General features: G+C 39.8%; 2 protein-coding genes and 1 non-coding gene across 5 annotated transcripts; 1 reads left to right on the top strand and 2 right to left on the bottom strand.

Annotated features, from left to right (window-relative positions):
* Nucleotides 1-30,697: 30,697 nt before the first annotated feature.
* Nucleotides 30,698-34,203, bottom strand: SLC35D3 (solute carrier family 35 member D3). The gene is made up of 2 exons (XM_054491641.2): nt 33,493-34,203; nt 30,698-32,472 (listed from the first exon to the last, which is right to left on the bottom strand). Exons 1-2 carry the CDS (start codon nt 33,929-33,931, stop codon nt 31,661-31,663), a joined length of 1,251 nt encoding a protein of 416 aa, XP_054347616.1. The 5' UTR covers nt 33,932-34,203; the 3' UTR covers nt 30,698-31,660.
* An 8,633-nt stretch (nt 34,204-42,836) lies between these two features.
* On the bottom strand, nt 42,837-140,056 carry PEX7 (peroxisomal biogenesis factor 7). Of its 3 annotated transcripts, none has more exons than XM_054491642.2 (10): nt 135,926-140,056; nt 133,403-133,460; nt 132,170-132,320; nt 111,434-111,511; nt 110,948-111,056; nt 92,617-92,723; nt 89,345-89,458; nt 87,112-87,167; nt 61,273-61,372; nt 42,837-43,317 (listed from the first exon to the last, which is right to left on the bottom strand). In XM_054491642.2, the coding sequence occupies exons 1-10, from the start codon at nt 136,053-136,055 to the stop codon at nt 43,249-43,251; spliced, it is 972 nt and encodes a 323-aa protein (XP_054347617.1). In that variant the 5' UTR covers nt 136,056-140,056; the 3' UTR covers nt 42,837-43,248. The 3 variants fall into 3 exon arrangements, with proteins under 3 accessions (XP_054347617.1, XP_063522705.1, XP_063522704.1); XM_063666635.1 differs by lacking the exon at nt 135,926-140,056 and adding an exon at nt 135,292-135,833; XM_063666634.1 differs by lacking the exon at nt 42,837-43,317 and adding an exon at nt 48,690-49,326.
* Nucleotides 103,522-103,655, top strand: LOC129039776 (small nucleolar RNA SNORA27). The gene has a single exon (XR_008503477.1). It is a non-coding gene; the product is annotated as a small nucleolar RNA SNORA27 (small nucleolar RNA).
* Nucleotides 140,057-144,179: the final 4,123 nt, after the last annotated feature.

Below are 144,179 nucleotides of genomic sequence, written 5' to 3'. Positions count from 1 at the left end.
TTTTGAAACAGAGTGAGACTCTGTTTCAAAAAACAAACAAAAACCTATCAGTTACATATATATGCTTAGGAGCCATATTTAGAAAGCAGAATTTCTACAAATAGGCAGGTGAGTTTCTCAATTCCAGTGAACAGTTAAAAGCTATGCTAAAAAAATATAAAACCAATTTTCAAATATTTTTTAATTTTAAAATTATGTGCTCAAAATAAGTTAAGAGTTTCATGAACTTTGAATTCATGCGAAGATTTTAAATTTTTATTTTGTTGTTTTACTTCTCATGTCTCATTCAAAGATGGCTTTTAAATTTTAACTTAATTAATTTTCCATGCAAAAAGCCTAATCTTACCAAGGATGATTTTGAATTACATTGGTAACAATGTAAACCTGATAGCAAACATTTCCTGCTATTAATAGAGATCTGTCAATTTGCAAATGAGTAGACTGATCCGAGAAATGGCCTGTTTCTGAATGACACTCGAAATGTTCATGTGTATTACACACAAAATAAGGTTACACACAAAATAAAGACCCTTAGCCATTTTGAAAGTGCTGAGAGATAGTACACTCCAGTTTAGAGAGAACTGAACTACATTATTCCAGCTCTAAGGACATTTTAATTTAATTTGGGAAAAGGAAGCAACATTTGCAGCTGAAACAATGTTAACGATGAAAACCGGGGACACAGAATCAACCTGCCCAGGCTTTATCTTTAGTCCTCTCTCCTTTTTCCAAATTATCCCCTTCCTATCTTCTAATCTTCATCTGATTTATAAATCTTGAATTCTAATCTTAATTCCTTTCTTGATTAAACCCCTGAATAAAAATCAGCCCCTCCAACACACTGTCTCACAACCAAACATGTATTATTATTTAGCCTGCTTTGGTGTTAATAGACAAAACAAATCCCAAGACAAAAACACTGGGTTCTAAATTTTGTGCTGGTGAGAGTAAGTCGATGGTCGGTTTATAACACAGAGGGGCCAGCCACAGTCAAAACTGAATTAACTCTTGTGTGCTCTTTCAGTTCTCCCTTATTTCCCTACTTGACTGGTACTCCCTTCCTCTTCTCCCACAGCCCTCTCTACACCCTACTCCCATCCTTGCTCATCCTATCGTTCAAAAGAGTTCTTACCTCCTTTTTCATTAATGCATCCATCATGCCCTACATTGGTGATCCTCAAAATAGGCACATGTCGTATTATGGAAATCACTTCCCAGATCCTCACCGTCCTTAGGAGCTTCTGCCTAAAACCATTCTCCCTGAGAAAGAGCCTGTGTGGTTCAGGTGTCTTGCTGGTTCTCTGTTCCCATCTCCCCTTTCATAGGCACCCTTTCTTCACAAGAATAAAAAGGAAGGCACCCATCTCATCTACCAGGACTTGCCACCATGGATTGCCTCAGGGCTTAAAAGCCTCTGAGGTAACCCAAATGAAATTAATCTGAAATCCTTGTGTTGGTGTTGAGACCATAAAAGACTCCAACAACTGGGTAACAAATCCTTTTCCAAGTCAAGTGGCTTCCACCTATTTGGAGGAAGGGCTGATAAACCATTAAAAATTTTTTGGCTGGGTTCGGTGGCTCATGCCTATAATCCCAGCACTTTGGGAGGCCGAGGCGGGTGGATCACGAGGTCAGGAGAGTGAGACCATCCCGGCTAACACAATGAAACCCCATCTCTACTAAAAATACAAAAATCAGCTGGGCGTGGTGATGGATGCCTTAGTCCCAGCTACTGAAGAGGTTAAGGCAAGAGAATTGCTTGAACCCGGGATGTGGAGGTTGCAGTGAGCTGATAGCACAACACTGCACTCCAGCCTGGGCAACAAGAGTGAGACTCCGTCTCAAAAAAACAAACAAACAAAAAAATTCACAATATATCACCATATGATTTTGTTAGGACATAACTTGGAGAAGTGAATGGCTTTCCTACAACAAACACTTCTCATTTCCAACTACTTATTTTAGTGAACAAAGTTTCTCAACACTTACATATGTAAAAATGACAAATATGATGAGAATTGGAATGTAACCCTATGCCTTTCTGATTTTACTATCATTTGGTCTACTAACTAATGCACTAGCAATATACCAATGGTGATGAGATGTTGTCTGAGAAAGCACATTTCAAGGTCACTGCACACTGATTGTTCAAAAAGACCCATGACACAGAATACTTCTCTTTATTGTGTCAGAAATTTTAAGAGAATTGGAGCTGAACCCTGTCTTTTTCTAAGTAATATTCATCCATGAATATATAAAATAACTTTGTTTTTTGCTTTTTTAATCCTGCTCCTCCTGTAATGAAATAACTTTTTAAATGCCCTATCTCGTTAAGAGATGTGGTTCTAATGGAATTGTATCTTTATATTTAGTAACTACTACTACTTGTAATATAATGATGTTGAGGACCTATGAGTACTAATAATAATTGTAATGACAACTAAATCCAAAAGAAAACCTTTAAACACTTGGAGTCCTATGGTCAAAGAAAATAGAACATCAATTTCAATTTATATACATATTTTTGTTTCAGAAACATATTTAATATTTTCAAGCATAGAAAACACTAGGATAAAATTCTATTGGAGAATGAAATTGAAATATGATTTCAAAGAGTTTAAGGAAAAAGGATAGGATATAAAATTTCTCTCTCATGTCTACCTATGCCTTTCTTATCATTATGCTACCCAGCCTCCATTGAATACATTAAAAATAATTTATCAATGTTACTTTAAAGCAAAAGTAGAAATTACCATCCTTTGCAATTGTGTAGATTTAAGCTGAATTTTTTTAATATCAATTTTAAAATGTTCAAATAATACATAGAATTTAAAAATCCTCTTTGGGGACACACAAGCAAAAAATTTTAAGCCTACTGCTCCACCTCATTCCAGTGCACACCTCTTCCCTCCCCAGCGTTGCCATCCATAAGGTTCTGCTTTCAGCTATGGTGCAGTAGTTAGGAGCACAGGCTTTTGAGTCAGAAGGACGTAGGACCAGGACCAGGTGAGGCAAGCGAGGACCAAGGGTGCAAATCTTGAGACACTCATCTCCGGTTCAGGCTCACATCAACCCTGCACACACATGCACAGATCAGAGAGTTTGCCTCCCTAAGTGTTGCACTCTAGGTGCCCCTCTTGCCTCACCCCAGTCTCTTCCACTTATTACTGAGTGATCTCAGTAGATTATTTAGCTCCTGTGAACCTCAGTGACCCCGTTAATAAAATGGGGGAAATAATACTATTGTCCAGAGTTGCAGGAGAGGATTAAATTAGAGAGTATGCAGAGAACTTGGCAAAGTGCCCATCTGTGGTCGCCAGTCAATAAGTGGTTGCTCTTTATTCTGACACCAAGGAAGTGTCTGATAAACAGTTCATAATGAGACAGTGATCACTGGATGACTTAATGGATTATCATTCCCAAAAAGGTTGATTTTAGGAGGCCTTTGGAGAGGCAATATTCTCTCTCTCTCTCTCTCTCACACACACACACACACACACACACACGCAGAGCCAGAGTGGCCTACCAGTGAAGTCTGTAGGGATAAAAGATAATATATCTTTTCTTCACCACTGTGAGGTTTTCGACTGACACCCCCATAACAAAGGACAGATTAACAAGATAAAAGCATAACCAATTGTATTTAACCTAAGTTTTATGTGACACAGGAGCCTTCAGAAATAAAGACCCCATGACCTAGGAGACACTGTGTGTTTTATGCTTAGGTTTGATGAAGAATTGACAGCGTGTAGAAATGTGATTGGACAAAAGGGTGTGATCTCATGGTAATAGACTGAAGGGGGGATCCCAGTAAGGCCTGTTTGTTTAGATTTTTCTTGATCCGGATGTAGGGCAGGACCCTTCTGGAATGAGGGTTTTGTGGCCCAGTGTCAGGCAAGGTAGGTCAGAGAATCCCCTATGACCAATGCTTCCGGGGAGAAGGTGGGAGAAGCCAGAGTGACCTTCTTGCTTCAGTAGTTTTCTCCATCGCCAAGGTGCCATATTTTGGGATACGTTCTGAGCCTTAACAGGGCTCTCCTCCTTTCCTCCTATCTGTCTTCTGCTTACACTCCTATGTGCCCTCTCTGTGCTTGGGAACATCTCTGTCTTTCAAAGCAAACTCGAAAAGGGCGGGAACCTTGCCTTTCCTTTGCAATTAGCATAGACATAGATTATAAGCACTCAGTCTGCATAATACTTTAGCATAACTATATTATAGTACAATATAACCTAACAGCATGATCTCCAAAAAGGCACTATTATGGAAATAACTAACATGTGCAGAAAGGGTTGGCCTCCACGTGGGTTCAGTGAATAATTCTGTGAAAAGCCTAGTGAAGATTTAATAATCTCCTTTCCTGCCCAACTATTAGCATCTGCCTATAGAATCTCTACCCACCCTCAAGCTTCCAGTTACCAAACACTGAGTGTGGATCAGGCAGGGCAACCTACAGCATGCAGAGCTGAGGAAACCCAGTGCTTGCCTGCAATTACCTTAAAATTGAGAGGATATATTTAATTTCTTCTCTTGGCTCTTTATTTTCTCTTTTCTAGCTTCACAACATCAAAACTGGTATTCTGATTTGTTTGTTTGTTGTTTGGTTTTATATGTCCGGGGTCACAGAGATACCAAGGGTTCACTCAACCCTGCTGTGTAAGGGAATTTTACTCATTCAAATATCCATTAGCAAATATTTTTGAGTGCCTAGTCTATGTCAAGCAACTGTTGTAGGTGCTAAAGACGTAGCAGAAACAACAACAGAAAAAAACCCTGCTGTTAAGATGGGGTGAAGGAGATGTCCTTTTTAATAAATTAAAACTGCAGCTGGATGTGGTGGCTCATGCCAGCACCTTGGGAGGCCAAGACGAATGGATTGCTAAAGTCCAGGAGTTCCAGACAAGCCAAGGCAGCATGGTGAAACCCCATCTCCACAGAAAATACAAAAAATTAGCCAAGCGTGGTAGAGCACACCTATAGTCCTGCTACTCGGGAGTCTGAGATGGGAGGATGGCCTGAGTCCGGGAGGCCGAGGCTGTAGTGAGCCATGATCACGCCACTGCACTCCAGCCTGGGTGACAGAGTGAGACTCTGTCTCAAAAAAAAAAAAAAAAAAAAAAAAAAAAAAAATTAATTAATACCTAAACCTTCAAGGCTTAAGCAGACAGTGAGAGCCCGGTCTCTCTCCTGAACCACCTGCTCCTTAGGCTTCTCCCACTTCAATTACTTCTGCCATCATTTACCTCGGGCCCCAGGGATGGGCCAGACCCCTTTTAACTGTCTACTGTACACTGAGGCCAGGAGGCCAAAGCTGCTAGCCCTGTGATTTTGTAAATAAAGTTTGACTGGAACCCAGCCACAGTCATTCATTTATGTGTCATCTGTGGCTGCTTTCCCACTACAACAGCAGAGTTGAATAGTGGCTACAGAGACCATGTGGCCTGCAAAACCTAAAACACTGAAAATATTTACTATCTGATCCTTTAAGGAAAAATAACAAAAGACTGGTCTAGAGACCTAACCCAAGCCTGCACCTGCCCTGAGCTCCTCAGTGTATCTGAAAAAGGCTTAAACTTTCAAAAAGACCTTACTAAATATATACAGAAAACAAAAATGGAAATGAATGCAGAGAAGAAAATAAGCATGCAAACATTCTGAGCCTGGGCTTTGGTCTCTGACCCTGTCATGGCTGACTCAGCATGGTTCACTACTTGTGTCTTCAGTTCCTATCTTCTAATCCAGCCCCAACGGCAAACCCAGAACTGCAGATTCCTTCTCCTGCTCCCAGCCTGTTCTGTGTGGAGATCATCATCTCATGGTCCAACATTTGGGAACTACCTCCGGGACATCTTGATACCCTCAGGTCAGAACCCCGGCACACTTCCATTCCACAGTCGTCCTGGGACTCTTTTTTTTTAAAAAAAAAAAAAAAAAAAAAAAAAAAAGACTTTTTTTTAAGAGCAGTTTTAAATTCACAACAAAATTGAGAGAAATGTACAGAGATTTCCCATTTATCCACTATTCCCACACATGCGTAACCTCCCCAGTATCAACCAGAGTAGTGCATTTGTTACAACTGATGAGCTTACATTGACACGTCATTATCCAAAATCCATTTACATTAGGGTTCACTCTTGATGCTGTACATTCTATGGGTTTGGACAAATGTAAAATGACATATATCCACCGTTTGTTGTCTCTTGTTGTTGTCGTTGTTGTTGTTGTTTTGAGTTGGGGTCTTGGTCTGTTGCCCAAGCTGGAGTGCAGTGGTGCAATCATGGCTCTCTGCAGCCTGGAACTCCTGGGCTCAAGCAATCCTCCCACCTCAGCCTCCTGAGTGGCTGGGACTACAGGCATGCAACACTGGGCCCACCTAAGTTTCTTGTTGTTTGTGTTTTGTTTTGTACAGACAGGGTCTGACTATTTTTCCCAGGCTATTCTCTAACTCCTGGCTCCAAGCAATCCTCCTGACTCAACTTCCTAAAGTGCCGGGATTATAGGCATGAACCTGTGCCCAGCCTGTAGCCACAATGATAGTATAATATGGAATCATTTCACTGCCCTTAAAATCTGTGCTGCACCCATTCATACCTCTCACCACCCGGTCCCTGGTAACCACTGATCTTTTTAGTGTCTCCATAGTTTTGCCTTTTCCAGAATGTCATGTAGTTGGAATCACACAACATGTAGCCTTTTCAGATTGGCTTCTTTCCCTCAATAATATGCCTTTAAGTTTCCTCCATGTCTTTTCATGGCTTGAGTAAAATTTTAGGCCTGAGTAAAATTCCATTGTCTTGATGAACCACAGTTTGTTTATCCATTCACCTACTGACGAACACCTTGATTGTTTCAAATTTTGGCAATTGTAAGTAAAGCTGCCATACATATCTGTGTGTATGTTTCTGCATAGACATAAGAATTCAATTCATTTGGGTAAATACCAGAGAGTACAATTTTTGGATAATATGGTAAGAGTACGTTTAGTTTTGTAAGAAACTGCCAAACTGTCTTCCAAATGGCTGTATCATTTTGCATTCTCACCAGCAAAGAGTGAGAGTTCCTGTTGCTCCACATCTTCATCAGCACTTGGTGGTGTCAGCGTTCTAGATTTTGGCCATTTTCATAGGTGTATAGTGGTATCTCATTGTTGTTTTAATTTGCATTTCCAGAGTGACATATGATGTGGAGCATCTTTTCATATGCTTATTTGCCATCTTTATATCTTCTTTGATGAGGTTCCTGTTAAAGTCTTTGATTTCATTTTTTAAATCAAGTTGTTTCTTTTATTGTTGAGGTTTAAGAGTTCTTTGTATATTTGGGACAACAGTCCTTTCTTAGATACTTTTTCACAAACATTTTCACCTAGTCACTGGCTTTTTTTTTTTTTAAATGAAGTTTCACTCTGTCGCCGAGCCTGGAGTGCAGTGGCGCAATCTCAACTTACTGCAATCTCTGCCTCCCAGGTTCAAGCAATTCTCAGCCCAACGAGTAGCCGGGATTACAGGCCTGTGTCACCACGCCTGGCTGATTTTTGTATTTTTAGTAGAGATGGGGTTTCACCATGTTGGCCAGGCTGGTCTCGAACTCCTGACCTCAAGTGATCCGCCTACCTCCTCCTCCCAAAATGCTGGGATTACAGGCATGAGCCACAGCACCCAGCTCAGCTTTTCTTCTTATTCTCTTGACATTGTCTATTACAGAGCAGAAATTTTTAATTTTAATAAAATCCAACATATCAGATTTTTTTTTCATGGCTCATGGCTTTGGTGTTGCATCTAAAAAGTCATCTCCAAGATGGGCATGGTGGCTCACACCTGTAATCTCACACTTTGGGAGGATCACTTTGGCCCAAGGGCTTAAGCGAGACCAGCCTGGGCTTTAAAAAGCTAGCCAGGCATGGTGGTACATGCCTGTAGTTTCAGCTACTTGGGAGGCTGAGGTGGAAGGATCACTTGAGCCCAGGAAATTGAGGCTGCAGTGAACTGTGATCTCTCCACTGCACTCTAGCCTGGATGACAAAGCAAGACCCCATCTCAAAAATGAAAACAAAAATAGCAAGTCATTGGCAAACCCAAGGTCAGCTAGATTTTCTTCTGTTATCTTCTAGGAGTTTTCCAGTTTTGCATTTTATATGTAGGTCTGTGACCCATTTTGGGTTAATTTTTGTGAGGAGTATAAGGTTTGTGTATAAGGTTTGTGTTTAGATTCATTTTTTTACATGAAGATGTCCAGTGTTTCAGCATCATTGCTGAAAAGACGATCTTTGTTCCATTATTTTGCCTCTGCTCTTTAGTCAAAGATCAGTTAACTATATTTATGTGGGTCTATTTCTGGACTCTCTATTCTGTCCCATTGATATATTTGTTTATTCTTCTACCAATACCACATTGTATTGATTACTGTAGCTTGACAGTTAGTTTTGAAGTCGGCTAGTGTCATTCCTCCAACTTTGTTCTTCTCCTTCAATATTGTGTTGGCTTTTCTGGGTCTTTTGCATCTCCATATAAACTTTAGAATCAATCTGTTGACATCCACAAGATAACTTGCTAAGCCTCCCGGAACTCTTTCTCTCTGATATTTTCTATAAATATCAAGTGCTGCAGTTTTTTCTCCAATTACTGACCCTATCAATGACCTCACCCTTCATAAAAGGGCCATGTCCAGACTACAAAACCAATAATATTAAAATTTCTGATAAAGATGATATCCCAGTGAAAGAGTAACCTTCATGTAGTAGCAGTTGGTTCTATCACCTCCCAATTTCAGAAACCCCATCTCTTAGAGAGGCTAGAAATTACCTGAGGAAATCAAACCTATTGATGGACAATAATCTGAGAACAACATGAAAAACGTCCAAACATAAATGTAGGTATAAATGCAGTTGCTGAGTGCTCTGGAATGAAAGAATGATCAGAGGAGTGGAAAGAAGAGTCAGGGAAGGCTTCTTTGAAGGGGTGGAACTTGAACAAATGTGGAATAGGAACGGACAAGGAATATCTGTATCACTGAGAAACTCTGCTATGACTGTGCCGCTCTCCATTTCCCCCTCTGCATGATTTCTTCCCTTTTCAATTGTCTCAATAGCGACAGCCACAGCAGCGGGTGGCTAGGGGCCTGGTCACAGCAGCAGAAGTATTAATGGCTGTATTTACTGAAAACAAAACAACGGGGGCTGGTGTGGGGGGAGCGGAGAGCATCAGGAAGAATAGCTAATGGATGCTGGGCTGAATACCTGAGGGATGTGTTGATCTGTGCAGCAAACCACCATGGCACTTGCTTACTTATGTAACAAACCTGCATATCCTCTACCTGTACCCCAGAACTTAAAATAAAAATTGAAGAAAACAACAACAAAAGAAGATTTGAAGAGATCGTAATGCTATGGAGATAATTAGGACTTTGGTAATCAAGAGTAAAATGGAGTTTCCTCAAAAAAAATCACCATTTCATTCCCATTTTGTTAGTAAAACACCCACTAAAAATAGAGGCAGTAACTATAAGAGGTTTTCTCTCATCTAGGCAAGATGAATTTTTATAATTGTAAGGTAGCTGCTTACAGAAACTGATTTCCACAAAAAATACAAAATTTCCCCAGTATTGCACACTTCCCCCAACTCAATAACTGTTTTTTAATTCAATGATTTTCCTTCATCACACAGTCATGGAATAAATATTCTTTTCCTTATAAATTAAGTAGATGTAGACTTTGATGTAAGATAACAATGAGGAGAATTATTAATAAAGACAAGATTAAGTTTAATCATTTGCCTTTGGATTTTTATCTTCCACTCTATGTTAGTATTTCTAAGAAGCAGATGAGGTCAAAAATATATTATGACTAACATTTACTTTACTTCAAAGGAAAAAAAATTCTTTGTTTCTGTGGAATTGTTGGGCCCCTGTTCAGCATCAATTTCATTCTAATGGGCACTCTTTTCCATCTTGCAAATTACATTTGAATTCCATATATTTTACTTTGATACATTTCCAAAGGAAGATTCAAATTGTGTTTTTTCTTTTAAGTGTAATATTAAAATCCCATCCTATGCCACTCCTCTAGATGCCTTGTTAAAATTTTTTAAAAATCATTAACTTTCTTCTATCTGTGGAGGTTTATTGGGGTAGAGGGGGTTGGAACAAGATGAAGGGGCTGCGTTCATTAGAGAATTGTTCCAGGATGACAAAGCTCCCAGGAATATATAATGTGCTTCAGAAGAATTAAGAAGGAAAAAGCAATGGTTGGAAGGAATCTGATCTTGTGGGTGGCAGACGCACAGGAGAGACTGCTCATGCATGACATGTTTCAGATCTTTTGACACAGTCATGCAAGCAACAGAAAGTTATATGGTTTTTAGTCTTCTAGATAGCAGTGAAATGAGAACGTGGGTGGATCCGGAAAAAAATGAACTTCTCCATATTTTTTATTTAAATGACTTTTGAGCTAGTTCTAGACTGTGGAAGAGTTGATAAACCACCCAGTTCATACACACTTATACCACCCTACTCCTCCACACTCACATCAAAGTTGTCCACAGACCTTCCCTAGCCAAATCATCATTTGCTCAAATTGCATTGATGCAATTTGACTGATACATGTGGTCATCATGTTTATGCCCAGGGAAGATAGATGAAAGAACCCACTATTTGCCTCTGATGAGAAAGTCAGACAAGTAGATTTAAAATGACACACAGAGCCAGAAGTCCACTGACAGGAGCAGGAAGTTAGGAACTAGGCACCTAACCCAGTTGGGGATGAGTGTGCAGGGGCTAAGGAAACCTTCCTAGGAGAGGTAAGAGCTGACTGGATTTTGAAGATGGACAGGAGTTGTTCAGGAAAAGGAAGGACATTTCTGGCATTCTCAGCTATGCAATTCCCAGATGTAAGACATGGCATGGGAAAATTGTGTTTTGAAAAGAAAGTAGAGAAAAACACAAAGAGTGTTGGAGGCTACAGTAATTTTGGACATCATACTGAGGTTGATGGGAAGCAATGACTAGGATATTTAAGAAGGGAGTCATCTGATTTGCATTAACAGCATCAGTATAGTCTGTCATCTCCTCCCCAAATGACTCGAATCAGGGAAACCAACTAAGGCAGGGCTGGAGAAGTGAGTGTGAGGACGAAGAAACACATATGATTCAAGAGATACTTATAAGAAAGAGGTGTACCAAATGAGCTGGATGTGGGTAGTGAGTGAGAGCTAAGGCAACCACGTAGATGGTTGCACAATTCAGGGCTCAGGAATAGGGGGCTTCATAGAGGAGGAAGTAGGGTGGGGGACAATGGTAGGCACAGTTTAGAGGAGGTGAGTTCAATCAATGGAACTATCCCATGGGCAATTGGATCTGAAGCTCAGAAGACAAGAAGGGTAGAAAGAAATATTTGGGCGCCTTCCAGGGGATAGGAGCAGTCACTGTTGGGGACGAGATGGTCAAGGAGAGATACGGAGCCCACAACATTTACAAGGAACCCTGAGAGAGAGAGAGACTGAGAAGGGCAGATGGGCAGAAATAAACCATGAAAGCTATGTAAAAGCCAAAGCGAGAAATGTGCTTTAGAAATAGAGTGATCTACCATAGAAAAGTAATGAGATCAAGCTGAAGAAAGGACTTGGCTTTTGTAAGCCTGACATCCTTGTGGATCTTGGCAGAGCAGTTGTAGTGCAGTGGTCAGGGTAGAACCCAGACCTCAAAGACTGAAGACCAAATAGAGATGGGAATGCAGAGAAAGGAATAGCAACTGGAATCTCAAGAGGAAAAAAGGCAAGTAGGAAGAAGGGACAGAAAAAAGGAGGAGATCCAGGCCAAGGCGGGGATAGAGTGAGGTAGAGAGAGAAATTTGAGGTTTTCTTTAAGAAGATACCATCTCCTCTTTCCTGCCCACTGAGAACTCCAGCACTAATCTAATCATATTCTCAGGTAAAAATAAATAAATAAATAAATAAATAAATAAATAAATAAATAACAGTGTGTATTGTCCAGGAATCAATACACATGGAATGCTTACTGCATGTCAGAAGCTTTATGTATTTTTTTCCCTTTTGTCACCCAGCAGCTCTACCCCATGGACATTTTTATATTGTCTCACTTTGAACTTCTGAGGATACTAAATCAGGAAGTTTCACTGATTTGCCCAAAGGCCCACTGTAGGTAACGGTGGAGTGGGAATTTGGTTCCAGGTCTTCCTGAATCTAAGGCACTGATGGTAGTGAGAGAGAAGGCCAGCCACTCTACAGCAATTTCACCCCCTAGGGTCGGTTTCCTTACATGTGAAATGAAAGCATTGGGCTGGGAGGTCACAGTGAGGTACTTGCTTACTCTCTTTTGTGCACCTTGCAGTCAGGACTCAAGAGTTCTATTGAAGAAGCAAACCATTTGGCAAACAAACCATGTGAAAATCCATCTATTTTATTTTGCCACTCTGGCTTCCATCTACATACCTGAGCACACAATTCTATTATTTTCAAACTCTAATTTACGTGTAGGAGGAATTGATGTGGTTTTAGCACCGTAAGTGGCTAGCTCAGCATGCCGAAAGCCCATTACACTAAACACAAATGCCTTTGGTAGGCAGTTTCAGAAGAGTTTTTCTGGGAAGGATTTTGTTGTGTTTTGTTTTGTTTTGTTTTTTGAAACAGGGTGGCACTCTGTCACCCAGGCTGGGGTGCAGTACTGCAGCCTTGACCTCCTGGGCTCAAGTGATCCTCCCACCTAAGCCTCCAGTGTAGCTGGAACCACAGGTGTGCACCATGACACCTGTGGCTAATTTTTTTATTTTTTTGTAAAGATGGGGGGGTGTGTGTGGGGGGATCTAACCATGTTGCCCAGGCTAGTCTTGAACTCCTGGGCTCAAGCAGTCCTCCCACCTCAGCCTCCCAAAGTGCTGCGATTATAGGCATGAGCCACCATGCCTGTCTGGGAATCTTTTTTTTTTTCACTTTATATCAGGTTTCTTAATATATATATTTAGATTTTAACTTTTCATGGATATGTGATATACATTTACAATAGTGAACACACCCTAAGCATTCAGCTTGAAAGATTTTCACAAGATGAACACACTGTTGTAACCAGCACTCAAATGGTTGACTCTTTTTGAAAATTATTTGTTCTTTGTTCCCACAGTTATAAAGCTTGCTTGGTAATTCAACTCTCTACCTCACAGTGAATTTAGAAGGGCTAGCTAATTATAGCTTTAAATGTAAAACACTTTGACAAACTTGAAGTAGGTAGAGAGCTGCTTAAATTGATTATAATGTCACATGGTTTCTACTTAAATTATTTCACCTGGGAGAATGTCAAACTGTCCTCATTAGCAGATCATGAAAGAAATGTGTTGGAAATTCACTTTAATGGAGACTTGCGAATTGGCGGCTCATTACCTGAAATATTCCTGTTTAAGTTCTCTGAGTCAGCCTCCTTCTCTTCCCATGCCTTTTTCTGTATTCCCTTTTCTATAGCAATGGGAAACTTTGCATTTGAAAATAATAGGGGTCCCTAAAACCTCCATGTATTATGAGTTGGTCATATATTGGCTGCCACTGATCTCCAGCCACAAGTCTTAGATTTCAGGTGTTAATGATGTTTTATGCAAAGTCACATTCAGATTCTAACCATCTCCAAGCGTGGACAACCTTTCAGAGTCCGATCTTCTTGTAGGTCATTTCTAGTCTGGAGGAGCATGGTTTGAAACAGCTAAAGTATCCTCTTCTCGGTGTAGAGGGAAGGAAACAGGAAAGCAACTGACGTGTTTTGAGGACTCTATTTCCACTACCTTAATGGGCAACGGTGGGGACAGTGAAAGAGCCCTCTGTGACAATGATTCTGATGGTGAAATCTAGAGTCTCAGAGTGAACATCAAGAAGAAAAGTTCATTAAACTGTGCAATATTTTCATCCAAAAAAGTCAACAGTGAATCAGCCATTGTGGGAGAAAGACGTGAAGTGCTGGGGTTCTGAAAAATGATATCTGAGAACATTGAGCTTTGACATGCTGAGCTAAACAAGCAGCGCTAGCATCTCTCTGATTTTCCCACACCTCTTTGTTTATCTGATCCTCTTTCCAGAAGCACCAAGAGGCACTCTTTCTGGACATTTTCTTATCTGACTAGGAAAACTTCTTTCCAAAACAAATGCCTTGTCTTAAGACCTTCTATGTAGAAATCTCATCAAATAACCATGAAATATTAACCACTTGAGAAGAGAAGACTCTGGGAGTCATCACCATGCTCAGACAGACTTTTCTTCTAGTTTCCTGAGGGCAGCTCCCAGAGATTACCTAGGAGACTTTATGTAATAAGACAGCCTTTGTTCCTATGCATTCAGTCCCTCACCTTCCTATAACTTGTTCATCCCATCCAGCTTCCAAAGAGAAACATTTACAAAATAATGTCTGCCTCACATGTCCATATGACTCTCCCATGAAGAGAGTATTCAGGCATCAAACATCTGCCCCTCTTTGAGTCTAATGCTTTGTGTATGGCTCTTATGTTCATATGCACTTTTGTAAATTTTGTGTATCTTTTCCTCCTATTAATCTGCCTATTGTAAGTTCATTTTCAGTGAACCTTTGGAGTGAGGAAGGGAAGCTTTTCCTTGGTTCCTACGGATTTGAAGAAAAATAATGCTTCTTGTGGCACATAAAAAGGAGTCTCCTTCATATTATTTAGTTACGCTGTTTGTGTCCAATAATTCCAACATGACTGGGAACTGCTGGAATGATTGGTTCCTGTATTAGTGCATTTTCATACTGCTATAAAGAACTACCTGAAACTGGGTAATTTATAAAGAAAAGAGGTTTAATTGACTGATAGTTTCACGGACTGTACAGGAAGCATGGCTGAGAGGCCTCAGGAAACTTACAACCATGCCAGAGGGCCTAGAGGAAGTGAGCACCTTCTTCACATGGCGGCAGGAGAGAAAGAGAAAGAGAAGGGGAAAGTGCTACACACTTTTAAACAACCAGATCTCAGGATAACTCACTCACTATCATGAAAACAGCAAGGGGGAAGTCAGGCCCCATGATTCAATCACCTCCCACCAGCCCACACATAGGGATTATAATTCAACATGAGATTCCAGTGGGGACACAGAGCCAAACCGTATCAGTTCTCTTTCTGATAATTATTTTGATAAATCTTTTTACATAATCTCTAGGAAATAAATTTTTCTTTTTTCTTTTTTTCTTTTTTTTTGAGATGGAGTCTCCTCTGTCCTCCAGGCTGGAGTGCAGCGACGCGATCTCGGCTCACTGCCAGCTCCACCTCCCAGGTTCACGCCATTCTCCTGCCTCAACCTTCCGAGTAGCTGGGACTACAGGCCCCCGCCACCACACCCGGCTAATTTTTTTGTATTTTTAGTTGAGATGGGGTTTCACCGTGTTAGCCAGGCTGGTCTCGATCTCCTGACCTCGTGATCCGCCCGCCTCGGCCTCCCAAAATGCTGGGATTGCAAGTGTGAGCCACCGAGCCCGGCGAGGAAATTAATTTGTCTTTACTTGCTACCTGCCTGGAAGATCTAGCTCACAATCTAGATTTGTCTTCACTGTAGATAGATAGTTCCCATTCCCAAATTATGTGCCTCCAATCTTTCAAGCTTAGAGATTTACCAGGGGATTGAAATTTAGCCCAGCTTTGGAAGTTACTAACTTTATTCTCTGTCTTGGAGCAAGCATCTATAGTTAGCAAATTCAGGGTCTATTGTTATTTTTGTTTTGCTTTGCTTTGCCTTTGGAACTGGCTTATGTACTATCTTGGATTATTATATCACTTGTTATGAATATGTCTTATCTTCTCAAAGAGAATGATAGTTTCTTGAATGTAGAAAGTAAGTCTTATAATTCTTTCTATGCCCAAAGGGCCTTACACAACGTAGTGCTAAAAACTATTTGTTAATTGGATGGTTGGTAAAGGGAATAAAAAGCCTAATAGACCATATTAATATTTTTTACATTTAGGAATATGCTACCTGATTTTGAGGTTTTTCAAGCTTAAATTACTGTTGCAGACAATCAATGAATCAACATCAAATAGAGTATCACAAGCAACAGCACCTTTCCTCTTACAATTCTAATGATAGCTTCAGATAAGGACCGTAACCAATTCTGACCCACCCTGGAAGAGCTAAGGCTTTTTGCCCACAAGCAGCTAACAAAGACATCACAAATAAGCTGAATGCCTCCCTACAAAACATTTTAGATTATATTCTTCCTCTCATTCACCTCGATCAATTTGTACAATCACAAGAAAACATCATTTTACATATCTGACAATGAAAATTATTCTCTCAGCAAGTGTAACACCCCTCTTAAGCAATCCATGCAAGTGACATGAATAGAAGGAAATAAGAAAGGTACTTCTGAATGCATGTAAATGAGCAATGTAGGGGCTTCCTTGACCTTCTCAGAGAAGACAGTCTTTATAAATCCTGAAGAGTGGTATTATTAAGTATTTTAAATGCAAAATATGAATATATCTGTTTTGCTAATTAAGATGTCTGTTCAACCAAGTACCTGGCATCTCATTTAAATAATTATCTAGTAGAGTATATTGCACTTCTATTTGGTATATTAAGAGTGTTCAATCAGGAGAAACCCTAGCCTGCTTAGGAAAGTTTGTTAATTAAAAGATTTGAGGATTTAAATAGAGTACCTCCAGCTTTGGGAGAATCCTCAAAGTTAAGTCAGTAGAAGTTATAGCTCTTATTGTTCATCTGGAACTAACAACAAGCTCTGGCAGGCATTTGAACACATCCTCAGACAAATAGAAGTGGCTCCATTGAATAGGCCACTTTAGAATGCCACCTTTGCTATCCTCCCAGAGGTGGACTCTTCCTGCTTCTCCAGTTTGCTCGTCTCCCCAAGGATCCTTTTCCATTACTGAATCTGAAAACAAAATCAAAAAAAGTTTTTTGGCCCTAGCTGTTCAACTTATATAATAATGTCTTGCCCAGGTTTGAGGACAGCCTAATTTTCCAGTAAGAGATTAAGAGCCAACTTAATAAAAAGAAAAGAAGAAACTGGATGTCTGTGCTATTATTTGGTTTTAATATTTTGACAACAATCCAATAGCAGGAAATTCTGGAAGGATTTTCAAAGAGTTACCTGTTTTCAAGCTCTGCCATCGAAGGGTCTATGAATCCCCTTGTAGCAAGTGTTTCATTCATTTTTATGATGAATGTTTTTTGGAAACTAAATTTAGTTTGGGGAAATAGTTTCGGGCTGGGCACAGTGGCTCATGCCTGTAATCCCAGCACTTTGGGAGGATGAGGCAGGAGGATCACTTGAAGCCAGGAGCTTGAGACCAGCCTGGGCAAGATAGCAAGACCTTATCTCTACAGAATTTTAAAAAATAGGTGGGCATAGTGGCACACACCTGTAGTCTCAGCTACTAAAGAGGCTGAGGCCGAAGGATTGCTTAAGCCCAGGAATTGGAGGCTACTGTGAGCTATGATGGTGCCTCTACACTCTAGACTGGATGACAAAGCAAGACACTGTCTCTTAAAAAAAAAAAAAAAAAAAAAAGAAGAAGAAGAAGAAGAAAAAAGAAAGAAAAATTGTTTCAAGAAATCAAAACATGTTTTCAGTGCACCAGAAGGAATTCATGCATTGAGTAAGCACTCACCAAATGCCTACTCACAAGGAATGCAGAGATGAACAAACTCAAGCCCTGCTCCTTGGCAGCTCAGTCTAATGGGACCACAAGCACAGAAACATAAATAAAAATACAACACAGGATGCAAGAACTATGCCAGGTGTTGAATAGACCCTTCTAGATAAGCTAGAGGAAATTGACTAGGCTCTCCAGAAAAACTGTTTAGAATACTTCTGTAAAACAGGCTGGGTGTGGTGGTTTATGCCTGTAATCCCAGCAGTTTGGGAGGCCGAGACGGGAGGATCACTTGAGGTCAGGAGTTCAAGACCAGCCTGGCCAACATGGTGAAACCTCATCTCTACTAAAAATACAAAAATTAGCCGAGTGTGGTGGTGTACGTCTGTAATCCCAGCTACTTGGGAGGCTGAGGCAGGAGAGTCGCTTGAACCTGGAAGGCAGAGGTTGCAGTGAGATCACACCACTGCACTGCAGCCTGGGCAACAGAGCGACACTGTGTCTATAAAAAAAAAAAGTTCTGTAATACAAACTATCTCTTCTATTAGAAGTTCACATTTTAAGCTTTAAAAAAAACAACTGAGATGCACACATCATTCTAAAAAAGTAAAGCATGTGCTCCTGGCTTCCAGTCTTCATACAACTTCCTGCTGATATGACTGAGAACTTAGTAATTCGACTTGCTTCCTATATCAGCGATTAGGCAGTTGTCTTCTAAAGAAGACTTCTTTAACTTTTCTTATGGAACCATTAAACTTAAAAATCCTTCTGGACTGGGCATGGTGGCTCATGCCTGTAATCCCAGCACTTTGAGAGGCTGAGGCAGGTGGATCACTTGAAGTCAGGAGTTTGAGACCGGTCTGGCCAACATGGTGAAACCTCATCTCTACTAAAAATACAAAAATTAGTTGGATGTGGTGGCGTACACCTGTGATCCCAGCTACTGGGGAGGCTGAGGCAGGAGAACTGCTTGAACCTGGGAGGTGGAGGTTGCAGTGAGCCGAGATCACACCATTGCACTCCAGCCTGGGCAACAGAGCAAACAGGCAACAGAGCAGCCTGGGCTCCTTTGCATTTGAGTCAGCAACCACATACTTTTTTCTCATTGTTTTATAATCCGAGGTTCTCTTGGGCATGACTTAGATTGTGTTGGCACTGGGATGCACACTTTATAACACTGGCTCCCCTGAAAGCATCTTAGATATCGTCAGAGTTACTGACTCCCAGCAAACTCTTAATGCTATCCTTCATAAGACCCCCTTGCTTTCTCCTCATTCACCCTCTTCTAGGACTTCTCACACTCATTTGATTCACTTTCTTGCCATCTCTTTTTTCTTATCTTTTTTTTTTCTCTTTAGGTATTGCCTAACTCTGTTAAGATAGCGCAGCACTAACTTAGTACCCTCTAACGGCTCTGTTAAGACCCACATTCCTCCAAACTTGGATGAGGTTGACCAGTTTCCCAGGATGTCTTCTGCTGTGCGGCCCTGTTAGGGAGACTGCTGGCCTCCAGTGGGTTCAGCCTAATCATTCCTATTTATTAGTTATATTGATTACCACCCCCAGAGGAATGACAGAAATCCTGGCACAGATATTAACTCCAAAATACAGAACAAATTTCATCTGCCAAAAGCTATTTCAAACACTGTTCAAAAGATTAAAGAAAGGCCAGGACAGCTTCACCCTTCATTTTTTGTCTGACCTATTTCTACCTTCCCTGACTGAATTGTTAACAATGTTCTGTATTATTTTTCAAGACAGGCATCCTAGCCAAAAAAAAAAAAAGTTTCTTTATGAACATTTTTATTGGATTGAGCCAGGACAAGCCTCCTAAAACTTGCCTGTAGGGAGCTCCTGGGTGCCAGGGGTGCTGGTGAGAGCACTTTTGACTAAGTGAATGTCCAAACACATGCGCCAAGCCTTCCTGCTCCTCTGCATTTTTTTGTTTGTTTGTTTTAAGACAGAGTTTCGCTCTTGTAGCCCAGGCTGGAGTGCAGTGGCGCTATCTTGGCTCACGGCAACCTCCGCCTCCCGGGTTCAAGCGATTCTCCTTCCTCAGCCTCCCAAGTAGCCGGGATTACAGGCACCCACCACACGCCCAGCTAGTTTTTTGTAATTTTAGTAGAGACGAGGGTTCACCATGTTGGCCAGGCTGGTCTTGAACTCCTGATCTCAGGTGATCCACCTGCCTCGGCCTCCCAAAGTGCTGGAATTACAGACATGAGCCACTGCACCCGGCCCTCCTCCACCTTTTATGCAGACTCTACCCAGCCCATTTCTTACCCAGCAGATCTAATTTATAGCATTTGATTTTCTAAGAATGGCACTATAGGCAATTCAGACTTTTCTATCAAGCCATCTTCAAGGGAGCTGTAGTTGCCAATTGAAAGAGAAAACTAAAGTTAGTCTTTGATTTCATGACTTTGATTTCTTTTGTCAAGCAGTCAACTAATATTTATTGAGCGCCAGACCAAATTCCAGGCACAGTGTTGGGCACCAGGGAGTACTGAAGAAGATAAGATAGCAGGAATGCCTGCCTTTGTGAGGTGTACTGTCAGGCCTCTGCCTCCCTTTCTACAATCATCTCTCCATGTGGGTGTGGAATTAAAGAGGACAGTATTTGCTCAAAGTCATTCATCAAATGAAAAAGGCAGTGCTATCCTATGATTACAGCAGTGCTCTGGAGGGCTTAGGTAATATTAGGCAAAGTGAATTTCCCTTTATACCATTGCAATGATAGTAAGTGCATACAGAAATGGCCGCTTACCAAGTCAGTAATAACGTTTATAAAATATATTGCAGATTTTGGAAGACAGCCACTAGGTGAATTGCAAAATGTAAAACTTTTCTCTATTTGCCTACCCAATTCATCTGAAAATTGAATGCTACTCCTTAAGGAAAAACAGAAACTAGCCATTTGAATTGGGTTGCTTATTATGGACTGCTTTATGAGTGTAGCAGTTATTGACAAAAAAGCATAGTCGCCCTCCAGAGAGCCAGCAATCAGCGTGGATGCACTCTACATACAGGCAGGGCTTTTGAATTCCAGTTATGACCTGTGTTAACTCTCACTAATCCAAGGCAGGGATGCTATACAGCAGAGATTCACAACTGGTCGTGTTCTATTAAATTATACAATATATTAGCATTCTAGTCACACCATAATTATATGAAAAGCCAGCCCCAAGACCAACAGCACCCCACATTCATTAAGAGTCTTTGATACAAGGAAACACACACACACACACACACACACACACACACACAGAGACAGACAGACAGACACAGTCTACATGAAGCTGAGTAGCCAAACAAAAATCAACAAATTTGGTCTGCTGCCCAGATATCTTGAAATTTGATGCTCTGCATCAAGCCCCCAAAACATCAAGTTGAATGGGTTTTTACATTTTTTTCTAACTAGGCTTTTTGGCATCAAATGATTGAAATTAAACTTTCTTCCATCACACCAAAAGAGAGGGTTGATTCAGAGGCAGGAATGGATCCAACCCATTTGGAATAATATCACATGGAGGGATAAAAACCAATGGCATGCTTTTTTCTAATAAGTAATTGTTCTTTCCGTGGCAACAAGTTTATTTTATGGATTTTTTCAGAACATATCACAGAGGTTAATCCATTGTTACATTCTTGGAAGCTTTGAAGGTCTACCAAAGCTTACATTTAGTTTACATTTAGTTTACATTAAAGGAGGGGTTTGAAAAAATGATGGTTTCTCTCCTTTAGCTTTCATGGTCTCAAATCTTTTCTATGATGAGATAAAAGGAATAGATGACAAATACGCATGCTTTCGATGCCTTTTTTGAATATATCTATTATATTCAATTGACTCTCTGTTGGCATAAACCATGAACTCATCCTTTTTTTTTCCTTTTTTAGGCTAGTCAAGTGAAGTAGTGGGAATGGAGAAGGAGCAAAGAAATCTGTAACTGGTTGTGATTAATTAGTTGTAAACACCACTGCATTCAGGCCACCCCATGAACTAATTCTTATTTGAGTTATAATATAGGATATTGTACTCATCAAAACTATCAACTATTAATAAAATCAATGAAAACATTAAATGATAGCAGCTTACCCTCATATACAGTACTGTGCCTTCCACAGTTCAGTAAATTAAAAGCAAAGTAACGTAGAGGGTACTGGGAGTGTGGAATCTGGGACATGACTGGTTACAAGCTGAGGGCTGGTCAGGATGACGGAGGAAGAAGAAGAAATAGGGCAGGTAGAAGCCCTCAATTACTGTCTCTTTGTCTTTCTCATGAAAGGTGAGGTGACAGTGGATTCGTTAGAATACGGGCCACACAGTTGAACTAAAAAGAACCCTACATATAAAAGCTCAACAGACAAAAGTGTATTTTCTCTCCTAATAGTCTGAAAGCAGGGATGGGGGTAGAATGGTAGAAAGCCTTGCTCAAAGGATGATTCAGGGCCCCAGTTTCTTTCTGTCTATGCTGTGATGTCTGCTGGAGCATTGTCATGGCTGGGCCATTGCCACAGCCACCGTTGGGCTGTGGGACTGGAAAGAAAGGAAGGAAAGGACAAGCAGGTATCTTTTTTTTCTAAAGTGGCTTTATTAAGATAGAATTCCCATACCATACAATTCATCCATTTAAAGTGTACAAGTCAACAGATTTTAGTATTACATTATTAATATTTTTAACTGTGGTAAAATATATGTAACACAAATTTTGTCATTTTAACCATTTTTAAGTGTACAATTCAGTGGCAGTAATTACATCTACAGTGCTGTACAACCATCACTACTATCTATTTCCAAAACTTTTCATCAACAGGCAGTTTTAAACAAGTGATACGGATGTTGTCCATGTTCCTTCCCTTCTGCTTCCCATTGCTGCTTGTACCTGAATAAATCTGGAGTTCTGAGTGCAAGGAAGAATTGGTGGGTGGAGGGCGGGGGGGTGACAAATGGGCAGACAACCAACTTTGCATTGGTTGTAACATTTTCCAGGGTAAGTCTCCACTCAGCATATGAGTTTTGCATAGTGGGACGGAAAAGGGGTGATGTTTTAATAACAATGACTTTTCCACATTCCGGGAAGTGATGAAGAATTATGTCAGAGAATGTCTGTTCTTTAGTTTTAGAGAACACTGTTATAGCCTTTCTGGTTTCTTCTTGAGAAAATGAAGAACTGGGGTCCTTGAGTCTAGAGTAAGAGTAATTATGAAAAAATCTGTTCTAATTTACAGAGGGCCCAGTCACATAGCAGCAGGCAGGGCCCAAGGAGGGAGGACCAAGAAACTCCAAGCAGAGACTTCTGACATTAGCTTTCACGTTTTCCTTTTCTACATTGAGATGCCCTTATAGTGGTGGCATCAAGCATTCAGTAAATCTTGTCAACTGTATCCCAATGCCAGCTTTGTTCTGCAATGCTTTGGGTAAAAACAGGAGTGCAGGAGTAGGTTAAGAAAAGCAGGCTGAAAAAACAATTTAGGATACCAAGAAATGATCAGTCCATATAGGCAGATCCATGGAGACAGAAAGTAGGTAGTAATTGCTAGGGGCTGGAGGATTGGGAAGAAATGGGTAGTGACTTCCAATGGGTATAGGGTTTTTTATTTTTTGAGGTGAAGGAAATGTTCTAAAATTAGACAGTAGTGATGGTTGCACAACTCTGTAAATATACTGAAGATCACTAGTTGTACACTTAAATCAGGCAAATTTTATGGTCTCTAAATTATATTTCAATTACTTTTTTTTTTTTAATTTTTAAAAATAGAGACAAGGTCTCATTATGTTGCCTGGGCTGGTCTCAAACCCCTGGGCTCAAGTGATCCTCCCACCTCAGCCTCCCAAAGTGCTGGGATTACAGGTGTGAGCCACCATGCCCAGCCTCAATGAAGCTGTTTTTTTTAAAAAGTGATCATCAGCACAACAGCCTGGAGCAGGAAGTAACCAGCAGCACTGAGCTATGCTGCTAAGATAGGGCAGTGGTGCTCAATGACTCCTTTGAAATCCTAGTGCAGGTCTGTGCTTTCCAAGGTTATATAAGGTGAAGGAATAGGTTATATTATTTGAATATTAAAGGAGATATTGACTCAAAAGTTTGGATAGCTTGGGGCTATTGGTTATAATAACAATTGAGACCTTTCTCTACTCTGCTGTTCATGGTCCCTCAACTGCTTTCTTGGTTCCTAAGCTCTCACAAACAGAAAACTACACACACACACACACACACACACACACACACACACCACGTTGCTTCTAATAGCGTTGTATCCTCTTCCCTTCTGAGGACAGCAGAAAGGAGTGAATGCTAGAGCCAGGATCCTCATGGAGCTGCACAACTAACAAGCCCTGGAACTCCCTACTGCCACTTCCACCTCCAGCTTTACGATATCAGGCTGAATGCTTCTCACTGAGAGGCAGAATGGCACGGTGGGGAAACATGGGCCCTGAAACCAGATTACCAGGGTTCATGTCAAATCCCAGACCTACAAGTTACTAGCTGTAACACCTAGGGCAAGTTATGTATCCCCTCCATACTTCAGTTTACCCCTTGAATGATCGGGCTAATATTCATACCAACATATAGGAATGCTGTGAGAATAAAATGAATTTGTAAATATAAAACATTTAGAACTGAACCTAGCAAATAGCAGGCATACTAATAATAAGCACTGGGTATTATTGGTATTATTATTATATTATTTATAGTAGTATGCAATTTATAATATTCTGCAATCTCCAGTGAATTTGTGAAGCATAAACATAGGAATCAGTTGACTTTTGCAAATAGAAGAGGAAGAGAGTAGGTAAACTCATGGGTTATTTAGGACTTATGGGTGGTACATGCTAGACAGTGATTTGCAAGAGACCAAAGAGGCCTATCTAGTCCCTAGTTGGGTGCAAGGGACAATGGGGAGCCAGCTTGTGCTTTGCTCACATCCCTGGAGAAAATCAGAACCAAAAACAAACAATAACTTTCTTTTGGTCCTCTACCCAACCCTGCTTGATAAGAGCCATTAATTTATGTTTGTGTCACTTGGGACTCTTTGGGTTGCAAGTATCAGGGGTCCCAAATCAAAATGGCTCAAGCAATTAACAACAACAACAAAGACTTTGTTTTATGTAACTGACAATCTGAGGAAAAGTGCAAACTCAGGGTGAAAGTCAGCTTAATACCAGGGCCAATTAAGATCACTAAGACTCAGTCTCCCCAGAAACCCGCACTCCACCCCATTCACCTTTCTGTGTTGTTTCCTTCCTATTACATCTTTTCCTTGCGGCAAGATGGCAACAGCACCTCTGCTTCACCCTACTCCATTCTCCTATGTACAAATCCAGTGAGAAAAAAAAAAATGCAACCTAATTAAGTCTTGCCGAATGCATCCTTGCACTTCATTGGCTCTGACCAGGTCCCATGACTGTCACTGAACTAACCTTGGTAGCCAAGTGGAGGACATACTTTGGATTGGCTGGAATCTCATTCTGAGGGTGCAGGGATGGAGTCAACACCATATGAACCACCTGAGCTCAGAGTGGGAAGGGGATGGTTTCCCAGGAGGGATTTGGGATTCTGTTTTATGGGTTGTGTGTCTTGGTATTCTGTTATACTCTGCTCTGCTCACAGGCTCTCTTCCAAACCCTACTGTTTTATCTTAGAAGCAGGACAAAGCTGACAGGGAGAGAAATATTTCAGAATTAGAAGTACTTGTGATGTATGTAAGGAGGAGGGGACATAGCCAGGGAGAGGGTACTGTTTCAGTAGATGCTGTGATGAAGTCCATCCTGGCAGATCTAACATGGTTTCTAGAGACTAAAGCAACAGATGAGTCAGGCTAGCAGTCATCACTGGGAAATTAACATGAAAAGTACAAGAGTCAGAGAAGATGGTTGAAACATGGTAAAAGAAAATCCAGAAGTGGAAGAGGCTTGTGTTATGCAGAAGTGAAGCACTCCAAGAAGGAGAAGGGGTAATTGATACTAATTACAGCTGTCGCGGCACACCAATCTTAATATGCATGGACTCTTGCTCACAATGCACTTGGATTTGAATGTTACCCACATGCATATGTCACCATGGCTGAATGCAGAAGTGGCCAACACTCAACATGCGGTATGGGAAGGCGGGAGTTACAAGAACGGCCAGTAGCTTTGGGCACTTTTGTTTTCTCTTGGGAGCTTCCTTAGGAACGTCTAGGTTCCCTTCACAACTTCTGTTTTTAGAGAAATTGAGCAGACTTTTCAAAAGTCTTCACCCAGGACTTCTGGTTACAGCTCCAATATATGAAGAACTTAGAAGTGGTTTACTTCCATCCTTATGATAAGAAAAAAGATGAACAAAAACTGAAAATCAATGACATTTCTTGGACCAATCAGAGAACTGAGGTCATGGGGCAAATTGCCACCCCTAAACCTGGAGAGAGGTAAATCCAGAAAGTTTATAGCTGAGATCTCCTTACCTGGAGCAGAGGCCACTGGGGCCATTGGTCAAAAAAATGGTAATTTTGATAAATTTCTGGAGTCTGAATATGGACTATCAAGAGAAGGAGAAATTCCTGGGGATCACGTTTTCATGGGCCTGACCTCCAGGAGCCCCACAGGTGGTGGAGAGCTGAGAAGGCACCCCTTACCCTTTTGATGGGGGAGGGGAGAGTAATCACTGTGATTACCAGAGCACTCCCCATGACAATACCGGGGCCAATTTTACTAAGACTCGGCTGGGCGCGGTGGCTCATGCCTGTAATCCCAGCACTTTGGGAGGCTGAAGCAGGTGGATCACCTGAGGTCAGGAGTTCGAGACCAGCCTGGCCAACATGGTGAAACCTCATCTCTACTAAAAATACAAAAATTAGCTAGGCGTGGTGGCGGGCGGCTGTAATCCCAGCTATTCGGGAGCCTGTGGCAGGAGAATGGCTTGAACCCGGGAGGCGGAGGTTGCAGTGAGCTGAGATCACGCCACTGCACTCCAGCCCGGGTGACAGAGTGAGATTCCATCTCAAAAAAAAAAAAAAAAAAAGAAAGATTACTAAGACTCATGCTAGTGACTCCCAGGGTCAAAGGCTCACCAGAGCCTTATCCCACCTGGGGAAAGGGCATCTCTCCCATTCTAGGCTCCTCTAGCCTTCCTGTCTCATGTAAGGAGAGGGGGAAACAAGCCAGCAAACACTTGTGAAGCTCAGAGACTAGGGACACAGGCCCACTGAAAGGCTGAAGTTTAATAAAATTGCAGAGCACTTCCCCTCCCCCACACCTTACCACCACACCCACAGTGGATTCCAGCTGAAAGAGTGGCAATGTGCCTAGCTCTAAGGAAGGAGGACTTCTCAGGGAAGCTCAAAGACAACAGGGAGACAAAAACAAGGACATTAGAGGAAGTTAGTAGCCTCTGGCACCTACAGTCACAGCAAACATTCAACAGAACCTGACTTCTAGCCAGATTAGCATGAAAATTCACACTAGAGGCCTGTTTGCCTCAGTTTATATTTTCTAATACAGCATGTAACTGCCAATTAAAAAAACTATAAGGCATGCTAAATAGGTGAGGAAAAAACACATCTGAAGAGACAAAGCAAGTGTCAGAACTAGATTGGATATAACACAGTTCTGGAATTATCAGATGGGGAATTTAAAATAACTGTGATTAATATGATCAGGGCTCTAATGGAAAAAGCAGACACATCCAAGAGCAGATAGGTAATATAAACAGAGAGAAGAAAAACTAAGAATCAAAAGGAAATGCTAGAAGTTAACAATGACACTGTGACAGAAATGAAGAATGCCTTTGATGGGCTCATCCAAAGACTGAACACAGCCAAAGAGACAATCAGTGAGCTTGAACATAGGTCAATAGAAAGTTCCCAAACTGAAATGCAAAAAAGTTTTCAGTCAGTTAAGGACTTAAGAGTTTCACCCACTTTTGTCTTCGTGAAGTATTGCTATTAGGTGCTTAGACCACTGTGTCCTCTGACAATGAGTGACTGCTTTTGTAGGACTGCTGGTCTTACAAGAGTTCAGGTCAGTGCTCAGCTCTGCTCAGCAACCCCGGTAACATACATGCATCCTCTCACCTACACAGTTCTGGCAGTCATTGCCTCATTGTTTCTTTACTATTTATTTATCTATTTATTTATTAAGACAGAGTCTCACTCTGTTGCCCAGGCTGGAGTGCAGTGGCGCGATCTCGGCTCACTGTAAGCTCCACCTCCCAGGTTCACGCCATTCTCTTGCCTCAGCCTCCTGAGTAGCTGGGACTACAGGCGCCCGCCAACATGCCTGGCTAATTTTTTGTATTTTTAGTAGAGACAGGGTTTCACCGTGTTAGCCAGGATGGTCTCGATCTCCTGACCTCATGATCCGCCCGTCTTGGCCTCCCAAAGTGCTGGGATTACAGGCATGAGCCACCGCTCCTGGCCTATTTATTTATTTTTGAGATAAGGTCTTACTCTGTCACCCAGGCTGGAGTGCAGTGGCATGATCATGGCTCACTGCAGCCTCAACCTTCCTGGGCTCAGGTGATCCCCCAACCTCAGCCTCCCAGGTAGATGGGATGATAAGCACACACCACTACACCTGGCTAATTTTTTTGTATTTTTTGTAGAGGCAGGGTTTCGCCATATTGCTCAGGCTGGTCCTGAACTCCTGGGCTCAAGTGATCTGCCCACCTCAGCCTCCCAAAGTGTTGGGATTACAAGTGTCAGCCACCGTGCCTGGCCATTCCCCAGTGTTTCTGATTGATCTATTTCTCAATAATCGAAAGCTAGGCCCAGGCACAGTGGTTCATGCCTGTAATTCTAATGCTTTAGGAGGCTGAGGTGAGAGGATTGCTTGAGACCAGGAGTTCGAGATCAGCCTGGGCAACATAGTGAGACTTCATCTCTATAAAAAAAATTTTTTAATTGGCCAGGCATGATGGCATGCAGCTATAGTCCCAGCTACTCGGGAGGCTGAGGTGGGAGGATCACTTGAGCCCGGGAGTTTGAGGCTACAGTGAACTATGATTGCACCACTGCACTACAGCCTGGGTGACAGAGCAAGACCTTGTCTCAGTAAAATAAAATAAGGCTAGACAGCATTTAGGGGGAGGGGGCCAGCAACAGGCCCAGCGTTGAGAAGGTCTGTCTGACATTATGCTGTGTTTTAGAGACAGATTCCAGTTGGGAAGTGACAGGTAAGCATGAGGCTGGGCCTCAGCCATGAAGAATTGATATAGGAACATGTTGTCGAAGTGGGGGCCCAGTTGGGTACCAGGTAGGGGTGTAATCTCAGAAACAAGGGAGAATCCAAGTTGTCAGAATGGGATAGACTGACAAAGACTGGATCAGTCTAGCAACAATGATGAGTGACTTCCAGTGGAGTCCCACCCATATGGATATCCTGGAGCTCCTCAGAAGCCCCCTGCCTGCTTGATGCAAGGCCCTACGAGAGCCCGAAGGTCAGGGTGGACCAGAGTCTTGGATTGCCTCCAGTACTACTGACAGTGGAGGAAGGATTACTTTTATGTGTCAACTTGGCTAGGCTGTGGTACCCAGCTGTTTGGTCAAATAGCAGTCTAGATGTTGCTGCGAAGACATTTGTCAGATGCGTCATCCAATTAGTTGAAGGCCTACAGACCAAAGAGCGAGGTTTCCAGAAGTAGCAACATCAATTCTGCCTCAAGACTGCAACATAGAAACCCTGCCTGAGTCTCCCACCTGCCAGCATGGCCTACAGACTTCAGACTGCCCTATCATTACCACTTACTTAAAATCTCACCCTCTTATGGGTTCTGTTTCTCTAGAGAAGTCAAATACGGTGTCTCTACAAGTTCATTGACAGGAAAGAGTTAATCCTTTTGCTATAAATGTAAACTCACAATTTTTAACCAAAGGACATTTTTTTTTCAGTGAAAAACAATCATTCCACTTATCTGGCAGTGATAGCCACAAGAAATATACACTTCATCCAACTTTGCTGCTTTTCATTAATTCTCAGCTTTATATAGTTGCAACGTGATGTTGCCCTTTGGCATGTTAGCATTAAAATTAACACTTATTTTTGAAGAAGTCATCATAACCCTGGCAAACCATTTCTAACTGCAGTATGTGAGGTCTCCTGCATCTTAAATGGCTTGTGGTGGCACCTCTGGAAATAGTCAATTGCCTGTGGAAACCAGCAAACCAGGGCCAATCACAAACCACAATTACACTTGCTCAGCCACTTGTGGAGCCAAACTGATGGAGCTGAAACTTCATTTTTGCTTCTGCTTTTTGCTTTGATTTGATTTTTAGAAAAGAAAGAAAAATATAAGATGCTACTATCTGAGAATCTCAGCAACATGCTGGCAGATCTCAGTGCCCCCTCACTGTCAAAGTATCTCTCCTGCCTGGAGCTCACAGACGGCTTCCTCCTTGGTGGACATGACCATTTATTACTTCTCAGACTCCATGTTAACTGAAGTCTGGTGTGGATGGCTTTCGTACCTCAGTGCGATGGAGTGTTTTATAATTTTCTGTTTGTTTGTTTGTTTGTCCTGTTACCAGGCTGTAGAGCAGTGGCGCGATCTTGGCTCACTGCAACCTCCACCTCCCAGGTTCAAGCGATTCTCCTGCCTCAGCCTCCCGAGTAGCTGGGACTACAGGCGCGTGCCACCACACCCTGTTTGTTTGTTTTTGAGACAGGGTCTTGCTCTGTTGCCCAGGCTGTAGTGTAGTGACACGATCAGAACTCATTGCAGCCTTGACTTCCCTGGCTCAGGTGATCGTCCTACCACAGCCTCCTGAGTAGCTGGGACTACAGGTGCACACCACAACGCTTGGCTAATTTTTGGTATTTTTTGCGGAGATGGGGTTTTGCTACGTTGCTCGGGCTTGCTTGAACTCCTGAGCTCAGGCCATTTGCTTGCCTTGGCCTCCCAAAGTGCTGGGATTACAGGCATGAGCCATTGTACCACACCATTAACAGCTTCCTTCACTGGAAGATGTGTTTCTGTTTTTGTTGTTATTTCAAACCAAACAGCTTTGTTAATTTAGGAAGTTTCCGATGGTGTGGCCCCTACACACCAGATACCATGACCACACATTGGAGGCAAACACAAACAACTATACAGCAACAATAGAACATGTGTCTAAAATAAATTTCTAACAATGTATCTTTTAATAGTTAGACTCATACTTTATTTTGACAAATTTAAGATAGAAAAATATCATAATGTGAATATAGCAGTTGCTCTTTTTGTAACATGGTTTGGGATGTGCAGTGCAACTTGAAAGGACTTGCTTTACAGGTGGTCCCTCTTCTGGCTGGGTTTCAGTTAATTCTGAATTATATTCCAGCCATTGCATTTGCTTGAAAGAATATTGGACACAGTAAAAAAAAGAACAGGTCTGGCATTCAATAATAAATATTGTAAAGCAATGAACCAAAACAACTTTTAAAATAATTACTAAAAGCAAACTTCAAACTTCATGATTAAAGCTAAGAACTCATATTTTCAAAATAGCTTTAACAGTTTCTATCAATATATAATACAATAATAGAACACTTATTTTTAAAAAACAAGTAGTAGAATCAGAGTAAATATGATATTTCAGATGACTATAAACAGTAAACATCAATTCAATATATTTATATATCATTTCAGCAATATACTCTTTGCCCAGCTGGCGATAAAAACTGTAGTTCTATCATCAAAAAATGCATCCCTGAATGTCATCTTTGAACTTACTAAGTGCTGTCATCCTTTCTACACTCCATCTTTGGAGGGGGTGGCTTAGGGACTCTTGGTACATGCAGATATTTAGTTATGGTTATAATGACAAAAAGTAAATGTGCCAGGAGTCTGAAGCAGAAACGTTGCCTTACTTTGTTAAGTAGCTTCACATTCTTTTGTCTCCGTGATGCCTCAGGTGAAGTCACACTAAATAATTCACACAGGTGCTAATTTTGTTGCTCTGTGTCAGTACCTTTCAGCTTCTTTCTTTTCTTCCCTTTCCCACTCCTCAAAGAATAAAACGGGGAGGCCTCTCATTAAAACATGTCATTTCTAACATATAAAATAAGTGTATGCACATAGGTACGTACATGCACCTCCTTCTCAAGGACTGGGTAACTCCTCGTTTTCTATCAGATAATCCTTCTTCATATACCTGGTTCCCCTAACCAACCTCCATACCTCGAGGTAAGCATCTTTTAACGACCTCCTGCTCCCTTCTTCAGAGCTCCCAGCCACCAGCGGGACTCCTCGGGGGCTGCCCCTGAACTCTTGCCTGCTCTGCTGAGCGGGGCCACCTGCTGCCTCCCCACCTTCTGACAGGCCATTTCCTCCCTCCCCGGGCAGCTCCTCCATCACGAACGGCAGCTGGTCTCCACTTAGCTGCGCCTCCTCTCCCCGGGGCTGGGCCTCCAGGTCCTCGTAGTTGCTTTGCTTTCTGGTCTCCATGAACTTGGCCACACAGTAAATTATGGAGCCCAGGGTGTTCACCACCACGCCAGCAATGAACAGAGAGGTGGGCTCCACGTCGCTGAAGGCCACCATGCCCACCGTGATGGTGGCGATGCTCTTCACCACGCCCACGAAGCTGGTGGTCACGGCCGAGTTGATGTAGGTGCAGTGCAGCGTGGTGAAGTTCATGGCGCAGCCGATCAGGATGCAGGCCACGAAGATGCAGACCATGGCCGGGTCCTTCCAGCCCGGGAAGGTCCAGGCGTGGATGGAGTCGGTGCTGGCGAAGGAGCAGATGACCAGCAGCGGGGTGGCAGAGACGGCGATGACGTACTGCGCGGTGAGCGGCCCGTGCTCGGTGTCTGCGCTGGCCTTCTGGATGAGCACCAGGTAGGCAGCGTGCACCAGCACCGCCAGCACTCCCGTGACGTACCCGATGGGGTCGCCCGTCAGGTCGCCGGCTCCTGCGGCGCACGAGGAGGACGGCCGAGCCCGGGCGGGAAGGAAAAAGAGAGAAGACAGCAGGTTGGCGTGGGCGGGGACCCACGGGGAAAACGCGTCGGGTAGGAAAAGAGACTGGGTTCGCGCCCCAGCTCTGCCCACCGGATTCCTGAGTGACAGACGCCCGCAGTCCCTCAGCCACACGTGTCAAATGCGACAGCCAAACTCAGTCAGTGCTCAGAGCGCCTTCCCGCCATATCCCCGGGTCACCCCATCTTCCCCTGTCCACGACAAAGGCCCCGGAGAGCGCAGATGCCCTCGGGGCAGGTGCTGTGGCTTCCCCGAGCTGGCACCGAGGTCACTCGGGCTCGTGGTACCTGCACCCCGGAGCCCCTGTCCCGTGGGGCACCAAAAGGAGAGGGAGCCCCAGCCAGTGGCCTCTAACCCGGAGCGGGCCAGGCGCGGGGGAGAACGCCTGTCCTGGCCCCCAGTGAAGCTTCCCCCTGCCCAGGCTCTCGTCTCGCTCAGCACCTGGGTTGTCTGCCTCAGGGCCGCAGCCCCCTGCGCAGCACGAGACACCCCGCAGTAGCCCCGGGAACCTAAACTTCGCCCCCATCCCCCACCTCCATTCCAGCCCCTCGTGACCCAAGGAAGTTCACGGCCCCCTCCTTCCGGCTTGGTCCAGGCTTGGAGGACTCCAGCTCCCAGGCTCAGGAGGCCCTCCCACCTCTCCCGGAGAATGGGGTGACAGGGGAAGAACAGAAGAGGGGGCGACAGGAAGGGCGATGCCGGGTGAAGCAGGGGCGAGGGTCGGAAGCCAGGACATTAGGGGGGCAGGGGGACTTGGTGGGGCGCTGGGGAGCTCTCTGGGTCTCGGAAGTCCCTTTTGCGAGCTGAGCGACCACTCTCAAAGCTCTCCGCCTCTCTCTGCCTCAGTCTCCCCATCTGGAAGTGAGGTCGTTGCACTCAGTGATCCCCGCGGTCTCTGCCCGACGGAGCGGGGTGGGTGGGGTCGGCTGGGGGTCGGCGCGGGGCCCGCTCACCTGCCAGGGCGGCGCCGCAGGTGGTGATGAGCACCGCCGCCAGCACCCCTGGCGAGGGCGCGCCGTTCTTGAGCACCAGGACGCCGATGAGCATGGTGACCAGGGGCAGGCAGCGCTTGAAGACCACGTACATGGGCAGGCTGAGGCCGCGCAGGGACCACAGCGTGAGGCTGGACTGCAGCGTGGAGAGCACCGCGACCGCCGCGAAGGAGCGCGCCAGGCTCAGACCGAAGGGGGGCACGGCGATGAGCCCGAGGCGCCGCAGCAGCTCCAGGCTCAGCGCCGCCGTGGAGCTGGTCAGGCACTGCACCAGGGTCAGGAAGGAGAACTGGTAGCGGCTGATGAGGAACTTGAGCAAGATGTTGAGGGAGCCCGAGAAGACCCCGTGCGCGATGGCCACCGAGATGCCCAGCACGCGGCCCCGGCACAGCTGCCGCATCGCGCCGGCCTCGCCGCACCCAGCGGTGGTGGAGCTCCGCGACCTGCGCGCGAGGAGCCGGGAGGAGCGGAGTGAGGGCGGCGGGGGCGCCCGCCCAACGCGGCGGCAAAGGGCAGGGGGCGCCGGCTCGGCTGCAGAGGGCAGCTCTGGCCAGGCGTTCTCGCGGTTCGGCAGCTCTGCGTCCGACTGCCCCGCAGCTCCGGGGAGGCAGTGACGAGGGCGGGGGACTCCGAAAAGTGGCAGAGGTGGCGGGCGGGGGGGGCCGGTCTGAGAGGAGTGGCGGGAATCCTAGCGACAGCTATTTGTAAGTGGGTGATGAGCCGCGGTGGGTTGTGTCCCGCGCGGTTTCACCGTCAGGGAAGACGCTCTGCGGAGGGAAGCGGGAGGCTGGGCGCCCCGGGGCGGCTGCCTCAGGGCGGGACGGGGGCTCTTGGGGCGCGGCGCCCGTCTTCCCCAACAGAGCCAGAGGCTCTCGCTTGCCCCTTCCTCCCGGCCGAGGGGCTTGGGTTGGAGGGATCGGGACACAGCTAAAGATTTTAGAAACAGCGCATCAGGATCGAGCGCCGTTTATTGGTCGCAACAAGTGACGGCGCCCCCAGCCCCCTCGCCCCGGCGCTACAGCGGCTTTTTCCACCCACTGTCCCTCCCGGTGCAGCGGAGGGACCTCGTCCAGCTGCCCGCCAGGGAAGCGAAAACCGTCGGTGCCGGCGGGCCCCCGAAGCTCCTTATCCCGGCGCCGACGCCCGGGCATCGGAGGAGGAACCCGCGGCCCGGGGCGCTGTCCAGGGGGTGCCTCGGAGCCCGGAAGCTGGCTCCTTCCGGTGCCAGGCCACGCGCACCGCTCTCCGCGCGCCTTCCAGAGAGGGTCCCGGGATTATGCGCGCGGCTCCGGGGAAGCTTTCAGGGGGTTCAGTGGTCTCGCCCAGCAGCGGGGCCTGGTGGCGGGGACACACATTCGAATTGAGGCAAGATGAAAATAAGCAAACGCGCAGAAACGAAGTCACTACCGCGAGTAGCCACCACTAGGAACCGAGGAGCTCGGGGGCGACGCTTCCCGAAGCGTGGGAGGGGAGGCTGGCTGCGCTCGCAGAATGGGGGAGTAGAGGGGGAGGGGGCGGGAAGCCGGGGCCCCTCACCCTGCAGGGAGACTCCGCGTAGCGTTCTCCGGATCCCAGGGAACGGATCCCAGGGAACCCTCACCCTGCGGGACCGTCGTGGGTTGCTTTCCGAAGCAGGACAACCGGGAGGCGGAGGGCGGGGAGAGTCACCACCTCCCTGGGCCAGGGTTCACACCTTTGCACCGCAGGACTTGTGAACTGTGTGTTTCCTATATGACTAAGAGAAAAAGGGAATTCTAATTTTGGAGAGGGAGTAAGGCTTCGGTAACTCTTTGTTCTGAATTCAGTTCCCTGGAAAGTAACTCGCGCAGACCTGTAGTTAAGTCAGCAGCAGCCAAGGGTTTCGCTCAGCCGAGGTAACCGTTAAGCGCCAGACAGTTTGGTTTTCAGGCGATCTGAAATTTGTGGCCTTGGCCAGGGTTTGGCTATAAGGGAAAGGTTCGAGATCGCTGCGCTCCAGCACCCCTTTCGTTCACCGCCAGCAGTTTATTTCTCTCAGCCCCGGGAATCGCAACCTCCTAACCTTTTAACGCTGCATCACGTTGCCTTAATAGACAGGATGCATTTCTCTCGCGGTTCTTCTGTTTTCTGCCTCTTACTTCCACCTCTGTGCTGAACGCGACACTTCAGCCAAAGTGTTGAAGTCGTGATTTACCGCAACAGGGGAAGAAAAAAAAATTACAGCAGGGATCAGCAGCATCACAGCAGCCCTTCATTTGTGCCAGCATTTGGGGCTCTGGATGCTCACTTTGGTGAGCTCTAGAGAGCTCGGTGTCAACCAGTCCACCAGCTCATGTGTCCGGTGCCTAGGAGGACCACCTCCCTGCTCCCGACAGGTGGGCACTCAAAAAAAGTTTGTGAATGGCCCAGGGTGCCAACTTTCCAGGAATAGCTGGAAAGCATTATACTGAAACACGTGCTTCCGGTTCTCTGGGGAGCCCTTTGTTTTTGTTGCTAAAACTTGTGGTTACACACTATTGGCTGTTTAAGTGACTCTGTTTTTGTAGAGTTAATGTTATTTAGGAAATAATGAAGTCCGAAGCACCAGTTCAAATTATGTGTGTGTGGTATAACTGTATATTCAAAATATATTGATTAAAAACTCTGAAAATTAACTTTTTACAGACATCAGCAAATAACAGATTTCTGCTTCTACAGACTATTCCAGTGAAAGTATGGCTGCTTTAAGCCATCCTAAGTGCATATTATTAATATAAAGAAGTGGCTGCACAGACCTACTTCTGGAATGATTCATTTCTGCCCGCAATTATAATTGCATCCATTTGTGATACTAACATTAGGTAAAAGATTTGGGGCTGATTCAGCTATCTTACTCTTCTCATTTAGGCAAGACAATTTAGCTTAATATTTGAAACCTACATAAAACCGCACATTTTCTCCACTTTGTTGCATGTAATTCTTTTGGAAAGAAAAAAACCTTAACCCCCATCTCCCACAAAACCAGATACTAGATGAGCTCCTTTTAAAAATTGTGAAAAATTAAGAATACCATGTTTAGCAAGGTTAAATGATCTAGATGAACAAAAATGTAGATCTAAAGGTCAAATAGCTATTTGACCTATTGGTATCAGGGTACCAAGGGTCTAGACTCAAGCATATCACCTTTGGAGCTACTTAATATATATTAATGACATTAAATAAATCCTTGTTTATCCATTCATTCAACAAACATATAGTACAAGTATTTTGTGCTAGGTATTCTGTTAGCCACAGAGGACTCAAAGATGAACACAGCGCCTTCGTCCTTAGCAACAGTGGGATTGTGTGGCCGAAAAGGGGGGAGCGCCAGGAGGGCAAGTACATCAGCTTGACAGCAGTAGCAGAGAAAGCTTCCTGGAGAAGGAATTACAGTCTCTTTGAAAACTTATTTCATTATTTCTAATTATAAAAGTAACACATGCTCATTGTGGTACATAAAAGAAAAACAAATTTATAAATAAGTAAATGTGCTCTCTTCAGTGTTCACCATCCCCAACCCTACTACACAGAGCTTGCTGTGTTCAGTGTGGAACTTTTCAGTCTTTTTTGTATGTATGTTTATACACACGCAAACTCCCCCTTTAAAAAAATAACAAAACTAGGATGTCATATATATTTGTCTATAATTTCCTACTTTAAAAAGTGTATTATGGTAATTAGCCTTCTAGATAGTCTCCAGTGATACCTGCTTCCTGGTATTCACACCCTTATGTTAACTCCTCCCACGCTGTATCAGGGTTGGTCTGTGTAGCTAACAGAACCTGGCAGAAGTGATGGAGGTCACTCCTGACTTTAGGTTATAAAACACTGAGGCTTCCATCTTGTATGTCCTTTTTTCTCTTGTATCATTGAGTCTGGGGAAGCCGAATGCCACATTGTAGGGACATTCTGTCTATGGAGAGTCCCATGTGGTTGAGTAATTGAGGCCTGATAACCATGTGAATAGCTGTGATGTCATGAGAAAACCTGAGCTCAAACAACTCAGTTGTTTCTGGATTCCTGGCCATAGAAACTGTGAGATGATAAATGTGTGTTGTTTTAAACTACTAAGTTTTGGAGTGATTTTTTACATAGAAATAGCATATTTTTTCAAATGACTTATTCTTTTCAATAACTGTTCTACAGTATAACCTTTCTGTAGACAGGCATTTGGGTTTTAGCAAACGACGTAATGAATACCCTTGGACATAGCCATACTTCTACAGGTATTTCGGGAAAGGGGGAGAGAGGGAATCCTAGAAGTGGAATTGCTGGGTCAAAGGGTAATTTAAAATTTTGGCCGGGTACGGTGGCTCACGCCTGTAATCCCAGCACTTTAGGAGGCCAAGGAAGGCAGATCACTTGAGGTCAGGAGTTCAAGACCAGCCTGGTCAACATGGTGAAACCCTGTCTCTACTAAAAATACAAAAATTAGCCAGGTATGGTGGCGCGTGCCTGTAATCTTAACTGCTCTGGAGGCTGAGGCAGCAGAATCACTGAAACCGGGAGGTGGAGGTTGCCATGAGCTGAGATCATGCCACTGCACTCCAGCCTGGGTAAAAGAGTGAGACTCCATCTCAAAAATAATAACATAAAATAAAATAAAATCTTGATTTATTGCCAAATTGCCTTCTAAAAAAGCATATAACAGTGTTCTCACTTTAACCAATACTAGATATTATCAATATTTTTAATGTTTGCCAAACTGATAAGCAAAAATAAAAAGGGGTCTCATTGTTAATTTGCATTTATCAGTGAGACAGTCTGACTGAAACTTTTTGAAATGTATTAAACATTTGTCTCTCCACTTCTGTGAATTATTTATTGATATCCTCATCCGATTTTTGTTTGGTTGTCTTCTTAGTGCTTTTTTTTTTTTTTTTGAGACGGAATTTCGCTCTTGTTGCCCAGGCTGGAGTGCAATGTCTCGATCTCAGCTCGCTGCAACCTCCGCCTCCAGGGTTCAAGCGATTCTCCTGTCTAGGCCTCCTGAGTAACTGGGGCTACAGGCGTGCACCACCACACTCAGCTAATTTTTTATATTTTTAGTAGAGACGGGGTTTCACCATGTTGGTCAGGCTGGTCTCGGACTCCTAAATTCAGGTGATCCACCTGCCTCAGCCTCCCAAAGTGCTGGGATCACAGGCGTGAGCCACCATGCCCAGCCTTCTTAGTGATTTTTAAGAGCTCTTTGTAAAGTTTGGCTATTAACCATCCATTCTATATATGTTGCCAGTATATCCTTTTTTTATGTCCTCTTTTAGCTTTGCTAGTGATGTGTTTTGCAATTTTAATTTTTGTATGTTGTCAATCTTATTCTTTAGTTATTTAATGGGACTTTTATTTATTTTTATTTATTATTGTTATTTCTTGAGATGGAGTTTCACTCTTGTTACCCAGGATGGAGTGCAATGGTGCAATCTCGGCTCGCTGCAGCCTCCACCTCCTGGGTTAAAGCAATTCTCCTGCCTCAGCCTCCCAAGTAGCTGGGATTACAAGCACTTGCCACCATGCCTGGCTAGTATTTTGTAGTTTTAGTAGTGACGGGGTTTCACCATGTTGGCCAGGCTGGCCTCAGGTGATCCGCCCACCTTGGCCTCCCAAAGTGCTGGGATTATAGGCTTCAGCCACCACGCCCAGCCTAATGTGACTTTTAAATGATGGGTAAGAATTTACCAAGCCAAGAGCAGGGCAGTCCAGGCACATGGACCAGCTGAAAACCTGCATCACTTACATGAGGAATTTGTGAGCACACTGGTTTTGTGTGAAGAGAAGTGGTGCTGCAGACAGAGGCAAGGGCTATCCCCAGAGGACCCTGGCTGCTTGGTTAGTAAGCTTGAATTTTTTCCCATAGGTAATCCTATAAGCAGAGAAAGGTTTTATACTGAAATTGATGTAATCAGATTGCATTTGAGATCTGTCTCCGGCAGCTGTGTTGAGGAGGATGGTTCTGAGGACACAGAACTGGAAACAGACACACCATTTAGGAAGCTGCTGCAATTGTCCAGAGAAAAGCTAATGATGGCTTGAACTGGGGCAATGGTGGTTGGATTGAGGGGAAGAGATATAAGGGAGCAGTGTTTAGGGGGTAAAAAGGATCTCATTCGATGTGTGTGGAGAAGTCGGAATAAGGGAAGGACCAAGGATGGTGTTTAGGTCTTTAGCTTGACCCAAATGGATCTTTTATAACAGCTTGACTTTTGACAACAAATGAAAAGGCATGTGTAGGAGTAAAAGCTGGGTTAGTAGGCAAGTGAGTTTGGTTGGAACAAAATGAATGCAAAGGCTTGTGGGAAACCCAGGTGGGGAAGGTAGGTGTACAGATTTGGGAATATTCAGTATTAACATGAAAGTAAAAAACATTTAAGTGGATCAGCATATACAAGGAAAAGCCTGTTAAGTAAGAAATTCGAGGCCAGGCGCGGTGGCTCATGCCTGTAATCCCAGCACTTTGGGAGGCCGAGGCAGGCGGATCACAAGGTCAGGAACTCGAGACCATCCTGGCTAACACGGTGAAACCCCGTCTCTACTAAAAAATACAAAAAATTAGCCTGGCGTGGTGGCGGGCGCCTGCAGTCCCAGCTACTCAGGAGGCTGAGGCAGGAGAATGGCGTAAACCCAGGAGGCGGAGCTTGCAATGAGCCGAGATTGCGCCACTGCATTCCAGCCTGGGCGACAAAGCAGCGAGACTCCGTCTCAAAAAAAAAAAAAGAAATTCGAGTTCATTTTTGGAAGAGCCAAATTATTGCTAAGATACACAGTTAAGAAGTGCCAAAGGCAGAAAGGATAGCTGACTCTCAGCCTGGATCTCCCTGGGCGTGATGGACCTTCATAGGGTCACTCCAGACTAAGGTTCAGCTTAGCTCTTGAGACTTGGAAACTCAATTCTGTCAATTCTCTCAGGAATAATCAGGTAGAACCAGAGAGTTCTACATTTTAACTATTTCTCAGTATGCTAATTTCTGTTATTCCTAAGAAAAGGAGGCTATGTGACAGGACCATGGGTTTGGATTCAATCATTCCAGATTTCAAATTCGTTTCATTATTTTTTGGCTATTATGACTCCTGAGAACGTTGGCTTCCTTGTCCTGAAAACAAGGAGGGCTACCTTGCAGGGATGTTATGGAGATTAAAAGTGATAACATATATAAAGCATCTCACATGGTGCCTGACCACAAATCAGTAACTGAGTTCCCTTTTCCTTTATCCAGTCTTTAGTGCTGTTCTGTCACTGCACGTATAGGAGGAGCTTGTGGGGAGGCAGACAAGATGAAAGCTAAGAGCTCAGCAGCCAGGAGACAAATGCTGATTTCCCAACCCGGAAAGAACGACTGGTCATCCTCTGAAGCCCAAAAGCTGCTTAGCTTGTGAGCTACCAAGGATTCAAAAATCTTGCACATTGTCTTTCAGGAGAGAATCCAAGTCTGCTCCTCAGAGTTTTCCAATTCTAGTTTCAGGGAACCAACTCGATAAGCATTCACCCACTCTCATATTGATAGACTCCAAGAACCTGAGTTATATATTATGAAGCCAATGATCTAAATATCTCTAACATCCCTGGAATAGAGGGAAAAGAATAAATCAAGGGAGAGGTTAATTTTTAAATTACAAGTCTTTGTTTCGAAAGATACGTGATAGAACATTTTGTTAATAAAATCTCTTGCATTCTATAAAGGAAAAAATTTCATTTCATTGTAAATATTATCTGTGTTAGATATTTTTTGAGACAAGGTCTGTCACCTAGGCTGGAATGCCTTAGTCTGGGTCACTGCAGCTCAACTTCCCAGGATCAAGCGATCCTCCTGCCTTAGCCTCCCCAGTATCTGGGACTACAGGCATGCGCCACCATGTCTGACTACTTTGGGTTGGATACTTTTAAGGGTCTATCACAAATTCTGCTGATACAGAGAACACCCATTGTAGACCCACTTTTACTGACCACACCTTGGTGTAAAGCCATTAGTTCATACAGAGGCAAGCAGCAAGAAAAAAGGCTGTCAAACTCATCAGTGTGACAACTCTAAGGATGTGGTTAAGCACCATGTTCATTGCAGTATACTTAGTTAAGCACTGTCCTCTTTACGGGACCTCTCAAAAGCAATCTGTATTGCTGATTCAAGAACCAAAAAAAAGCTGGGCACTGTGGCACGTACCTGTAGTCCCAGGTAATTGGGAGCCTGAAGTGGAAGGATGGCTTCAGCCTAGGAGTTCAAGACCAGTTTTGGGCAACAGAGTGAGGCCCCATTCTCAAAGAACAGAAAAAAAAAAAAAAGAACCAAAAAGAGTTGTATTTTCTCTGAGACCATTCATTCATTTAACTAACAGTTGCTGAGCCCCTTCTGTTGCCTGTGCCAGGCAGGGTGGTAGGGCCAAGCCTGGCACAAGGACAGAGTCTGCCCTCTAGGCTATAGGCACTGAACTGTGTAACTGATCAGATTTCCTATTTATGAAGCTAGAAACCTTAGCAGCAAATCTTTGGCCCAGTCAGTAGTAACTTTACAGGACTTTGAGGTATGTATACTCAAGCCCTACTCTTGGCTCCACTTTCTGTCTTTGGTTCCACTTCTTAATTTATGCTGTTTTCTTTTTATATCTTAAGCTGTCTTAAATTTTTTCTGCAACAAGTAAATCTATAAAGAAGACAATATACATATACTTTATTTTTGCTCTGATTATTATGAGCATATTTTGTTCTTTAAAAAGAACTTAAGAATTATAATCTTTGCCATTTATAGCATATCTTAATATTATGTAGAAAATATAAGTGTTATGCAAAGTAGTTTGTTTTGCTGATTTTTCCTCTTTAACCGACTTTTTTTGTTTTTTTCAGTTCATCTGCACCTAGAGCTTTTTCAAGAAAACTTACGGAGGTGGCAAGGAGCATGTATAGCAGTACTTAGGCCTGGTTTCAAGGTCAATAGCTAGAAGCCTTAGTAGGACGTAAAACTTTTTGTTTAATTGACAGTTTAAAAAATTTTTGATATTAGAGAAGTGGGAAGACAAAATTATAGAGTCATGGGTACAATATCTAAAAATATGTGAATAAATGCTAAAAAAAACAAAACAAAACAGTAAGCTCTTAGCTCATAGCATTCCATGTTCTTAAAAACATGGCACCAGTCATTGAGAGAATCTTATTCAGTCTATGTGTCAAGCACTGAGTAGATGCTCAATAAACAGCTACTAAATAAAAGAATAAATTAAATATATTCTAGTGTCCTGTTACTGAACCACAGATATATCTATATTATATATAGTACTGTATTCACATATACAATGTATTAGAAAGAGCAGTCTTTTGGGGGAAGTTATAAAATGATAAATTATCAATAGATCCAGTTTATTTATTTATATTTTACATCAAAAATGACAAATTAAAAATGAAATATATCACTATCTATATAAGTATAATCTACTGATCTCCCATATTTTAATCCATTTTATGACCCAGAGACTACATTTTAATAGATATTACAAGATATACCATAACATTAATTATTTCTTAGAATTTTAAGAAATATGGCTTATGTATCAGGCTTAACGAGTGAGCCAAAGTTTTTATCAGCTCCCTCAAAACTGATTCCAGGGTAAATTGGAAAGATTTGAAATCTGAATAGCATATAAAAGCATAATGTCTATGTTTTTCATAGTTAATTTATTTGCTGTTAGGCAGTTCTTCAGCCAACATCCTCTGTTTCTGACCAAAGTAGTATATGTATCTCAAGCAGGAATGCTAAGACAAGCAGGGTCATAGATCTTTATTGTTTCATCCCAAGAACAGTCAGCCACCTAGAAAACAAAAATGAAGTAAGAAGAAACGTATTTAGACATACAAAAATTCAAAATTGGCAGCAAAAACCCAAGTCATTTAGAGTGTCGTAAATCATCCACTAGTAAACATATTTTTGAACAGGGAAAACATAGGGCTAAGTTTTTGATAAAAGGTCCATATTCCCTTTTTAGGATATACCTCAGGGTATTCCAACTGATTCCCATTGATTGAGTATATTCCAATTGGTATATTTCAATTGATTGAGGTTTCCTATAAGAATGTCCCCCACCTTCACTCCACCCAACAGCTACATAATTCCCTACTATCTGAGATAAATGTAGAAAAGATACATTCCAGACTGTGAACAAGATGCTGTGCTCAATATTGTGGGACTGAAGAGGAAGATAAAGTAAAGCTCTTGCCTTCAAAAAATGGCTCATTCAAGACTGAGTGTGGAAGGTGCACTAACAGAGACTCTTAGGGGGACTATACGATTCCAGCTGGGACAGTGTCAGACAACTTCACAATGCCATGGCATTCCCACTGGACCTCTGTAGGAGGCAGACATAAAAGACAAGGACCTTCACATCTACAAAGCCATAGGAAAACATGAAGGGAAGAAAGTCCAGGGTGTTCAGGAACTATGCATTAAAAACTTAGTGAATATAGCAATGTCTCCGGGTATAAAATTAATATATGAAAATCAACTGTATTTCTATATACTCGTTTTTTAATAGAAATGGATGAGGCAATTTTTAAAATTTATGTGGAAATGCCAGGACTTAGCCAAAAGAATCTTGAAACGAAACAACAAAGCTGCACTACTTACACTAGCTGACTTCCAGACTCAGCATGATACTGTAATCAAGACCGTGCAGGATTAGGATAAAGACAAGTAGATCAAAGGAAGAGAACAGAGTTCAGGAATAGGCCCCATACTTGGACAAATGGCTTTCAACAAAGATACCAAAACAATTAAAAAGCAAAAGGAAAAAAATAGTCTTTTCAATAAATGGTGGTAAAACAACTGAATATCCATAGGAAAAAAAGTGAATCCTGACCCCAACTTTGCACATAAAAATGAATTTGAGATGGACCACAGACCTAAATATAAAAGCAAACAGTATAACCCTTTTAGAAAAAAAAAATAGGAAAATATATTCTCAATACAGAGGTAAGTAAAGATTTCTTAGGGATACAAAAAGTAATAATCAAAAATTTGGTAAGTTACACTCAATCAAAAATAAAACTTTTGCTCATCAAAAGACACTGTTAAGAAAATGAACAGGCAAGACACAGTTATATAAAATATTCATAAAATATACACCTGACAACTTGTATCAAGAATACATAAAGAGCCAATACAACTCAATAATAAAAGACAATCTAATTAAAAATAATGGGCAAAAGTAAGCACACAAAAAGTGCTCAACATCATTAGGGATTAGGGAAATGCAAATAAAAATTACAATGAGATACCACCATATACTCACATTATGGCTAAAATTAAAGATTGACAACACCAAATGTCAGCAGTGATGTGGAACAGCTGTGATCGCATACATTGCTGGTAGGGAGGTACATGATACCACCATTTTGGAAAACAATTTGGTCGTTACTTACCAAGTTAAACACATACCTATCTTTTGACCCAGTAATTCCACTCCCAGATATTTGTCCAAGAAAAATGAAAACATGTTTGCAAAACAATGTATACACGAATGTTCATAGCAACTTCATTCACGATAGCAAAAAATCGAAAACCAAGGCTGGGGGAAGTGGTTCACACCTGTAATCCCAGCATTTTGGGAGGCCGAGGCAGATGGATCACCTCAGGTCAGGAGTTCGAGACCAGCCTGGGCAGCATGGTGAAACCCCACCTCTACCTAAAATACATAAAATGAGCCAGGTGTGGTGGCACACACCTGTAATCCCAGCTACTAGGGATGCTGAGGTGGGAGAATCGCTGGAACCTGGGAGGCAGAGGTTGCAGTGAGCCGAGATCATGCCACTGCACTCCAGCCTGGGCAACAGAGTGAGACTCTGTCTTAAAAAAAAAAAAAAAAAAAAAAAAAGGAAAACAACCAAAATACCCACTAACAAAAGAATCCATAACAAATTGTAGTAAATTCATACAACAGAATGTGCTCAGCAAAACAAAGGGAGGAATTGCTAACAGGCTCAGTACCATGGATGAAGCTCACAGGTTAAGAGGCCAGAAACAAATGAGGACATACAGAAGAGTTCTTTATAGAATTCTAAGACAGGCAAAACTCATCTAAGGTAAACAAACAAACAAAAATCAGAACAATGTTACTCTTCTCACCTGGAGGGAAGGGTGGGGATAGGGGAGATTGGAAAGGGGTAAAAAGGAAACTAGGGGAAACATCAAATAACTGGGATGATGTGAATTTCACAGGCATATCTATTTGTCAAAAATGTATATCTAAGATTTGTAAATTTCAATATGTTAATTATACCTAAAAATAGTAAAAATAATGTTAGCGATAACAATTAAACGATGTGTGAGAGTACAGGAATAAATAAAATAAGAATGTTGATAGTTGTTCAAGCTAAGTAATGAAGTTCATTATCCGATTCTGTTACTTTATATGTTTTCAAAATTTTCCACAATTAAAAAAAAGAAAAGAAACAAGGTAGGCAGTAAAATGAAAGATGAAGTAGCAAGAGAGTGCTTTTAACCAAAAGTATTTGCACTCCATTTCCCAGCCTTTCATGGTTATTACAAAGGCTGAAAATTACACAAAAGAACCCTCGTTTTGACTAATGTAATTTCTTGGCTATCACTAATTTTGAATACAAGAACCATTCAAATTAATCAGAGTAATATTAGCTCCTTATCATTCACTAGCAATATTCTGAGATCAGAGTCCAAGCTACAGAAAGCATTATAGACTTTTTAGTCAAACTTTTAAATTTAAAAACCACACTCTTCAAGATCTGGTTGTTCCTACTTCATTTCTCATTGCACCGGGCTCACACCTCAAATCCAAGCATGCTGTTTATGCCTCTTCGCTCTTGTTCTTTTACTGACTGCTTCTCTTTAATAACTCCTCTTCTCCCTCCCTTTCTGTCTGCTCCTCTGTCCCCTTTGCCTTGCTCTGCCAGAGATGTCTCTTTTTTAAAAAATCAGTTTAGGTATCACCTCCTCTATGAAGTCATTCACTGTACCCATAATACTTGATTGTACTTATTTTACCGACTGAAGACAAAGAGTTGTCTTCAGCTCTTTGAGGGCATGGACCATGTCTTATTAGAACAACATAACTCAATGAATATTAGCTCAACAAATCAATTTTATAGATTACAATTTCAGAGGTTAACTCTGTCCTCATGTTCACACTAGAGTAGCAGAGCTACAGCCAGAACCTAAACCTGTTAAATGTACTCAGTAAAAACAGTGCCTTGTAGAAAAGGCAAACTGAAAACTACTATTTGCCTAATCTTGCAGTTTTCGGTTTTTATACCATAGGACACAAAGATCATTATGTTAAATTACCCCTGTCTCATCTATGCTTATTTTTTTCAAGTGCTGGGCCTTTCCACATGTTAAGCATCCGCTACTGGAGAGAAGAGAATCAGAGAAATAAGACTTAGGTTTCTAGTGCAAGGTATCTATAAATTATGTTTCTGAAACTTTATTCAGCACTCTTCAATCCAGCTTATTTATTCAGGATTTATAATAACTACCAAATGTCAAGTCCACTGATTCAGCAAATGTTCATAAATCTATACTTAATTGGATTAAGATAGATCTAAAACTGCAATGATATAGAATTATGAATAGATTAATTCAAATTGATGAAAATAGTATTCCCCTATTTGTTAATTAAACCCTATCTGGTTCTACAAATTTAAGCAAGCTAACAATAAAGAAAATAATAATAAGGTAAGAAAAAAGCACTTTACTAACTAACAAAGAGGCTCTAGATTCTCCAAGGTTGCTATGTAGGAACTTCCTGGTAAGGAAAAACTATTGTGCCATGTGGTCCCCAGGGGACCTCTTATTAATTATCACCACCACTGCAATGGCTTCTGGTAGCACTGCTTCCCCTCTAATTCTAGAACTGAAAGTAAACATGGGGTTCTTTCTTAATGCCCCATGGTACCTATCTGTGGCCAGCCTAAGAGACTTTTTAAAAAGACTATACTAAAAATAAGGGCTAACAAAAAGACACATATTAAAAAAGACTTTGCTAAAAAAAAAAGTGTTAACAAACAGAAAAAATAAGTAAAGAAAATGGCATGAAAATAAATAATCTGCTTTATAGGATGAGATACACTCGTTCTTTAGCTTGTCAAACAAAGAGGCATCTTTCCTGGCTCCCAGCCTGCTTCCTCGTGACAAATCCTTCCCCTCCCGGATGGAGGAATTGCAATGCAATTCCACAGGAACGCACGCCTGGCCATGAAGACCCCTTCAAGGCCAGACTCAGGATAGAGAATGAGAAAGATGGTAATAGGAATCTCCTTTTCCACCTACCCAAGATTCTCTTTCTCAGTTTCAGTCCCTTATATGAGAACCCCACTTATTTGCCCATTATCTTGCTATCAGAAAAATTGTAAATGATTGAAACCAGAAAAAAAGATGACTAAGTGTTCTTTCAGTGGGAGGCTGGCATTGTCTTAGGGACCATATGGGTTACCTGTTTCTCCAGAGCTCTGTGCGTTTCACTTTCTGACTAGATTACTTTACAACTCTGTAAATTATAGAAAACCGATAGCAAGGCAAATGATTCCCATTCATAAAAGTTGCGAGGGAATTCTGTCCTGTAGAGATGCAACTGATGCCCCCCTTACCCGCTGCAAGAGATGACTCCAAACCTTAAGTCTTATTGCCCTGTGGATAGTGTCCAGTTTTACACCTATTAGTAAATTCATTTCAGCACTCAATGATTGCCTGTGTCTGCTCTTTAGTTCCTTTAAGCTAGCTGTCAAATCTTACATGAGTTACATAAATTAGTTAAATAAAATCTTTGACACATGTTCATACTATGAGAGTCATGTCACCATTTTGAAAATTATCCTTTAACATGGCCACACACAGGGATTCAGTTTACTGTCTCAAGAGGGTAACCATTATTTCAATGAAACATAATAACTCTTGCTTTCTTATAGGACATACATAGTGAGTAACAGAAAAACCACTTCATTAACAGAACAAACATTATGAAATGGGGAAAATGGGTAGACGTTATATTTAAAAAAGAGGCTGAGAATAGTTGCTAAAATTGGGCATGAAATTAAAGGCAAACAATAATATAAGAGTATACAGATATGATCAATTTACCAGCTCATCAGAGGATATAAAAGTTTTTCCTAGTTCTTGACTATAAGAGAAATATATAATACGCCATTACAAAAATTATTCGGTGCCAAAAGAGTGACTTTATAAAAAATACATCTTTCTTCACATGGCTGTAAAAAACCCAACATCTCAACCCTCCAGTAGGCCAAAGGCATACATTAAACTATAGTTTACTGGAGGCACTTCTAGAAGACGGTGGTTCTCAAGCTTTAGTGTCCATGAGAATCACCTGGAGGTCACACAGACGGGTCCCCATCTCCCTAGCCTCAGGCTTCAGAGTGGGGTCCTGGGATCAGTATCACTGGCTCCACTTTGGGCTGACACAGGCTGGGGTCTTGAAGCCAAGGTCCACAGATAGGTTTCAGAAAGTCCATACATACAACATTTTGTGTATATTTACATTCTGGTGGGAAGGGAGAGAGAATCCATAATTTTCTTCAGAGTCTCAACCCCTGACCCCAAACATGAATCCAGAGTATTCTTCAGCTGGGCATTGTAATCGTCTGCCGCCCTTTCCAACACTCAGCTAGGACTGAGGACCTCTGAGAAACAGTATAACATGTATCAATTTTTTAACTGGGTTTCTGTCATGTGAACTAAGATGGGGTACTTGTGCAGGAACTTTTTGTTGTTGATTAAAAGAAATTCAAAACTTGGCAGGACTGAAGTATTCTTAAGGAAGAATTCTCTTCCTTTCCTGAGGAGAAAGAATAAGAATATGCCACTAATACAACGGAAAACACCTTGTGCCATATTTTTACATTTTTATTTAAAATTTAAGTTTCAAATCTGATAGGTTAATATGAGATAGGAGGAGACAGAATTAGTAGGAGGACTAAGAGGAAACATGATTGAACCATCTTTAAACAAAAACCTAAGTCCTCCCTGAAGCATTCCTAAATCAAAAGTTTATGTAGCTTTTCTACATATATAAGCCAATATCCAGAATTTCTACTGAAAGGCATGAGAAAATTTTATTAATCATTTAAGCTATGGTTAATAACAATATTTTTATTTACTTTCCTTGAGATTTGTATCCTGCTGAGTTCTAAATGGGCTGATGTGGTTTATAGATTAAACCACAAAGCCAAATAAAGATTAATTAAAAAAAAAAGAAAAGCCAACTCCAAATAACAAAATCTGTTCTAAAGGGAACAAATGGAGCAAAATATTTCAGGCATCAGAGCTGAGCACATCGTAATACTGGCAAAATAACTTAGGCTCTATGCTTTATAACAATGAACGAGGAAGCAAAAGCATGCTGGGTAATATAGTATCTGTTTTCTAGTAACATTCATGCACGTTTATAAAAACTAAACCTCAAGATAATTTTTTTTTAGAGTCAGGGATTGTATCTTGATTAAATCTGTAAATCTATATTCCTTGTGTTCTACATACAGTAAACCTTTGATAGATGCTTGTTGACTGAATGATTCCATGTATTAGCCATAGTTTTCTGCAAGATTTTGTTGAGTAGAGAGAGCCCCTCACATAATAAAAAGCATCCAATTAGGTGTGAGGTCAGAGATGTGGGTAAAAGCAACAAGTTTTATGGGATTTGGAGGATATATATTTTGTTTGTTTGTTTTTAATTTCAGGAATATTTAGAGAAGTTTCACAGGGAGCTTGCCTTTGTGTCCTAAGAACTGTTTGTCAAATATTCCTCAGCATTACAAAGCTATCTAAAAGATAATTTATGTATACATGTATTCATCCATTTATTCAACAAAGACTTATTAAGAACCTCCTCTGTGTCAGAAGTATGTACAGGTTATGACAATAAACACAAGGGTCCTGGTCTCTGGCTCCACAGATCTTGATTGTAATGGAGAGAGAGGTAAGCAAAGAGACACCTATACTGTAGAGTAACATGTACAATGACAGAGGAATTACAGGGTCCCATAAAAGTAGGCAAGGGGCCATTATAATCGAATGTGAGGGAAGTGCCTGCTTTCAGGTGGAAGTAATATCTAAGCTGAGGCTTAAAGGAGGAGCCCGCCAGACAGCATTTGTTGTTGTTTTTGGGTCAGGGGCACAATGGAAAAAAGGAAAATGTTCTAGGCAGTGGGATACATCAGAGTAAGTGAAGAACTGAAAGTTTTAGTTTTAAGGCAATTTAAAAGTTATAATTGCATTATAACTCCTCTGATGAAACTCAATCTTTCGAGAGGCAGTTTTTTTCTGAATCCCAACTAGGGTTTTCTGAAGGCTGGGGCATCTCTTGTTTGACCCTCTTCCCTTACAGGATGAGTGTGCACGTGGACACTCAAGGGCAGAGGCCTCCAGGCTCTACTGCTTCTGCCCAAGGATATACAAGTGGAAAATGTATTCCTTTACTCACAAGCCCCTGCTGTGGTACATTTCATCCCTATGCCCTTCTGAATTTCCTTTAAGCTAAGACCAACATGCTAATCTTTTCATCAAAGTCAGAATTAAAATTACTGACATTATGGAAAAAAAGATGGTTTGTCAAAATGTTATATTTCTTAATGTAAAATTTGAAGAGAGAATCAATCTTATTATTTTAAAAGATGCTATCTACTAGGGTAGTAAAAAAAATGAAACTAACAAGGTAAGATGCCATATAAGTTCTATTTTTAATTATTTCATTTTCACTTTAATACAGCAAAATAGGCATTTCTGTTATAAGAATAAGCACACTAATCAGAAATATGAATTACTTGCTTTGAACTAATGTGTCAGTTTCTTCAAAACATACAATAAAGCTTGAAAAACTGAACAGAAATTTATGTCAATAAAGCCTATTAATTTCTAAACAGAGGTATGTATGGCGTATACATTAAGACATCTTCATACATGGAATGCCAGAGAGCAACTCTATCAAACCAGTATTTTAGCATTTCCTATATGCAAAATACCGGACTAAATGCTATATAAATCCAAAGATAGTAAAGAAACATGCATTCACTAAGAAGACTATAATAAAAATTTACCAATAGTGGATCAAATCACATGTATTATAGAACATCTTCAATAATAATGGTCCCATAAATGTGGATTTTAGAGAAGGAAACATTAAAATGGAAATACAACACTTTAAATACGTGTAAAATTTAGAAAATGAATTTATATCCCTTAATTGCGTCAATTCTCTCCACTTTATTAAAATGTTTACACATGCAACTGATAAGGTAACTTATCTCAAATGATTTAATATGATTGTTAATAATAATCAGGAATTCCAACTGACTCATTAGGAGCTTTACTTTATTCAGAAGTTTTCCATTTGCTATTTATCATTATACCCTTTTTTTCTCTATTTCGTGGACAATTGCTTTTGCCCTTGGGAAACTTGTTCAATCTACTGTAATTATCTTTATGACACATGGCCTCTTTAGCAAAAATGAATAATAGAAACAGGCAGAAAGATACAGACAGAATGAAAAAAAAATCATAGTTAACTCTACATTTTGAAAAAGCAGCCAAGACATTATACTGTAGTATATTAAATTTGGAACTAAAGGAAGAAACATGCTTTACTTACTCAACCAGCTTACAATAGAAAGTGACTACAGGAGAGAATATGGTTTATTATGATAATCATTACGGAATTTATGCAAAAGCAAGGAAAGAGTTGACCAATAAACTAAAAAAATCCTTTTCATTAATTCATTGAATAGCTATTTAGCACATATGTATCAGGTGGTTGACATTAATCCACTGTGTATTTCTGGGCACTCAAGATATTTAGTTGACACAAAATATTTACTGAAGCAGAGAAGGAAAGAAGAGGAGGAGAGAAGGAAGAGAAGAACTTAATTCTGGAGTCAAAAAGGCAAAAATAATTTTCATAGGCAGAGGCAGAGGAGAGCAAGAGAAACGGGTAAAAACATGGATATGACAAATAACAAAATGTAATTGTTCTGCAATAGAGGATTACATAGGATGGTGAGAACTAAAATTAAAAAGGAAAACGGATTATATTGAATCCTGAAAGCAAGATTAAGAGTTCAGACTCTACACTGAAGGGAACGAATGGGCTTCCTCTTGAAGGTTTCTGAGTAAAGATGACAATGATAAAAACGACAATTTAACTGGATTGATTTGCAAATTAAAATTAGTATTTAATAGTATGGCAGGAGGTTAATGGTCAGAGCGGTTTAAAAGCATCACAGGAGTGACTGACCAGGAATTCCAAAAAGAGAAAGATAGGTTAGGAGGCAAATATAGTAGCATCTGTATTGGATGACAAATGCCTTAAAAAAGGGACAGCAATAGAAAAAATGTATTCTGTTGCAGGCACATGATGTGTCTGTCCATTTATTCCAGTCTTTTTTCAAAGGTCTCTTAGCAAAGTAACATAATCTTCTTAATCTAGAGTCCTGTATATTTTTAATTTTTTTCTTTGGGAATACTACACCCATACACACACACACACATACACAGTTGTTGCCTTGTAAAAGTAATTTTTCCCATTTTATTTTCTAACTGATAATTGTTATATCTATAGGTTATTCAATGTTATACATTTATTTTAACTGACTTTCTTATTGGACTCTCTTATTATTTTTAATAGGTTTAAAGTTGATATATTTAATACTTATTCAATTTGACAATCATATGAATTACAAATGACAATAAAATGTTCTACCTTTAAAAAATTTACATTCTATTTTGTTTTCTCCTATTTCTAACTGGCCACACAATTTTTAGAACCATGTTCATTTACAGTGGTGATGGTGGCAGTTCTCACCTTGCTCCTTTCAGGTCAAGCACTAACAAAACCAGATTTGCATTATGGAAACCTCTCCCTGGAGGCAACATGGAGAATCAATGGGATGATGGAAAGAGCTTAGAGACCAGGTTTGAGATTGTTGCAGTAATCCACGGTAAAGGTACAAATAAGTGCTTATCTAAGGCAGTGGAGGTAGAAAGGCATTGTCTGGATTTCAGAGATATTGGTGAGAAACAACTCATAAACTCAATACCAAGTTGAATTTAGGAAGTGTGAAGAGACAGGAAAACTAGGATTATTTCCCAGCTCTCTAGTATGGCCCCGAAATGCAATCAATTGACCAGGTTAGGAATACTGAAGGAAAAGCATGACATCTACTCAGATCTCACAGTAAAGTCCGCTGGATACACAGGGCAAGTATCACTAGCATAAAATTATATGACAGCTTTAAGGGGAAGTTGCACCGAAGTAAGAGGGCTAAGATTGAATATTGGAGAACATCTACTTTTGGAGGGATGGTGATGAAGACATTTAGCAAAGAGGTAAGGAAGAAGAGGTCAGCATGGTAGCACTGAAAAAGTAGGACAGGAAGATTTTTTTCAAATATAAAAATTATATGGCTAAATAAGAAAAAAGTCTGAAAAAAGGCTAATTCGGGTTTCAGGAGTTTACTGGTGATCTTTTTGGGCTTAACTTCAATTGAATGATGAAAGGAAGACAGGTTTAAAAGACAGTGTAGATTCTGAGAAACTAAAAGCAAGAGGTCAATTTACTAATTCTAGATATTTAATAATAGAAGAGAAATAGAACTTACTGATAGTGTGACAGGACAGTGGGGTAAGCCCCACAGAGCTCTGAAAACAGAAGAACCGATTGAAGATCTAAAAACAGTGGATAAGTGAAGAAGCAAAGATGTGGATGAGGAAACCAGCGAGAAAATTAGAAACCCACTGGAAGGATGGGAAAAAAATAGAGATAAAATGCAAACATTTTGGGGTGACAGAGATGGAAGAAGATGCTCATTCCTGGGAACTCTCTTTTAACAGTAAGTAGAACATAAGGTCAAACGTCCAGATACGGACACTGAAAAAGGTTGAGGAAAGATACAGTGGAGAATGGGCTAAAAAAATAAAAAAGACTTCAAAGGTAAAATCAGAAAGACTTCAAAGGTAAGTTGAGTAGGACCAAGAGCCCAAATGAAGTTTTTTAAAAAGTAATCTGAAGTGTGCCTAGTCAGTATGTTTGGTGGGTTTTCAGAAGCAATGCTTCATAATCAAGAGAAAGGAAACTGAATAGGAAAGTGAGTGATTCAGGAATGAAAGATCAGAGGCAGATGTCAACAGTAATGGGATGCTATAATTGCAAGGGGTATGTATTAGTCCATTTTCACGCTGCTGATAAAGACATACCTGAGAATGGGAAGAAAAAGAGGTTTAATGGACTTACAGTTCCATATGGCCGGGGAGGCCTCACAATCATGGCGGAAGACAAGGAGGAGCATGTCACGTCTTACATGGATGGCAGCAGTAAAAAAAAAAAAAAGAGCTTGTGCAGGGAAACTCCCCCTTATAGAACCATCAGATCTCATGAGACTCATTCACTATCATGAGAACAGTACAGGAAAGACCTGCCCCCATAATTCAATCACCTCCCACCAGGTTCCTCCCATGACACATGGGAATTGTGGGAGTTACAATTCAAGGTGAGATTTGGGTGGGGACACAGCCAAACTATATCAGGGTGTCTACGTAGTGCAGAGGGCAGCAGACGCAGCCTAATACCATCCATCTAAGGAGCAAACTGATATCCTACAGAGCTGGAACTGGGAAATGTTTTATGGCTTAGCAAAAACAACAACGACTTGTTATATCATTGAAAGCTAAAAAATTACACAATTATGAAAGCATAAATGAGGAAACAGCAGAGACTAATGCCTGAGGACACCGACTGCTTCTGGCACTTGTTCTTTTTAACTCTAAAGCTAGTCTGTGACAGATGCAGAAAATATCACCTGACATAAAAGGTGAACAGGACACAAATATCCTAACTACCAATAATGCTTGCCATCTTCTAAAATCCAATTTTCTAAACTCATTAGAGAATTCTTAAATACTTTTATCTACTGTCAACCATTAAACCTGGTAACGAAGACTATGGGAATAGAGATTTGAACCAAAACAAGAGCTGAATTTTTAAATGATATCTAACCAGGCACAGCGGCTCATACCTGTAATCCCGGTACTTTGGGAGGCTGAGGTGGGAGGATCACTTGAGCCCAGGAGATCCAGACCAGCCTGCGCAACACAGTGAGACCTCATCTCTACAAAAAATTAAAAAAATAAAAAAGTGGTGCACACCTGTAGTCCCAGCTACTCAGTAGGATAGGGTGGGGGTGGAGGCTTGAGGTGGGAAGATTGTTTGCACCCAGGAAGTTGAAGCTACAATGAGCCATGACGTACCACTGCATTCCAGCCTGGGTGACACAGTGATCCTGTCTCAAATAATAATAATAATTAAAAATAAAAATACATCTAAAGAACTAGTTTAAATCAGAACCAAATCTAATCATCTTTTACTGAAACAAAACAAAAATATACAAAACTACTTCTACTCTATTAATATTTTAAAGAAAACTCATTATATAGGAGCTATGTGTTCCTAGCATGGACAGATTCAGATATTCATTCATTAAAGATTATCTTAGGTGGGGCATGGTAGCTCATGCCTATAATGCCAGCACTTTGGGAGGCCGAGGCAGGAGGACTGCTTGAGCTCAGGAGTTCTAGATCAACCTGGGCAACATAGCAAGATTCTGTCTCTATGAAAAAAAAAAAAAGAGAGAGGGAAAGAAAGAAAAGATTGTTTACCCAAACTTTGAAAAATACACACACAGATAGAGACTGGAAGGGTAGCTATCATTGGGAAGGAGGGGTTCAGATTTGGGAAGAGGCTTCTGGAATGCAAGCGATGTTCTGTATCTCAACGTGGATAGTGGTTATACAGGGGTAGTCACTTCTGGATAACTAATTGAGCTGTACACTTAAAAATATGTGCATTTTAAAATATAAATTTACATTTCAATTAAATGTAGAAAACATAATAATATGGTAAAACAGAGATTTTTAAAAGAAACATAATAATATGGTATAAGAGATTCTTTCTCAAGTGGGGAAACTATAGGTAATCTTTTTTCTTTCTTCTAAATGTAATTTCCAAAATTTTGTCATGAGGAAAACATTAAAGCTTATTAAACACACAGCGGCGACATCTGAAAGTGGTAGCATTTACTTTAAAAGAGATTGAAATAATAAATAACTATGCCCCAAAAGAATGTATAAAGTAATGTAAACTTGTATCCAGCTTATAAATACTAAACTAAACATCACTGAGCATTTGGAAGAGCAGAATTGATACTGCAGAACACAAAGTCAGGAATTCTAAAGATAAACTAATATAGAAATTCCAGTTATATAAATAGGTGTATTATAGGTCTAGAATCACAAACGTACAAAAAGAAAAAGAGTATCCAATTTAGAAATAATAAGGATAAGAAAGAAAAGATAAAATGTTCGAACTGTACAAATCGTGATCAGAAAAAAAAAAATTTTTTCAAAGAAAATGATGCCTTCAGCCTGGTTAACAAGAGAGGGCGTAGAGCATTTCTCAGCAATTATCCTTAAAGAATGACCCCAGACATTTATTTGTCAAGTTTTAAACTTTTAAAGACAAGATCTTACATTCTGTTAAGAAGAAAGGTGGTGTAATATAAGAATGCCCTTGACCTCATTTCTCAGATCTCTAAGAAAGGAGAAGCTAAAAAGAAAAAGAATTATACACAGAAGAACTCAGATAAATCTCTTTTAAGACTGAGAATATATAAAAACACAGAGCCTTAAAGTAACATTAGCAAGGTCCTACAGCTGCTAAGATCACAGAAGACAATAGGTATATGAAAGCAGATGGAAAGACACTAAGAGGTGAGAGAAAGATACTTTCTAAGGCAATAAAAAATGATCAAAGAGTAAAATTAAATTAATTTACAATCTGTAAATCTGACACATTATGAGACTAAAGGATAAATATAGTATATTAAAAATAACTTGGCTGGGCGCAGTGGCTCACGCCAGTAATCTCAGCACTTGGGGAGGCCGAGGTGGGCGGATCACCTGAGGTCGGGAGTTTTCCACCAGCCTGGCCAACATAGAGAAACCTCATCTCTACTAAAAATACAAAATTAGCTGGGTGTGGTAGCACATGCCTGTAATCCCAGCTACTCGGGAGGCTGAGGCAGGAGAATTGCTTGAACCCAGGAGATGGAGGTTGCAGTGAGCCGAAATCACGCCATTGCACTCCAGCCTGGGCAACAAGAGCAACATTCCGTCTCAAAACAAACAAACAAAAATAAAACTTAAACCACCTACTATACCAACAAAGGTTAGTGTGGCAGATTTTAAGTGACTATGAATTCTTCACAGGTCCTCCCATCAAGTGGTAGAGTCTATTTCCCACTCTTTGAATCTGGGCTGGCCTCACAACTTGCTTTGCAACAGAAGGAATGCTGTGTGGCTTCCAAGTCCAGTTCTCAAGATGACTTGCAGCTTTTGCTCTTGCCCTCTTGGAAAAACACAACTGTTAAGTGCAGAGACCTGGGCACACCTAGAGACACACGGCCTGGAAGACAACCAGCACTACCCACCAGACACATTGAACGAGGCCTAATAGGACCACCCAGACCTAGTTAAGCCACCAGATGGCTGGAACCACATGAGTGGCCACAGGAAAGACCAAAAGAAGAACTGCTAGGGTGAGCCTGGTCCAAATTGCTGCCTCACAGAATTGTGAGCAAATAAAATTGTTGTTTTAGGCCACTAAGTCCTGGGAATTGTTCATTACACAGTGATAGATAACTGAACAAAAGTGAGAGGAAAAATATGGAGATACACGTAGAACTTGATTCGTATCTCCCCTAGAAAGGAGTTTGATGTGACTTGTAAAAATACAAATTATCTCTCTCCTATAGCTGCCCAAGATGCTGAAAGAAGACCAAGGGCAAGACAGTGGCCCCAGCCCCTGCTGTCTTGAAGCAACAGGCCAAGAAAGTGGTGAATCCCCTGTTTGAGTAAAGGCCTAAGAATTCTGGCACTGGACAGGACATCCAGCCCAAAAGGGACCTCACCCACTTTGTGAAATGGCCCCGCTATGTCAGGCTGCGGCAGCAAAGAGCTATCCTCTACAAGAGCCTAAAAGTGCCTCCTGTGATGAATCAGTTCACCCAGGCCCTGGGACCACCAAACAGCTACTCAACTACATAAGCTGGCCCACAATACAGACCAGAGACAAAGCAAGAGAAGAAACAGAGACTTGGCCCAGGCCAAGAAGAAAGCTGCTGGCAAAGTGGATGTCCCCACTAAGAGACCACCTGTCCTTCAAGCTGGTGTTAACACCGTCACCACCTTGGTGGAGAAGAAGAAGGCTCAGCTGGCGGTGACTGCACATGATGTGGATCCCATCAAGCTGGTTGTTTTCCTGCCTGCCCTGTCTCATAAAATGGGGGTCCCTGACTGCGCTGTCAAGGGAAAGGCAAGACTGGTCCACAGGATGACCCACACCACCGTCACCTTCACACAGATTAACTCGGAAGACAAAAGAGCTTTGGCTAAGATGGTGGAAACTATCAGGACCAATTACAATGACAGAGATGATGAGATCTGCTGTCACTGGGGGGGCAATGTCCTTGGTCCCAAGTCTGTGGCTCACACTGCCAAGCTGGAAAAGGCAAAAAGGCTAAAGAACCTGCCACTAAACTGGATTAAATGTACACTGTTGAGTTTTCTGTACATAAAAATAATTAAAATAATACAAATTATCCTTTAAAAAATATATAAATTAATAATATACACAACTCAAATGTTTGTGTTTAAAATACTGGTTCAGATCACCATCTTAATTTGAATAAAATCTATTACTTAGGGATGTGTGTCCTCTGATTTAAGTCCTCTCATCACAAAGTTGCTTTTAATAAGGTAGGCCTACTATGTGTGGAGGATTTAGAAAACATTTGGTATTCTTCAGACCTGGGCGAGGAAGCACCATAGCTGAGGAAATGGAGGTGCTGCAGCTGCTGCCACAGGTTCTAGTCTGGGCTCACAGAGGACAGGTAATAGAAATACATAAGGATGAGGATTTAATGAATATTTACTTAGGATCCTTTGTTTGGGGGTGCCATGTTTCAGTATGTACACTGCAACTTTTTAAGACTAAAATAGAAAACAGGTACAATTATTTTATTAAAATCCATCTATAATAAATGTATCAGAAAAGGAACTAGTTCATTTGAAACACATTATATTTATGCTGAAAATAATGCCATTTCACTCATCATTATTTCAGTTTTTTCTCTTCTTATATCCTATTAAGTCATTTTAAATGAGTATTTCTAATGTTAATGGGAACATTCTAATACCAAATGAGAATCTTTTAAACTCAGAATTACATCTTTAATTCCTAAAATGAAAAACTCATAGGCTGAGAGCTCACGCCTGTAATCCCAGCACTTTGGGAGGCCGAGTAGGGTGGATCACTTGAGGTCAGGAGTTCGAGACCAGCCTGGCTAACATGGTGAAACCCCATCTCTACTAAAAATATAAAGATTAGGCCAGGCACGGTGGTTCATGTCTGTAATCCCAGCACTTTGGGAGGCCAAAGCAGGTGGATCACTTGAGGTTAGCAGTTTGAGACCAGCCTGGTCAACACGGCGAAACCCCATCTCTACTAAAAATACAAAAAATTAGCCAGGCATGGTGGCATGTGCCTGTAATCCCAGCTACTCAGGAGGCTGAGGCAGGAGAATCACTTGAACCTGGGAGGCGAAGGTTGCAGTGAGCCGAGATTGCGCCACTGCACTCCAGCCTGGGCAACAGAGCAAAACTCTGTCAAAAAAAAAAAAAAAAAAATTAATTGGGTGTGGTGTTGCATGCCTGTAATCCCAGATACTTGGGAGGCTGAGGTGGGAGAATTGTTTGAACCTGGGAGGTGGAGGCTGCAGTGAGCCAAGATTGCACCACTGCACTCCAGCCTGGGTGACAGTGTGAAACTCTGTCTCAAAAAAGAAAAGAAAAAAAAAAACACTTTCATATTTATTTAAATTTCAGAACACATTAATGTGAAGTGGGATTTTCTTTTTGTTTAACTTATGAGAGTTATCATAAAAGCACAATTTCACAGTCATGCTCTAGAATTTCCACATATTATTTTGTGTTTCATTGATATGCTGGTTCTTTCACACACTCTGTATTTAAAGGGCCTTATCACTCAACATATTGTAGTGTTTCTGATTGACTTTACAATTTCTAAAATGAAAAAGCTTTTTTTTAAAAAAAACCTGAGGGATATTTAAAGTCCAAAGTGTCTACTCTCAAGTCCTCAAGAGAACAAAAAGGGAGATATATATTGTTTATTAACTTAAATAGCAGACATTCTCCTTTTCTTGTTCTCCATCAGAAGCCTCCCATTCGACATGTGGTGTGAAGACAAGGGCGACAGTCCTGAAAGGGTAGTGACCCGCCTGCCCATGGTCTCAACTGTCTAATGGGACAGCTGAGTCAGGACCACATGCTCCTGACTCCTGCCAACCCGTGGCAACAATCCTGCCGTATTCCATCTTTCTCTTGTCACTTTTCTGTTGGGAGAGGCCTAGAGAAAGCCTTTAAAATGTTAGGATAATACCTCCTGGGAAGGTTCCTTTTTCTCTCAGGGAAATCAGTCTTTCAAGAGGAGAAAGGTATGTCAACTTTCTTGATACCTCTTATTCCCTAGTAGTTTAATGCTCAAACGCTCCAGCTTATATAGCTAAAATGGCAACAATTTTATTCATAAAAGCAACGCATGCCACACAGAGTTGGCTGTGAACTTGGGCAGAAGAGAATATCATGAGATTATATCTGTTACCTGAGTGGGGCTCTGAAGACTGAAGTCTAAACCACAAGTAAACTCTGTATGATGCTCCACTGTTTCAAGAAGAGAGTCAGGCTTTGAAAAGTTCCAGAATCTGTGAAGATAAATAAAAGGGAATAATTTAAATGCTAAAACTACCAAAAAACTTATATTAACAAAAAAATAGATATTTGACATAGCAAAGATTTTATCCAAACAGGCTCAACCAATTCATAAATACAGAACCCCACTATTAAGCCCTACATAAAAAATCCAATAAGAAAAAAATGTACTCCATCCTATTATATATTTTAAAAAAACCCTACATCAATCTACCCTTATAAAAGATTATTCTACTCCCATTAGTATACCTTTTAGGACAGAAGCTTAACAAGTTTTAATTTAAAAAATGTTTTTATATCGCACAAGGACATTGAGATGATAGTCAGTATGCTTTTGTAGCAATTTCTAAAAGCATTCATGGCTATAAAATAAGGATATTGAATTAAATGAACTCTAACATTTTGTGATTTTAAATACGACTTCATTTCTCAACAACTGACATAAAAGATCTTAGGCTTAATTTAAATTTCAACAGCAATTAGAATTCTTTGAAAAAAATCTGTTCTCTTATGAAAATCTCTGTAATTCTGAAACTATCTTTTTTCTTTTTTGAGGCACAGCCTTTCTTACAGATTCCACATCAATATAATTCCTAGAATCAAGAAAAACAGAAATGTATTTTCCTGTGCCAATATTACGTATTCTACTTAACCTCCATAGACTGCAAGTGGTAATATTTACCATAATCAAGCTCTCATTTGTACTGTGCAGACAAGAATTTGGTCCTGTTTTCAATACATAACATAGCACTTTATTTCTAATGCTTTATTTGCTCATCATCTTTTTTATTTGACTCTAAACATACTATAAAAATGGCACATTCAGGATCACAGAGTCATATCCTAATTCAGCTTCTCTAATGATCTACAACATGGCACACTGAAGGTTTAACAGATCCCTTTGAAAGAGAGTAAATACACAGAACCAAGAGCCACAGTTTGTTTAACCTGGTGGTATTATTTCCCCAATAAATACAGAGTTGGCCTTATTAAGTTTTGAAAAGGGTTGTTGCTATGGATAATCCACTGTGTGGGTACCAAAGAAACAATGAGTAAATAGCTCATTTATCAGATTATCGAAATCTACAAAATATTTGAGAAGAGTGATTTTACTTTTGAAAATTTGCCTGTTCAACCAAATGAGGGAACAAGCTGTATGCATTCTCAGAAATCCTAATAGTGGTCTCCACTGTCTTTGCATATTTGTTTCTTTGAATTCTAGAGACAGTGAATTATACCAAAATCTAATTTTCTGGGTCCCGATAATGTTTAGAGAAGCAAAAGTAAACACATAATTTTGTAATTTCATTTCTAAAACATGGTTATTCACTGATTTGCATTATCTGAAATAATAATCAAATGATTCTGCATGTGGCTACTATGTTCCAAAAAATACTCAAAATGATTTTAAAATAGGCATTTAATATGGCAAAAAATAAGTTAAAGGAAAATCAAGGGTAGGAAAGTAAGATGGCATCTGCAATGAAATTGGTACATTCCATGAAGTTCTATGTCCTTGACAGGGAAGGACCTCAAGATGCTAAGCTTTCTAGCAGCCAAAGGAAAAAGGGAGACAATCAAGACCCAAATGCATGGTGTCCACAACCAAATTGCTCCTGGAAAGCTCAGAAGGAAATTCTCCCTTGGGAGTTCAGTGACAAGAAACCCAATGTTTATGTAATAAGAACATCCTCAACATCTGTGAGGAAACATACAGATGCTTTGCCAGCTGCTGCTTATGAATGAATGGCATCACCCTAAAGGGCAGTTTAAAAGAATGGCTCTAAGGGAAAGTCAATTTGATGTAATCCGGGTATTTAGCTCTCTGACTTCATTTGAAATTTAGGTTTTACTTCAGCAGAATGGATAGGCTAAATATTCTTTATGTAAACCATAAAAATTGGTTTCTTTTAGAACATAAGGACAATACAAAGCAACGAGAATTTATTTATACTCTCCTGATGAATTCCTGTAATGCGGTTTCTGTTGTTTTGAGCCAGCTTAGGACAAAGCTGCATTGAGATAAGATAAGGTGGGCCTTATGAAAATTAAGATGCCTCACAAAGACACATGTGTGCAGCTATCCAACTTCAGCCTGAAAGTGTGTGATGAGGGAAATCACACATTCAGGAGAACTGTGATTCTATTCAAAAAGTCCATCTGAATTTGCTCTAATATAGAGCTAATGAGTAGTCAAAGCCTCACAGAGTTCTACACCACAGAATCACAGACATAATTTTAACCTGGGAAAAACTATCCAGTATTTATCTGCATCTTGCAAAGAGTTCATCAAAGAAAATACATGCTGAAACTCTTTGGTGAAGGGAGGGCTGGTCTACTGAATGGCATAAAGACACTTCATTATACCATTTCACAGCTCTGGTAGAAATTACGTAACACACCAAGTGTATACATTATGGTGCATAAACTAAGAGAGGTTCATTTCCAACAGAATGGCTGACCTGGTTTCTAGACCAACATTTTAAAAACTGAAAACCCTGGATGAAACATAAAAACAAATAACCACCTTAAAACTTCATTAAAGCATTAGTGAGGAACACTATAGTAAAAACCAAGTAAAGACTGGAACTCAGAGCAGTAAATGGAAAAATGAAGCCAGCTTTTGCCTTGAGAGGATTTGCTAAACAGAGACAACCTAAGCTTCAGATTTCTTCACCTCAAGGGGATCAGGAGTCAGGAAAATTTTTTCAATCAATATTAATATGCATAATTTAAAAATAATATTCAGTAGTAAAATATCAAAAATATTGTTAAATACAGTAAATTATACAAACTAAGTTGAGAAAACCAAATGCTAAATGGTATGTCAATATACTATAATTTATTATTTAATTGCTAATGGCTTTTTAATAACAAAAGAAATATATGTATTTCTTTCCCCATTCTCACTCTCTAATTAGCAACCACTGTTAACAGTTTAATGAGTATACTTCCAGAGTTTTTCTATGTATCTCTATTGAAGTTCCAGCCAGAAACAGTGAGTTGAAAGGAGGGGCTAACAGGGAGAAAGTGGGTGTTTCTCCAAGTTTTCTCAAGTTTGCAATTAAGGGAGTGGGCATGGTATCTCCTTGCAACCTTCTTCTGGATTCAAACATCCCATAAGTGCTATATATCCAAGGGTCTTCATGCATCTATCACGTAAGTAAAATGAGCTCCTTTTTGCTGGGAGAAGTCATACTATAATATATCATTAAGTGGTCAAATAAGGCACATTATTCTTAAGTGAAATGTTTGTTTTGATCCAGCATATATACTACTTGGTGCCTTTTTGTCTCTTTCCTGATGAAATCACTGACTATTTAATCTCCCTCATGGGAAGTAAATATACTGGATAAGCCTCCAATGATTAAAAATATTACAGAGCTGTAGGAACATTTTTCATTTAAATTGTATATCATAATATAATGTCTTGGTTGAGTTATTTTTTGCTTTTGGTTCCACAATTCTTTAACAATGCAAGTATACAGCACTGTATTACATCTCTCTTCTTTAAACATTTTATTATTACTTTTATTTTTTTTGAGATGGAGTCTCACTCTGTCGCCCAGGCTGGAGTGCAGTGGCGCAATCTCGGCTCACTGCAACCTCTGCCTCCTGGGTTCAAGCGATTCTCCTGCCTCAGCCTCCTGAGTAGCTGGGATTACAGGTGCACGCCACTATGCTCAGCTAATTTTTGTATTTTTAGTAGAGACGGGGTTTCGCCATGTTGGTCAGGCTGGTCTTGAACTCCTGACCTCGTGATCTGCCCTCCTCGGCCTCCCAAAGTGCTGGGATTACAGGCATGCGCCACCATCCCCTGCTAATTTTTGTATTTTTAGCAGAGACGGGGTTTCACCATGTTGGTCAGGCTGGTCTCGAACTCCTGACCTCATGATCTGCCTGCCTTGGCCTCCCAAAGTGCTGGGATTACAGGCATGAGCCACTGTTCCTGGCCTATTATTACTTTTTTTGGAGACAGTGAAATCATAGGGCACTGCAGCCTCAAACTCCTGGCCTCAAGCAATCTCCCCACCCCACCCTCCCAAACAGCTGGGACTACAGGTGGGTACCACTATGCCTGGCTCATCATAGTCTGTATTAAATACAACGTCAAAATCATTTCAACAATTAAACTGAAATTACTTACTTTCTACTTTAACTAAATGTAATTTGAAATCTCTATACTAACACGTTTGAAATTTAGCCAACAGATGAATTCAGCAGAAGGTTTAAAATATTTTTTTAAAGTTTTTTCTTTTCCTTTTCTGTACTCAACTTACGAGTTAGTCATGAATTACTTATAAGTCTTTCCTTACTATGAGAAAGGGACAATGTTCTGGCTATTTTTCAATGTCTTACATGTACATTAATTTTTGTTGTGTTTTTATAATTTTAAGCAAATTCCACTATTATACTCCTCTCCATTTGCAGTGCTTGGGCACAGTAGTCTTTAGAGCAAGGAGCAAAAATGTCACAACACTTACTTTCACCTCATTTAGTTACTCATTCATTCAACAATTGATGAGTCCTTCCATGTGCCAGGTAGGTGCTAAGCACCATATGCAAGACAGACATGGCCTCAGCCCTCCTGTGCAGCTCATAGTTCATGGGATCAACTGACATGTTTTTAAAAATCACCAAAACACAAATGTAATGACAATTGACAAGTGCCCCAAAAGACAATGCAGGATGACTTAAGAGGACATCTTGAGGAAGTGACATCTGAGCTGCAAATCTGAAGGTTGAGGAGTTAGCCAGGGAGAGAGCAGAAGAGCAGCTTGTCCCTTGTTTGCAAGGAGCCTGACAGTGTGTGACCAGAAGGGCCCATGAGGCTGGCGCAGGGAAAGGGAAAAATGTTCCAGGACGTAAGCAGGGCCAGGTCAAACAGGTCTTGAAGGTCATTTGAAGAATTTGGGATTTTCTCTTTAAAAAAAGAAAAAAAAGCCACTGAAAGATTTTAAGCAGCAACTTAAATTTGTGTGGTCAGTTTACCTTATTTTAAAACATTTTAATAAACATTTTTCATTTAGAAAAGTTCTAAATTTACAGATAACTTGTGAAGATAGTAAAGAGGGGTCCCATACACCTCAACAACCAGATTCCCCTACTGTTAACATCTGTCTATGGTCAGCTTTGCCTTAAAAGGTGTCTCTGGCCACAGTGAGAAGAATGGACTTGAGGGCTTGAGTGGGTATGGGAAGATCAGTGGTCCAAAAAGAGGTAATAGCAGCTTGGACTTAAGGTACTGACTGTGATGATGAAGAAAAATTGATGGATTGGAGATTTATTTAGGCAGAAGAATTAATACAACCTAGTGGAACAGGTTGTATTATGGAACAGAAGACATCAAAAAAGATTCTCATGTTTCTTGTTTCATTCATAGTACTCATAATACTTCCATGCATTTATTTATTTCTTAATACAAATCTATCCTCCTTTAATAGGCAGTAAGCTCCTTGAATTCAGGGACAGTGTCCTATTCTTCTTTGTATCTTTTGCATGTATAGAAGTGTCTGCCACATGGTCAACCAAAGAATTTATGGGCACTCATGAATGAATGAATGAATGAGCAAATAAATATACAATGGGTATAATTCTCATTTCAAAGGTGAAGACAATATGGTCCAAGAAATTAAGCAATCCATGGTTATAGAGCTAATAAATGCAGCCCCAAAACACAGACTCTCCTGACATCATGTCTAGTACTTTTTCTACTAAAAAAGATGGCACCATACATTTTTTTCTCTAGGCCTAGGTCATGCCAGAAAATTTTAAATATAGGTGGGCAGGATCTGGAATTCTTCAGGCAGTTTTGATTAACACCCTGAAAGTTCAAATAGGCCCAGACCAAGTCAGGTATCCCCCAAACTCTTCAAACTACAGAAAGAATTTCATAAGCCAAAGCCCATGCCAAGAGTCCATTAGTCAGCCACTTACAATAAAAATCCTAAGGAAATTATGAGCCAGAATACATCTGAACTACCATGGCAAGGACTCTGGGAATTTTCTTTTCTCTCTTTTAATATTTTTTATATGCACTTACTGCATCCTCTAGTCTACTCTGCTGTCTCTTTCTAACTTATGTATCACTGAACTCTCTTTCTACAACCACTCAGATTTCCATCCTTTTGCAATGAACCCCCTATAGAACACATGGACTCATGGGCCTATTACTTTATGATCTGTAACACTTTTGGAAGGGATTAAAAAATAGAAGTGGTCGGGCCCGGTAGCTCATGCCTGTAATCCCAACACTTTGCAAGGGCAAGGCGGGTGGATCACTTGAGGCCAGGAGTTCAAGCCCAGCCTGGGCAACATGATGAAACCCTGTCTCTACCAAAAATACAAAAATTAGCCAGGCATGGATGGTGGTGGATGCCTGTATTCCCAGCTACTTGGGAGGCTGAGGCAGGAGGATCGCTTGAGCCCAGGAGGTAGAGGCTGCAGTGAACCGTGCTCTGCAGTGAGCCTGAGCAACAGAGTGAGACTCTGTATCAAAAAAAAAAAAAAAAGTTGTCAAACAATTTTATAGAGTTAAACTATTCATTCACTCAAAAATATTTATTGATGGTAACATTCATTTATTTGCATGACTGGATTAAAAACTTTTTTTGGTTTTGGAACTTGTATTAATAATAACAAAAATAAAGTTTAAAACAGAAAAAAACCCTAACTACCTGCTAAATGAAGAATACATGATCAATTGTGAAAAACTACTGAACAATTTTCAAAGGTGTCTCTTGGAATGCTCAATCACTAATACTCAGAAACCCCACAATTACAAACTTTGAAGGTTACATATGATAAAATTCTAGACTTAAGCTTCCTTCTCCAAATGAGTCCATCACAATATTTCATCGAAAACTTTAATCAGATCAGTATTTTAGAGAAGCAGACTTTACTTCATCACAATAAACATTAAGCCTGGGAACCACATACCACAAAGCCTAGCGAACTTTGACAAATTAAAGAAAATCATCAGGCTGATGGAAGGCCTGCTCTGAGAGTATTTATGGCAGAGATCCACAGGGATGCTGGATGACTTTCTGAAGAATGCCACATCTCAATAAGAGGAGATAAAGGAAAAGATGCAAAACTCCTATGCGGTTTGTGTATTGCTTACTGGTACAAATCAAAGAATCATGAAATAATTTTTGCAATACAGTTTCAAATAAATACTTGACTAAAAAAGAAGTAAAACTGGAAGAACTCTACTCATGAAATAGTATCACTATCCTAGGGATAAGAATAGTCTGTGTACATCTGAAGCGTAACTGGTAGCACCAAAATGTGCCCACCTAGAGCAAAAGAGCATTTCACCGATGGATAATGTGACCACATGGGGTTGCTTTAGAACTTCACCCCACACCTAAATGTTGACAATCATTAAGCTTACAGCAGCTGCCTATGCTTTGGTCATTTATTAGTGACATTACCATGAAATACTTAATGTCCTCATCTCTGCAGCTAAGCATTTATGAATAAACCTACTCAGGCTGTCATGTAGTGGAATGTCTGCACTGCTTACAATCATCTCCTTTATTTAACAACTCTCTCCTCAGCAGAGGGTGGACACAGTGATGGGGGTGACAAGGGGGAGAAGACAGACACCGACAAAAAGAGAAAAAAACAGAAAGAGCAGACCAAATAATTCTGTTCCTTTTCTTGTAACTGGACATGAAAGCTTGAGGTAAAAAAAGAAAAAAAATCAGCCTGCAGGAGGAGGAGGAGGAATGACAAAGTACAGTTTCAATGCCTTCCACAGGCCACACTGCACACCGTGCTCCTGCCTTTGGGCTCTGAGGGACCCCACAGTCTGAGAAATATTTCCCTGTTTATATTTAAGCTATCTAAGGATGGTTTCTGTTTTACACATGTGTGCACAGACACACATACTGTAAATAATATAGTGGAGAAAGATAACGGACTTTACTGAATTTTATTTAGGATGAAAATAGATGAATAATTACAGTTTTTTAAATCTCCACATGGTTCATTCCACTAAGTCCAATCTCTTAAGAATTCCATTTTAGAATATTTAGTGTCGCCACACTCTAGACTAGAGTTTCAGGACAGACCTCAAAGGGTGTATTATTCATCCTTATGCTCCCTGGGAACTGTGTAAACTACTACCAGCTGACTGGCAGTACCCAGTTGGTCTAAGTAAATAGGCTTACTATGTGTGCAAATAATGGAGAGAGGGAAAGACAGGTTTTTCTGCTCAATTATCTTTTTCCTAAAAACTATAATTGCACACATTAGAGTCAACTAATTTTACAAGGTTTGTAACAGAAAACAGCAGCTTCCTGCTGTACTTCCTCAATCTTTCACCTCAGAGGCAATCACTCTAAATTCTTTTAGTTGCTTCTTCTGATATTTTACTCTATATTTCTAAATAATATGCTCATGGAGCTCATTTATTTTGTCATTTTCAGATATTATCTTTTGACTTCCTACTATGAAAAATGAGAAAAAGCAATATCTACATTTAAAAAATACAAATACATGCAACAAAATCTACTCAGTTGCCTTATTGAAACCGCACAATAGGATTTTTTAAAAAGTATGATGCAAATTAATTTACAAAGTCCATAAATTTTCTGTTGGAACTAATCAGCACAAAGTTCAAAGCAGTGACTTATACTGCATTAAGCTAAGGCTTAACATTCCTTGTTCCTTTTAGATTTATCTATTTATTCATGTGCTTGCATTCGGTTATGAATGAGACACAGATCTGGTTTGATTCTTAAAGAAAAATGTTAGTAACAAATAATTCTGAAAATGCTCTGCAGTTATAAAGCAAGCTATTTAAAATCAAAAGTCTTACAAGTTTCTTTCCAACTAATGTATGTTGTTTTATTTTATAGGAAATTATTTTCATTTTCATCTGGTACTTAACTTACAAAAGTATACTTCACTTCATGAAAAGATCTTTCCAGTATGACAGTAATTAACACAAGAATTTTCTAATTTAAGCAAGTCAAATGGAAAAACTCTTTCGGGACATAAAAAATGAACATATCAACAAACTTGAGAGTTATTGCTTCATACATATAAATATGTATCTTAACCCAAAGGTATATGAAGCTTAGAGATTTGTCAGTATATTGCATATTACACTTGATTTGTAGAAAAAAATAAAAATGTTTATCTGTCACTTTAGTTAACAAATACAATGGTTCCAAATGTGCTAAATAGTAACATTCTATTAGTTAGTCAGTGCTGACTTAACCACAATTGAACAGCAAGTTTTCTCCTTGGAAAAGATTTCTCATCCCAACAGGACTTTCTACCTTAAATTGTTTTATTAATGACTGCTTCAGAAATATTTAAAGTGGGAACCACGTTAAAATACAAGTGTTTGAGCTTCTACAGTCAGAGTGACCAAAGGGTATCACAATTTTTCATTTAATTCAAATTCACTTATATTTATAAACATGTACTTAGCATATCCACATCCCAGCAGCCAGGGACAAAACAATAAAACAGACAAGTCCTACCCTGTCATCAGGCAATGTGCTTTATTAACATAGAATAAATTCAGTACTAAAATATCCTTGCAAGGATTACACCAATCGGGGAATGCAAATATTCCCGTTCTTAAAAGGAAACCAAAGACGACTACATTAAGATGCTTTTCTAAAGTCATTGGTGAGGTGTGGTGAACCTATCTCACAAAGCAAAAAACGGTGACAGGGTTACAAAGACATTTCTAGCTAAGATATCTGAAAGCACGGAACAGTTTAAAAATCTCTGATCATCCAAAGAATTTAACTGTAGTTCCTGCAAATGTTAACAATCAGTATCGTATCATTAGCCACATGATTTCTTATGGTTTGATGAAGAAAAGCAGAGGAATTAAAAACAACTATCTTAAAAGATGAAGTAAAATGATCATTTGAAGCTGCGTGGCAGCTCATATTCGGCCACATTTCTTATCTGTTTACTCTGACTGACCTTTTTTTGTTGGTAAGGGGGACTAGGCAAAGTTGAAATGAAAGGTTTGTGAGGCAGAGTACATATTCAACTATACTATCTGTTTACTTTGGCTGACCTTTTTTTAAGGGGAAGGGGAAGAAAGAGAAGTATTTGCCTGTGGAAATCTCTGTGCTAATAAACGTAAGGATCAAAAAAGCCCATCAGCCACACCAAAGTTAAGACACTTACTAGATAAGGGCAAATCCCATGAGAGTATCTGTGACAAAGATAAAAGGTATTTCTGCATCCTCTGCTTTAAGAATTTAAGTTTACTACAATCCAATTAAAGATCATTTTCCCACTTAACACAATATAATAAAGCTAGTTATCTTATTCTACAATTAAACTAATATCATTAAATAATAACATTAACTAGAAGGTATTTTAGGGTCTTATTTTGCATGAGTAAATAGTTTGCTTTTTTCTCAAATGTTTTTATTTTGAAAATTACCAACCCACAGTAAACCTCAAAGAATAAAATGAACCCCCATATGTCCTTTGTCTAGTTTACCAACTGTTAAAATTTTGCCACATTTGTTTTATCTTTCTCTCTCTACACATACGCATATGAAGGAATATTTTTGTTGAACCATTTAAAAATAAACTGCAGACATAATTTGTCTTTGTCATTTTGCTGGTTTTCAGCAACTTTGATCAGAAATATAAGAACATATTTATAGTGACATGACAACAGGTACAAAGTCTGAAGAATATATATGGGAATAAAAAATAAAATTCTGAGTGCCAGATATGGGCCAGGCTCTATGGGAACAGCCTTGCATATATTGATATTTAAATCTTGTAGCAGTACATCTTATGACTGAGGAAACAAAGGCTCAGGGAGGTTAAGTCACTTTATAAGACAGTAAATGCAACTAAATTACATTAATTATATATTAAGTAATATACAATTAAATTATGATATAGCTAGTAATGGCAAATTCAGGATTTTAAGTTGTATCTCTTTTTCTATTACATCACGCTGCCTCCTTATGACATAATTTTTTCAACAAATGTGTGTAGGTAATACATAATAATTTAGGGGAAAATTTCTAAATAGGTTGAAATGAAGTAGAAGTGGTCAGCTGGTAACAGGTTTTTTTTGTTTGTTTTTTTCAAGACAGGGTCTCACTCTGTTGCCCAGGCAGTACAATGTTGCAAACATGGCTCACTGCAGCTTCCATCTCCTGGGCTCAAGTGATCCTCCTGCCTCAGCACCCAAGTAGCTGAGATCACAGGTATGTGCCACCATACCTGGCTAATGTTTTAATTTTGTAGAGATGGGCTCTCACCATGTTGTCTAGGCTGGTCTCGAATTCCTGGGCTCAAGAAATTTTCCTGCCTTGGCCTCCCAAAGTGCTAGGAATACAAGCATAAGCCACTGCGCCCAGCCCCTCTCGTAACAGATTTGAATCAAATGCCCAAATATATCCAACTTTGTATGGTGACCATTGTCCTGGTTCATGCTTCACCATATTCACTACATTCACTCACCTACTTCACCTTCACAGTGCAATGAAAATTCCTATTCACAAAGCTCCTCAGTGGCTGTAAGCAATGTAATTGTTATTAATGTAATGCTAGGTAAGGCATGAATGATTAATATCTAACTCTCCCTAAAGTACTTACATTTTAAAATGGGAAACATTATTACTACTAGTATTCTCATTTAAAACATCTGCTATTTTTTTGAGCTCTTATTATGTGCCAGAGTATTTACAGATACTATTTCATTTAGTCCTCTGAACACTCCAGCAAGGTAGATCACAGTATCATTTCCCATAATTCACAACTAGTAAATAGAGGAGTCAGCTTTTCACTTCAAGTATGACTCACTCAAAGGTCTACATGCTCACCCCACTACATAATAGATGTCTAATCTATAGAACGTTCCTAAATATCTCCAAAGAACCGGGATGTGGAAGGACAGAGCTGATTCTAGATAACTTCCTATTCCCAATTCGTACTTCTCTTTTACCTCCAAGGAGCAGAGGACAACAAAAGGCTAGATGGGGCTGCTTGCTCTTGCTGCTGTAAAATAAAATTACCTCACTCTTGAAGACTAGAGCGCTGAAATGGCCTCAAGCCCAAGGAGACAGCCTTCTGTCACCATCCATTCTAGCCTTAATAATGACAAAAGTAGCAAACACTTACATAGTACTTACTATGTGCCAGCATTTGTGTATATTAGCTCTTCTAACCATCACAACAATCCCATGTGGTGGGTACTACTAGCATCTCCATTTACAGGGATGGGGAAACTGAGCCATCAAGTTTTAAAATAACTTGCTCAAGTTTATATAGCTAGTAGAAGGCAGTCTGGCTCCAAAGTCTGTGGTCCCACTATGTTACCTGGGAATGTGCCAACCCATAATTACTCCATTGAATATATATCTTCCAGTACTCCCTATTTACATTTGTGACTCCATATGTCCCACGATACCAACAAAACTGACAGGCTTAGGGTTCTCCTAGGTGTGTTACTACTTGTCTCCAAGCCTTCATTTTTATCATTTCCTCAAAAAGACATTCCAAACTGTCTATTACAATGGCTGGCAGATAACAGACATTCTGTAAATATGCATGAATTTTAAAGCAGAGTACAGTTGTACAATTTTGTCACCAAAAAGTAGCTTAACAGTTGAGTTGGAAACATTAATGTTGCTGACATAGGCAGAGAGAGACTCACATCACGCAAACTGTGGCTGAATACAGTTTGACAACACTGAAATTAAAATTCACTTTATATTCTTCTTGCCCCTAAATCCATGTCTAAAAAAATTAAGCGCTTGGTTTGGCTTATTATTATCAAAGGCCATTAAGACCACTGATAAAAAAGTTTTAAAGGTTATAATATTTATAAAAGTATCATGAAACTGGAGTGTTACTCTGAGGCTAAACTGGTCATTTTAGCTTTATCAATTAAAATCTTCAAATATCTGAGAATTTACTGCAATGTGGAAGACATGGAATGCTGCTCTTCCTAATGAAAAAAACCACAAATTATAACAGCTTTTACTTTTGTTTGGTTGTCACACATACCTGGCTTGCTGATTTCTGTTTATGAAATGATCTACTTGGTATGAAACCAAAAACAAGCATTTACAACTCAAATAATGCTTATGCAGGGTTGGCACAACAAATGTGGCTTGGCAGGAAGAGAAGTTAACTAATTTAAGGGACAGTATGTAGGAAAAAGATAACATGCTAAAATCTATGATGAGAACATTCATGGAAAAATAGAAATAATCTACTATGAAACATTTTAACTTTAGTATTATCTTGAGTGAAGTTTAGAAAGAATCAAGATGTATTTTGATGTATATTGTCCACCAGCTGCAGGGAGTTCTGGTTGGAAGTTTTTATTTAACATAAACCATACTAAATAATTTCCAATGCTATGTTATATATCCCTTCTTAGATCTTCATTAGTTATTCTGTGAAATGTAATGAGCTACTATAGAGGTAAAGGTCTTAAAGCTTCTATTATATTTGGTAAATAGCAACATAAAATAGAAATATGAAACTTACATTTTCTAAAATATCCACCATATCATCAGTTTTGATATAACACCCACCATATAAACAATTTTAAAATTAGATTTGAAAAATTTACAAACCTAAATGTAACAATGGGCAACTAATTAAAAACTTATATTAGCCATCCAGAGAATCTAAAGGTAGTATCTGTATAGTTATCAGTCCTAAAAATTAAACAGGTTACTGCTGGTCTTATATCTGAAATCTTTTTCTTCTTGTTAAAATGGTTTTCTGACACTAAAAATATCATCAATCCAATCAGATTTAAAATTCTTCAGAGGATAAATTTAACTCATATCACATGGAGTAAAAATCCACCAAAAACGCACCTTTTCTGACCTTTCCAATCAGTGGTCACCACATTCAAATAATGAGACTAGACTCACACAGGCATTAGAACGATTAAAGTCTTATTCTCGACATGTGTTGAGAATTACAAATATACATACATGTAATATAGTCAAAAGTGAAGGGTTTTCAAATGATTTTGGCTTCCTTTTCTATTTATTTTCCTTGTTACAAGAAAGTCTTCAATAATCCTATATTGGAATATGCAATCACCAGCCTCCAGTTACATTTAGTATGGAGGTGAAACAGTAATTTAGTAGCTACAACGTATGTTAAAATTAAAGTTATATTTCTAAAAAAAATGATGTTGCTTCTATATACTGCCTGTGAAGCAACGCTCCACTTCGTACTGGGAAAATGTTTACCAATTTTTCAAGAAAAAGGAGAATTCCAGGTTTTTGGCTTGTTTGAAGAGGGATAAGGTTCCCATTAACTGAGATAAATAACACAGATAAACAAGCAAAGAAGGAGTTCAGTGTGAGATTCCTGTTTGGACACTCAGGTGCCTGTGTCCAGAAACAGCTGAATATGCAGGCCTAAGGCTCTCAAGAAAGGCCAGACCTGACACAGGGGTGGAAATTATCACTTAGAATAGGCATGTAAAAAAAGTTCTAAACCAAAGGGAGATGGCCAAGTTTAAGGGGAAGAGCAGGAGACTGATTCTATGATGAACCCTAAGAAGGAAGGGTCAGAGGAGAGTAAGAAAAACAAATAAACAAAAAAGAACACGGAATCCCTAGGATAAGGAGTTTCCAGAAGGGAAGGTATGATCAACAGTGCAAAACAGAAAAAGGTTCAGCATGACAAATGCTGACAAGTGGACTGGATTTGGTTGTACAGAGGTTGCTAGTGGCTTTTGCCAGAGCAATTTCAGTAAAGAAGTAGGGACTGAAGCCATTTGTGCCATTAGGAAGAACCATAAGTGCCTATGCCTATAAGCTTTCAAAGGTCTACAAAAATGCCTGAGAGCTGAACATTTAAACTTTTAAAATAATTAAATTTAAAATTAATAAATTAACATTACTAATTGATAACCCTGGCACTCAGAAACATTTCATTCCACTTGGAAACAATTTCTAGGTTGGGGTTGTTTCTTTTTTACTTCACATGAATTCCTTAGCAAGCAAAATGATTGCCAAGAAATCATAATCAATCATAAGTGAGTTGCTCAATCCAAATCACTTCAAAAGCAAAAGCCACAAATCTTTTCAAAATAATTAACCCTATTTAATCAGTGATGTGGATCCACTTTATAGGTTCAAGTGATCCGGGGTAAGACTTCCAACACAGAGTACCCTGGGACAGTGAACACCTTAAAATGGCCCTAGTGAATGGAAGTTTATGGGGACACTAAAAGCTTGCTAAGAAAAAAAGAGAGATGTAAGAGAGGAGTTAAAGGCAAATGCAGGATGAAGGAAAATGTTATAGGCTGAGGAAAAAGTCACTAGAGAGTTGGAGACTAAAGATATAGAGAGATATGCGGGGAGAAGAGGTCGCTTCACGGTGTAAAGTCCTGAAGAAAACAAGTACGAGGGATCAACAGCACGCATGTCTAAGCGTTCTAAATAACAGGAGGAATGAAGAGGTACAGATCTAGAGAAAATCTGCAGGCCTAGCTTAGAAATTAAGACAATTTGTGCTTGAGTCCCACAATTATTATTACTATTTTAAAGGTAAGATCTTTTGCTGAATGTGAGGGAATAGGGTTGGAAAGATGGCTTTAGAAGAGAGGCAAAGGGCTAGGTGCAGTGGCTCACACCTATAATCCCAGCACTTTGTGAGGCTGTGGTAGGCAGATCACTTGAGGTCAGGAGTTCGAGACCAGCCTGGCCAACATGGTAAAACCCCGTCTCTACTAAACATACAAAGATTAGCTGGGTATGGTGGTATGTGCCTGTAGTCCCAGATAGTCAGGAGGCTAAGGTGGGAGAATCGCTTGAACCCTGGAGGTGGAGGTTACAATGAGCCAAGATCGTACAACTGCACTGCAGCCTGGGTGACAAAGCGAAACTGTCCAAAAAAAAAAAAAGAAGAAGAAGAGAGGGAAAAGCAATTAAGAATTATCACAGTATTTTCAAGAATGTCTTCTCATATAATTCTTGTAATCACACTGTGAGCTTGTGAGCACAGATATCACTAGTTGCCATATCACATATTAATAAAAGAAACCTGGACTCTAAGTTATATAGGATCATTGCTTTCAAATATCTTTTTAACTTTATGTTTAACTTATGTTAAAGATCTCCTATTATTGAACTATAAATCTCAATTTTTCCAAGTGCTTACAAATATAGCTACAACACCTTTCATCTGGTCTCAGGACCATAACCTAAGCCACCTCCCTCCCCAGGGGCACTAAATATCTATCCCCCACTCCCTTTCCTTGCTTAGGACTCAGCACTTAACAGTGGAGAGAAAAGTAAGGCTGAGAGCCAAAAACTGTGATGATTCTGATCATGGTTCGATACTCCCAAGATTTTCAGAAATGTAGTTCACATCCAGTCTTAACAAACATTCCTGAGACAAACTTACATCTACAAAAGCAAGGCATTTTCCCACAGGGCATTTAGGGGTACTTAAATACATAAAACAGGGAGTGGTCAGTCAGTAGGATTAAGATCATAATGACAATTCTGAGAAGAAAGTCTCAGTAGTCATTAGATTTTTCTCTTTAATCAGAAACAAAGCAATAAAATGGATTTAAGATGTCCCAATTAAAACTGTTAAGAATACCAAATATGAGATCACCAAAAGATTAATGTCGCATCTCAGCTTATGCCTTCTTGCTTCAAATGCCAGAAAGGTGTTCGAATTCCAAGAACTAGATCCTATATGTGAAAATCTTTTTGAACCCGTGAGTGACAATATGTAAGAGAAGATTCCAAGTTCTCTCTTCATCCTGCTTAACCTATCTGGTGGATCTGACATTACTGGCCATTCACACCTTGTTGAAAGCCCCTCCTCCCACAGCTTCTGTGACTATTGCATGCTCTAAGGTTGCCTCCTGTTCCTGGTGGACTGCTTCTTCCTGTTTTCCAACATTAATTCCCTCCTGAAGGAGGGAATTTTTTATTCTTTCTCTATACTTATCTCTCTTTGGCTTATTCATTCTTATGGACTGAATTATCAGTAAGCTAACGGTGTCCAAATCTACATGCACAGCGTTAACCTCCAGCCAATGATCTAGCTCCACAGTTCCAGTTTCTTCCTTTCTGTTGTGTTGCCATTCGTTGGTTCCCAAACTGAAAACTCTATAATCACTACTTATTATTTTATATAGAATACTAAAAACAAACAAAAGCCTGGTTACAGTACACTTTTGAGAGCTGGGAGCCTCCATGTGATTATGCTTCCCAGCTATCTGCCTGCTTGTATTGAATGAATCAAGAAAACCAAGTTAAGGCATGAAATACATCTCAAGGCATTGTTGTAATTTATTCTATTAGAGGAACATTTTATACAAACAAAGTTATATAGACTGGGCCATATCTAATACGGACTCAGAAGTGAGGAGAGAGGAGATTTGGGTAGTCTAGGCAATGAGACCGTGTAAATCCAAAACTGTTACTGTATTCTTAAAAACAACCAATACAGAACAACAAAGAGAACAAATAAAACTACACAAACCTCAGGTCTTCCACACATCCAAACTTCAAATTAACTGTAAGAAGAAAAATCAAAACAGAATCCCTATCAGCTCTCTTCCTTGTTCCAGCTGCAAGCCTGTGTGAATGGCAAGAACAGTTTGGGGAACACTGAGTGGTACAGAGAGGGCAGGAGCTAGGACTAGGTCTAACGCTGACCTAAAACCATTATGAGAAAGAGAAAGTGCATCCTGTGAGTGAAAATACTGGAAAAAGGCATATACAGATTTTAAAGTACACTGGATACAGGGAGGTGATCTTGGAAAGTTGAAAGTTTAGGGGGGAAAGATAATTAAAAGGAAGGAAAGGTGCCAACCTCAAACCATCAACCTTGTCCATAGATACAAAGAGACAAAAAAGTCTTTATTTATTTTTAAAAACACACACATACACAAATAAATGGTTACAAGAATTCCAACAATTCATCTGACAAAAACTTCCCTCAAAAAAAAAAAAAAAAAAAAACAACAGTGAAGTAGAAAACCATAACATATTCTAAACCGAATCAAATATCTTCAAGCAAGCATTTAGGGACATGGAAGAAAAAGCACAACAAACCCTTGATCAGGAACTCAAAAACAAAGAAAATCAGGAACTCAAAAACAGAAAGAACTGAAACAGACCTGACTGAACTCAAGAAAGAAACACAAGAAAAAAGGCAAAATCATTTCACAAATAAACACAGAATTACACTGGGGCCCAAGAAGAGCAGATTCACACAAAAACATAATAAGGGCATTGAGGACAACAGGAAAACCACCAAAAGAATGAAAATGAGATAAAGAAGTAAAGAAGGAAAACGTATCAGACAGAAAGTACCTGATAGAGAAGACAGGTAAAGGAGAGTCCTTTTATACATAATGGGAGTTCCACAGACAATAAAACAATAAGTAGAACTATTATTTAAAATTATAATCCAAAAAACTTTCTGGGAATAAAAGAAGACCTGAATCTATATACTTAAAGAGCTCACTGAGCCTGCAGCAGAAAAACTGAAATGCAACAAGGGTTCTTTTTCCCCAGGGTCTCGAGGAGGAGGGAAAGGGTTGATGGTTGGGGTGGGGGCGGTGCCAAACAACTTACAAGTACAAGAGAGTTAGATTGGCATCAGAATTCTCAAAAAGACATAGAAAGCAAGGTAAAAACATAGTAGCATTTTCAAAAACCTCAAAGAAAGAAATGTAAATCAAGCAGTTTATATTCAGCTAAACTATCCTCCAAGTAGGAAAGCGACAGAAAAATAGTTTTAAACATACGAGAGTTTGTGAGAATTCTGTGCCCATCAGTCCCTCTTGAGAAATCTATGGCATTTTCTCAAGATAAACTGCATCAGATAATGGGGGAAACTTAGGAATAAAAAATTGATAATGAGCACTTAATATATTTAATTATACATTTAAGACTAAAACAAAGGTAGAAACTAAGTAAAAATATATCATATGATATGCGCTGTATGCTACATGTTGCATGTTCTAACAAAGCATAAATGAAACAAAATTTGATGGAAAAGGGAAAAATAAAAAGCAAAAGTAGAACAAGTTCACTGGTTATTATATAAGAAATAGGTGGGATTTCACAAAAATATAATGAAAAACTAACAACCAGGCAATAAATGGTTAATTTTTTTAAGAAAACTTATGAAGGCATTTAAAAAGTTCTAACACCAAAGGCAACCACTAAAACACATAAAAAGTTACCTAAATGTCAAAAAAATTTTAAGTCAAAGAAAAAAAACAAAACACAACAAAAAAAATCACACACAGAAACATAGCAAATAAAATACAAATAATCATAACAAAATATGACACATTCGATGCTAAACATTTTTATCGAGAAATATGAACGAGTTAAACTTACATATTCTAATGAAAAGACTATTTGTTCACTAAGAGAGATCCTAATATATGCTCTATACAAAAACATACCTAGAACAAAATGGTTCAACAAAATTGTTTAAAAATAAAGGTATGGGGGTTCAACATACGCAAATCAATAAACGTAACCCACATAAACAGAACCAATGACAAAAACCCCATGATTATCTCAACAGATGCACAAAAGGCTTTCAACAAAATTCAACACCCTTCATGCTAAAAACTCTCAATAAACTAGGTATTGAAGGAACATATCTCAAAATAATAAAGAGCTACTTATGACAAACCCACAGCCAATATCATACCGAATGGGCAAGAGCTGGAACCATTCCCTTTGAAACCGGCACAAGACAAGGATGCCCTCTCTCACCTCTCCTACTCAACATAGTATTGGAAGTTCTGGCCAGGGCAATCAGGCAAGAGAAAGGAATAAAGGGTATTCAAACAGGAAGAGAGGAAGTCAAATGGTCTGTGTTTGCAGATGACATGACTGTATATTTAACAAAACCCCATCATTTCAGCCCAAAATCTCCTTAAGCTGATAAGCAACTTCAGCAAAGTCTCAGGATACAAAATCAATGTGCAAAAATCACAAGCATTCCTATGCACCAATAATAGACAAAAAGAGAGCCAAATCATGAGTGAACTCCCATTCACAAATGCAACAAAGGGAATAAAATACCTAGGAACTCAACTTACAAGGGATGTGAAGGACCTCTTCAAGGAGAACTACAAACCACTGCTCAAGGAAATAAGAGAGGACACAAACAAATGAAAAACAATCCATGCTCATGGATAGGAAGAATCAATATTGTGAAAATGGCCATACCACCCAAAGTAATTTATAGATTCAATGCTATCCCAATCAAGCTACCATTGACTTTCTTCACAGAATTAGAAAAAAACTACTTTAAATTTCATACAGAACCAAAAAAGAGCCCATAAAGCCAAGACAATCCTACAAAGCTGGAGGCATCACGCTACCTGACTTTAAACTGTACTACAAGGCTACAGTAACCAAAACAGCATGGTACTGGTACCAAAACAGATATATAGACCAATGGAACACAACAGAGGCCTCAGAAATAACACCACACATCTACAACCATCTGATCTTTGACAAACCTGACTAAAACAAGCAATGGGGGAAGGTTTCCCTATTTAATAAATGATGTTGGAAAAACTGGTTAGCCATATGCAGAAAACTGAAACTGGACCCCTTCCTTACACCTTACACAAAAATTAACTCAAGATGGATTAAAGACTTAAATGTAAAACCCAAAACCATAAAAACCCTAGAAGAAAACCTAGGCAATACCATTCAGGACATAGGCATGGGCAAAGACTTCATGACTAAAACACCAAAAGCAATGGCAACAAAAGCCAAAATGAACAAATGGAATCTAATTAAACTAAAGAGCTTCTGCACAGCAAAACAAACTATCATCAGAGTGAATAGGCAACCTACAGAATGGGAGAAAATTTTTGCAATCTATCCATCTCACAAAGGGCTAATATCCAGAATCAACAAGAAAAAAACAACCCCATCAAAAAGTTGGTAAGGATATGAACAGACACTTCTCAAAAGAAGATATTAATGTGGCCAACAAACATATGAAAAAAAGCTCACCATCACTGGTCATTAGAGAAACGCAAATCAAAACCACAATGAGATACCACCTCACAACAGTTAGAATGGTGATCATTAAAAAGTCAAGAAATAACAGATGCTAGGGAGGATATGGAGAAATACGAAGGCTTTTACACTGTTGGTGCAAGTGTAAATTAGTTCAACCACTGCGGAAGACAGTGTGGTGATTCCTCAAGGATCTAGAACCAGAAATACCATTTGACCCAGCAATCCCATTACTGGGTATATACCCAAAGGATTATAAATCATTCTACAATAAAGACACATGCACACATATGTTTATTGCAGCACTGTTCACAATAGCAAAGACTTGGAACCAACCCAAATGTCCATCAATGATAGACTGGATAAAGAAAATGTGGCACATATACACCATGGAACACTATACAGCCATAAAAATGATGAGTTCATGTCCTTTGCAGGGGCACGGATGAAGCTGGAAACCATCATTCTCAGCAAACTAACAGGAACAGAAAACCAAACACTGCATGTTCTCGCTCATTAGTGGGAGTTGAACAATGAGATCACATGGACACAGGGAGGGGAACATTACACATTGGGGCCTTTTGTGGGGTGGGGGACTAGAGGAGGGATAGTATTAGGAGAAATACCTAATGTAGATGACTGGTTGATGGGTGCAGCAAACCACCATAGCACGTGTATACCTATGTTAACAAACCTGCACGTTCTGCACATGCATCCCAGAACTTAAAGTATAATAAAAAAAAATTTAATAAAAGAATTGAAAATATGATAAAACAAAAGAAATAAAGGTATGGGGAAAAGTATATCTGGAAAGTAAACACAGTATGAAAGCGAGGGCAACGATTCTGATATGAGACAAGGCATAACTGAAACAAAAAGCATTAACTGTGACAAAGAAGGATATTCTTCAATGCTAAAAGTCTCAATTCACCATAATATCTACATACCAGAAACACAGCATCTGTTTCTATAAAATCAAAACTACAAAACATGCAGGGAGATATAGAAGCCTGCTAATGATAGATTTTAACATACCACTCTCAGTAACATACCATTCTCAGACTAAGTGGACCAATAATAAGAAACGATACAGAAGGCCTAAACAACATAATCAATTTGTAAGCTTATGATTATATACTGAACTTTACAGCCTGAAAATGGAGAATATACGTTCTTCTCAACTGCAAATGAAACATTCACAAAAACTGATCATTTATTAGGTTCCACTTCCCCCAAATTTCAATATGTTCCATAAAACAGAATGACTAAAGTAGTATTCTCTGATTTTAATGCAATAAAACTAGAAATTATTAACAAATTTTTTTAAGTTAAAAGGCATTTTCATATGGAAACTAAATAATTTTCTATTATACAACTCTTGGAAGAAAAGGCAAGCATAAACAGAACTTACAAATTTTTTTAAATGATAATGAAAACATTATATATCAGAATCTATGGTCTACAGTTTGAACAATAACCGGAAAAAAATTTATAGCCTTAAACACTTTATTAACAAAATGAAAGAATAAAAATAAATTCCCATCTCAAGAAGCTGAAAAAAAGAACAAAAAGAAAGTACCAAAAAGGAAATAAAATAAAAGCAGTGATTAATTAAAAAAAAAAAAAAAAAAAGTAGTTCTTTTTTTTTTCTTTTTTGAGACAAGACTTTTGCTCTTCTTGCCCAGGCTGGAGTGCAATGGCACGATCTCGGCTCACTGCAACCTCTGCCACCTGGGTTCAAGCAATTCTTCTGCCTCAGCCTCCCCAGTAGCAGAGGTTACAGGCATGTGCCACCACGCCCAGCTAATTTTGTATTTTTAGTAGAGATGAGGTTTCACCATGTTGGTCAGGCTGGTCTTGAACTCCTGACCTCATCCACCCGCCTCAGCCTCCCAAAGTGCTGGGATTACAGGTATGAGCCACTGCACCCAGCTGAAAAAAGTAGTTCTAATTAATAAATCAAAATTCTGCCTGCTGAAGAAAAATAACAAACATACCACTAGATATTGAAAGAACTCATAAAGATAACAAAATCAGAAATAACAAGAGTAAAACAACCAATGAAAGAGAAGAAATCCTACAACATTCCTTTACAGACTTTTTTTTTTTTTTTTTAAGGCAAAGTCTCACTCTGTCACCCAGGCTGGAGTGCAGTGGCATGATTTTAGCTCACTGCAATCTCCGCCTCCTGGGTTCAAGCAATTCCACCCCAGCCTCCCAAGTAGCTGGGATTATAGGCACCTGCCATCACACCTGGCTAATTTTTCTAGTTTTAGTAGAGACAGGGTTTCACCATGTTGGCCAGGCTGGTCTCGAACCCTTAACCTCAGGTGATCTGCCTACTCGGCCTCCCAAAGTGCTGGGAATACAGACATGAGCCACTGTGTCCACCCACTTTACAGACACCTCTACAAATAAATTTGAAAACCTAAAAGCAAGGGACAATTTCCAAACTTGATCCCATTAGAGATACAAAGTTTAAACAGACTCATTTCCACAAAAGAAATGAAGTTATCAAGAAAGTACTCCACAAAAAGCACCATGCTCCACTAGTTTTGCAGAGCAATCCTACCAAGGATTCAAAGACCAAATAGCCTCAATGCTGTACAAGTTGTTCCAGAGCTTTGGAAACAAAGGAAAATTTCTTAATTCTTTTTTATGAAGCAAGTAAAACAGACACATAAAACAAAACGAAAAAAGAAAGAAAACTGCAACTAATATCACCTTTGAATACTGATGCAAATGCTTTAAATAAAATATTAGCAAACACAATTCAACACCATGGTGAGAAAATGATACACAAAGAACATGAGAGACTTACTCCAGGAATGCAAGGTTGGTTCAATCCATTAATATAGTACATCATAGCCATATCTCTAAGAAGAAAAATCATGATTATCTCCACAAATGCTGGGGAAAAAAAAGCCTTCAACAAAACTTAAGATCCATTCCTGATTTAAAAAAAAACAAAAAAACAAAAAAAAAACTCAAGAAAATAGGAATTCATGCATACTTTCTTAGTATGACAAACAAGTAAACATATATAATTTGCATTAAAGTCAGAATCTTATTTTTAATAGAGAAATACTAAAGGCATTTGCACTCATATCAGGAATCAGACATTCTCTATAAACTATTTAGCACTGTATTAGTGGCATTTGTGAAGGGAATTTTAAGAAAAATCAATTAGAGGCATCAGAATTGGAAATGAAGGTGTAGAACCACCTTTATTTGCAGATGATAAGATCATACATCTGGAAAACTCTAATGAATCAACAATCTTTACATGGCAGAGAAACAGGTACTCTCAAACATTGTTGCTGAGTATCAAAATTGGCATATTCCTTATGGATGGGAATTCTGTAATATTTAACTAAAAACTACATATGTTTACCTTTTAACTCAGCAATCCCACTTCTAGGAATACCAGACATTAATTCTCTAGTAACACAAAGCTATCATTCACTGTGGCACTGTTTATTTACAAAACATTGAAAACAAGCTAAATGTCCATAGATACGAGGGTAGCCAAATACACTACAGCACATCCACACAATGGTGTATTATGCAGAATGAGAATGATCTCTTTGATACAGAATGATTTCCAGGATATATTCTAGTGAAAAATGCAAAATTTAAAGGAGTATGTATCCAAAGTACCCCACTCTTTGTGTAAGAAAGGGGGAAATGAGAAAATATATATCTGTCTATGTATATTAGCAAGACTAGTTACCTATAGAGTATGGAACAGAATAAAACAGAAAGGCCAAGGAAATAGAAGGGGGAAATGACACCTTTCTGAATATATCTTTATGTACATCTTGACTTTTGAAACCATGTCAATGTTTTGCCTAGACAAAATCAACAAGGATCGGAGGAAAACCCTAATATTGAATACAAACAGAAACAAAGGAATCAAACCATGTTTCAAGTGAATAACATAACCACACTCTAACAGAGAAGAGGAGAATTAACCTAAGTAACTTCTGAATATAGTATTCGAACTAAAGACAAAAAAAAACTCTAAGCAAGTGCTGAGCTCTAATTAGTAAGATTGTTTTTTTCAAAGGTATGGCTTTGCAATTCTGAAACTACTTTCTAAGCATTACAGGGTTTAACACATAAGAAAATATATTGTGAATAAAATGGAAGTCAAGAGTTAAAAATTTGGAAAGGGAAAATAAATCCTGTGTGGTGTGGAACTGTAACTGGAAGTATAAATAGAGACACACACCCACACACACTCTTATCTAGATATACATGCACATATATACACATACACGTTCATATATCTACATTCACAAAAAATCATACACTCATGTTCACTGCTTTTCATCTAAGCAATCTTAGCCTTAAGACTCATATAATTAGACCTGAAGAAATGAAATTTCCAAATTTCTAAATCTAAATTTAGAATATATTGGCTATGCAATCTATAGTGCAGGAAAGTGTTACCATAGGAACATCTATTATAAAAGACAGCTTTTAAACAGAATAGCCAGGCTAATATTTGAAGGAAAAAATTTACTCATATATGTGACTGGATCATGAAAACAGGAAAAATATAATATTAATCCTAGTAAATATTTAAATGTACCCATCTCAGATTATTTTCATGTTAGTAAGAGTAATCATATTATCTTTTATAAAAGTTGCAAAGATGCAAATGTTACCTGGTATTTCACAATGAAATATATTAAAAACCACTGTACCTTACAGTAAAATCATACGAGCAAGAGGCCAGCACAGAAGCATGAAATGGCGAAAACTACAAAAAAAAAAAGAAAAAAAACCCCTTTTTGAAGTCAGCTGTGATTATAACACTGCTTTCTATGATCATTCCATAAACATTATAATAAATTTGAGTCAGAGCTGTCACTAAAAATTATGCTTTTTCAAAGCATATATGCTATAATTTGAGGCAAAAATCTGGCCTTTTAAGTATCCATCTTCAGGAAAAATATTTTTACATTCTCCAAAGAAAATTATCCCTCAAGCTTTTTAGAACTCATTTAGAATAAAATATTCCCAATATGTTGCTATTCTGGAAAAATTAAATACAATTTCATATTGGCTATCCAAAAATGATTCTTACAGGCCAGATGCAGCAGCTCACACCTGTAATCCCAGCACTTTGGGAGGCTGAGGAGGGCAGATCACCTCAGGTCAGGAGTTCGAGACCAGCCTGGCCAACATGGTGAAACCCCGTCTCTACTAAAAATACAAAAATTAGCTGGGCATGGTGGCATATGCCTTTAATCTCAGCTTCTCGGGAAGCTGAAGCAGGTGAATTGCTTTAACCTAGAAGGTAGAGGTTGCAGTGAGCCGAGATCATGCCACTGCACTCCAGCCCGGGTGACAGAGAGAGACTCTGGCTCAAAAAAAAACAAAAGCAAACAAAGTAACAAACAAAAATGATTCTTACAAATATAAGGGATTTAAGTATATAATAGTACAAATATATAATTATATAATTAACCAATTTTACAAATATGATTGCTATAATCACATTATCAAAATAAATATTTAAATGTTAAAAACACCTTTAAGATATTTTTATGTTATTTGTATATTACAGCTAATGGAAAATGATATCAAGGATAAAAAGCAAATTTATAGACAAGTAACGTCTTCTAGATGAGTAAAAATGTACTTAATAAGTTGACCTTTGCAATTACATTTCTTCAGTGTTTTGTCTTACCAGTACTTTAATAGTTAAATACACATATATAACTACATTTGACCAGCGCTTAGTTTGCAAAGTACTTTCACTACATTACCTTATTTCATTCTCAGAATCACTCTGAAATATACATAGAGCATATTTTTCAACTGCTAAAACTTGTCCACATAAAACAAATTTTTATTAAAAAATAAAACAGAGCACTGTGTCTCCTATGTTGCATTGCAGCCAGTGAAACTTAAAATATTAACTTAACTAAAAATTTAGAATTTTTGGCCAGGCACAGTGACTCAGCCTGTAATCCCAGCACTTTGGAAGGCTAAGGCAGGCGGATCACCTGAGATCAGGAGTTCAAGACCAGCCTGGCCAACACTGTGAAACCCCATCTCCACTAAAAATAGAAAAAAATTAGCTGGGCATGGTGGTGCACACCTGTAGTCCCAGCTACTCAGGAGGCTGAGGCAGGAGAACTGCTTGAACCCAGGAGGCAGAGGTTGCAGTGAGCCGAGATCGTGCCTGGGTGACAGGGCAAGACTCTGTCTCAAAAAAAAGAAAAAAAATTTAGAATTTTTAAAATAGTAGGAATAATGTAATTATCTTATTAAAATAATCAATAAGGTACTTTTTTACCCTTAACATTAAAAAAAAAAAAAAGATGAAATTGGGAGATGTCAGTTAATAAGATGCTTTCCACAGTCATTTAGCAGAACCTGCCTAAATGAAAGTCAGGAAACTAACCTAAGTCATCTTATAACCCAGATAAATTTACTGGGACCATCATTAAAAATTTACCTCATCCTCTGCTGTTCACAGAGTAGAAAACTTTCTATATCCCAAACATCTGTGAATAGTCATGTATGTTGTCATGTTAGGAAAAAGAATTAACCATCTCTTTACACCTGTTTCAACAAAGTAAAGAGACTCTCACTAATTAGAAACTTAAAAAGAATATAATACTAAAAGTGAATTACTATAGTTAAAAAAATAATATTAAAGGAAATAACAGATTGGGGGTGAAAGAATGAGAAAAAGATCCTTATTTAACCTCAAGTATTGAATGTCTACATTACCCAAATTCATTCAATAATTATTCAAATATTTTTATCTAATTTTAGCTTTCACTATTAATTGGGTAACAAAAACACATATAAAAAAGAATTAGTAACTCTAATCCCTAAACCCAGAATACTTTTTAATATATGCCTCATTGATTATATTTATATAATTTTATTCTACATATAAAAGAAAAGATAAAAACTTACTTTCACCCTCCTAATAGCATAGGTATGACCAAGCAGTTCAAACACTGGTTGCCGTACATTCCTTAAGTCCCAGCCTCTCAAACTACAGTCAACCGCCCCTGTCACCAGCAAATTCTAAAAACAATTCAGAGAAACATAAACTGTGACATCTTTGCAATTAAACAGTATACAGGCTTTCCAACTAGAAACAACATCTATTTTCTGACAATTATTTAACATGTACCCAGGAGTCATTTTTGAGAAGTTGTATAACAAGTACAGACAGGAATCAATATAGACATTAATAGCAAAAAACTAATATGACTTGTGAGAAAAAGAGCTCAATATGCTTTATGTACACAATGGAACACTACACACAGCTGGAAAAGGCATAGTTCCAAATAGCATTGTGGATTTTCTAATTCACCTTTAGAAGTGGCAGTAAGTACACAGGGGATTAAAAATTTTTATCTGACAAATGAGCCCAGCTTTCTCTTCAAAAGGTTTTCCCTGGAATCCCAGCACCTTGGGAGGCAAAGGTGGGAGGATCACTTGAGGCCAGGAACTTGAGACCAGCATAGGCAATAAAGCAAGACCCTGTCTACCCAAAAAATTAAAAAATTAGCCAGGTGTGGTAACACACACCTGTAATTTTAGCTATTTGAGAGGCTGAGTGAGGCAGGAGGATTGTGTGAGCCCAAGAGTCAGAGGCTGCAGTGTGCTATGATCACTCCACTTTACATCAGCCTGGATGACAGAGCAAGACCCTGTCTCAAAAAAAAACTTAAAAAGGGTTTTCAAGGCTGGGTGCAGTGGTTCACTCCTGTAATCCCAGCACTTTGGGAGGCCGAGGCCGGTGGATCACTTGAGCCCAGGAGTTTGAGACCAGCCTGGGCAACAGTGAGACCTCGTCTCTAAAAAACAAACAAACAAAAAGGGTTTCAACATACTCTGAGGTTTTTCCAGGCATTAAAAGGCAAGAGGTCTGTTCATTTAGGCACATCTGAAAAAGCAAAGGCTATGAATTAAATTTTTCCATGCTCTCTAAATCTAAATTAATCATTGTTTCCAACTCTCTTGGACCAAAATTCTTAATATAATATCTAACCATATCCAAGAATGTAATCAAATAGTGGTGAGTCTCTTATCTATTCCGGCTTTACAAATTCTGCTATCTAGAGCCCCAAGTGAACCCAGAGGTCCTGGCTGAATAGGCCAAGTGCTAGGTCCACACTCAGTCCACCCCACATAACCCAGAACAGCAACGGATTTAAGTTGGTGCAAAAGTAGTTGCAGTTTTTGCCACTGAAAGTAACAGCAAAAAATGCAACTACTTTTGCACCAACCTAACATTGTCTGACTATGTTGGGCTTTAGTTTAAGCTAATTTGAAGAAAAGTTTCAGTTATTAGAAAATAATTTTTGTAAACCACTCTCAAATGTCTATCAGCATCTTTCTTTAGAGTTCCCAAATATCTAACATACAGGCCATAATTAAATTTCCAATATGAAACATTCATTTATGAGTTTGAAACTAGTCATCAGCATTGAAATATTTAGACTGAGTAATATCATTGCATATATACTGTAGTTTAACTTATTTTACTTATTTTTATTTAAAGAACTCTGCCAATACAATGTTCTTTTAACTTTAATTAATTTAAAACTGGGAAAAAAACAAAGCATACATTTTACCTATTTGTCACGGTCAACAGACCACTTCAGGGACATAAATACAGTCATGCATCACTTAATAATGGGGATATGCTCTCAGAAATGTGGCATTAGGCAATTTCATCTTTGCGTGAACATCACAGAGTGTACTTACACAAACCTAGGTGGTACAGCCTACTACACACCCAGGCTAGATGAAACAGCCTATTGCTCCTAGGCTACAAGCCTGTCCAGCATGTTACTGTACTGAATACTGTAGGCTACTGTAATACAATGGTAAGGATTTCTGTGTCTAAACATAGAAAAAGTATAGTAAAAATACAGTATGGAAGATAAAAAATGGTAGTAGGGTACTTACCATGAACGGAGCTTACAAAACTGGAAATTACTCTGGGTGAGTCAGTGAGTGAGTGAGTGAGTAGTGAGTGAATGGAAAGGCCTAGAACATTACTGTACACTAAATTTATTTTTTTATTTCCTTTCAATAATAAATTAACCTTAACTTACTGCAATTTTTTGCTTCATAAACTTTCTAATTTTTTTTAATTTTGTTGTTGTTGTTGTTGTTTTGAGATGGAGTCTTGCTCTGTCACCAGGCTGGAGTGCAGTGGCGTGATCTTGGCTCATTGCAACCTCTGCCTCCCAGTTCAAGCTATTCCCCTGCCTCAGCCTCCCGAGTAGCTGGGACTACAGGCGCCTGCCACCACTCCTGGCTTTTTTTACTTTTTGACTCTTCATAATAACAAAACTTAAAACACAAACACATTGTAGAGCTTTACAAAAAAATTTTCTTTCTTTATATCCCTATTTTATAAGCTTTTTTCTATTTAATTTATTTAATTTTTTTTTTAAACTCTTTTTTTAAAAACTGAGACACACACATACTAGTTTAGGACTACACTGAGTCAGGATTATCAATATCATTGTCTTCTACCTCCACATCTTGTCCTGCTGGAAGGTCTTCGGGGGCAATAGGAATTTTTCAGCTCCATTATATCTTATGGGCCCTGTCACATATGCAATCGGTCATTAGCTGAAATGTTGTTATGCAGTGCATGGCTGTAGTATATGAACACATATTTAATGCATTTCTATCTCTGATTCATATGCTCATGTGGTTAACCGAAGCTTTAAAAAAGTTGCACATGGACACATCTTACAGAGGCATGAAAATTGGTTAGGCTTAAAGAGGAAGATGAAACAGAAAAATTTAAAAACTGATGGACTGTCAAATTAAAAATCAAATTACAGATAGTTCAACAGCCTGACTAGCAAAGTGAAAAAGAAATAAAAGCAAAAGATGATACAAAATTGCAGGGTTAAGAGCGATAAAGAAAAGAATTACATAAATTGGTAAGGCAGCTTCCCAAAACAAACAAGTAAGGCTGCACTGTTGAACTTGGAGAATTTCTGTTTCTTATTTTGCCCGTTTTATGAGCACTTAAATCCAATTAATGCTAATGCAGGTCAGTCACAATCATTAATTAGAAAGGAAAGGGACAGAATTTAACTTAATGGTCCAGGAACACCACCAAAGTCCACATAAACGAAGATCAATAAAATTCAGAACATTTTAACATTAGGAAGGACAGCAGCTTAGGATAGAGCCATACACTATACCTCATTGTATTTACACCAGTCACAACTCAAGATTTCTGCCTGATGTGCGGGAATCACGATTCTGACTCCTGCTGCCTTCACATCCCATATTCTCAGAGTCTGATCACCTAGTAAAAAGGAAGACTTGTTCATTTCCCATCACACCACTTGAATGTGCAGTGACATAATATGTTCATAATAATAAGTCAAGTAAAAATACACTGCTTTCAGTGTTAGGATATTGCCACCTTTAGACTTATTTTTTAAACCATAATAATGTATAGGAACTATTCAAATGAAGGAATACAAAAAGTGACGTTGCACCGTGATAATGCTATTAGGAGGAAAATTTGAATCTCACACTGAGATAAACACAGTATTGACTAAACACACACCTGGTGTGTGTTCGAGGCAGGAAAGGCCCTGAAAATTCTCGTGTTAGGAAATAAAGTGATCACTCTGTACCAGTGTATTGTACTAGAAACCAACGATAGAGTAACAATTTTACTGCTAAAGGCAGGCAAAGTCTACCAAGCCAAAATGGAGAATTTTTTACTTTTCATTGTCAAGTATACTATATTTTAATGGGCCAGCTATAAGTGTATTTTTCTCCTCAAAAAAAAAAGCTAAAAGAAATTTATTTATTTATTAATTTTTATGTATTTATTTATTTTGAGACGGAGTCTCACTCTGTCACCAGGCTGGAGTGAAGTGGTGCGATATCGGCTCACTGTTAATCTCCACCTCGCAGGTTCAAGTGATTCTCCTGCCTCAGCCTCCCGAGTAGCCAGGACTACCGGTGCGCACCACCATGCCCAGCTAATTTTTGTATTTTTAGTAGAGACGGGGTTTCACCATGTTGGCCAGGATGATCTTGATCACCTCACCTCGTGATCCGCCTGCCTCAGCCTCCCAAAGTGCTGGGATTACAGGCATGAGCCACAGTGCCCGGCCTATTTTTTTATTTTGATTTTTTTTGAGACAGAGTCTTGCTATATTGCCCAGGCTGGAGTACAGAGGCACGGTCTCGGCTCATTACAACTTCCACCTCCTGGGTTCAAGCAATTCTCATGCCTCAGCTCCCCAAGTAGCTGGGATTACAGATGTGTGCTACTAGGCCCAGCTAATTTTTGTATTTTTAGTAGAGATGGAGTTTTGGATAGGCGTGGTGGCTCACGTCTATAATCCCTACCCTTCGGGAGGCCAAGGTGGGCAGATCACCTGTGGTCAGGAGTCTGAGACCAGCCTGGCCAACATGATGAAACCCTGCCTCTACTAAACAAAAAATTAGCTGGGCATGGTGGTGGCGGGCACCTGTAATCCCAGCTACTGGGGAAACTAAGGCAGAAGAATCACTTGAACCTGGGAGGCAGAGGTTGCAGTGAGCCGAGATTGTGCCACTGCACTCCAATCCAGACAACAAGAGTGAAATTCTATCTCAAAAAAAAAAAAAAAGAGTGAGAGAGATGGGGTTTCACCATGTTGGCCAGGCTAGTCTCAAATTTCTGACCTCAGGCAATCTTCCTGCCTCAGCCTCCCAAAGTACTGGGATTACAGGTGTGAGCCACCACGCCTGGCCAACAAGCTAAAAACATTTAAAGATTACACTTTGCATTAGTACAAAAACAGTTTGCATTACTTAACTGCACAGATACCCAATTAAATGTTTTACATGTTGTTTGCCTCCAGTTTTTCTAAACTATGAGGAAACAGAAGATGACAAGATGAATAAAATCCAGAATATATATACCTACCTCAAAAGTAAAATATAAACAACTGATGATGGGAGAAAACCAGTTCCATGTAATGAAAATCATGTAGTTTCTGGCATGATAGCAGGTGGGGTCTTGAATGCCATTTTGCGGTTATAGGATACATACCCTGCATAGGGTATGTAATATCTCTGAGACTGATTCATTCTAAAGGAGACACAGAATGCCCAACATGCAGCGCTGTCTAAGAATTTCATCACGTTTCTGTAAAGCACCTGGCATGGTCTCTAACACATAGTAGAAGCTGCCAAATACGGTATATAAAAATGCTAAATTTTTAAAGTATCTTTTATTTATCTACATATATTTTCCTATATTCCCAATTCTAAATCATATATTGTTAAGCTAAATTTAGCTATCCTAGGCAATTTTTTCCTGGCTTCTTTGGAAGTTGCTTAAGAAAGATAAGAAATGTGTTGGCAGTAATGAAATGCAGAGGTTAAGAACAGGGCCTTTGGAGTTCCTGAACTTGGTTCTAATCCAGCTCAATCATTTGGTGGTCACTGATGCTTAATCAAGTTACTTCGCTGATCTTCAGTTTCCTACCTACAATAAAATAACTGCCTTGTAAGGCTGAAATGAGACAAGGTAGTAGCATGAGTACGGTGCCAGATATGCAGTAAGCTCTCAATATGTGTTTTTTTAAATGAGAAAAAATACCCATGATTAGAAGTTATTTCTGTCCCCCCAATAATAACAACATGAATAATAGTTAATATTTATTGAGTGCTTCCAATGTGCCACATACTGTTCTAAGCATTTTATATATTTTTTTTCTAAAAACATCACAACTACATAAAGTAGGAATTTGGAGATATAAAAAGTAATTGTATAGTATTATACAAATGAGGAATATAGTACTATACAAATGCAGCATATAGAGATGAAATAACTCACCCAGGATAGTAAGCAACAGAACCAGGACCTGGAACCAGAACCCAAGGAGTCTGGGTCCCCAGCATGCGCACTTTACAGCTTTACAACTACACTACGCTGCTGCCTCCTTGTGTTGCTGGAGGACAAATGCCATACAATCAATGTTGGCTAATTTTGGAGGAATTATTTTAATTCTTTTAATTTCCAGGCTGGAGTGCAGTGATGCGGTCTTGGCTCACTGCAACCTCCACCTCCCAGACTCAAGCAATCCTCCCACTTCAGCCTCCCAAGTAGCTGGGACTATAAGCGCACACCACCATGCCCCGCTAATTTTTCTATTTTTGGCAGAGACGGGGTTTTGCCATGTTGTCCAGGCTGGTCTCCAGCTCCTGAGCTCAAGCAATCCACCTGCCTCAGCCTCCCAAAGTGCTGGGATTACAGGTGTGAGCCACTGCGTCCAGCCCTGTATTACTTTTTCTATAAATTGGAGAAAAATCTCTATTGTATTTTCAATACCACTTCCCATCCTCCCTGCCCCAGAGACCACAACAGTCATGAATTTGGTCCGCAGCCCTTTAGTTTGTGGTAATAAAAGTATTTGGTAATAAAAGTATTACCAAATACTTTTATTACATTTTTATGGATCCATAAATATGTACTACTACTGCTTTGTATGTAGGATTTTTTTTCCTTTTTTGATTTAAAAATACTGTCCTGCTACATTAAAAAAAGGCTGAAAACCACTTTGACAGATGAGAGTAACAAACATTTTTGGACCCAGCTAAGGATGGTACCTCCGTCCATAGCACCTCATTCCTTGCTCAGACCACAGCTGATAGGCCAAATGGGGGTACTTGGGATTTCTCTGAACTACAACTGAAAAATAATGTCAGTCCCTCTTCTATGGCAGAATTGACAAGTTATAAAATTCAGGACCCACTGGAGACAACATATCTCATTGTGAAAAATGAACGATGAGTTTGAAAGTACCAAAAGGAAATTGTTCAGAATTGGTACAGGTTAGAGCTTCAAATAACTCCAAGGGCCCTCATTATAATCACTGTCTGTGGTCTAGCCACCAGTCAGTAGAATCTGCTTCTAGAATGCCAAATAGCTTTGATGAAATGATCTCTCATGACTTTCTCCAGCCTTCAGTGTATAATGTAGGGTGACGTGGATGTCTAGTGTTTGGCCTGCCCAGAAATACCCTTTTTCTAGGAACAGCATGTCCTTTTCTCACCAAGTGATTCTATAAAGACTTACACCTCAACACAATTGACTGACCAAAGGCAGGTTCAGGCAAGACCAACCACAGTACCTCATTCCCTGCTTTGACTACAGCTGAAAGGTCAAAGGTAGGTACTTGGGATTTTTCTGAACTATAACTGAAAAAATAATGTCTGTCCTTCTCTTATGGTAGCATTTACAACTTATAAAATTCAGGAGGCCGGGCATGATGGCTTACACCTGTAATCCCAGCACTTTAAGGGGCTAAGGCAGGAGGATCGCTTGAGCCCAGGAGTTCGAGATCAGCCTGAGCAACATAGTGAGATTCCATCTCTACAAAAAATTTAAAAATTAGCCAGGCATGGTGGCACACACCTGTAGTCCCAGCTACTCCGGAGGTTGAGGTAGGAGAACTGCTTGAGTCCGGGAGGTCGAGGCTGCAGTGAGCCATGATCGCACCACTGCACTCCACCCTGGGTGACAGAACAAGACCCTGTCTCAAAAATGTAAAAATATGGCCAGGCACAGTGGCTCATGCCTGTCATCCCAGCACTTTGGGAGGCTAAGGCAGGTGGATCACTTGAGGCCAGGCGTTTGAGACCAGCCTAGCCAACATGGCAAAACCCTGTCTCTACTAAAAATACAAAATAAATAAATAAATTAGCCAGGCATGGTGGCGCATGCCTGTAATCCCAGCTACTCAAGACGCTGGGGCATAAGAATTACTTGAACCCCAGAGGTGGGGGTTGCAGTGAGCTGAGATCACGCCCCTGAACTCCAGCCTGGGCAATGGAGCGAGATTCTGTCTCAAAAAAAAAAAAACAAAACTATATATATATATCATATGTTATATGTTATATATATAAATACAGAAAAAAATATATATATATAGCTTTGATGAAATGATCTCTCATGACCTCCAGCCTTCAGTGTATAATGCAGGGTGACACGGATGTCACGCTGCATTATACACCGAATATATATATATAAACAGAGTGAATTTATCTATATTTACATATATATATATAAATTCAGGGGCCACTAGTGGCCATGTGTCTCACTGTGTGGAGAAAGCCAGTCCGCAGAGTCAAGTCAACAAGTGGAGAAAAGTCCAGATGAGAGACAGAATGTGTTCTGGGGCCTTTCAAACAGCCCTTCCCTTTCTGGAGTATGCTTTTTAACACATTTCACAAAGATCTAACATAGTCCCAGTTGTATCACTTGTAGGCAAAGGAAATCGCTCATTATCATAAGGCAGCGAAGGGTATTCTCCTGAAGCTTCAATCTCCTAAAACTAGTTCCAAAGAAAACCATTTGATTACGCAAGAGGCTTCCATTAAAACATACAAAATGCCTAAATAATATATACTAACTTTCAGGAATTTATATCTAATACTAGGTTAAAAGTATAAATTCTGCTATAGCTATAGCATTGCCTCAAGATCAATGAGCTTGTGTTCACCCTAATAAGATATGAGTATGTGAATTGACTTAAAGTACCAAAACAGGCCAGGCATGGTGGCTCACACTTGTAATCCTAGCACTTTGGAAAGTCAAGGCAGGCAGGTCGTTTGAGTTTAAGAGTTCCAGACCAGCCTGGGCAACCGTGAAATCCTGTCTCTACCGAAAATACAAAAATTAGTTGGGCTTGGTAGCATGCACCTGTAGTCCCAGCTACCCAGGAGGCTGAGGTGGGAGGACTGCTTGAGCCTAGGAGGCAGAGGCTGCAATGAGCCGAGATTGTGCTGCTGCACTCCAGCCTGGGTGACAGAGCCAGACTCTGTCTCAAAAAATAAAAATAAAAATATTTAAAAGTACCAAAACATTACAATGAATGCAGACTAGGAGATTAAGAACTGTTATTGTAGGAATAACATGAATGAGTCTCACAAGACATAATGTTGCATGAAAGAAACCAGTAACAAAGGTATGAAAATGGGCAACATTAATCCATGTTATTGGAAGGCCACACAGTGGTCACCTGGGGTGGGGGTTGGTGAGAAGTGACTACAAGGATGGGAGGAGGCCCTTTGGGAACGTTCTGTTTCTTCACCTGGGTGCCAGTTACAAGGATGTGTTCATTGTGAGAATTCACCAAATTGTACACTAAGATTATGCACTGTTCAATATGTGTATCACACTTCAGTAAAAGATTAAAAAACACAATAACAAAGGTTGGGAGGTTTTGTTCCACACCACCACTTTCTTTTTTTTTTTTTTTTTTAATTATACGTTAAGTTTTAGGGTACATGTGCACAACGTGCAGGTTTGTTACATATGTATACATGTGCCATGTTGGTGTGCTGCACCCATTAACTCGTCATTTAACATTAGGTAATATCTCCTAATGCTATCCCTCCCCTCTTTCCCCACCCCATAACAGGCCCCAGTGTGTGATGTTCCCCTTCCTGTGTCCATGTGTTCTCATTGTTCAATTCACACCACCACTTTCACGCAATATTTAAAAAAAAAAAAACAAAAAACCATGGCTTGAGCTGTCTTCTCTTGCAGTTAATTTAATGGGCACAAAAATGTAAAGACTGCTGGGCAGGAGCTGAGAATTCCACTTCCTTGACAGCAACTCCTGACGTAACCATTTGGCACTTTGTCCTCGCCATTTTGTTTTCCAGGTAGGAAAGAGACCTAATGACCAAATGGTACAATGACTCATTCAGCTCTTTCAGCTGCCAGGACATCTGTATTTATGTTGTTTTTTCAATTGAATTTTCTAGACAACTGGTCTTTCATTAACAGGCAGACATTTATCAGGGCCCTGTGATGGTGCCATAGACTCACCTGAATTGCCAGCTTCTCTTATCAATTGCAGACCTGCCACTGACAGAACCAGTGAATTTTTTTTTCTTTTTTTTTTTCTGAGACAGAGTCTAACTCTGTCACCCAGGCTGGAGTGTAGTGGCTCACTGCAACCTCTGCCTCCAGGGTTCAAGCGATTCTCCTGCCTCAGCCTCCCAGTAGCTGGGATTACAGGTGTCCACCATCATGCCTGGCTAATTTTTTTGAGTTTTTAGTAGAGATGGGGTCTCACCATGTTGGTCAGGCTGGTCTCAAACTCCTGACCTCAAGTGATCCGCTCATCTTGGCCTCCCAAAGTGCTGGGATTACAGATGTGAGCCACTGTGCCTGGCCAGAACCAGTGAATTTAAATGTACAATATGGGCGAGGAAGTGCTGGCTGTTACTATGTCTAATTTCAAATTGCAGCAGGTACGAGGAAGTTGCATAAGGAGAATGAGTGTAAACATAGAGTCTAAAACCGGGAAGTGAACTGAGTAGCAAAAGGGTACTTTGGGGCCAATATAATATAACTTAACCGAAACGCCTTATGCCTCTCGGATGTAATATGACTTTTTCTTACAGTAGAATGAGATTTGCTTTAACTACTGGATCCCACACATTCAGGCATGGTTATGACTTACGCAACTAGATGGAGTCTGTGACAGCAATAATTTAGTTTTCATGATTCCAAAGATAATTTACTTCATATTAATCCTCTTCATAAAAAGAGCTCAAATATTCTTCCCTTCTCTCATATAATTTAGAAATATGATTTCTGTACTAATACAACTATCATGAATTAGGCAAACTGCAATGTCTTTAGGCAACTCTGCTATGGAAGGTAAATCTAGATCTATTGGTAGTTCTCTAAAAACTTCCCCCATTTTGGCCTGTCTTAGCTTAGCTAATGATAAATAATTTGATGCTAGATTTGCAAAACTATACAACTTTGAAGGTGACTAAATTCTTGGAGCAAACTAAATGCTACGTTCTCATATATTATCTTAAAATATAAATTGTTGTAATCTGTTGAAAGATATACTTAACTATATGTGTGCAACAGGATTAGACATAAAAATACATCTTGACTGCCTATCACATAAGCTTCCACTATGAAAAACAAGTATTTTACAACTATGGGTTCCACACTACAAACTTTGCAGTTGGGATTACTTTATGCAAAGATTATGTTATGTTTTATAACAAGCACTCATCTGTAAGCAAGAAGACAAAGCAAGAGAATTAATAAAGATAAACTCACTAGCAAAACTGAGAAAAAACTAAGCAGTTCTCCAACTAAAGCAACCACTTCTCTGAATTCGGCACTGAAACCATTCTGTAGATTTTTTAAAAAAGAGTTGAGTATATTCCTTTGAAAACAGACATGCAATTCCCATTACCTCAAATAGAACTAAGCTGTCAATTTGGCATCTCAAACAGAGCTATTCCATAGACTAGTACAGCACTTCCCAAATTGCGCTGCTCACTAGATTCAGCTGGGATTTAAAAATATACCTCCCAGGGGTATTCTGTCTTTTTATTCAGCAAGACTTAAGATGAAGCCCACAATTCTGCTGCTGTTTTTTAATGCTCTCCCAATGGTTCTGATGATTAGCCAGATTCTAGAATCACTGGACTAGTATGTTACTATACAACCATGCATTCCAGAGTCTACCTAGAGCAAATTACTCTAGAGCTCTAAGAGTTTTAGCACTTAGATAAGCACTAACTGTCCACTGTTACAGCATATACACTGCAAAGTCCTCAAATATGCTCTGTTCTCTCCACATTCCAGCTTTTGCCTCCCACTTCCCATTTCCTCTTACTTGTTCATAAGGCAGCAGGTTAGACTATTTCTTCAGGGAAGTGACCTGACCAGCCAACCCTGACAAGCTCAGGAATCCATTTATACATTTCCACAGAATTCTGGACACACGTCTTAATAATAAGAGGTAACACTTAAGGTCGGGTGCAGTGGCTCATGCCTGTAATCCCAGCACTTTGGGAGGCTGAGGCGGGAGGATTGCTTGAGCTCAGGAGTTCTAGACCAGCCTGGGCAACACGGTGAAACCCTGTCTCTACCAAAAATACAAAAATTAGCTGGGTGGTGGCGCATGCCTGTGGTCCTAGCTAGTAGGCTGAGGTGGGAGGATTGTTTGAGCCCGGGAGGCAGAGGTTTCAGTGAGCTGAGATGGCACCACTGCATTCCAGCCTGGGCAACAGAGCCAGACCCTGTCTCAAAAAAAAAAAAAAAAAAAAAAGAGGTAATGCTCACAGAGTTTTTACTTTGCCAGTCACTGTTCTAATTAAGCCCTTTATGCACATTAGCCACTTAATCCTCCTCAAAACTCCATGATGTGGATACCATTATCACCCTGATTTTAGAAATGAGGAATGAGGAGACAGAGGTTAAATAGCATGACCAAAGAAAGTCTCCTAACAGCAGGAAAGTGAACTTGATCTGAAGCAGTCCAGCTCCAGAATCCTTGTTCCTGACCACTGTGCTATATTACCTCTCCTTAAAGAACTTCACAGTCTTCATCACTAGCTGCTTCTAGATTTTGTCTTAGCATTCCTCTTTCCTACTGGACTATATGCTCTAGGAGGGCAGGAACTCCATCTGTTGTCTTCCTCACTGAATCTCCAGTAAATGATGGACATTCAATAAATATCTGACTGACTCACTGCAGCATCCTTCTCAACAATCAAAATGAACTCAGATACGTTTTAAAAATTCGAGTAAGATGGTTACTCCCATATCTTATATAATAACAATCAAAAATATTTTCGTGTTTGGCTATGTAAGGCATTTGGCTATGCAAAAGAATACACAAGTGTTATAGGCAATGTATGAAAACAAGCGAAGCAAAGAAGATCTAAGCACTGCATTTGCTTACAAATGCATGGTACACAGCTCAGTAAGTAAATGTTCTTGTCTCTGAAATGGCTAAGGAACAGTGAGAGTTTTGGAACTTGCCTTGACTTTTTACTATACCCCAACTTCTTCCAGTATTTTTGCAGAGTGGAAGAAGAACTCTGAATCTTTTTAAAAGTACTAAGTAGACTAATATTTGTAAATCACCGCAAAGGATTATTTCAGGAAAATGGCAAATGTTTGATAAATCAATCTTCCAATGAGTTCCCCAAGTCATAAAAATTGGCAGAAAACAGCTTTACTGTATCCATTTCACAAGGACAGTTTTTAAAGAACATATTTTAGAGCTTACAGGTCCAGTACTTGATTTTCATCAAATCGCCTCTGATTTATCTGAAGCCTTAGATGTGCAGCCAATTTAGTGAATACTGGCCCCTTAGACTCCATCCACCTACTTTCACCTAATCTGGATTCACTCTTTCCATCCTCAATCCATGTTGTTTGTGTAACACCCTCTCCCATTTTCCATTCCCAACTGCAGGGACTAACCAGGCCTAAGCCAATCAACACATTATATCCCCCTCACCCACACACAGTGATTAATTCAGGAACATCCATGAGGACCCATCAGAGCCCATGACAGAAAATGAAACTGTCTGGATGTCTGAGAAGGAATCTTTCACTTTTTCCTACTGGACAGAAACCAGAAAGGATGCGGGGGTTGGAGTTACTACCATCTTGCCATCATGTGGTGCCTGATACCCTGATTCTGAAACTAACACAACAGAAGACAGAGCCCTACATCCAACCATGCCTATAAAGCCAGATTTAATTCCGAACTTTTCACTTATGTAAGCAAATAAGTTATCTTCTTCCTTAAAGCACTTTGGGTCAGAATTTTTTTTTTTTTTTTTACTTTCAACCACAGAAGTCCTGGCTGATATGACCAAGATTTATATTAATTTCTAACATAACATATGAAGGTAATGTAATTAAACAGGGGTCTTCTCTTCTACAGAAGCAAACAGTCATTCTGTTGATAAAAGATTGCTTTTCTACTACCCACTTACACTATACGGATAGTTTGAAAAGTGAAGTGTTGTGATTATACTAACACTCTACAAACAATTAATCTTCTATTATTCAGTCTCATACACTGCATATTCTACAGCACTATCCACAGTCAATGCTATCTATTCCATGCTACACAAAGACCAATGTAAAAAGAAGAAGTGTGTGTGACTCAGCTCAAATGAAGGGCTAATACACACAATTCTGACTGACGTCTAAAAAATGCAGCTGTATTAGTTTGTGATTTTGTCACTATCAGATTTATATTTGGTCATACGCATAAAGAGAACAATGATTAAAAACAAATCAATACCCTCTTTCCACTTTGCCAACTGGATGTATGTCTTTACTGGTCATTCCAGTGGGGCAAAGGAAATATCCTTTTTAAAACTCAGGCAAACTGGGTGTTTGTCATGGTCATGTATCCTGTCAGAGAAAACAAACTGAAAACAAACAAACAAACAAAAATGCCCAAATCAAGGCAATTTTAGAATCTTAAATAGGCCAGGCACAGTGGCTCGCGCCTATAATCCCAGCACTTTGGGAGGCCGAGGTGGGCGGATCATCTGAGGTCAGGAGTTCAAGACCAGCCTGGCCAACAAGGCGAAAGCCCGTCTCTACTAAAAATACAAAAATTAACCAGGCATAGTGGCACGTGCCTGTAATCCCAGCTACTCGGGAGGCTGAGGCAGGAGAATCGCTTGAGGCAGGAGGTGGAAGTTGCAGTGAGCTGAGATTGCACCATTGCACTCCAGCCTGGGTGACAGAGACTCCGTCTCAAAAAAAAGAAAAAGAAAAACAAGAGAACCTTAAATAATAACAAACATCAACAAGATTACATAAAATAGAAAGGTAAGGAATTTTTTTAAGACCTATCAATTGTTCAAGGAATTGTATTTACTAATACTTTTTCAACTATACAAAATTATATTCTCATTATTAATTTTAGTTTACTGTGTATGTTGCCAATTAGAGCTCCCAGCAGATAAGTCTTCACTGTTTCATTAGAAGAGAAGCATGCTTCGGTTCTTTTTTTTTCTTTTTTCTTTTTTTTTTTTTTCTGAAACAGTCTTGCTCTGTTGCCCAGGCTGGAGTGCAGTGGCGCTATCTCGGCTCACTGCAATCTCCACTTCCTGTGTTCAAGTGATTCTCCTGCCTCAGCCTCCCAAGTAGCTGGGATTACAGGTGTGTGCCACCATGCCCGGCTAATTTTTGTATTTTTGTAGAGACAGGTTTCACCATGTTGGTTGGCCAGGCTGGTCTCGAACTCCTGTTCTTAAGTGATCCATCCACCTCAGCCTCCCAAAGTGCTGGGATTACAGCTGTGAGCCACCATGCCTGGCCTCAGTTCATTTTTGAGGTGGATCGATTCTACACCACTAATTCAATCTAGAGTTTGAAATGACTCCTTTGAAACTGTAGGATATAAGGCCAAAAGGCATCCCTCCCCTAAGAAAATAATGCTAATGTCAATCTAATTCACAACTTTACAAGAACTTTAATTCGACTTGGACTAATACCCTCTGTGGTAGAACCTTTCACCAATGGTAAAATTACAAAATGGTAAAATTATAAACCAGTAAACTGAACTGTGGTGAACTTACAGATCCGATTCACTATAAGCACAAAACTCTTTACCATTTATACTAAATTAAAAACATAGGCCAGGCGCAGTAGCTCACACCTGTAATCCCAACACTTTGGGAGGCCAAGGCGGGTGGATCACCTGAGGTCAGGAGTTCAAGACCAGCCTGGCCAACATGGTGAAACCCCATCTCTACTAAAAATACAAAAATTAGCTGGGTGTGATGGCGCATGCCTGTAGTCCCAGTTACTCAGAAGGCAGAGGCAGGAGAATTGCTCGAACCCGGGAGGCGGAGGTTGCAATGAGCTGAGATTGTACCACTGCACTCCAGCCTGGGCGACAGAACTAGACTCTGACTCAATAATAATAATAAAAACATAAAAGATGATTAACTCAAGTTATATATGTAAGTGAAATGGTTAATTGATTCAAATTAAATATATTAATATAGCTACCACTGACTTAATACACACTTAGCCTTATGGTTAACTATGTTACAGAAAGATAAAAGACCAAAGAAGGAACTCAGGCTTGGAAAAGGCAACATAAGAAGAAAAAATATATTACTGGTCCCACTCCAAAAGACTTCATATATTAGAAAAGATTTAATTCAGATTATGGACAAAAAAAGCTATGACTTAGCTTAAAAACTCAAAAAATAATAGTTTATAACCTTATAAGTTGACAGTGTGTACTGCTCATCATTCTAGAAAAGAAAGCTATTAATTTTTATCAGAGAACAAAAATATTTTTTCTTAAATTAACTATGCCTCTATACATAGGCATTACTAGTATTCATTATTAGGATCTCAAAAAATTACACAATCTTTCACCTCAATCATGCTCCCTGTAAAAAGAAAGCTGCATAATCTAAATGGATATACTTGGCTGTATATAATTTACCTGAAAGTTTCCATTTCTGAGTATTTTCAACCTAATAGTACTTTCACAATTAGGATGGTTTGGTCATTTTTTACTTTTAAAATTAAAAATAATGAAATAATGGGAAAAAAGTGTGTGATATATATTTCCTAAGAAAGCCAATCAACATAATTCAACAACTCAGGGCACTGATATAGTTTATTAGCAAGAAAGGAACAATTATCCTACCTATTGTCTATCTTTGGATGCTGCATAACTGAAAGAAGAGACACTATTAAGAGCACCACCTCTTCCTCTAGCTAATGTCTTCTGTTCTCTACTAAACAGCCAACTGCACAAAAAAGTTTCCACTTCTTTCTCTCTCCTTGAGGATTTATACCAGAGGTCAGCAAACATTTTCTGTAAACGGCCACAGGCAGTAAATATTTTTGGCTTTGAGGACCTTTCAGTCTCTCTCACAACTACTCAACTCCACCACTGTAGTGTGAAAGCAACCACAGACAATATGTTAATAAATGGGCGTAGTTGTACCCCAATGAAACTATTTATAAAAACCATCAGTTTTGATCTGAGGGCAGTAGTTGGCCAACTTGTGCTCTATTCCAAGGTTTCTTTGACTTAGTCTTTCCTAGGTACTCTGATTTACTGCAATGGCTTTAGTTACCAATTCTAAGCCAATGATACAATTTTTATTCACAAGGTCAGAGTTCTCAGCTCCAAGCTCAACCTGCTCATTGACAAGCAGATGCCTGTCTCACAGGTTCTGAAACAGTGTTCTAAAACAAAACTCAAGACCTTCTCTTTCAAACATGTATCATATCTCAGTTATAACATTGCCACCCATGAATTTGTCCTTGCCAGAAATCTAGGAATTATTCTTTAGCAGTTGGAATCATTGAAAAGTTCTGAACCACAGCTAACTCTTGTCAAGAGGTCGATGAAGTAAAGTCCTAAACATGGAAAGGAACAATCGGTACCAGCCACTGCAAAAACATGCCAAATTGTAAAGACCATCGATGCTAGGAAGAAACTGCATCAACTAACAAGCAAAATAACCAGCTAACATCATAATGACAGGATCAAATTCACACATAACAATATTAACCTTAAATGTAAATGGGCTAAATGCTCCAATTAAAAGATACAGACTGACAAATTGGATAAAGAGTCAAGACCCATCAGTGGGCTGTATTCAGCAGACCCATCTCACGTGCAGAGACACATAAAGGCTCAAAATAAAGGGATGGAGGAAGATCTACCAAGCAAATGGAAAACAAAAAAAAAAGCAGGGGTTGCAATCCTAGTCTCTGATAAAACAGACTTTAAACCAACAAAGATCAAAAGAGACAAAGAAGGCCATTACATAATGGTGAAGGGATCAATTCAACAAGAAGAGCTAACTATCCTAAATATACATGCACCCAATACAGAAGAACCCAGATTCATAAAGCAAGTCCTTAGAGATCTACAAAGAGACTTAGACTCCCACACAGTAATAAGGGGAGACTTTAACACTCCACTGTCAACATTAGACAGATCAACAAGACAAAGTTAACAAGGATATCCAGGAATTGAATCAGCTCTGCACCAAGCGGACCTAATAGACATCTACAGAACTCTCTACCCCAAATCAACAGAATATACATTCTTCTCAGCACCACATCACACTTATTCCAAAATTGACCACATACTCGGAAGTAAAGCACTCCTCAGCAAATGTAAAAGAACAGAAATTATAACAAACTGTCTCCCAGACCACAGTGCAATCAAACTAGAACTCAGGATTAAGAAACTCACTCAAAGCCGCTCAACTACATGGAAACTGAACAACCTGCTCCTGAATGACTACTGAGTACATAATGAAATGAAGGCAGAAATAAAGATGTTCTTTGAAACCAATGAGAACAAAGACACAACATACCAGAATATCTGGGACACATTTAAAGCAGTGTGTAGAGGGAAATTTATAGCACTAAATGCCCACAAGAGAAAGCAGGAAAGATCTAAAATTGACATCCTAACATCACAATTAAAAGAACTAGAGAAGCAAGAGCAAACACATTCAAAAGCTAGCAGAAGGCAACAAATGACTGAGATCAGAGCAGAACTGAAGGAAATAGAGACACAAAAAACTCTTCAAAAAATCAATGAATTCAGGAGCTGGTTTTTTGAAAAGATCAACAAAATTGATAGACCTCTAGCAAGACTAATAAAGAAAAGAGAGAAAAATCAAACAGACGCAATAAAAAATGATAAAGGGGATATCACCACCGATGCCACAGAAATACAAACTACCATCAAAGAATACTATAAACACCTCTACGCAAATAAACTAGAAAATCTAGAAGAAATGCATAAATTTCTCGACACATACACCCTCCCAAGACTAAACCAGGAAGAAGTTGAATCCCTGAATAGACCAATAACAGGCTCTGAAATTGAGGCAATAATTAATAGCCTACCAACCAAAAGAAGTCCAGGACCGGAAAGATTCACAGCCGAATTCTACCAGAGGTACAAAGAGGAGCTGGTACCATTCCTTCTGAAACTATTCCAATCAATAGAAAAAGAGGGAGTCCTCCCTAACTCATTTTATGAGGCCAGTATCATACTGATACCAAAGCCTGGTAGAGACACACACAAAAAAGAGAATTTTAGACCAACATCCCTGATGAACATCAATGCAAAAATCCTCAATAAAATACTGGCAAACTGAATCCAACAGCACATCAAAAAGCTTATCCACCATGATCAAGTGGGCTTCATCCCTGGGATGCAAGGCTGATTCAACATACACAAATCAATAAACGTAATCCAGCATATAAACAGAACCAAAGACAAAAACCACATGATTATCTCAATAGATGCAGAAAAGGCCTTAGACAAAATTCAACAGCCCTTCCTGCTAAAAGCTCTCAATAAACTAGGTATTGATGGGACGTATCTCAAAATAATAAGAGCTATTTATGACAAACCCACAGCCAATATCATACTGAACGGGCAAAAACTGGAAGCATTCCCTTTGAAAACTGGCACAAGACAGGGATGCCCTCTCCCACCACTCCTATTCAACATAGTGTTGGAAGTTCTGGCCAAGGCAATTAGGCAGGAGAAAGAAATAAAGGGTATTCAGTTAGGAAAAAAGGAAGTCAAATTGTCCCTGTTTGCAGATGACATGATTGTATATTTAGAAAATCCCACCGTCTCAGCCCAAAATCTCCTTAAGCTGATAAGCAACTTCAGCAAAGTCTCAGGATACAAAATCAATGTGCAAGAATCACAAGCATTCTTATATACCAATAACAGACAAACACAGAGCCAAATCATGAGTGAACTCCCATTCACAATTGCTTCAAAGAGAATAAAATACCTAGGAATCCAACTTACAAGGGATGTGAAGGACCTCTTCAAGGAGAACTACAAACCACAGCTCAACGAAATAAAAGAGGATACAAACAAATGGAAGAACATTCCATGCTTATGGGTAGGAAGAATCAATATCTTGAAAATGGCCATACTGCCCAAGGTAATTTATAGATTCAATGCCATCCCCATCAAGCTACCAATGACTTTCTTCACAGAATTGGAAAAAACTACTTTAAAGTTCATATGGAACCAAAAAAGAGTCCGCATTGCCAAGACAATCCTAGGCCAAAAGAACAAAGCTGGAGGCATCATGCTACCTGACTTCAAACTATACTACAAGGCTACGGTAACCAAAACAGCATGGTACTGGTACCAAAACAGAGATATAGACCAATGGAACACAACAGAGCCCTCAGAAATAATACCACACATCTACAACCATCTGATCTTTGACACACCTGACAAAAACAAGAAGTGGGGAAAGGATTCCCTATTTAATAAATGGTGCTGGGAAAACCAGCTAGCCATGTGTAGAAAGCTGAAACTGGATCCCTTCCTTACACCTTATACAAAAATTAATTCAAGATGGATTAAAAACTTAAATGTTAGACCTAAAACCATAAAAATCCTAGAAGAAAACCTAGGCAATACCATTCAGGACATAGGCATGGGCAAGGACTTCATGTCTAAAACACCAAAAGTAACGGCAACAAAAGCCAAAATTGACAAATAGGATCTAATTAAACTAAAGAGCTTCTGCACAGCAAAAGAAACTACCATCAGAGTGAACAGACAACCTACAGAATGAGAGAAAATTTTTGCAATCTACCCATCTGACAAAAGGCTAATATCCAGAATCTACAAAGAACTCAAATAAATTTATAAGAAAAAATCAAACAACCCCATCAAAAAGTAGGCGAAGGATATGAATAGACACTTCTCAAAAGAAGACATTTATGCAGCCAACAGACACATGAAAAAATGCTCACCATCACTGGCCATCAGAGAAATGCAAATCAAAACCACAGTGAGATATCATCTCACACCAGTTAGAATGGCGATCACTAAAAAGTCAGGAAACAACAGGTGCTGGAGAGGATGTGGAGAAATAGGAACACTTTTATACTGTTGGTGGGACTGTAAACTAGTTCAACCATTGTGGAAGACAGTGTGGCGATTCCTCAGGGATCTAGAACTAGAAATACCATTTGACCCAGCCATCCCATTACTGGGTATATACCCAAAGGATTATATATCGTGCTCCCATAAAGACACATGCACATGTATGTTTATTGCGGCACTATTCACAATAAAAAAGACTTGGAACCAACCCAAATGTCCAATAATGACAGACTGGATTAAGAAAATGTGGCACATATACACCATGGAATACTATGCAGCCATAAAAAAGGATGAGTTCATGTCCTTTGTAGGCACATGGACGAAGCTTGAAACCATCATTCTGAGCAAACTATTCCAAGGACAGAAAACCAAACACTTCGTGTTCTCACTCATAGGTGGGAATTGAACAATGAGAACACTTGGACACAGGATGGGGAACGTCACACACTGGGCCCTGTAGTGGGGTGGGGGAAGGGGGGAGGGATAGCATTAGGAGATATGTCTAATGTAAATGACGAGTTAATGGGTGCAGCACACCAACATGGCACACATATACATATGTAACAAACCTGCACGTTGTGCACATGTATCCTAGAACTTAAAGTATAATAATAAAAAGAAAAATAAAAATAAAAAAAGAAGGAAAGTCTTAAGAGCACAAAAGAATAGTAATAGTCTCCTGTTTTCTCTCTGAATCTAAGGTACACAGCGCCACCTAATGGTAAAAACAAGGCCACCATTCACTACAAGAAAGGCTTTTGGTAAATACAGAATTATTTACCTGAGGCTGAAGCAAAACAACCAGGGATGTGGGGAGACCAGATTGTGCTATAAATAATACTTTCATGGCCTCTAAAGGTGCACAGAGACTTTCCAACAGTTGGATCCCACTACAAATAAATGAATAGATCAATTACTCAAGAGGGATAAATTCAAATTTATGCTTTTACATATACTATATACACCAATAAACTATATACATTTATATATACACATATGATATATATACAGATCTCAATGATTTTTAAAGATCTATTTTTATATAAAGCAAGATGGTATTTAAGGGCCAAACTAATGCTGAGCTACCTATTAGTTCACAGCCAAAAGATTAGAAAATTTTAAGTTCTAATATATGTTTTAATTTTTTTTTAAAAAGAAAGCTCAGCTGTCCAATCATAGAGCTACAGAAGTATGTTGGGAAAAGAAAATTTAGCGGAAGCTCTAGAGAAGGGAATATTTGTTTTTGAATACAATAATGCTAACATACCAATTTGACAGTTTGATCCCATGAGCCAGACACCACAAGCTGTTCACCTCTGGTTTGGCTCCAATCAACACTATACACCTAAAAACATTGAAAAGCGTTTAGAAAGCAAAAGACCATCAAGTTCAACATTGCATTTTATCTCTTGTTATATAACAATGAGAGGCAGAACAACTAATTTACTATGTCAAAACATCAAATAATTCCTATCCATCTCAACAAGGTGTCTGAGAAATGAAAAGTTGATCTTGTCCATTCCTCCAGATTTATTCCTTACAGATAAGACTCCATTCTGCTTTCATAGAATTCTACAGTATACTTCCAAACCTTCTTCACTAAAACAAATTATACATATTTTAAAACCTACCAACATATCACTGTTTGCAGCCCCACGAAGAAATGTCAAAGCAGATTAGAAAGTTAGTCATCTAGAAAAGCTTGCTGGGTCAATGTTTATTGGAAAGCATTAAAATTCAATTAATATCCCTATCTGGCCTTTCTTAGAAAAAGCTTGCAGGAACCAGGTGATCCTTCCAGATCTCTTGGTAAACAGTTTTAGTTATCCAATGCTGCTATTCTAAAGTATATGCTTCACTGCCATCAATGAACCATTTCAAATGAACTATTTGAAAACTTTTGGAAATGTTTTCATTCTTTCATTTTATACAACAGATTATACACAGATCACTGCTGTAAACTAAGTTCAACAAAATATGTGCATAATTATACTTTATGAAATTAGTCCTGACAAGGACCTGAGTATATGCCATTGGTATATCACATTGGTGATCAGCCAGCAGGTTACTTTGAATCTTATTACTCTCTCCCACATATATGTAGGAAGTATGAGTATCTGGGCTTAAGCCGCTTACATGTGGGTTACTTTCTCTCTGCTGCCCAGTACTATGTTAAGCCATGTTGGAGGCTGAGGAAAAAAAAACATCAGTAATACTGATCCCGTCACTTATAGGTGGAATCTAAAAAAGTCAAACTTAGAGAAACATACAGTAGAATAGTGTTTGCCAGGGGCTGGGGGTGGGGGAAACGGGAATATGTTGGTCAAAGGATACAAACTTTTAGTTATAAGATGAATAATTTCTAGAGATTCAATGTACACCATGGTAACTATTATAAATAATAATATATTACTGAATACTTGAAATTTGCTAAGAGAGTAGATCTGAAATGTTCTTATCTCACACACAAGAAAATGGTAACCATTCAAGTGACGGATATGTTAATTAGCTTGACTGTAGGAATCATTACTGAAGATATATTTAGATCAAAACACTAAGCTGTACAACTTAGATTTCTTTTTTTTTTTTTACCGAAACGGTCTTGTGCAGTCGCCCAGGCTGGAGTGCAGTGGCACAATCTCAGCTCACTGCAGCCATGACCTCCTGGGCTCAAGCGGTCCTCCCACACCTCAGCCTCCTAAGTAGCTGGAGTCACGCTTGCGTGCCACCACACCCAGCTAATTTTTTTCTTATTTTTTGTAGAGACAGTGTCTCACCATGTTCCCCAGGCTGGTCTCAAACTCCTAGGCTCAAGCAGTCCTACCGCCTCAGCCTCCCAAAGTGCTAGGATTACAGGTATGAGCCACCGTGCCCAGCCTACAAATTTTTATTTGCCAATCATAATAAACCTGGAAAAAAGTTTAATAAAAGTTTAATAAAAAGTTTAATATTAAGCTTCCAAAAAAGTAAAATATCGATATTTTGTTCATAATGGGTTTTTTGTATTAATTTTTATTTTTAAAAACATTAACAAATTATCTTGATTATCAAGTTTTTCGGGGCCCCCTTAAATTGTGTACCTAGAGTGAGTGCCTCACACATCCTACCCTAGTCCTGGCCCTGCGTCTGCCCATGTTCACGCAAAAGACAGAAGAGTAGTTGGAACACTAAAGGAAGCACAATCCAGCAACAGACAGCAGCTATGAAAGGAAAAGAATAGAAGAGCCAGTGAAAACGAAAGAGCTGCTGTGGCCATCTGTTAGTTATGGATAGAAAAAAGGCTGGTTTGGAAGCAATCACCGAAGATCTTGAGAGCTAAAGAGTTTGATTTTATCCTCTAAATTTCTCCTACAAAGGACCATATAGTAAATGGTAAGTTTCTTCAAAAAAGGTACATTTCTTCTATAAAGGGCCATATGGTAAATACTTTAGATTTTACAGGCGATTCGGTCACTGTCACAACTACTAAACCCAGCTCTTATAGCACACACCAAGCAGCCATAGCCAATACCGAATGAATGGGCATGGCTTGATTCCAAAAAAACTTTATTTGTAAATCTAAGTGCAGGCCAGATTTGGTCCTGGCCCACATGACGTAGTTTGCCAACCCCTGCTCTAGGCTGATGTAAGCAGTCAAAAATAAAAATAGCAAACCTTTATTGAACACTCTGAGCGTCAGATCCTGTTCATAAGCGCTTTATATATTTTATTTAATCTTCATTTATATGAAGTAGATACTATGTCAAGGCCCAGAGAGGTTAAGTAACTTGTCCAGAGTCCCAAAGCTAGTAAGGTGCAGATATGAAATCTGAACCTGGGCAGCCTAATTGCAGAGTCCACTCTTAATCGCAAGGCGAGGCTATCTGTACAGCATGCTACTTGAGGGCGCTGCTGAATCAGAACTTCTTGGCTACCTTAAGCCATGATATCAAGGAACTAAAGCTCTACCCCTGCTGGTATCACCCTTTACTGGAGCTACATTTGGGCCCAGATTGATTCCATTGTGTTTTCATGAATTACCTATACACAGATCTTAAAGCCCCTGTCCACTTGTGAATTTCCATTTAATTTCCATTTAATTTAATTTAATTAATTAAATTTCCATTTAATTTCCAAGACGTGCCCCCTTACATCCCTTATGAAATAAGCCTCCCCTGATAAGCCCTTCAATGAGTCATATACTGCTGTCAACAGCAGCTCACATCTACTTCTAACTCAGCATTTACCATATTTTATTTACTAAAAAGAATGTTACACAACTCACATACCTGTTAGATTTTGGAGACCCCTAATGAGCAAAACATCTTGTACATCTATGTTCATCACAGTAAAATAGGCACTCAAACGTTGGTTAAAATAATTTAACTAATTAAATTTTTCTTTACAACCTGAATCACTGCTAGGTAGGTACAGAGAACTACTAAGTAAATACTAGCATCATCAGCTCAGACTCCACTGCCTCCACACACTTCCAGTGTGATGCAGCAGGTAAGACCTTATGACTACTCACCTTCTAAAACTGCAGAAGCCTCCACCAGCTCAAGAGAATCCAGCCTGAATCAACATCAAAGATAGGAGGTAAGAAAATCACGCTGATGGCATTGCTGCTGTCAGCTGTCTTCTGTTGCACAACCAAGCAGCAAGCATTAGGTCTCTATGACAGAGCTAAAGATAGGACACACATGGTGGTGAAGTTAAAAACGGGATCATAAAGAAGGAAATAGGCTGAGTGCGGTAGCTCACGCCTGCAATCCCAGCACTTTGGGAGGCCGAGGCAGGCGGGTCACTTAAGGCCAGGAGTTCGAGACCAGCCTGGCCAACATGGTGAAACCCCGTCTCTACTAAAAATATAAAATTTAGCCAGGAGTGATGGCAGGCACCTGTAGTCTCAGCTACTCAGGAGGCTGAGGCAGGAGAATCGCTCCCAGGAGGTGGAGGTTGCAGTGAGCCAAGATTGTGCCACTGCACTTTAGGCTGGGTGACAGAGTGAGACCCTGTCTCAAAAAAAAAAAAGAAAAGAAAAGAAAGGCGACTCAATACTATGTTTAAAATATTAGGACATGGGAAAGGAACTAACAGATCAGGAGACTGTGTGGGTTTTGTTTTTTTTTTTTATTTAAAAAAAGAGTAATTATACCAGGCATGGTGGCTGATGCATGTAATCCCAGCACTTTGGGAGGCCAAGGCAGAAGGACTGCTTGAGGCGACAAGTTCGAGACCAGCCTGGAAAATATGGCAAGACCTCATCTCTATAAAAAATTTAAAAAATTAGCCAGGTGTGGTGACATATAACAGCAGTCCCAGCTACCCAGGAGGCTGGGGTGGGAGGATGGCTTGAGCCCACAAGGTCAAGGTCAAGTCAGCAGTGAGCCGTGATCATGCCACTGCACTCCAGCCTGGGTAGCAGAGTAAGACCGTGTCTCAAAAACAAAACAAAACAAACTATAGACATAAGTACAAAAGGGGTGCTTGGATGGTAGATTCAGCTTCACGCTCAGAAGAGAAAGATTGAGGCGGGGCCCTGAGGGCTGGCCAAAATGTCAATAGGCAAAAAAGCAGAGGTGAAACAGTAACCAGAAAACTTCCCCAAACATAAATGGGAATATACAGCACCCTAGGGATCGGGGGTAGTGAACACTGCAAGATAACACCAAGGTTTTGTGCCTGAGGACTGTCAGTGATGGCAGCATTAACAAAAGTGAAAGACAGGAAGAAGGAAAATAATGTAATTTTATATATACTGAGTTTGAGGTGACAGCAAGACAGGGTTTGGGCATTAACCTCAAGCTCTGAAAAAAGTTCACAGCCAGAGAGATGTTTGAGAGACAGCTGAAAAGGGAAGAATGAATTCCATTACCCCACCTTAAATCAATTCACTCATCTATTCGACAAATATTTATTAAGCACCTACTATGTACTAGGCATGGGGGGAAAGGAGGTTACAACTTTAGATAAGACCAGCCCCCATGGATCTTATATTTTAGCAGCAGAAAGCATGCTATAAATAGATGTATAATTTCAAGTTGCAATTTTTTTAAAAACTACAAAGAAAAAGCAGAGTAAGGAGAACAGAAAATAATGACAAGGGCAAGGGGTCACTTCTCAACAAAACGGCCAGGAAAGACTTCTCTGTGCAGAGACTTGAGTACAGTTAAAGACTGAACTCTGCAGACCCGAGATGAAAGGCTCAGGTTACAGAGAACAGGGAAAGACCTTGAACAGGGAACAAGCTTGCCAGATTCAGGGAAGAGCAAGGTTGAATAGTTGGGAGGGATAAGATCCTAAAAGGCCATGGCTAAGAATTTGTCTATGATTTCTCTTAAGAGGTTACAACCATCAACCATAAGTTACCACTTAGATTATAACATCCTTCTAACTGCTCTCCCCATCCATTTTTGTTTACCTCCAATCCATTATCCACACTGCATAAAAAGTAATCTTTAGAAAATACAAATTAAATGTCACTCCCCTGTACAAAGCCTTTCAATGGTTTCACACTATATGTAGCTCCTACAACTTAGCATCTTCGCTCAACATTATGTGAGATTCATCCATGTTGATTCTTATTACCCAAAGGTCAAAATCATGCAAAACTATGCATGACTTAGGGATGCAAACATATGTAGTAAAAATAGAAAGAAAAGCAAAAAATATATAAATAGAAAATTCAGGCTAGTGGTTACTCCTGGGAAGAAGGGAGGAAGAAAAAAAAGCAGACAGAGGAAGGATAAGACTAGAAAGGGTAAGCAGGGGACGCTAATGGTATAGGTAACGTTTCATTTCTTAAGCTAGATGGTGAATATGTGTGTTCAATATATCATTTTTACATCTTACATGTATTTTATAATGTATAAAATATTTCATCGATTTTTAAAATCTGCAATGTCTTTCCACTGATCTTGGCACAATGGCCAAAATGCTGACAGCTCTAAGCACACAGGCTCTATCCTTTCTGGTCAAGCGTGCTCTTTCATTTGCCTCTAACACTACTACCCTGGTCTCTCCACTTGAATCATTCATTCCAACTCCCCCTTAGACCAATTGAATCATTCATTCCAACTTCCCCCTTAGACCAATTGAATCATTCATTCCAACTCCCCCTTAGACCAATTGAATCATTCATTCCAACTTCCCCCTTAGACCAATTGAATCATTCATTCCAACTCCCCCTTAGACCAATTGAATCATTCATTCCAACTTCCCCCTTAGACCAATTGAATCATTCATTCCAACTTCCCCCTTAGACCAATTGAATCATTCATTCCAACTCCCCCTTAGACCAATTGAATCATTCATTCCAACTTCCCCCTTAGACCAATTGAATCATTCATTCCAACTCCCCCTTAGACCAATTGAATCATTCATTCCAACTTCCCCCTTAGACCAATTGAATCATTCATTCCAACTCCCCCTTACACCAACTGAATCATTCATTCCAACTTCCCCCTTAGACCAATTGAATCATTCATTCCAACTCCCCCTTAGACCAATTGAATCATTCATTCCAACTTCCCCCTTAGACCAATTGAATCATTCATTCCAACTCCCCCTTAGACCAATTGAATCATTCATTCCAACTCCCCCTTAGACCAATTGAATCATTCATTCCAACTCCCCCTCAGACCAATTGAATCATTCATTCCAACTTCCCCCTTAGACCAATTGAATCATTCATTCCAACTCCCCCTTAGACCAACTGAATCATTCATTCCAACTCCCCCTTAGACCAATTGAATCATTCATTCCAACTCCCCCTTAGACCAATTGAATCATTCATTCCAACTTCCCCTTAGACCAATTGAATCATTCATTCCAACTCCCCCTTAGACCAATTGAATCATTCATTCCAACTCCCCCTTAGACCAATTGAATCATTCATTCCAACTCCCCCTTAGACCAATTGAATCATTCATTCCAACTTCCCCTTAGACCAATTGAATCATTCATTCCAACTTCCCCCTTAGACCAACTGAATCATTCATTCCAACTCCCCCTTAGACCAATTGAATCATTCATTCCAACTCCCCCTTAGACCAACTGAATCATTCATTCCAACTTCCCCCTTAGACCAACTGAATCATTCATTCCAACTCCCCCTTAGACCAATTGAATCATTCATTCCAACTTCCCCTTAGACCAATTGAATCATTCATTCCAACTCCCTCTTAGACCAATTGAATCATTCATTCCAACTTCCCCCTTAGACCAATTGAATCATTCATTCCAACTTCCCCCTTAGACCAATTGAATCATTCATTCCAACTCCCCCTTAGACCAAATGAATCATTCATTCCAACTCCCCCTTAGACCAATTGAATCATTCATTCCAACTTCCCCCTTAGACCAATTGAATCATTCATTCCAACTCCCCCTTAGACCAATTGAATCATTCATTCCAACTCTCCCTTAGACCAATTGAATCATTCATTCCAACTCCTCCTTAGACCAATTGAATCATTCATTCCAACTTCCCCCTTAGACCACTTGAATCATTCATTCCAACTCCCCCTTAGACCAAAGGATGCCCTCCCTGCCCCTTCCCCAGACAAACCCTCCCTTCCCATAACACCGCATACATTCACAGCGCTTACCACAGTAGACATTAGACAACCAGAAGCCTGCCTCCTCAGACAGGGCAAGGACCCCAGGAGGGCAAGGGCATGCCTAAGGGGTTTGTCTTCCCAGCTAGCCTGGTACAGTATCTTGCACATAGTAGAGTTAATAAAAGTTTCTGGAATGAATGAAGGAAAAGAGAAACAAATCTAAATGGAAAGCACATCTTCTATTAGTCTCCTCTTCCATCTCTTCCTTATTCCCAACCTCCCTGTCCACTCCCACTCAAATAGTGGGCATGGCAAATGGTCAAATTAAATATAAAAAGGAAGAGAGATAGGCAGTGCCTGACTTTATGCTTTAAGAGCAGGGTCCTCTAGAGGCCTATCTGATGAAATTACTCTTGGCAGTGGTGAAGAAAATTAACCAGGAAAATGGAAAAAGAAAAAAACCCACTGCACAATGTTTTGTGCTGCTTTATGAAATCTGAACCTCATCAAAACCACAGTTTGAGAGGACAAATTTTATTACTGAAACCAATTCCCAAAGAGCTCATCTTTAATCTACTGTAAAGCATTGCCCTTTTTAAGTTGGTCTACTTAATTAAAAATTGTCAAATAAAAAACTATGTCCAGAATTTTTATTATCTGTATGAATACAAAGGAAAGGGTCACTGACTTTTAATTACTGAGTGATTAGAAAGGGCTATATATTTCTTTTAAGGTGAAACTTAAATTTTCTCTTTTTTTTCTCTTTTGAGACAGGGTGTCACTCTGTTACCTAGGCTGGAGTGCAGTGCCACGAACTAGCACAGCTCACTGCAGCCTCCACCTTCTGGGCTCAATTGATCCTCCCACCTCAGCCTCCCGAGTAGCTGGGACCACAGGTGCATACCACAACACCAGCTAATTTTTTAATTTTTTGTAGAGACAGGGTTTTACCATGTTACCCAGGCTGGTCTCTAAATCCTGGGCTCAGGTAATCCCCCTGCCTAGACCTTCCAAAGTGCTGGAATTACATGCATGAGCCACCACACCCAGCCCTGAAACTTTAAATTTTCAAATTTTTCTCATTATGGAAATTTTAAAACATGCATAAAAGTAGAGAGAATAGTATAATAAACCCCCAGGCACCCATCACACACCTTCCATAATGATCAACATGTTGCCCATCATGTTTCATCTGTCCCATTATTGACTGAATGACTGACTGCTGGAGTATTTTAACAACAGACCTTTTACTCCTAAATACTTCAGCAGGTAAGGCTGGTTTATCTTTTTTTACATAAGCACAGGCCAATTTCACCCCAACAAGATTAACAATGGCTACTTAATATCATTTAACACTCAGTCTTTACTCATATTTCCCTGACTGTCCCAAAAATGTTTCTTTTACAGTCGGCTTATTTGAATCAGTACCCAAACAAGACCCACATTTTACACTTAGCTGTTATGTCTCTTAAGTATCCTCTAAGCTAAGACAGTCCTCCTCCCGACACCTTGCTCTTTCTGCCCCACATCCCATAACATTTATTTGTTGAAAAAACGAAGTTATCGGTCTTGTAGAATGTCTTGCCTTCTGGATTATCCCAAATGTTTCCTCATGGTGGTAATTAACTTTTTTCTCTACCTTTCCAATTTCCTTTAAATTAGAAGTTAGATCTGGAGGCTTAATCAGATTCAGTTCATTTTTTTTGGCTTCCAATTATATTAGGAGGCATATAATTGCTGGTTGACCCACTTTTAGTGATCCTGAGATTGTTCACAGAATGTTTCAATCTTAAACTAATGGTTTTAGCATCCACATGATCCCTGCCTAGTCATTATTTCATTAGGGGCTACTAAATAGTGATTTTCTAATTCTGTTATTCCTTCTGCATTTATTAGCTAGAACTCTGTTATAAAGAACTTTTCTTATCAACTATTTTATAATACCACCATAAAACTCATACAAGAAAGGGAAGGTAAATGCTAAATGCATTGATTCCTTACTTTTGTTTATCAATTTTCAGAATAATGAGTTGGATGTCCTAATAATCTTCAATGGTGACTACATTTTTCCTAATCACAACTCCATCTCCACATAAAGACTGAAAATACACGTGTGTGTGTGTGTGTGTGTGTGGTGTTTAAATTCATTGCTTTCATTCTTTTGGTTGTTCCAATAGTCTCATCTTCGGCCAACAACAGTCCCTTCAAGTTGTACCTTCTAAACCTTTGATATGTCTCCAGCGGCCTTTCATAGCTTTCCTGCTTTCTGACACAAGAAGATGTCTTGCATTCCTGCCCAGCTCTGGAATAAATGACTTCTCCAAAGACACTATTCCTGTTAGTGGCAAACAGTATTTAGAGGCCATACTCAGGGCACTAAGAATATTCACTGCTACTCAGTTGTCACTGCTTCTAAATCTTTACTGTGCAAAAAACTAAAAAATATGTACTTTTTTCAGACAGAGAAAAATAAATCACAAGTTTATATGACTATTCCCCATTCAACTTTAAGATCGCTTCTACTTCTTTATTCTCATAACGCTTTTCTCTCACTTTAAAACTTTCAGTTTCTTCTTTCTTTCTTTTTTTTTTTTTTTTTGAGACGGAGTCTCACTCTGTTGCCCAGGCTGGAGTGCAGTGGCGCGATCTCGGCGCACTGCAAGCTCCACTCCCCGGGTTCACGCCATTCTCCCGCCTCAGCCTCCCGAGCAGCTGGAACTACAGAGGCCGCCACCACACCCGGCTAATTTTTTTTAATATTTTTAGTAGAGACGGGGTTTCACCGTGTTAGCCAGGATGGTCTCAATCTCCTGACCTTGTGATCCGCCCACCTCAGCCTCCCAAAGTGCTGGGATTACAGGCCTAAGCGAGGCTAAAACTTTCAGTTTCTAATGACATAATTACTGATATGCCTTATCCTACAATGTACATATGAGTTTCAAAGTAACAATGTTAATTTTTTTGAATGTAGTTTCAAATTTCTTTCCAATTCTTTGTTTTTGTTTCTAGTGACAAGAGTCTCACTCTGTTGCCCAGGCTGGAATGCAGTGGCATGATTTCACTCACTGCAACCTCTGCCTCCCGGGTTCAAGCGATTCTCCTGCCTCAGCCTCCTAAGTAGCCGAGATTACAGATGTTCACCACCACACCCGGCTAATTTTTGTATTTTTAGTAGAGATGGGGTTTCACCATGTTGGCCAGGCTGGTCTCGAACTCCTGGCCTCAAGTGACCCACTCGCCTTGATCTCCCAAAGTGCTGGGATTACAGGCGTGAACCACTATGCCCAGGCCTAATTATTTTTGTTTATTAGACTGATCTTATTAGGAATGTATAATCACAATACTGGGTTTTTAAAGTCACTTGAATAATTATTTTCAATACCTAGTTATGGCACCAATTTGATGGATCTTTAGATTAATGTGCTTGTTTTCAATTTTTAGCAATTGCTTTTTCTTTCCAACTTATTAATATATTGGGATTCTTAATTACATAAAACATTTCAATGGTTCCAAGGTCAAAATTATAATACAAGTTATATTTGAAGAAATCTTATTTCCATTCTGGTCCCCTTTCCCCTGCTTTCTACCTTACCCTCTTTTTCAAGGTAACCATTTTTATTAGTTTTTGAATTATTTTTCTGTTGTTTCTTTTTGAAATGTATATACACTGTATATATTTATAATATATAACAGCTATAGTTAAATATTATGCTTCTATTCCTCTCCTTATGTAAAACAAATTTTACATATATTTACATAGCTCTGCCAATAATTTCACTTCACATTAGCTTGCAGCAAAACTAAACATAATTTCCAGTTTCATATAAGTTCTCAAATAAGATTCCATAATTCTCCTACATATGCTTTTTAATAGATTCTAAAATCAGAGATGGGGATTTTAATTTCTATCTACAATTCACTCACTAACTCACTTCAGAGACATGCATAGTGTTGACACCTACACTGTGTGTATGAGAGACTACAGATATAGTAGCAGTAGTCATGCTTGAAAGTCCTTCTCTATCTGAACATAGTCTATTATAGTTTCCATCTGTTTAAAACTATCATTTTCTCTTCTTTAAAAAATTTTAGAAACTTTGAGGTTAGATAATGGGTTGGGAATAATGATTTTGCAAGGTAAATCAAATCGCTCCTTTTATTAAAGATTTTTTAAATCTACATTTTGAATATTGCAATCTCCAAATTATTAGATAACACACGTATCAAGGTCATTAGAACTGAACGCTTACCAAGTCAAGGCAGTGGCTTCCAAACAATGCTGCACATTGAAATCATCTGGGAATCTTTAAATAATACTGATGTCTGGCTCCAGCCCCAGACACTGTGATCTGGGCATGAAGATATTTTAAAGCTCCTGGCTGGACGCAGTGGCTCACGCCTGTAATCCTAGCACTTTGGGAGGACGAGTCAGGCGGATCACGAGGTCAGGAGTTCGAGACCAGCCTGGCCAACATGGTGAAATCCTGTCTCTACTAAAAATACAAAAATCAGCCAAGCATGGTGGCACACGCCTATAATCCGAGCTACTCAAGAGGCTGAGACAGGAGAATTGCTTGAACCCGGGAGGTGGAAGTTGCAGTGAGCTGAGAACATGCCACTGCACTCTAGCCTGAGCAAGAGAGGAAGACTTTGTCTCAAAAAAAAAAAAGAAAAAAAAAAGATTTTTATAAGCTTCCAAAGTGATGCTAATCTGTTGCAAAGTTTAAGAACCACAGACTTAAGGCCAGGGACAGTGGCTCAAGCCTGTAATCCCAACACTTTGGGAGGCTGAGGCGGGCAGAACACCTCAGGTCAGGAGTTCAAGACCAGCCTGACCAACATGGTGAAACCCCATCTCTACTAAAAATACAAAATTAGTCATGCCTGTTAGCCCAGATACTTGGGAGAGTGAGGAAGGAGAATCACTTGAACCCTGGGAGGCAGGGCTGCAGTGGGCCAAGATTGCACCATTGCACTCCAGCCTGGGCAACTCCATCTCAAAAAAAAACAAAAAACAAAAAACTACAGAGTTAAGACAAGCCTTTGCACACCTTTTTTATGTTAAGTATTAAAATTCCAAATGCCTGAATTGTAGTGTAGTCCTACCTGACAGCTAATACTTGAAAAAGTAGGTTAAGTAGAAAATGGGTAATACTTACCTATCCATGTATGTCCTGTTTTCTGCCCACAGTATGTGGCCCAAAATCTACACAATCCATCTTTCTCCTGAATTTTCAAAGCCTAAAGTCCAACCCCCACCATCCAGGTATTCAAGGCCCATCAGGATATGATCCTTACCCACCTCCATTACACCATCTCCTAGTACACACACTCTATGCTCCAGGCACATCAAAGGACATCTGGTTGTATGGACATGCCACGCTCTTTCACAAATCTTATCTTTTGTAGAGGCTCTTCTCCATCAGAAATGTCCTTTTCAGTTGGGTGTGATGGCTCATGCCTATAATCCCAGGACTTTGGGAGGCCAAGGCAAGTGGATTGCTTGAGCCCAGGTGTTCGAGACCAGCCTGGGCAACATGGAGAAACCCCATCTCTACAAAAAATTCAAAAATTAGCCAGGCATGGTGGCACACGCCTATAGTCCCAGTTACTCAGGAGGCTGAGGCAGGAGAATTGCTCGAGCTCAGGAGGACAGAGGATTGCTTGCCTCAAGAGTCAGAGGTTGCAGTGAACTGAGATTGTGCCACTGCACTCTGCCTGGGCAACAGAGTGAGACTCCATCTCAAGATAAAAACAAAACAAAAAATGTCCCTTTCCCTTAGGGCTGCCTAGCAAACTACTAAAAACTACTAACTGCCCAAGACTCAGGTCAAATAGCAACTCTTCTGTGGCAGTCCCTGGTTCTCCTCTCTGTGTACCTTCTAGATACCTCTTTTCAACATCTATCATGTTGTACTGAATGGTTGTTTTTTTTGTTGTTGTTGTTTTTTAATTTACATGGGACCCTTAATGGTTTGTTTGCATGTCCCAAATTACAACCAGAGAACAGCACATGAGTCTTATTTATACCTGCATCTTCAGTGACTGGCACATGCCTGGCATATAATATGTGCTACAAGTAGAGACAGGTCTGCCTTTTTTAATACAAGTCTAAACTTTAAAATATAAAACAAAGCCAAAAGAAGGTAAATGCTTTTAAAACATGAGAATTGAAAAGTGATGACATATCACATCCTAATGGCAGTAAAATCCAAAAAGGGAGAATTGATTCAAGTGACATCTAACTAGAAACTATTTTTCTGTACAATCACAATCTTTACAGGGAAAAGCTTTAAATGGCTATTATAAATTGTAATAAAATCTTACTGCAGTAACCTACTCCAAAATGAATGGCTGGGCATGACTAAATATGCAAAAAGAAATATATAAAGTCCAACTATTTCCTCAATTTTTAAAAAAGAAACAGGATGCAAAGAAAAAAAATGCCTTCAGTTGATAAATCCGTTGTGTAGTTTTAAACATAAATGCATTTCTGAAGAAAACACACTAGTTTTAAATGCAGGACTGGTTGTCATTCTGCATTAATATTTTTTATTGGCACCTGATATGGATCTCATCTTGAACTGTAATTCCCACGTGTCGAGGGAGGGACCTGGTGGGAGGTGACTGGATCATGGGTACAGTTTCCCCCATGCTGTTCTAGTGATCGTGAGTTTTCATGTGATCTGATGCTTTTAAAAGTGGCAACTTCCCTTGCTCTCTCTCTGCTCTCTCTCTCCTGTCACCTTCTGAAGAAGATGTCTGCTTCCACCATGATTGTAAGTTTCCTAAGGCCTCCCCAGTCATGCAGAACCGTGAGCCAATTAAGCCTCTTTCCTTTATAAATTACCCAGCCTCAGGTATTTCTTTATAGCAGTGTGAAAAAGGACTAATATAGAGAATTGGTACCAGAATAGTGAGGTACTGCTATAAAGATTATCTGAAAATGTAAAAGCAACTTTGGAACTGGGTAATGGGCAGAGGCTGAAACAGTTTGAGGGCTCAGAAGAAGACAGGAAGATGTGAGAAAGTTTGGAACTTCTTAAAGACTTCTTGAATGGTTCTGAACAAAATGCTAATAGTGATATGAACAATGAAGTTCAGACTGAGGTGGTCTCAAATAGAGATGAGGAACTTATTGGGAACTGGAGTAAAGGTCATTCATGTGATGCTTTAGCAAAGAGACTGGTGGCATTTTGCCCCTGCCCTAGAGATCCATGGAAGTTTGAATTTGAGAGAGATGATTTAGAGTGTCTGGTGAAAGAGATTTCTAAGCACCAAAGCATTCAAGAAGTGACCTGGTTGTTTCTAAAAGTGTATAGTCACATGCATTCATGAAGAGATTTGAATTTGCAACTTATATTTAAAAGGGAAGCAGAGCATAAAAGTTTAGAAAATTTGCAGCCTAACCACGAGGTAGAAAAGAAAAACCTATTTCCTGGGGGAAATTCAAACCTGCTGCAGAAATTTGCATAAGTAACAAGGAGCCAAATATTAATAGCCAAAACAATGGGAAAAATGTATCCAGGGCATGTCAGGGATCTTTGCAGCAGCCCCTCCCATCACAGGCCCAGCGGCCTAGGAGGGAAAAATGGTTTTGTGGGCCTGAGTGGCCCTGCTGCTCTATGCAGCCTCAAGACACGGTGCCCTGCATCCAGCTGCTGTAGCTCCAGCCATGGCTAAAAGGAGCCAAGGTACAGCTTGAGCCATTGCTTCCGAGGGTGCGAGCCCTAAACCTTGGCAGCTTCCATGTGGTGTTGGGTCTGTGGGTGCACAGAAGACAGGAAGAGTTTAGAAGACAAGAGTTTAACCTCCACCTAGATTTCAGAGGATGTATGGAAACACCTGAATGTCCAGGCAGAAGTCTGCTGCAGGGGAGGAGCCCTCATGGAGAACCTTTGCTAGCGCAGTATAGAAGGAAAATGTGGGGTTGAAGCCCCCACACAGAGTCCTCACTGGGGTACTGCCTACTGGAGCTGTGAGGAGAGAGCCACTGTCCCCCAGGCCCCAGAAAGGTAGATTCACTGACAGCTTGTATTGTACAGCTGGAAAAGCCACAGGTACTCAATGCCAGCCAGTGAAAGCAGCCATGAGGACTGCACCTTTCAGAGCTACAAGGGTAGAGCTGCCCAAGGCCATGGGAGCCTACCCCTTGGATGTGAGATATGGAGTCAAAGGAGATCATTTCAGAGCTTTAAGATTTAGTAACTGCACTGCTGGGTTTCAGACTTGCATGGGGCCTGTGGCCCCTTTGTTTTGGCCAATTTCTCCCATTTGAAACATATAGCTAATGCCTATAGCCCCATTGTATCTCAGAAGTAACTAACTTGTTTTTGATTTTATAGGCTCATAGGCAAAAGGGACTTCCCTTGTCTCAGATGAGACTTTGGACTTGGACTTTTGGGTTAATGATGGAATAAGTTAAGACTTTGGGGGACTATTGGAAAGTCATGATTGGTTTTGAAATGTGAAAAAGACATGAGATTCAAGAGGGGCCAGGAGTGGAATGATATGGTTTGGCTTTGTATCCCCACCCAAATCTCATATTGAATTGTAATCCCCATGTGTCCAGGGAGGAACCTCATAGGAAGTGATCAGATCATGGAGGCAGTTTCCCCCATGCTGTTCTTGTGATAGTGAGGGAGTTCTCAAAACATCTGATGGCTTTAAAAGTGGCAGTTTCCCCTGCTTTCTCTCTCTCCTGCCGCCTTGTGAAGAAGGTTATCTGCTTTCCCTTCACCTTCTGCCATAATTTTAAGTTTCCTGAGGCCTCCCCAGTCATGTGGAACTGTGAGTCAATTAAACCTCTTTCCTTTATAAATTACCCACTCTCAGGTATTTCCTTATAACAATGTGAAAACAGACTAACACAATACCTATCATTATTGACTTCTCAGCTTCTATCATTATCAAAAAGTAAATAATTGATTCATTTTTTAAAGTAAACAAGATTTTAACTCTTAAAATGTATAAGCAAATACATTTCCTCCATAACAGAACACTAATAGTTGTATACTTAGGTAAAAATAAGTTTTTATAAGCAATGCTCAAAAACCTCAATGGATCAAATATGTTATAAAAATTCAGTGAATTGATAAACCATGTTATTTGACAATGAGAACAAATTTTAACTCGTTTTTAAATTCTGATAAGCAAACTTATTAGTTTGAAAATTAGAAATTAATATATTACATCGATTTATGTCATCTTTAAAGTCACTTTAACTCACTCTCAGTAGCACAGTGTTTTAAGTCAGAAAGCGGTGAAATAAAATTGTCAATTCACTCTTATTTTTCTATTCTCACCGAACTTTTAAAAATTTTTATTATATATTCAGCAGCATTAGAATAAGCAAAGCCAAAGGCATTTTATGGGACTCAAAAGACATAGTGACCTCTGCAGACACCAGTTAAACAATAGACAGAAGAATTTGATTCCTACTTCGATGCTAGGTTTAGCAACCATTCACACAGATAATGCCCATGTTTTTCTTTCTTTTCATTTCACCAAGACCTTCATTCCTAAAAGCCTAAATTATATCTAAATCTTGGATTTCTCTTTTTTGCTTCATCTGACAACTTGAAAATTGACTGTTGGACACACAGCCATCAAGTGGTAAAGTGGGTAAGTGGAAAAGTTCTAACTTGTTTTACATTTTTCAAACCCTATTATAATAAGAACAAATAATAATACTAGCTCATATTTATTCAATGCTCGTCTGTGATACAGACTACTAATAAACTTAGTCTGCAAATAAAAACACTCAAGTTTAGGAAAAATATGTGACATATGCAACGTCTCACAACAGGTAACTTACAATGCTGGGATTCGAATCCAAGATTGACTAAAACCATGCTATACATCTTTATTATATACTCTCTTCCATAGAAGAAAATGACCCATTAGTTGCTCTTCTATTTCACAACATAGCTTCCCTGAACATACTGGTGGAAAAAAAAAAAAACGAAAACAGAAATTGGCTATGTTCATTATCAACTTTTTTTTTTAATAACTTTTTTTTAAGACAGAGTCTCACTCTGTTGTCCAGGCTGGAGTGCAGTGGCACGATCTCAGCTCACTGCAACCTCCACCTCCCAGGCTCAAATGATTCTTGTGCCTCAACCACCAAATAGCTGGGACTACAGGTGTGCACCACCACACCCAGCTAATTTTTGTATTTTTAGTAGATGCGGGGTTTTCGCCATGTTGGCCAGGCTGGTCCCAAACTCCTGGCCTTCAGTGATCTGCCCACCTCGACCTTCCAAAGTGTTAGGGTTACAGGCATGACTCACCACACTCGGCCTCATTTATTAATTTATTCAACAAATATTTACTAGCTCCTTAAAACTCTTGTTTGAGCTTAAATCCTTTTAAGTATTTTTGAGTATCTGGCATATGCAATGGACTGAATATGTCCCCACAAAACTCACATGTTGAAATCTTAACCCCCCAGTGTAATGGTATTAGGAGGTAGGGCCTCCGGGGGGTAATTAGGTCATGAATGTAGAGCCTTCATGAATGGGATTAGTGCCCTTATAAAAGGGATTTCCAAAACCTCTCTCATTCTCTTTCCACCTCCTGCAGATACAATGAAAAGACAGTAGTAGTCTTGGACCTGAAAGAGGGCCCTCATCAGAACCCAAACATGTGGGCACCCTGACCTTGGACTTCCAACCTCCAGAATAGTGAGAAATCAATTTCTGTTCTTTATAAGGCAACCAGTCTATAATACTTTGTTACAGCAGCCTGAACAGACTGAGGCAGAAACTGGTGCCAAGAATTAGGGGTGCTGCTGTAACAAATACCTAAAAAGGTTATCTTCATTTATTTTTCACGTAACCAAGCAAAATATGTGAGACAGTAAACTCTGACTGTTGAAGCCACTTAATTGTTTTCTATTATACTAACATTCAAGGCATCCTGATACAAACGCTTACCAAAAATTGCATTTGAAAAGAAAACGAGGAAGTCTAACTAGAATAGCAGTACGCAAAAACAATTTAAAAAATTAAAAAGCAGAAGTGTGTCTTCAATAAATCAGTTGCAAAATTATAGAATGATGTAAAACTGGTTTAATAGCAGTTCAAATAACAAAAGAGGTAAGTGTGTTACTAGTAGACTCAAAGTAACCTAACACTAAGACATGGCTGAGAACAATGTATAGCCACTTTAGGTAATATTATTAGAACTAGGGGCTCAAGGCTATGGTGGTAAAATCTTATAAAGCTTAGCCCTTCATCATATTTCTGGAATAAATTAGGTATATATTGAAAGGGGCATTGAAAAACAGGATTATCAAAGGAGGCTATCAGAAGGATGAAAGATGTAGAGATCATGTCATCTGAGGACAGGACAATGAAATGACAAATGCACAGTCTGGAAGAGAGCACAATGGGTATTTTCAAGAGGTTTCCTGGACAAGAGGGGCTGGACTTGGTCTTACCACTTCAGAGAAAGACACTAAAAGCAGCAGTTGGTTGCTATAGAAGGTAGAGTTGGGATTACAAGAAGCAGTTTCTTAAAAATCAGAACAACCTAAAAGTCAAATAAGTTATCTCAAGAGAAAGTGAAATTTACTTTCACTGAGATGAAGTAAAGACTGAGTAAGCATCCATCCAGGACATCCTAGAACAGTATTTCCCAGAGAGTAGTTACACTAGAGATTATTTTAACTGGTACATACATTTATTTTATTCATTACTTATTTATCTCAATGTACATTAAAAACAAATAAATGTACATACTAAAGTAGACATCAACCCCATTGTTTCATGAACATTACTGTTTTAGGACAAATGAAGCAACAACTTTAGTTGATTGAAAGAAAAACATTAAGTCAATATATTGAATTTACCTTAACTAGCTATATTATTTTATGATGTTAGTTATCATCCTTGAATTTATATAGATAATAAAAGGCACCAAAGATTTAAGAAAAAGGAAAAAAAAAAACTTCTGAAAAGTATTTTTTGAAAAAGAAAGAAGGAAAAGAAAAACATTAAATTATAACACAAGTGGTATAAAAAGATGTCAAACATCACAAAAACTAGCCTGGGCAACATAGAGAAACTCCATCCCTACAAAAAAAAACAACAACAACAACAAAAAAAACACACACACAAAAATTGGTTGGGCACGGTGGCTCACGCCTATAATCCCAGCACTTTGGGAGGCCAAGGCAGGTGGATCATGTGAGCCCAGGAGTTCAAGACCAGCCTAGCCAACATGGTGAAACCGTCTCTACTAAAAATACAAAAATTAGCAGGGCATGGTGGCGCACGTCTGTAATCCCAGCTACTCGGGCGGCTAAGACATGAGAAAGGCTTGAGCCCATTCCAGAAGGTGGAGGTTGCAGTAAGCCAAGATCGCACCACTGCACTCTAGCCTGGGCAACAGAGTGAGACCCTGACACATACACACACACAAATTCACACAGGTTCCACAAAAGTATCTGAATTTTGGACATACTGTTCTGTAGAGATTCGTGCATTGATCATCCTGAAACTAAAATTTCTCCTTTACCAAAATTGTCTTAATATTCAGTAATTCCCTGAAAACATAGTAATTTACAACTACATTTATTCAAATAGCTATCACAATTAAAATAGAAGCTAAAATTTTTTATTATTTCAGTAACAATCTTAGAAATCTTGATTGTCAATAGCTATAGCTATAAAACATCTGGACCCCTCACATAACTAATCTTTACCACCAAAGACTGATATTCTTGCATCTAATAAGCATTTATTGAGGGCCTTCTCGGGCCAGGCACTGTGGTGGACAAAAATTTGAAAGTAGATTAGCAAGTTTTCATTTGAAGGATGTACTGCTACCTTAAGGAAAATCTTAAAACATTTAAGGTAAAAACACAAAAAGAGGATGTCTTTATGTTCACTGAAAATATACATGTATGTTAGTACAACTGAAGCCCAAACTATTTTCTATGCTATACATACACACACACAAAATCTAAACACATGAACCAGATTTAGATATAAAATCCCTTCAGTAAGTTCTGCCTCATACTCAGTATTTTATGCTCTTGCTCCAATATACTCTGAAACACCTCGGGAATCTCACCGAAGCCCCAAAGGCAATCTTGTGATGTCTATGTGAAAAGTCCACCTACCTCTACCTTAAGGCACCACATGGCAAGCACATTCTCAGAGCACAAAGAAAGTGTTGGGCCTCTCAGGAGGAAATGGTGCCAGAGTACACTGCTGGAGGTGTTTTTTCTGCCTAATGAGAAGACTGACCTTTTCTTTTCTTTCCCAGCTCCTTAGGCCAAGAGGTACTTTATGTTTGAATAATCAAATAATAAGTGACATCTAGTATGTATAAGAAATGCTAAAGTTTAAACTTGTCCCCTGAAGATATTTCTCCATGTGTCCATCCCCAAATGGATTTCAACCAAAGTCGAAGAAAGAAAAATAATCAGCCCAGAAAGATTCCCCTCCTACCTCCTGAGTGTGTTCTTTATAGACTTGCAGTGGCCCCGCAGCTTTGGCAGTGTCCCAGAGCTGCAGCGAGCCATCGCCACTACAGGTGATGAGGACATGTTCATTGTTCTCACTCCAAGTCACATCGAACAAACCATCATTCCAGTCAAAGCTACACTAGGAAAAAACAAACAACAAAAAAATACAACACTTACATAGGCAGCTACACAACAAAAAAAATAATTATAATTATGGTTTTTTTCTTACAATTTATCACATATTTTAACACATATATCTCATGTAATCTGCACAACTTATGGGAGTTAAGTAGAGTAGGTACTTGACAAATATGGAAATATGGCAACAGATTCAGAAAGGTTAAAAAAACAGTCCAGTGGAATGTAATAGTCCAAAAATGTAATAGTACATAGTATACTGCTCCACATTATTTTATGTTTAAATTTTTTAATTTACGAGTGGACACTAAGAGACAGGCTTCAGATTTGTTTTGTTTTTTATTTGAGAGAAAGAGTCTTGTTTTGTCATCCAGGCTGGAGTGTAGTGAACCAATCACAGCTCACTATAGCCTTGAACTGGACTCAAGCAATCCTCCCACCTCAGCCTCCCAAGTAGCTGGGGCTACAAGTGTGCACCACCAGGACACAGCTAATTTTTTTAAAACAATTTTTAGGCGGGGCCCAGTGGCTCACGCATATAATACCAGCACTTTGGGAGGCCAAGGCGGACAGATCACCTGAGGTCAGGAATTTGAGACCAGCCTGGCCAACATGATGAAATCCCGTCTCTACCAAAAAATACAAAAATTAGCCGGGCGTGGTTGCGGGCACCTATAATCCCAGCTACTTGGGAGGCTGAGGCAGGAGAATCATTTGAACCCAAGAGGCGGAAAGACTGCAGTGAGCGAAGATGGCGCCACTGTACTCCAGCCTGGGTGACAGAGCCAGGCTCTGTGCATAAAAAAAAAAAATTCTTTTAGAGACGGAGTCCTCCCATGTTGCCCACGAGGCTGGTCTTGAACTCCTGGCCTCAAGTGATCCTTCTGCCTCAGACTTGGGAATAGCTAGGACTACGGGTGCGCACCACCACAACCAGCTAAAAATAAGCTTCATCCTATACAAACGCCAAGGTTCCTTTTATACCGTACATTAAAACATTAATCAAAGAGTCAAAACCTAATTCTATTAAGGCTTTAATAGCAACAATATATACCTTTAATAATTTCAGCCCCCTTACCTTCTAAAAAGCCTTAGCCCAGCTTCATCTGGATCCAATATTAGTAGGGTTCCACAGCCTAAAGAGAAAAAAAATCAAGGTCATCCCTTTGAACCTGCCAGGGTAACATCAAAAGTGAAGGAGTTATCAAGTAATTGGTACCTGATTTTAATACCACAAATTTCTCCCCAAAGTTTTTGGGACCTTGAATACCAAACAGTCAGGTGATCAATTTCTCCCTAAAGTTTTTGGGACATGAATACCAAATGTGTTCTCTATTTCTGTTTTTCCATATTGTACTTCAGTTACTAAATATTCAACTTTCCATTGCACCTATGATTGGAATCCAGACATGGACCTAACAGGTGGGTGAAATACTTAAGGGCCTACTCTGTAGCCAGACAAGGCACCAGAGACACAAACCTTCCAAGTTGGTGTTATCACTCCTACTGACAGATGAGAAACCTCTGGCTTACAGACCCCAGGGACTGCACTCCTCACCAGTAAATCTAAAATACATCTCACACAGGATTTTAAAGCAAAACATGAATGCGGAGATATCTGGTGGGATTTACCACATAACTGGTGGTAATAAAGTGCTGAAAACAGTATTAATATGTTACCTGTCAAAGATTATTTTACCAAAGGGCCATTGTATTTTAAAAGTTATATGTACTTTTATAGAGACCAAGGGAGAAAATCTCTTCTATTTAAACATGACTGAATTTTTTTTTTAAATACCAATTCCTTTTAAAGAGTTTTTGCATAAGATTTTAAGTAGCATTACAGACGAGTCACAGTGGCTCACGCCTGTAATCCCAGCACTTTGGGAGGCCAAGGCAGGAGGATCGCTTGCACCCAGTTCAGGACCAGCCTGGGCAACATAGTGATACCCTGTCTCTACAAAAATAAAAAATCAAAAATTAGCCAGGTGTGGTGGTACATGCCTATGGTCCCAATTACTGGTGAGGTTGAGACAGGAGGATCATTTGAGCCCAGGAGGTTGAGGCTACGGTGAGCCGTGATTGCACCACCACTCTACTCAACCTAGGCAACAGGGTGAGACCCTGTCTCTAAAAAGAAAAAGAAAACTACTACCATTATAGACTCCTGAGTCTTCAATCTAACTGGTGGGTCATGTAAATCTGAATGTGCAAGCACTAAGAGCTAATAATGAAAATAAACCAAGTATTTCTCTGAGTTTTAGAAGTAACATTTTTTTCTACTGTAGGACAAAACAAAAAAATACAATAGACCACTGACATTATGAAATGAGTTGCTGCATCTCGCTTCAGTGCGTATAATAGCTAGGACATGAATTAAGTCAAAAGCGAGAATGAACCCACGCCTTTTCATCTAGTCCACGGACTAGATGGACTCTTTTTTTTTTTTTTGAGACGGAGTTTTGCTCTTGTTGCCCAGGCTGGAGTGCAATGGCGCGATCTTGGCTCACCACAACCTCCGCCTCCTGGGTTCAAACTATTCTCTTGCCTCAGCCTCCCGAGTAGCTGGGATTACAGGCATGCGCCACCACACCCGGCTAACTTTGTATTTTCAGTAGAGACGGGGTTTCTCCATGTTGGTCAGGCTGGTCTGGAACTCCTGAACTCAGGTTATCCGCCCGCCTCGGCCTCCCAAAGTGCTGGGATTACAGACGTGAGCCACCGCACCACGCCCAGCCTTTTTTCTTTTTTTTTTTAAGACGGGGTCTCAGTCTGTCACCCAGGCTGGAGTGGAGTGATGTGGTCTCAGCTCACTGGGCCGGGGCAAAGTGATGTGATCTCAGCTCACTGTAGCCACGACATCCCGGGCTCAAGCGATCCTCCCGCCTCAGCCTCCTGAGCAGCTTTAACCACAGGCTGAGCCAATGCGCGTGACGGAGACAATTAACTGGAGTCTGTAACACCTACTTGCGAATGTGTGCATTCCTTGTGAGACAACTACAGGTGAGAACTGAACTTGATATATTTCATGGTGTCACCCGTGGGACTCCAGGCGTCCGTTCAGAAGCATCCTCCTTAGGAAGGCCAGCCTGCAGGTCGCGGCTCACGGCTCGAATGCAGACTAGGAATTGTGGGCCAACTCGCGAGCCCTGGGGCGGTTCTGGCTCAGACCGTCTTCCCCGTACTGCTGTGCCGAGCGGACCGATCCGAGGGACCGTGCAGGCTCCCCCGGCTCTCCCTACGGGGACGTGTGACAGGTGGTGGAGGCAGCGCGGTCTCAAGGAACAAGGACACGGACTACTAGGCTACACCTATATGCACTTGCACACAACTGGAAGAAGATCGACTCCCGCTTCAGACCAACTCCTCGCGCTGGGCAAAGAAGGGAAAGGCGCCGACCAGCGCCTCTTCTGCCCCCTGGCGTGGACCCGCGAAACCGTCTACGCTCAGAGAGGCTTTCCTCCAGCGCGAAGAGCTGGAGCCTGGCTGACCTTGGCCCTGGCCCTGGCCCCCGCCTCCGCCTCCGCCTCCGCCTCCGCCTCCGCCTCCGCCCCCGGCCCGGGCTGCGCGCCCCCGCCCCGGCTGCGCGGCCCCGCCTCACCCGCGATGCCGTAGTGCTGCGCGGTGGCGCAGGCCAGGCGGCCCGGCAGGTACGGAGAGAACTCGGCGGCGTAGCCGTGGCGTCCCGGCGTCCGCAGCGTCCGCGCCGCTCCACCGCACACCGCACTCATCCCGCCCGCCGCCCCCGGCCCTCGCCGCCTCGGCCGCGGAAGCCGTTCCGAGTCGGAGGCACCCTGGCGCGGTTAGAGAAACCAGGAAGATCGGCCGGAAGTGCCGGCCCTGTGCCCTGTATTTGAGATTCTGATTGGTCCGCACCGGAAAGGGCGGTGACTCCGACGGAGACCGTTTTTGTTTTGAGTGAAACCAAAGTGAATTGCGCCTGCGGCAAAGATACAGATCTATCGAGGGAGTGATCCAGGTTAGGTATTATTAATAATTACGACAGCTTTTGTCGTTGCATCTCAGCCTCCTGTGCGGTACTATCTGGTTTTTATTTCATTGAGCGTTTGGAAGACTGGCATCAGGAACTTTTCCTGATGATTATAAAGTGAGACAAGTTACAGCCGACTCTGAAACCACGCAGCGCGTCCAAAATTGCGTGCTGCGTTGCCCAAGGAAACTGGAAGCAATGATAACTTAAGTCCGTGGAGTCATTGCGGTCTTTAGAAATAAGAGCGTGGGCTGGTGGGCTACTTTCACACTGTAACTGGAAAAGATGAGACACCAACTCCAAACCAACTCCCCATGCTTGGCAAGTGAGAAAAAGGAGCTGGCCAGTTCTAATGAAGCTAAGAAAAAAAGCACACCATCATAAACAACTTTTTTAAAAAGTATTACTATACATATATATAGTATGGTAATAAGTGCTCAGATGCTGGTGCTCATTCATTGCCAAGCATGTACTATGTGGAGAATGACCAAATATAATTTATCTGCCAAACCAAGATACTTTTGAGAGAAAAGAGGGTGTAATTATTAAGCCAGGTCAACAGGCACAAACCAAGTCATATGATAATCTTAACCATATACCAAGAACAGTACTAGGCATTTGGGATTCAAAATAATAGGATATGGTCCATGGCCTCAAGAGATTAGAGAAGAAGACTAAAAGAGAAGTCATGTAATTAGTTAAGTGCAATCAAAATACTGTAGAGGCTATGATAAATATATATGGGGTATTTTTAAAAGGTGATTGTCCGTGCCAGAGGTATGGAAATTGCAGGAAAGGCTGCAGAAGAGAGATAGTCTTTATGGTGATTGCACACAGATGAGTAGGTTTTCTTTAGGTAGACAAGAAGATGGAGATCTTTGTAGGAGCAGGAATAACATGAGCAACCCAGGAGATCTAAACCAGCATGATCCATAGGGGATCGTGGCTGCCAGGACTCAGCCTGGCCAGGTGGAAGGGATACGGTGAAAAAAATATTGGGTGGGGAGACTATAGAGTGTTGTACTGGGGCTAGATCATGAAGAGTCTTATATACCATACTAAGATAATTGGATTTCTACTGTAAACAATGAAAAAGAGTGGAAGTTTTCTAATGTGAGAAATGAAATGACCAAGGTTTTATTTTAAAAAGTCCTGCAACACTAAAATGGAGGATAGAGTTTGGAGATGGGGAGGCCAGTTAAAAGACTTTTGCAGGCCGGGCGCGGTGGCTCACACCTGTAATCCCAGCACACTAGGAGGCCGAAGCAGGCGGATCACTTGAGGATCCAGACCAGTATGGCCTCTATTATTTTGGATTTTTATCATATGTAGTCACTGGAATGTATGCTGCATGAGGGCAGAAATTTTTGCTTGTTATGTTCGCTGGCGTATCCCAAGGACCTGGTATTTAAGCATTCAGGAAATGTTGAGTGAATGCAGCGTAATACAATGCCTAAATGATCACTGTGTTTTTCGTAATACTACAAAAAGTAACCTGGAAACATTCTGGAGTTTATTGAAATGCTAAATAGGTGTTAATAAAATATCAAAGTAAGCAAACATGAAGCAGCTGGGACCTTGGCAAAGAGTTGTATATGAAGACTTATCCAACGTAAGCTAAAAATAGTGTGGTATCTCTGGGAGAGACAAAGGCTGGTTCCAGCTGGGGTAAACTATTTACAGTGACCTTGGATATACACACACACACACACAGACTGAGCTATTACCTGCTCCTTACCTAACCATACATGATTACAGCATTGTAAAATATTTCATCCCACCTGTGAAGCTTTCTAAAATATAAACAACTAAACATATAAAAAATAAACCATATTCTTACACTAGATTTTGAGCATCTTGAAGTAATGTCCAAGTCTAATTTGTTTGTGTCTCCAGTACCTTGAAGAATGTCCAGTATATAGTAAACACGGCACAAATGTTTGACAACTTGAGCTGAACTGGAAAATTAAGGAAAAGGAACATGAAATGCTCCTTAGATTCTCCTTGTCCCCTGCCCTTGCTCCACACCCCTTCCTGCACCCATATTTTATCAAGTGGAGTCCAAGTTTGCCAGGGGTATGGATAGAATTGGAGTTAAGAATTGCCTGGAAGGGCCGGGCATGGTGGCTTATGCCTGTAATCCCAACAATTTGGGAGGCCGAGGCGGGCAGAACACTTAAGAGTTTGAGACCAGCCTGGCCAACATGGTGAAACCCTGTCTCTACTAAAAATACAAAAATTAACCAGGCATGGTGGTGGGCACCTGTAATCACAGCTACTCTGGAGAAGGCTGAGGCAGGAGAATCGCTTGAACCCTGGAGGCAGAGGTTGCAGTGAACTGAGATCACACCACTGCACTTCAGCCTGGGCGACAGAGCGAGACTCCGTCTCAAAAAAAAAAAAAAAAAAAAAAAAAGACTCTCTTTGTTGTCTTCCACCTGTTCTTGTCATTGTTTAGGAGTACTTGGTATTTCCCAACTAAGACAGAAACCGTTTTTTATAAGCATTCATTACACCTCAGAGTTGTGTAACTTCTAAACTTGGCCAACTCTGTGGAAGACCATTTAACTCTGTGGAAGGCCTAATAATGTAGGCGGACATGGCTACATGTCAGGTTTCTGTAAGGATCTACAATTATATTTAGATTGTTTTGTTTTATAACTGCTATGGTGACCTCACAAAGACTCTAACTGCAAATATTTACCAACCCACATCATTTTTAAAACTAGTTTATCATTCCCATGGAGAGAGACCGGAAGTAAAATAATAGAAATACGTGGTCTTTCCACCCAGGTGAATCATTAACCTAGGTAAATCGACAGGTTGCTATGTTAAAGGCTGCATATGGTAGTTATGGGAAATAATTCCAAGAAAGGATGGATAATTTCATTGTTCCTTTTAGCTCTGCACAGCATTGTGCTGGGTACCTACTTAGCCTTTAATCAACGTTTGCCAGAGAGTTAATGTAATCATCATCCAAGAACTTTAAGCACTATCTTCAAATATATGATGGATACTTGGACTGATGCACTTTAGAGACCCTTAAAGCTCTGAGAGTCTCTAATTATGGGCTAATTGTCTACCTTGCTCATTTTACATCATTCATCACTTATTATTTTAGTTATACTTTCTTGTTAAAAATTTTAGAATCTGTGGTAATGTAAAATGGTGCAGCTGATATGGGAAATAGGATAGCAATTGCTTAAAAAATTAAACATGGAATTACCATATAATCTCGCAATTCCACTTTTGGGTATATATCTAAAAGAATTAAATGCAGGAATTCAAACAGATATTTGTACACTCCTGTTTGCAGCAGTATTACTCATAATAGCCAAAAGGTGAAAGCAACCCAAGTGTCCATTGGCAGATGCTATGGTCTGAAAGTTTCTGTTCCCCCCAAATTCATATGTTGAAATTTAATCACCAGTGTGATGGTTTTAAGAGGTGGGGCGTTTGAGATGTAATTAGGTCATGAATGAGATGAATACCTTTATAAAAGAGGCTGGAGAGACAGACCTCTTACCCCTTCCACCACGTGAGGACACGGCAGGAAGTGAACATCTATGAACCAGAAAGTGGGACCTCACCAGACATAAACCTGCTGCTGATGGCTTGATGATGGACTTTCCAGCCTCTAAAACAGTGATAAATATATTTCTGTTGTTTGTAAGGTACCAAGTTTATGACAGTTTGTTACAGAAGCCTGAATCAACTAAGACAATAAATGAACACATAAAGAGAATGTAGTATATGCATACGATGGAATATTATTCTTCCCTAAAGAGGAGGGATATTCTTACATGGATGAACTTTGAAGACATTATGCTAAGTTAAATAAACCGGGCATAAAAGGACAAATACCGTATGATTCCACTTATATGAGGTACATAGAGTAGTCAAATTGATACAGATAGAAAATAGAATGGTGGTTACCAGGGGCAAGGGGAAGTGGGGAATGGAGAGTTATTGTGTGATAGGCATGGAGTTTCAGTTTAGGAAGATAAAGTTCTGGAAATAGATGGTGGTGATTGTATAACAATGTGCATATACTCAACATCACTGAAGTGTCTGCTTAAAAATGGTTAAAATGGTAAATTGTATGGTATGTATATTTTGCTACAATAAAATTAGAATCTTAATTAGAGTGTTGGTTTAGGACATACATTTACTGAACTTCTATGTAGAAGAAGAGAAAAAAAATATATGAGCAATTGGTATAATCTGATCATAGTAGAAAATCCTTTAAGTCTTTTTGTCTTTTTCTGGAAAGACAGCAATTAAGAGCATGGTGTTTAGAGTCAGAAACCTGGGATTGAAACCAGGCCTTATGCTTTTTAGCTTGTGTGGTGGAAAGTGTGTGACATCTATTTATCTACTTCCAGCTCTTGGGTAGATTAATATTTTAGGTGATGCTGCACATGTACTGACAGCTCCTTGATTCCCCACATGGCTGGATAGACAGGTGCCTCTTCTGCAGGCTCAACTCAACAAAACAACATGAGGTGTGATATATTGGCTCTTTCAAATCCCTATGCTGGTAACATCTCCCTCAAAAGGTTGTTGTGAGGATTAAATGGGGCAGGTATCATGAGTAACTATAAGCCCTTAATTGGCAGAGGCTATTATTTTAGTTGTGTGCATTCTAACTTGGCTCAAGTATTAAAATTACTTCTTCATGGCAGAAAATTAAACCCTCTAGTTCCCATTTCACTCTTTTTTTTTTCTTTCTTTCTTTCTTTTTTTTTTAGATGGAGTCTCACTCTGTCACCCAGGCTGGAGTGCAGTGGCATGATCTTGGCTCACTGCAACCTCCACCTCCCAGGTTCAAGCAATTCTCCTGCCTCAGCCTCCTGCGTAGCTGAGATCACAGGCATGTGCCACCATGCCCAGCTAATTTTTGTATTTTTAGTAGAGACAGAGTTTCACCATGTTGGCCAGGCTGGTCTCAAACTCCTGACCTCAAATGATCTGCCTGCCTTGATCTCTCAAAGTGCTAGGATTACAGATGTGAGCCACTGTGCCTGGCCCCATTTCACTCTTGATCCTCTCTCTTTTTTTTTTTTTTTTTTTCTAATTTCTTTTTTTTCTTTTATTATTATTATTATTATTATTATTATTATTATTATTATTTAGGTTTTATGGTACATGTGAGCAATGTGCAGGTAAGTTACATATGTATACATGTGCCATGCTGGTGCGCTGCACCCACCAACTCGTCATCTAGCATTAGGTATATCTCCCAATGCTATCCTTCCCCCCTCCCCCCACCCCACAACAGTCCCCAAAGTGTGATGTTCTCCTTCCTGTGTCCATGTGTTCTCATTGTTCAATTCCCACCTATGAGTGAGAATATGCGGTGTTTGGTTTTTTGTTCTTGCGATAGTTTACTGAGAATGATGATTTCCAATTTCATCCATGTCCCTACAAAGGACATGAACTCATCATTTTTTATGGCTGCATAGTATTCCATGGTGTATATGTGCCACATTTTCTTAATCCAGTCTATCATTGTTGGACATTTGGGTTGGTTCCAAGTCTTTGCTATTGTGAATAATGCGGCAATAAACATACGTGTGCATGTGTCTTTAAAGTTCATATGGAACCAAAAAAGAGCCCGCATCGCCAAGTCAATCCTAAGCCAAAAGAACAAAGCTGGAGGCATCACACTACCTGACTTCAAACTATACTACAAGGCTACAGTAACCAAAACAGCATGGTACTGGTACCAAAACAGAGATATAGATCAATGGAACAGAACAGAGCCGTCAGAAATAATGCCACATATCTACAAGTATCTGATCTTTGACAAACCTGACAAAAACAGGAAATGGGGAAAGGATTCCCTATTCAATAAATGGTGCTGGGAAAACTGGCTAGCCATATGTAGAAAGCTGAAACTGGATCCCTTCCTTACACATACAAAAATCAATTCAAGATGGATTAAAGACTTAAACGTTAGACCTAAAACCATAAAAACCCTAGAAGAAAACCTAGGCATTACCATTCAGGACATAGGCATGGGCAAGGACTTCATGTCTAAAACACCAAAAGCAATGGCAACAAAAGCCAAAATTGACAAATGGGATCTAATTAAACTAAAGAGCTTCTGCACAGCAAAGGAAACTACCATCAGAGTAAACAGGCAACCTACAAAATGGGAGAACATTTTCGCAACCTACTCATCTGACAAAGGGCTAATATCCAGAATCTACAATGAACTCCAACAAATTTACAAGAAAAAAACAAACAACCCCATCAAAAAGTGGGTGAAGGACATGAACAGACACTTCTCAAAAGAAGACATTTATGCAGCCAAAAAACACATGAAAAAATGCTCACCATCACTGGCCATCAGAGAAATGCAAATCAAAACCACAATGAGATACCATCTCACACCAGTTAGAATGGCAATCATTAAAAAGTCAGGAAACAACAGGTGCTGGAGAGGATGTGGAGAAATAGGAACACTTTTACACTGTTGGTGGGACTGTAAACTAGTTCAACCCTTGTGGAAGTCAGTGTGGCGATTCCTCAGGGATCTAGAACTAGAAATTCCATTCGACCCAGCCATCCCATTACTGGGTATATACCCAAAGGACTATAGATCCTCTCTCTTAACCTCTTTTACTATCACCAAGAAATAGGGATTTCTCAATGCTGTTAGTACTTTGCTAATTTTTTGGCTCATATACTTCCTAAAAGAATTGATAATCATGATGAAGCATATCTACGTTTTAAGTTGCCCTCTAAAATGTTTTCTCATAACTTCAAATAGCTGCAAATGACATAATTTCAGGTTTGTTAAAAATTAATGTCACTTTAAAAGTAAAAATATTTGATCACCCTTGAATGTATCATATGGATTCTAAAAACAATAGGCTTTTGGTACTCATCATTATTATATTAGTTATCTATTACTGTGTAACAAATTGTCCTTAAGCTTCACAGCTGAAAACAACCATTTATTATCTCACGGTTTCTCTGGGGCAGATAAAAGTCTCTCACAAGACTGCAATCGGGGCCAGCCAGGGCTTCTGGGTGATCTGAAGACTTGACTCGGGGAGGATCTACTCCCAAGCTTCCTCACATAACTGTTGGCAGGATTCAGTTTCTTATGGACCATAGGGCAGAGGACCTAAGTTTCTTGCTGGCTAGTGGCTAGTGACCTCCCTCAGTTCTGTGTCACATGAGGCTCTACATAGGGTAGTTCATAATATGGCAACTGGCTTTCCTCAGAGCACGCAAAAGAGAGAGCGCGCAAAAGAGGAGAGCAACATAGAAATCATAGTGCTTTGGTAGCCTAATCTCAGAAGCCTCATCCCATCACATTTGCTGTATTCTCTTTGTTATAAGCAAGTCTTTAGGTCAAGCCCACTCTCATGGGGATGAGATTACACAAGGGCATAAATATTATACCTGGGGGCAAAGATCATTGGGGGCCATCTTAAAAGCCTGCTATCCACTACTATCAATTTTTTAAAAAACATTCAAACAAGGTCATTTTTAACTGTTAGAAAAATTTGTCATTTCTTTTTCTTCTTGAACTTGTAATTCCATTCTACTATTCTCTTGTAGAATTTTCTCTAATGTAATATTCATTTATGCCTGAAATCATTTTATTGATCTCTTTATCATATATATCACATTAGAAAATTATGTACATAAACTGACATTTTAATTTAATTTAATTTAATTTTGAAACAGGGTCTTACTTTGTAACCCAGGCTGGAGTGCAGTGGTGCAATCATAGCTCACTGCAGCCTCAACCTCCCAGGCTCAAGTGATCCTCCCACCTCAGCTTCCTGAGTAGCTGGAACTACAGGCACCAGCCATCATGTCTGGCAAATTGTTTTATTTTTCA

This window comes from Pongo pygmaeus, chromosome 5, assembly GCF_028885625.2.
Source record: "Pongo pygmaeus isolate AG05252 chromosome 5, NHGRI_mPonPyg2-v2.0_pri, whole genome shotgun sequence".
Classification (NCBI taxonomy): domain Eukaryota; kingdom Metazoa; phylum Chordata; class Mammalia; order Primates; family Hominidae; genus Pongo; species Pongo pygmaeus.
This window is presented reverse-complemented; position numbering and strand designations above follow the sequence as displayed.

Coding starts and splice junctions, on each gene's coding strand:
- PEX7 (XM_054491642.2), bottom strand. CDS start 136,055: ATGAGTGCGGTGTGCGGTGGAGCGGCGCGGACGCTGCGGACGCCGGGA. Junction 87,168..89,344: donor ATGCTATTAGGAGGGTGAAA/GTAAGTTTTTAT, acceptor TTTTTTTTGTAG/TTTTCGCCATTTCATGCTTC. Junction 61,373..87,111: donor TCGTATGATTTTACTGTAAG/GTACAGTGGTTT, acceptor TTATCTTCACAG/ATTCTGGAACTTTTCAAAGC.
- SLC35D3 (XM_054491641.2), bottom strand. CDS start 33,931: ATGCGGCAGCTGTGCCGGGGCCGCGTGCTGGGCATCTCGGTGGCCATC. Junction 32,473..33,492: donor CTGCGGCGCCGCCCTGGCAG/GTGAGCGGGCCC, acceptor CGTGCGCCGCAG/GAGCCGGCGACCTGACGGGC.